At 45.7% G+C, this 105,501-nt stretch overlaps 1 protein-coding gene across 3 annotated transcripts; it reads right to left on the reverse strand.

Annotated features, from left to right (window-relative positions):
• Positions 1 to 338: 338 nt before the first annotated feature.
• On the reverse strand, positions 339 to 90,802 carry LOC146772622 (neuronal acetylcholine receptor subunit alpha-7-like). Of its 3 annotated transcripts, none has more exons than XM_085638814.1 (11): positions 88,766 to 90,802; positions 84,023 to 84,125; positions 74,780 to 74,919; positions 68,284 to 68,328; positions 55,214 to 55,323; positions 47,104 to 47,183; positions 38,315 to 38,482; positions 34,292 to 34,486; positions 32,058 to 32,144; positions 12,130 to 12,239; positions 339 to 7,305 (listed from the first exon to the last, which is right to left on the reverse strand). In XM_085638814.1, exons 2-11 carry the CDS (start codon positions 84,081 to 84,083, stop codon positions 6,763 to 6,765), a joined length of 1,539 nt encoding a protein of 512 aa, XP_085494940.1. In that variant the 5' UTR covers positions 84,084 to 84,125; positions 88,766 to 90,802; the 3' UTR covers positions 339 to 6,762. The 3 variants fall into 3 exon arrangements, with proteins under 3 accessions (XP_085494940.1, XP_085494941.1, XP_085494939.1); XM_085638815.1 differs by having other exon boundaries at positions 88,302 to 90,802; XM_085638813.1 differs by lacking the exon at positions 88,766 to 90,802 and adding an exon at positions 84,802 to 84,926.
• Between the last annotated feature and the right edge of the window lie 14,699 nt (positions 90,803 to 105,501).

A 105,501-nucleotide genomic window follows, 5' to 3' on the forward strand; every position in this document is an offset into this window, starting at 1 on the left:
AAAACCGGCGCATAAAGAGCTGAGAGATCTACTAGCAGAAGCACAACAAATATCTACTGGCTGTGGCAACCATGGAGATTGTTATTGTCCATCACCATCAGCGGATAGTTGCCTTGACGGAAAAGAAATCACAGAGGGAGGAAAGAATCTACAAGCAGAGAATATTACTCATCCACATGGAGATACTGGTAGCCGGATCCTCTTCTGACTGCTGCATTACAGAATGGGTAGTGGGGCAAGGCTCTCTGCCATTTCTTGTGTGGACTTCCACCAAAATACATTGCATCCTTTTGCGGTGTTTCGCGTTTTTTTTTTTTAAGGACGTGCGTGACGCACCTACGTTTTGAGCTGCGACGCGAGACTATTTTTGTGCATGCGCTAGTTCGCGACACCTCGTGTTGTAAATATGACGCAGCGCTATTTACTTTCAGGCACGCAACGCAGCGCTAAGGTTTTCTGGCGCAGCGCAGGAAACAGCCTTTACCACGAAGCATTTTCTACGCGTTACGTTTACAACGGTACACTTACCTCGTAAATGTCTTCACAACGCGTATTGCTTCAACGACCGTCTTTACCACGCAAGCAACGTCATCACGGAACAACGTCTTCCTCATCAGAAAAAAATGTGTCAGTCCTTTTTTAGTGTCGGCGAAGACCTAAGAAAAAGGTAAAAAAAAGAAGAAAGGGGGTTTGGGGGGGTCTCCCCCCCCAAAAAAGAAAAAGCGGGGTAAAGGAAAAATCGAGGTAAAGGCAATGCGTAGAAAAAACATTCCGTTGTAACGCATGCATGGTAAAGGGATGCGTTACAACGGAATGCGTAGTAACGACATATATTCGCGCAGCGCGAATGCTACTCGACCTTTGAAAATCTGCCCCAAAGCCTGTCATTTCGCTCACAATTTCTAAAGCTAGCACTGGGCCTATGAAAAGTGTCTGTACATTTGGTCTAAATTTAAGCTTTCCTATTTCTATTCGTAATAATATTCTTGAAAGCATAAAGTATATTTTACCCTCAGTACAATGCAGTTTTCTCAATCTCTGCATTTATTTTTGAAGCATGCAGGTTATATCCAGATTGAACTAGCAGTCTATATTCTATCCATCACAGGACATATAACTATTTAACTAAATAGAATTGTTTTAGGGCCTCAATTTAATACTACGTTGCCCCCTTGGCCACTGTGTTCAGCTGTGCCCTAATGTGTATTATCTGCTTGAAAAGTGAAAATGAAATATAAAAGTTGCCTGTATGCGCAATGCCCTATGGTGAAACCTTGTGCTCACTTCTACTACACATTTTGAAGTTTTGAGTTTGGACCTAATTGGTCACTGCCATTTAGTCTGTTGCCGTTTACTTTAGCAAATATTGCCACTCATTGTGATGTGAATTATTTTTGTAGTGTGACAGCAGACTTGTGTAGTTATGCCATTTGATTTTGTTAACTAGCTTTTTAATGTAAAATGTAGGGTCAGTGTATGAGCCACTCTTGAATTTGACTTTGAAACTGATTGAACTTTTCCAACAACTGTAGTGTCCGTCTCCATGGGTGATCTTGTGTATGTGGAGTTCGGATGACCACTGCCCTCAGGGTCATTACAGACATTGTTTCCAGCCCTGAACTTTGTGAGCTAGACAAATGCATTCTGGGTATTATAATTTTTTTTTTTACTTCCAGTGCACACATTTGACCGGTAGCTGTCCCCGCTGCAGTAGTAGTGACAATAATACCCCACTATTACAAGGGGAATTAGTCCATTTTATTTTTACAAATGGGTGTAAATATACTCTTGTCATTCTGTGATAATTACCAGGCATGGTGAGGCAGACTGTACCATCTCGGCAGGTGTGGGGGTTCCCTATTTGTGAGGTGAATGGAATTCTCGGAGATGGTATGTTCTGCTGGTCATTGTAACTGTTGGCGGTTGGAAGCTACAGTTAGACACTTCTGAGAAGTGTGACAAGCTGTTTTACAAGGAGCTGTACCACATCACTGCCAATGAATACAAGAATGACCCCTGTTTACACACGATTATTCTTCAAGTGTACCTCCACAGAGGATACTACAAATGTTTTATGTACATATGTATATATACAAAGATAGATTATACACGCATGTCTGTCAACGTGTCAGAAAATGCATGCAAGGTGTGTTTGAGGCAATGTGTGGTTCTACATTAAAACAATAATTCATGAATCATAAAAAATTCTGTCATTTACTGAGTATAAAATAATGGACTAAAATGCACAGTGGCATGCAAAGAAACAAATTAAGGGTACAAAGATGTCATTAAGAAGCAATGCATAGTTAAGGAGTTGTTCGTTATTTCATCTGGATATTAACAAGCTGATAACATTGATTACATCTGAAGTCATAGGATTTTTTTATACATATAAAAGCATGTCATACAGTTCAAAAACTTTAGACTAATATGATTTTATTATAACTCTGAATCAGCCTCCAAAAAATTAAATAAAATCATCATGGCACATAGGAGGAATATATAAAATATTTATTCAACTATTGTAAACCATGCATACCTATTGCACAATGTAGCTCAGTGCTTGAGCCTAGATATGATTATATGAGTGCTAAGTGTGTGTGACGCATTCAAAAAAGTGCTGTTTTGAAGGGAATAAATAAGACGTGCTGGGTGTATGTTTTGAAGGGATAATGGTTTGGTGGTAATGCTCAGAAAACCGTGAGAGCTCCTTGTCACCCCAAACCATATTTGTGTCTCACTTGCAAGCCTTAGCAAAAACAAAGTGCCGCGTTTAGCACCTTTCAGAAGATGTGGCCTAACGGCTAGAGCAGTCGACCTCGAAGTTGGGAAACTGGGTTTGAGTCTCGGCAGAGACGCTCAACATCCTGTGATTCTGGACAAATCACTTAATCGCCCCACGCCCCAAAAAATGAATGTGTCCGTCTGTAACGCAACTGGTGCTCATGTAAAGCGCTCCGATACCTTCGGGTCGAGTTCGCACTCTATAAACCCACCCCCCAAAAAAATAGGTGCCTCTCGATAGTGAATCCAGCAGCTGGCAGTGATGTGGTCCCGTGATGCTTTATAAAGCTGTAGTGTCACGCCACCGTGGCTTACACTAAGGCACTGATTACGAGAATGGTGGGGCGAAATTACAGCATGGAATTCTGCTCTGCCTGATCACGACCGGCCTGGGGTTCTCGCGCCTGGATCTAAATGGGATGAAGAAAGACTAAGATTCCAATCCAGAGGCTAAATTGCACAATATGGAACCAGGAAACCTGGGTTCAAATCCCAGCCTCCCCGTCTGAACCAAACTGTGTAATCTTCCTCAAAATCACTTTACCTCACTGCCTTGCTTTTCTGTTTGTCACTCTTGAGGGTACCTTGAAATAATTCAGTTTAAGATGTGCTCTATGAAAAAAGAACACATATTTATGGTTTTATAGACTGTGCTATTGCTTTACCTATAACACAAATACCGGCTAGTTGCAAGGGGCACATGACAAGTAGCTTGTCTCTTGGGTTTCTCACAGCATCGTCGTGAGGGGTGGGAGGTTCATTATGTTTTTCAAGTTTGCATAAATTAACTTTCACTTAAAAATAATCACTACATGCAGTGATATAATATTAGGTACCACAGTTAAACACTTACAAATGTTAAAGGAACAAAATTTGAATTTGACAGCCTTTATCATAATTTTACATGCCATTTCCTGTGTAATTCACATACCAAATGCTTAGACTGCTTAGCTTGCATTAGGCTCTTGGGGGCAAAGCTGCATCCATTCTTAGCGCTGTAACTAACCGGGGCTAGTGTCACCCACTCATGGTATTCAAATGACTTTCTTATGGGAGGATGGGTGGCTGAATCAACCTTGCTAGGATTCAAACTTGTGACCTGCTGGACACTTCTTAGATCCAGCTGAAGACTCATTAATTCTCCCACCACTCAAAGATAGTCTCCACATGCATATAACCCATGGATCACCCCAGGTGTTTATGGTAGGTTGAAAGACCAAACTGAGCCCATGGTTATCACTGGTAAAGCAGTTGACATTGTGCTGGTGCCAGAGAGTTTGGGGCCACTTCACCCTAGTTATGGCTGTCTTTTGCTACCCAGCCAGATCATGAGGGGCCATTTAACTTGCTCGGATTAGAATCCATACCAATGCTTAATTTGGTGAAGTGGTTGCAGGTCGTGAGCAGAGACACTGATTTTTAAAGACCAGGAGATACTTTTCATCATCAGACTTTGACCCGGAGCAAGTGCAAGGCAAAATGGGAAGAAATATGGAAGGAAGAGAAAGATCGGAAAACAGTGAGAAGGGTGGAAAGAGGGATGCAAAGAAATTTAGAGTGAGAGATAAAGGAACAGGGAGAGTAGGGGGGTGAAGAAAGAGGCATGGGTTGAAATCGAGACTGGGCCCTCCTGAGCGACACTAGTGGCGGGCTCCTAAAAAAAAATCTTTGAAATCTGCACTTGTTCATTTTTATAAATTGATCATTGATGAGGTACTCTTCACACTAGTTACAATTGTTGTTTACTGCCCAACCATGGCATAGGGTCTATATCGGCAGAGTGACAGACAATGAGTGCCCACCGGGAGCACTGATGGGGATGTCACTCATGCAAATTTAGTAAAATCTCACGAGACTGACTCTCTGATAGAACCATCTTCCATGGAAATAAGAATTTTCTCAATTACACTCATCCATGCACCGCAAAAGACCTGGGGGCATATTATCAAAGACGGCGTTAAAATTATCGCTGGTTTAGCGGCAGAAAACTGCCGCTAAAGCGGCGATAATGGGCTTGATAATATGCCCTAGAGAATTCCAATAGAAGCCCATGTTCACACCAGAACATGGACTTCTATTGGAATGCTCAAGGGCATATTATCAAGCCCATTATCGCCGCTTTAACAGCAGTTTTCTGCCGCTAAACCGGTGATAATTTTTAACGCGGTCCTTGATAATGTGCCCCCTAAAGGCTCCAAAAGGCCCTGAAAACGGTTTAAGCTGTGCAATCTAAAAGCAGCTTAGCTTAATAGTTTGCACATACCTAACATTCCAAACAATAGGAAAAAAAAAATCGTAATTGTCCTAATACACAGTCACCACCCATTCCCCAGCACAAAGAAGCCCTGTGCAGGGATAAGACTATTGCTGTGTTGTTTCTGACGCATTAATGACAACGCTGGAACACACCAAGGACAAGATTTACAAACATTTGGCGCAACGCTACGCAGAAAGACAACTCGTTGCATTGAATGGAAAGAGCAAGAAATGCAGCAGATTTTCATAGATACAGTCCATGCCTGCTGTCTCTCTCTGCGCTGGCACACCGAGTTCTGCCTGGCTCCAGTGGAGGTATCCTTGCGTCATGGTGCCAGGGTGCCTGCGTTACAAGCAGGATTGTTTTTGTGCAGGAAGGGACACCTTCCTGCACAAAAACAATCCTCAGAGCCGTTTTCCTCCTTCTATGTATGCTGCAGAAAGCAGCAAATCGAAAGTGGAAATAACTCGATATTTCTCCTCGTTACGCCTCTGTTGGGGTGGCGAAGCACTATGACGCATTCCCCAGTTTATTATTCCTAGTAAATCTGGGAATGCACCAAAATCCATGGACGGATGAGTGGGAATACCCAAATCCCCACCCCCACCATTGAATGCCTTCCCAATGCAGAGTAAAGCAAGGCAGCAACTTGCATTGCCTTGTGTTCCTTTAGATTTACTATGCCACGCAAGTTGGCTCTGCGTGGCTCAGTAAATCTGACTTAAGGGCCGTCGTAAATCTGGGTCCAACTTTTATCAATGTGTGCTGGGATGCTTGTGTGATGCGGACGGTTAAATACCTAAACTTAATTTATAATTCACTGAGAAACAGGCTTGCCTTTCCTAGTGAATCGCCACTGCAAAATAAACACAATACCTGGTCCAGTTAATACTAGTCAAAAGATGAAATATCAGAAAGACTAAATGTGCCGGCAATTACGTCATCAGAAAGTTCCCGCCACATGCTGAGCTCGCCATTCCGCCCGGCAGCTGTGCAGAAATAGTATAAAAGGCAAGAAAAGCAGCATTCGGACGACTGATGGAACAAAAAAATTAATATAATTATTCACAGTCCTGGTCAGCGAAAACCCTGAAGGTGACCTTTCACTTCTGTGATGTCACAGAGGAGCCATGTGGCACTCCACCACATCGGAGCCATACTCTGTGATGTCACAGAGCTGCTATGTGACGTCACTGTACTGGTTTATCATGCCACATAACTGCTGAGAGTCTTAGTACATCCTTAGGTGCATGGAGAGTAAGTCAACTGCTTAGTTAATTCCGGGGAAGGGGAGTTGTTTGGTAGTATCAGCAGCTTCTTCCACTGCACAATATGGTCCATGCTACAAGTGCAAATGGCTGCTTTAACTGGTAGTGCTGGAATCAAGTGAGAATGCCTGGTAGTAAGCAAGCCACCAGTCCTCATAATCAATAGAAGCTTGAAGCAACTGTCTCTGACTGTTGTTGGTCTCCGCAATGGGGCACGAAAGGCCATGTGCAGTGCAGCACTCTGAAATGTCCGCCCGCAACACGGCCCAGCGTTGTGAATGGCACTGCGGACACTGGGCAGCTGTATGATGGAAGTTGTGCAGGCAACGAGGATTCTCTCCTCCCCCTTTGTCCTCACTGGTCCTTGCATTTAGCAACACAAAGACCAGCCACTTGGGCCAGTCTCCTCAGTCCGACTGGCTCTCCTTCCACCCGAGTTAGTGTGGCTCCTCCCTAGATGTAGTCTTTGGATATCGCTTCCACGAAGTTCGGTGCCGACATCAGGATGGAAATGGTGCAGATGATGTTGAAGATAGTAAAAGCCACCAGACACATACGGTCAATGACTGTGGCGGCAAACTTCCACTCGTTGCAGGCCGCCTCGTCGACGTCCTGGCTACGGAAGCGGTCTGCCAGGTACTGCACCTCCTCCAGGATCTTCTCGAGTTGGGGATCGCCGGGTTCGGAACTATGCCCGCTGGGTGGCACCCCGTTGGAGTGCAGGGAAAGAGAAGCAGGGAAGTCAGGTTGCTTGTGCAGAAGGTCTGAGGTCTTGCCGGGGGTGTGGTGCAGATCTTCTAGGCCTCGGAAGCCAATGTATAGTAGGTTTCCATTGGCACTGTTGGGACCACTGCCATGCCGGTCAGGAGTGGTGTGTTCACTGTCAGAGCTGCAACTCAGAAGACTCGGGGTACACTGGGGTCTGGGCTCAACTTCCTCCCCAGGCTTCTTCATCCTCAGGAACCAGGCGCACCATTTCAGAACAAAGATCCGCACCTAGGAAAAGCAAAGACACAGAGGGGCGTAAAGCTGGGGTTTTCATGTGACCCTATTCACCCTGCCACCAAAAGACTGAGCGCAAGGGTTTAAGACTAGCAGGCCCGAGGAGGAGCCACAGGACATGCAGAAATGGGTTTCTTCAATATTAAATTAAAAAGAATTCCTCCCTGCTTCAAAAACTTTGACTTTAGAAGATACGTATATATTTACATTCACTGAAAACACAAAGGTTAAAGTAACGTTAGAGTTAGGTGAATTTGTCAATGACAACATTAACATTTTGAACTAAAAGAAACACAGAAACGTATCAGTTATATTCTGAAGCGCTAACTAGAACTTGTGCCTCCGCTATGGACTGCTTATGATCTTATATATAACATCACTCATGAAATGTTCTATGACATCATTTATGACATCACTGACATCTCAAATGGCATTACTGATGGCATCATCCAAGCTTCATTTTTCTGCAAATTGTTCTTTAAATTACCCTGGCATTAGAAGCCTGGCAGAAAGTACAAAAGAATATCAGGCATCATTAGTTTCATCACAGATAGAACTCCCGTAGGTGTAGAAAGCGTGCATTATGTGCAACATTGACCCTATACCATACAAGGTCACATTAACAATCGACCGAAGACATATGGGAAACCCTCTTTGAGTACTGTGTTCACTCTGTATACAACTGTTCACGGAAAGCCAAAACAGTGAATGCCAGTTCCAAAACAAATGCTCTACTGCGGACAGCTTTTATCTGCTTCAAACCCACCGGCATCAAACCTGCATGAAACCTGCATGAAACCCACCGAACCTACATCAAGAAATGAAGTTGACATCATTACAGAACTGGGTACTGTAAACCGTGTTTACTCTATGGAGAGAGTGTATTTAATACCACATTGTTTGTGGTGTATTTATCATAAGCGTGTCACTGTTTGCAGAGTATTCAAAAGAATCTACTAAGAGCAGTGCACACTCTATGCAACAGTTGTACAAAAAACTATTTGCAAAAAATAACCAAGAGCTGAAGGTGCTAAAGATCTGAATCCCTGCACGTTTTATACAGTAGTGTAAACGTTTACAGATAGCCCAACAAGGTCGCCTGAAAGATTTAGCGCACACAGGCCCTTATCAAGGCGGCCCCCGCGCTGAACACTTGCCACCTTTCCTTTTTGACTTTACAAGAATGCTCACTTATTCCCTGAAGAAGTACAATTTTTGAACGAAACGCATTGGCTGGCAAACTATCTTTGAGAAAAATAAAAAAAAGATTTATTACACATCAGGACTCATTGACTATTTGACCACCACTGTTGTATTTACGAGCTGTGCACCACTCCACCAAATCCCAGTCTTCTATGTTATGTAGACACAATTCTCTCTAATAACTCAAGGCTGCTTGCAAACGTTAGTATCTACATCGTAGAATGTTCCCCCTGTTTTCTGCAGAACCAAAAACCTTGTGTGGAACATAATGAACACAAGTCAACGGTCACCTGCACGCAGAGTTACTCTTGAATATAAAGATTTATAACGTGCTCGATACCTCTACACAGCTATGGCGCATTAGGGGCACATGCGTTTTGTAAACACTTACACCTATAGGCTGGACCATAGCTATACAAAATAACATAGAAAAGTAATATGCTAGTTACCCGCCACCATTTAAACTATAAAACAAACTAACACACTCATTGGATGATGTCATCAGTGATGCCACAGAACATGTCATGAGTGATGTCATATGCGAGCTCATAAGCGGTGCATGGCGGGGGCACAAGTTATAGTTACTGCCGCTAACAACAACTGGTAAATTTCTATGTTTTTTTTTTAGTTCAAATTGTTAATGATGTCATTGACAAATTCACCTAACTATAACGTTATTTTAACCTTTGGTTTTTGCAGTGAATTTCTAAGTTTAAAAAAAAAATGTTTTAAACGAAAACAGATCTTTTTATCACATCTAACCATAACGTTACTTTAACCTTTGGTTTTCTCAGTGAATTACTAGGGTTTTTTAACGTAAAGTAATACTTAATTACCATACGTAAATTCAACAGCTGTGCGCAGCGGTGGGTTGGCTGCAGGGCCAGGCCCTGCAGCCAACCCCCTACCCTCCATACAGCCAACCCCGTGCTGCGCACGGCCTTTGGCCCTGCACAGTGGGGGGTTGGCCATAGGGCCTGGTCATGGAGACCCCATCCCCAGGGCCATTTGTTTTTGCATTAAAGAGGAGAGGGACCGAGACCCCCCCCCCCCCTGGACTTTTGTTAGGCACTGGGTACCCCATGCCGCAGGGCCATTTCTAAACATAAAGGGGAGGGAGACCATGTGCCACCCTCCTCGAGCCTCTTTAAGCTCTAAGGACCCCCTCCCCCATGGATGTGTATTTTTTGGAGGGGAGCCAACCTGACCAGCTGCCTGAGCATTTATCGGCCCCAGTGACTCCAAGCTCCGGGACAACCTATTTAAATAAAAGGGACAGGGCCACATGGCAACCCCCTCCCGAGCCTATTTTGGCCCCAGGAACCCTATCTCCCAGGGCCCAGCGATATTTGTAGGGGGAGCAGCGGCAGTGCCTCCACTAGGGTGCAGGAGCATCGCCCTCCCGGCTGCCAGCACAGCAAACATGAAAAATAAAACTGGAATAAAATGATTTTATTACAGTTTAATTTTTCAGTGCAGTGGGCCAACCCAAGCCAAGTGTTGGGGCGGGGCAGCAGTGGAAGAGAAATGGTGCACACCTAATGTTTAAAGTGCGCATGTCACTTTGGCCAGCCGTCTTGAGACGGCCAGCCTGACATGCGCACTTTGAACCTCTCCACCCGAGCTGTCTTAGACAGCTGGGTGGAGAGCAGGCCTACGTCTTCAGTGCCTGTAGGAGCGCTGAGCCATGCCCACGCCAGCCACTCCTGGCGCTGCTCTCATGCCGATTACCAGCATGAGAGCAGCCCCTGGAGTGGGAGAGGGGAGTTGGTTCAGAGACCCCTTGCTGCAGAGCTTAGACCGGAGAGGGCTGGCGTAGTGGAAAGTATGTGTTTTTTCTTTTAATTTTATATATTGTTAAATTTTGTTTTCACACACTGCCGGGCAGTGTGAGAAACTCGCGCTGCCTTCAGCCTCCACACCAGCGTTCTGAATCATGGCCAGTTATAAACACGGTTTATAACGGACCACATTGAAAGCTTTGGGATTGCGCCTAACGGCAACTTTAAAAGGGGATCAGCCGCTACTGAGGGGGAGGGGACACGCTGCACCACTGTGCGGGCCGATTTCAGCCACGGGGACTCCATACCCTGGGGCCCGACAACATTTTGTAGGGAGGGGGAGGCACGCGCCCCCCCCCCCCCCACCCCCTCCGCCTGTCCAGGGGCCCTAGGGACCTATCCCCCGGAACTTGGTGACATTTTGCAAGGAGAGAAGGGACCCCCTCGGCGAGCCTCTTTAGGCTCTGGGGACCGCATCCTCCCAGGGCCATGTTTGATTTTCTTTTTTAAGGGAAGGGGGACCCCCACGGCCCACCTCCCTGAGCCGTTATGGACCCCAGGGACCCCGTCCTCCGGGGCCACTACTTTGAGTAAAGGGCAGGAGCAGCCCCGTGGCCCTCCTCCCAAGCCTCGTTAGACCCTGGGGACCTCATCCCCCAGTGTCTGGCATAGATTTTAGGGGGGGGCATGTGGCCCCTCTCCCCAGGCCGATTTCGGCCCTGGGGAGCTAATCTCCCAGGGCCCGGTGACATTTTACAGGGGGAGGAGGGCAGCACAGCCCCCCTCCTCGAGCCTTGTTAGGTTATGGCGACCCCTTGCCCCACAGCTATTTCTATTTTTAGGGGGAGGGGGCAGGGTAGGGACAACCTGATCCCCTAGGCCACATGAGGGGGGGGGACTCAGAGGGACACCCCAGCCCCTATTTGGTGGAAAAATACGGGGGGAAAAAACATTCACCAAAAATTGCTACGATCCCACGAGATCGTAAACATTAAAAAAAAAATTACATGGTGCCCTCTGTTTTCATAATCGGGTGGGGGCACGTGGTCCCCCCCCCCTCCTGTCTTTACAGGCCACAAGGAGCCCACCCCAGGGCTGAAATTAATATATAAATATGGGGGGATGCTCAGCACCTCCCCAGAATCATCAGAGGTCCTGAGAAGCCCACCCCCAGGGTTGAAAAAAATGTATATTGGGAAGGGGACACGCAGCCCCCCATCAGAGGCCCTGGGAAAACCCCTCCCAGGGCCAAAAACATTGTATTTGGAGTTTGGCTGCTTAATTCAAATCTCTCCTGGTGAAGGTCCGGGTCAAAATGAGAAGTCACCAAGGTGAATCTAATCCAGATTACACTAATTCCCCATTTCTCTGGAGATTTTCAGGGTTCAATGTGAAATCATTGGAATTCTGTACCCTGTAGTTGACAGAACCCCAGTATCTTAAACTACCCGGTGAGGGATTAGCACCCCCACACCAAGAGCATTCGTAATCCGGATTTAAATCCTTACACTGTTTCTGGGTAGTTAAATAGGATATATTTACCATGTCTCAAGGTGTGCATTAGATGCATACGTCTTTCTGGCAGAAGGTACAGAAATGGCTTATGACCCCTAGGTAAAGGGGTACGGATATGGTAAAAAGACTTTTCACAGAGCATACACACAGGATAAAACAATTTCTCGATTATGACAAGAATCTGACACTTGATTGGCATGCAATATGGTCTGTCAGTAATAAGGCCAAGAATTAGGATATCTCCTTGTGATTGGGGTGCTGTTGATGACGTTTTTCTGCATTGTGCTGCCTTAGTGTCACTTAAGCCTGGTGCAATTACCCATTTTGGCATCTTTCCTCCATCCGCATCATGGTGGTGATATTGGAGGACAAAGACGGTGGCGACCACGGAGCAGCCCACGATGACCATTGTGCTGGCGAAATACTGGCCTGGAATCAGAGAAGTGGTGTGAATTAGCGCCAGGATGAGAGAGGAACCCCAAACCTCCCTTCCGTCTGCATTAACCCATGTTTACTTATTGATATTCTTGACTTAAAAAAAAAATCATTTTATCATATATTTTGAGAAGACCTGTTATTGCAGCTCATATATTTGCACATTTATTTAAATAAAAAATATACACTGAACTGGGACCCCTGCAAGGGTTTTATTTGTTTAGGCAGCTAAAGTCCAACCCATGTTTACTTTTTGATAGTCTTGACTTTTAAAAAAAATAATTTTTATCATATATTTTGAGAAGACCTTTCATTGCAGCTCCTATATTTGCACATTTATTTAAATACAAAATATACACTGAAATGGTATCCCTGTAAAGGTTTTATTTCTTTAGGCAGCGATATAAAGTTGGTTGGTGAGAGGCCGACATCTATTGCTGGTTCTTTGAGATATGAAGCTAGCTGGAAGTGATAATCGGGTGGGCGAATATTATCGTGTGATTTCTGACCTAGTTTTATACTTAAGTGGGATTCACTCAGCTGAAAGCATTAACATTGTAATACACAAACCATTTAAATATGAAATCTTCCCTTTCAATTTTGTATGTTTTTAATTATGAATGCAGTAACATAATTTGTATCATCTGTATTTATGTATAAAAAACCTGTAAAAGTGCTAACTCTGAACCTTAATTAGAGTTTACACAATTAATGCTTCACAGAATACACCCGTCTCTGTGTCATCTACTTTTGCGTACACTCACCCTCCCTGTGCTGCCAATGGCATTCTAGCCATACTCAATGGGAAAAAAAAAAAATTTGAAATATTAAATAACTAACCAATTAGAACAGATCCAAAGGTCAGAACACATCAGAACAATTTCATTTCAGTAATTCGAAAAATAACACCTGGACCTGCATTAATATAGCAATGACCAGCAACAGCATCACGGTAGGAGTAGGGTTGGGTGACTGTTGTATATTTGTGCTTACTTCATTATGGCTACTTGGTGTCAGTAGTCCCTCCTTTGTGTTTCTACCTTCTCAATCTCCCACAGTACCTATGAGTGTTTTAACTGGTATGTGAAAGTTCCAGTCTTGGCAGTTGATGGTCTGGTCAGCTGGCGAGGTGTATTGCTCTGCTGTGCTATCTTAATAAATCTATCTTGTAACCTGAAGACGTGTCCTGCTGCCTACCTAACCTATTTACAACAGTGACAAACACCGCAAGTTCCGCCCACCCCAGCCGAGTCCTCAAATGAGCCACTTACACTTAAAAGGGTGCGGAACCAGAGACTGATACAGTGTTTTTTCTCATTGTAATCTAACCAAAGAGATTAAATTCTAGTCTGTATCATTGTTTTGAGTGCACCATTGTTCAGCATTGTCAGAGGTTTGAGCAAGGCCTGGGGCCAAAACTTAACGCGCGGCCCTCTGGATGCTTCTGTTTTTGAGGCGCTAGAAGCAGCTGTTTTTCAGTATTACAAAATAATGTACTCCGCGGAAAGAGAAAACGTCATCTGTTGCATCTAGTGGTCTAGCCAACTAAGCTGCCTCATTATTATTGATGACAGCGAGTTAGTATCCAAATACAAATCTATAAATAAATGTTGCTGCGGGCCTAGAGCATAACGCCCCCTCTACCAGCCTCCTCCACACAGCCCTGCCATTGTTGAAGGAAAACCTGTATTTGTTCTGCTCTTTAAAGCATGGAAAGTAATTGCACGGTGGTTTTCAAAACATGTAAGTTGGATACCACAGGCCTTTAGTATTTTCAATATCACTTTTTGTACCTTACTTGGTTGGTGAGACGCCGGCGTCTACGGCTGGTCCTTTGAGATATGACTCAAGCTGGAAGTGATAGTCGGGCGGGAGAGTATTACGGTGTGATTTATCGCCTACCTTTATACTTAAGTGGGAGGATGCTTTCTTACCTTCTTTTATATTTAATCTCCCGTGTGTAACATGCCTTCTTTGGATTGTATTTTTTATAATAAAAATTACTAATTCCGAATTTTAATGATAATTAAAAAATGTTATTATCCCTCAGATTGTATTTTATTGATAGCGTTTGTTTTGATGTTTTATGGGCATTTTGTACTCGGTTTTTAATTTTGCACTTAAAATTATTATCTCAAATAAAAGATCATAAGTCATAGATGATGTCTTGTGTTTAGTGGGTAATTTTTGAGAGAAATCAACAATGAAAACTTGAAGTTTAGTCAACAAGAGGCAATCCTGAATGTCCCATTGTGTCATGATATCTGCTTAGATCTGGAAAACTATTGTGACATCATTCACTTGATAGTTCTTTCAACGGTACAATTTAAAATGTCAACAAAAAATATTAAGAGGGCCGCCATTTTGCCCGAGAATCCCTTGACCAATCAATACTGATACAGCGGGATCCTGCATTTACCGGGTGAGGTATTACTGTATCTTTCAGGTTTTGCCTCTCTAATTACGAGTAACTCTGAAATATCGCATGTTTTCCCGTTACAATTTGCACACCAAAAAACACTGAGTCTGCAACTTTTTCCCCACAAAAGGTTTCACAAGTTTTACCTTTCAACATTTAGGCAAATTGTTGCACACCTTAAAATTCGTATTCAGGCACACACTCTCTTTGCACCCAACATCAGGATTCACTTGTCTCTAGAGATGAGGGCTTAAGAAAAGATGAGGTTTCTATCCCAGGGTTTCGGAGTCCACAACTTCCACCTACCTGAGTCTACAAATTCTAATAGATACTCCTACTGTACAAGATTCCTATTTCCTACTTCCAAATACTCCTTATTTTTTATATTGAATACATTTTTCACTATTCCTGGTAGAGAATGGTGCATGAGGACATCCATTTTGGTGCACGGCCAGTGATGGCTGATTTACCAGAAGGGTGGGCCTCCGTCCCGCCTATTCATTACCTGATCGGTGAGCATCGTCCTCCCATCCTATCAATAGGGCTCCCGGTTTTATGGTATTTATTTTTTTGACATTTCCGTCTGTATTTATTCATAATTATTCTTTGTTAATTTTATCTTTATTTATTCATAAAAACGAAACTGAAACTAGTATATTTCCACATTTATTTAACCGATAAATGCACACTCTTACTTGAATGCCTGACAGGTTTCACTAATACGAACATCCTCAGATGATAAACCAATTTACTTATATGACAAATTGCAAATTTTAGTATCACCTAGTACATAGCGACTGCTGGTTAAACCTAATTGCTAAAATCTCCTTTTAACCTCCTTACATGTTAGTCCTCACAGCTACTGGCCTGGCAGTCATTACTGACAGCATTTAGAGTGACTCATTGAACAACCTAATTTCAGTTTTTATCCACATTTAAAAATAAATATAAACGGGAAAATTAATGGTTCTCTGTCTGTATTTATCTGCAAAAATGGTAAAAACTGAATACAGGAGCCTTACTTATCAGTCAAGAAAAAGAAGCAAAGCCTCTCTGCTAGGGGGTAACTTCCCAGAGAATCTGATGGGAATAGCATATTGTTTTTTATCTTTTACTACTGCACTGCACTTGCGTATTATGAGTAATATTTAAACAGGTATGTCAACCCTACTGAGAAATCGGAGACATGCCGATACTGTACCATTAAATGTACAACTATTCTGATGACTGCACGTGTTGCCCATGTAAAAAGAATTGCCAAAACGAGAGGGACCCCACACACCAAGGGGGCAGAGTACCAATAAATAGTAAATTTGACAAAATTTCCCTTTGGATTTATTTTTTTAATTTTTTTATTTTCTTGAGTTTTTTTATACTAACGTTGAGACTCAAAAGATTTCAAATTTGTTCCCCGTTCATCCTACATTCAAAAACCACTTGTTCGCCTTAAAGGGTACCACAAAAGAGAATGAAAAATACATGTGATATTAATAATAGACATATATAAACAATACAAACATACATCTTCTTTTCTGCATATGTTCAGCATTTAAATCACATAAATAAGTTAAAAAACATATATCACACAACAAACAATCATGAAGCAAAACTCAAAACCATCAACATTTTCTCTTCGAAAATGAAATTAAAATTAAGACAATGACACAAGGGAGAACAATTAGGACACTTCAATATGTCTTTTTCATTTCTGCAGGTCTCCTAACAGTATTAACAGGGATCTATAATTCTCTCAATTGCTCATGTACGGTTTCCCAGTGTACAGCAGATCCGGCATGTATATACGTCAAATAAGACAAAAAGGCGATATGGATTTGTATTCTTGATATAGGTATATTATTAAAATTGTGTGTATTTTTTCACTATCTTTTGTGGCACCCGTTTATAGTGAACGAGTGGTTTTTCAATGTAGGATGAATGGGTGACAAGTTTGGAAGTTTTTGAGTCTCGAAGTTAAAGTGTAGATTGATCCTAAGGAGAATTTTGTCAAATGTATGTATAGAAAGAGTGGCAGACCTTATGAGAACTGATGGTGCTGTGCCTTTGAAATTCAGCAGTTCTGCTGATGAGTATGAAGTCCTGCATGCATGTATAGATGTATACGGTATTTCTACAGTGTGAATCTATTCAAAATAAAGCAGAGCCCTGCGCACGGTCCTGGATGAGCATACATTTAATGAGTGATCGGAGTGGAAGCGGGGTTGCGGACAGTTAATGCATTCTGATGTAGCGTTCTTTAAAGAGATGCGCCTTCGACTCGTTCCTAACTCGGGGCAGCGTTGGGCTGGGCCTGATGGATATAGGGATGTTGTTCCGGGAACCTGGGTGCATAGATGGGAAAGCTGCTGCCTTGTTTTTATGTTTTTTATAGGTCTTAAGTCCTCAGTCTGGTGGTGTCCTGGTTAGTGGAATGCCAAGACCCACCAAAGATGGCGAGCTTGTCTCCAAGATAAGCGGGGGTGCTGGTTGTGATTTGTAAATGATGCAGCTGGTTTTGAAGACGGTGCGGGCAGGCAAGGGTAGCCAATGGAGTCCCATCGGGATGGGGTGATTCGATCATAGTGCCACTCTGCTAAAAAGAACGGCAGCTCTGCTGAGAACTGCTGGTACTGGGCCATTGAACGCATCACAGCCTTTCTGGCAAGTGCGGCTATCCTCCCTTTCTAGAAGAATGGTATCCCTGCTGGAAAAATGCTGGCCCTGTGAAACTCAAAGCACAGCAGTTTTAATGAAGAGTAGTAGAGATGCCAATTTAAAAAAAGCATGACAGTTTTGCTGAGATCTGCTGGCACTGTGACATTAAAAGCACTCCAGCCCAGCAGAGAATGATGGTGCCTGGACCCTTAATTTATAGCGTAGAAAAAGAAAAAGGTAATGGGTGGATTCCTCGCTTTAATCACGGCCACTCTGGACCACATTCAAATCCATCAATTTGTGCTCTACACAAGGACAGGGCCAACCCATATATATTAGTTCAATAAGAACTGTCTTGGCTGAACTGCTCAGAGTGCCCCGGCAACAAAAATATAAGGCAGTCGTGCTGAGAAGAGCTGCTGACTACCCAACTACCCGGTACTGTCCATTGCACTTCTGCGGGGGGATTACAGGGGAGTATAGGTACTATGAGTGGTCATTACTTGCATTGTCTGCGGAGGCTGCCAATATGAAAGGTGAATGGAATGTTCAGTTCTTTCTTCTGTTTCTACACCATCTCATTGTGAGCAGGTTTGGAGAATGGTCTTCTATGGAGAAAACTGTTTAGCGCAGGAACGCCCAGTGTGATCAGCTTGAATTCGCCAGGATTAGAACACAAGTGCTCGTCCTATAAACATTCTTTAAAAAGGTATGCTCCTGGCAATGAGTAGACATCTGCTGCTGGCCTCTATGGTTGTAGGCGAGTAAGCTGTGTATGGACTCTTGCAAGACCTTTAAAATCAATAAAAGTTGGTTTAATAAAAAAGGTATGCACTCATTTCCTTCCTCACAAGAGAACCCCTTTTTCTCTAGGTGTCCATTTCCATGTTCGATGGGGTGTCCCACTCCATATACACCACGATCACTATTTGCTTAGACTGGGAAGGAGGCGAGTAATAAATTGAGATGGTGAACTATTTGAAACAAATGTGATACATTTAAGATTAAATGATTTACAGCAATGGAGTCAACTCCATAGCACTCCAATTGGATAACCAAGTTACTTCCTTTAGGCTCTTGGCTCACCAGGAGCAGTGCTTAATTACTGCCAGTGCTGAGCACCAGCACTTAACTTATAAACACTGGCACAAACTTATCTACCACATGGTGGTGCTGTGTGTCTATTTTTTAGCAGATTTCATCAAGAGCGTTTAACGATTTAACATACTTTTACAAACTGATAAAACTAGCACATAAGTACGGCTGTCACTGGTATTTGACGCATTGTCAGTAGCTGTGGGCGGTGGCAGCTGCAGTGGACTCCCAAGACATATTTCGGCCCTGGCACTTAATGTTTTAAACAATGAAGAACTGACCAGGGGTAGCAAAGCCAAACAGTCTGGGCTAACCATATGATGTGGTTAAGGTTGGCATCTCAGATACTCAAACTCAATGTCTTACCAATGCTATATCTTCAAAGAACAGCTTAAGCAGCTAAGGACCATAACCGTAAATGCAAATGTAAATAACTGTTGAGGAACTCCAGAGGGCTTTATCCGAAATGCGCCCGCATAAAGCGACAGGCCCAAACGGCTTCCTATGTGAATTTAAAAAAAATATCAATCCCTCTTGATGGCCCCTTATCTAGAGATACTTAATGCTGCCTTAGACACTGGGAGCCTTCCCAGGGACTGGCGCCATGCCGAAATAGCAGTATTTTTAAAACCAGGATGACCTCCTGAACAGCATGCCTCATATTGCCCAATATCACTCCTTAGTGTGGAAGTCAAACTCCTTGCTAAAGTCCTAGCCAATCGCATTGTATCACATATTACAGATTTAGTCCACCCGGATCAAGCGGGATTCATGCCCGGACGTGCTACGCGACACAACATCCGCCGTGCACACAATGCCATTACGATTGTTGACCGTCTTGGCGAGCCGGCTGCACTCTTACTAGCTGACATTGATAGGCCGTTCAATTCCCTTAGTAGGACATACCTATTTGCACTCCTAAGTCCAAAAAATGTTGGTCCCCGCCTTCTCAAATATATTCAACTCCTATATACAGATATCACAGCCTCTGTCCGCGTCGCAGACTCCACATCCCAAACGTTTCCCATAGGACGGGGCATCCTTCAGGGGTGTCCGCTGTCTCCCTATCTCTTCGCGTTGGCCATGGAGCCTCTCGCGCCGGGTGCGGATAGACGCACAAATCCGTGGTTTTAAAAGGTCCAGAGAAGTTTCTGACCGCATAGCTTTATATACGGACGATGTCCTATTTTTCCTGATGCAACCGGATTGGTCTGGACTCAGACTACTTAGGATCATGCAGATCTTTTGGGAGACATCCAGGCTATATATGAATCCCAGGAAATCATACCTGTGGCCATTGCGAGGTGGGCCACACGTAGGCGAATGGGCAGACGCGGTGACGACGGTGCGAGGCACATTTAAATTCCTTGGGATCTTCTTTTCGTCTTCCCAGCCCGTGTCTTGGGAAAAGAATTTGTCCCCAATGTGGATGCAGATCCAGGAACAGACTCATTTCTGGTCACACCTGCCAGTCTCCCTGTTTGGTAGGTCTGCCATTTTTAAGATGGTCTCTCTGCCCCGTCTATTATATCAGCTTCAAAATCACCCGTACCTGATACCGCCGTCCTGGTTTAGGCAATTGAACTCCACCCTCCGACACTTTCTATGGGATGGTGGTTCAGCCCGGGTGGCATTGAAAACGTGCTTCCAATCTACGTACTGTGGAGGCATAGCTACACCTGACGTTCAGGCATACTATGCGGCCTCTCATATTCTTATCCTCAACGACTGGTAGTATGGGGACAGATGCGATCCCGCAAATGCAGTCAAACGCTTGTTAATTGGGAACATGTCACTCCACACACTCCTTTACGCGGGTCCGATCCTGAAAACGTTGCCTCCAGCAACCGCCACGATATTTAAGATCTGGAGGCGCTCGCTGCAATAAATGGAGTGGTGGGGCAGGCTAACAAAACAAACACCCCTCTGGCATAATGGTCTTCCGCCCCGCCCCCTGCAGGGCTATATGGATTTCCTGGCTGGGAGGCCATAGGAACATCCATGACAGGAAAGGTTTTCCACGATCAGACCCTGAAGTCCTTCCAGGAATTGCAACATTAGTATGCGATGCCTAGATCTCAATTCTATAAATACCTTCAGTTCTGCCATGCCTTTTCCCCTTGTCTTACACGTCAGGGAACTGTGCCTGACTTTAATCCTATTGAAGCCAAAGTATTCATGGGAGAGCTTGGAGAGCATAAAATCGCCACGATATATCGCACACTGGTAACAAATAGCCCCACTACACTTGATAAAACGGGAGGGGCTCGGCAAGAGGATTTGGGCCCCCTAGATGACGAGGACTGGGCTGAGGCGCTAGAGTCACCACGTGACGCTGCTATTGCGGCACAATTACGCTATAAACAATTCAAATACCTCCACAGGATCTACTACACTCGATACAAACTATGGCGGGCTGAATTGATTGAATCTCCGCTCTGCCTTCGCTGCGGATAGTACCCTTATGCACACCGTATGGCAATGTACAACACTCTCTAGATTCTGGTGGGGTGTCATCACGTGCCTGTCGGAGGTCTTCGGTTGGAACATTTCATACTCACCACGTCTGGTCCTACTCCCCATCACCAATGGCATTGGGGTCAACATATATAAGCGTCACCTATTACTTTTGGGCCTCACGTTGGTGAAGCGGGACATTGCGAGGGCATGGAACGATGCTTCTCTGCCATTGGTTGGGGTGTGGAAGAAGGGTCTTGATTTTTGTATGGGGCTAGAAGTGCCAATATTTAAAGCAGAAGGATGCCCCCAAAAGCACCCTAAGATTTGGAATAGGTGGGCAGAGTATCGTGGATTAAACCTAGAACCTATTCCAACTGTCTCCATAGATTAACACTGGATTAGATGGAAATGATGTGTGATGAACATGGTTGTAAAGGCATGGCTGTTAGATCAAGGTGACTATATCATGTATCAGATGCATGACACTACAGTTTTATGTTGAAATATTAAGTTATTTTGTCTTTGTTTTTCAATTGCTTCATTGGCATCAAAATGTCAACATCTTACTTGCTCGTATGTATATTGTATTGCTGGGAAACCTGGCATTGCCAGGCCTGTTGTGGTTTTTTTTTTTTTTTTTTTTTTTTTTTTTTTTTAAACCGTTTATTGCAATCTCAAGAATATACAAGTATGGGCCTACAACCTTCCGGCCGGCCGCTAGAATGACAGGAGCATATGACATACGTTCAAAAACACTTGGCCTTGCAGAGAAGCAGAATCAGGAGGTATCAACGTCGTGGGCCACATCACTCTGACCCCACAATACGGTTTCATTTTATACAAACAACACGAAAAATCACACCCGCAAGGCAACCCGCAATCGAAAGTAACAGCACGTGCTCCCCGAATGGGGGACCCCAGCCATCCACAGGAGTCTAAAGAGGGGAAGGGGAACAGATCGAGGACTGGGGGAACTCTGTGCCCGGGGCTGAGGGAAGGAGTCAACTAAGGGGACGGGGTTGGTGAGGCAGCAGGCAGCAGTGGTGGCACGCAGATACCCCCGCGGTAGGCGTTCCAGGGGCCCCATACTTTCACCCATGCCCCAGGCTTACCCCTCGCCACATACACCACCTTTTCTCGGAACATGCACCAATCCATGTGTTCTTTCCAGGCCGACACCGCCGGGGGCCTCTGGGATCCCCACAGTTGAGCAATGTCACGCTTAGCAATCATATATCCCAGAGTCACCCATCGCGTCTGCGGAACCGAGTAGTCAGTTGGTTCCCACACATTCAGCAGGCATCTCCTCGCTTCAGGCAGCAGCGCGACATGCGTAACCACTCGCAGGACCTCATGCACACCACGCCAGAATCGCTCCACCTTCGGGCATTCCCACAAAATATGCAAAAAAGTAGCCAAAGCACCACACCCACGCTTACACAACCCATCCTCAGCATAGCCCATACGCAGAAGCCTTGGCCCCGTCATGTAAACCCGGTGGAGTATCTTAAGCTGGACGAAGCGGAGGCGAGCCGGTATGGCCACCTCCTTCGGAGAGGCCACCGCGGAAATCCAGTCCTCGTCGTCCAACTCCAGCCCATCGGCAACCCAAGCCTCGCGGAGGCCAGTCAGCAAGCCCGATCGGTCATTAATCAATTTTTTGTAAATAAGGGAGATCGTGCTGTCCGGAACGTGGCCGTCCAGCACCCTATCCTCCAGGGGGGAAGACTCCGGGATGGAGGCGACGTCTGGGAAGACGGAGCCCAGTGCGTGACGGACCTGCAAGTACCGAAAGTATTCACTGCCCTGCAGCTGAAACTCCGTCTGCAGCGTCTCGAATGTTTTAAATCCCCCCCTCGTCCAGAGATCCCCCACTTTACTGATGCCTATCGTGTCCCACCTCTCGAAGCCCTTCGAGGTCCACAGGGAGCCCAATCTCTCAGACGCGTACAACGGTGATGCCCGGGTCAAACGGTCCTTCCACCCCATAGCTGCGTTAGCCGCGTGCCATACTCGCACCATGACATGCGTAGGTCCCGTTAGGCGGGGGCCGGGCGCGCCAGAGTAGAGCGCTCGATTATAGTCGCCACCAGGCAGGAGCATCTTGTCCATTTCAAATGCCGGGTTTAAGGCGGGCCCGTAAAGGCCATGGTTAATTGCAGCTAGCTGGGAGGCCCAGTAATACCGTTTAATATCCGGGAGGGCAATCCCCCCGTCGTACCATGGGAGCGTCAACTTCGCCAGGGCAATACGCGGCCTCCCGTCCCAGAACAGGCGGCGCTGTAGACTCTCCACCTCACGGAAGTAGCGCGCTGGGACTAAATCCATAGTGTTCTGGAGAGCGTACAGGAAGCGTGGCAACGACATCATCTTAAACAATGCCGCCCGGCCGAGCGGCGAAAGCGGCAGGCGCCGCCAACGCGCGACGTCCTCCTTCAAGCGCTGGAGGGGGGGAAGCAAATTCCGCTCGTAGCGGGCCTCCGGGTCCAGAGTAATATAAACACCCAGGTACCGAAACCCCTGAGAGGCAATCTGGATCGGACAGCCCCGCGGGAGGACGGGAGCCTCCCCGGAAAGCACATACACACATGATTTAGCCCAGTTGATGACAAGGCCTGAGTTGCGGCCGAATGAGCGCAAAACATCAACCAGGACAATCAGTGATTTACGCGGGGAGGCTAGGTACAAAAGGATATCGTCAGCGTATAGGGACACGCGGTCCTCATACTCGGGGGTCCAACGGAGACCACGGATGGAAGGGTGCCACCGCAGCCACTCCGCCAGGGGTTCCAAGGCCAGCGCGAACAGGAGCGGCGACAAGGGGCAGCCCTGTCGCGTGCCCCGTCCCAGCTCGAATGGGACCGATACTCTTCCATTCACCACCACCTGCGCCAAAGGGCCCGAATACAACAATTTGACCCAGCTGATGAACCCCGGGCCAAATCCAAACTTCGCCAGCATCGCCCAAATGTATGGCCACTGGAGCGTGTCAAACGCCATGGTGGCGTCTAAGGACGCCAATACGGCCGGCTCCCGCACAAACGGGACACGCGCGAGCACCCCGTGCAAGCGCCGCAGATTGAGGGCCGTGTTGCGATGGGGAATAAAGCCGGACTGGTCTTGGTGGACCAGATCGCCCACCACGCCGACCAGCCGGTTGGCTAGCACCTTGGCGAGGATTTTGGGCTCCGCATTCAAGAGCGAGATGGGCCGATAGGATGTAACCCGGTCCCGGGGTCTCCCTTCCTTGTGGATCACCACGATTGTAGCCAGACGCTGGTCCGGCGGGAGGGAGCCCAGCGAGTGGGCCGCCAGGAACATCGCGCGGAGATGGGGTGCCAGTACATCCGGTCGCAGCTTATACAACTCGATAGGGATGCCGTTCGGGCCCATGGCCTTGCCGGATGCGACCGAGCGTATGGCGAGGGCAATTTCGTCGGAGGTGGGAGCGGCATCTAACGACACCCTGTCCTCCACCGAAAGGGAAGGCAGCGCGATATCCCTAAGCAGGGCATGGGAATCCTCCTCCGAGCAGGGAGAAACCGGGGAATACACATCGCGGAAATAATCCGCGAAACAAGAGACGATGTCCTCTGGCTCGGTGACACGCACACCATCCATCCTCTCAATCAGCGGGACCACACGACTCGCTCTCTCCTTCTTATCCAACCACGCAAGCAGTTTACCAGCCTTATCACCCACATCATACAGTCGCCCCTGTTGCTCTCTACTGAGGCCCCTGGCCGCCTCCGTGACGAGGGCCCTGTAGGCCGCCTGCTTAAGTTGTAGGACATGTAGTGCAGCATCCGTCACCCCACCCTCCAGCTCACCCTCCAATTCAGCAATTTCGGCCTCCACCCGGGTCACCTCCTCCTGCTCGCGCCTCCGGGCATGGGAGATAAAGGAGAGGGCCTCCCCTCTAAGAACTGTCTTGAAGGCTTCCCACAGGGAGATAGCCGAAGGGACGGACCCCACATTCTCATCAAAATACCGCTGCAAGGATTTAATCAAATCAGCGCGAATGGTGGGGTCGCGCAGGTACCAGGCGTTGATTGGAGCTACCCTGCCCTCCCCCCTCGGGAAGACATCAAAGTGCAACAGGAGCGGGGAGTGATCTGAAATACCCCGCGCCAAATGGCGTACCTCTCCTACCCTCCCCACATAGGCCGCAGGGACAAGGACATAATCAAGCCGAGAGAGGCTACCATGGGCACCCGAGTGGAAAGTGTACTGCAGCTGCGTGGGATGTTTTAAGCGCCAGCAGTCCACCAATCCCAGTGTATCTAGAAGACCGGACAGCCACGCCTGCGCCCGGGGGAGGTCCCTAGGGGGGTGGCGATCCACGGTCCCAGAAACCACCGCATTGAAGTCCCCCCCAACCACCAGAAGCCCCCCCGGAAGGTCAAGAAGGAGGCGCCCCAGGTCTGCAAAAGTGGTAGACTGTAACCCCGGTGGGACGTACACTGATACAAAGACAACTACTTTGCCCTCCATTCTCCCCACTAAGACAGTGTAGCGTCCCCTCTCATCATGGCGCACCTCGTCTATTTCCAACGGGAGCGAGTTCTTCACCATGATGCCCACCCCCCGTGAGCCCGACGTGAAGCCCGAGTGGGCCACCAAACGATAGCCACGCCGATTCATGGCACAAAAGGAATTACCGATAAGGTGTGTCTCCTGCAGAAAGACCACATCTGGCGAAGTTCGTTTCAGATACTGCAGGACCACACCTCGCTTGATCCTATCCCCCAGTCCATTAACGTTCCAAGACAATAAAGTCAGGTCCCTACCCCCCATCACGTACAGAAGCCATCATTCGTCCCCCTGAGAGCACCTTAAAAACACCAATACAATAAAGGGTTCGCCTTGCGGTAAAAACAAACAACACCCCCCCCCAACCCACCCATCCCAACAAAACTCCCCCCTCCCTGCACCCCTGCATGAGCCCAGACAGCCCCCCCAAAGTGCAGTGTGCCTGTCGCCCCATAAATGATTAAACTAACTAGTCCCCCAGAGGAGGAGGGAGAGCCCCCAGGAGACCCCGTACTACCTCCACAGGAGGGGAACTTACACGAACAGTCAAAAGTGACGATAATGTTGTCCAGAGCGAGGCCTACTATTAGTCCCTCAGTCTTGATCCGGCAAGCCCTCCCCTCCAACCGCGCCCCCCCCACCCCCCCGGCCCCGATCCCCGGGCAAAGAGTCCAACCAGTCCCCGGCCGCTTCGGGACGATCAAAAAAGTGCGTGCGGCCATCCACCTCCACCCGCAACTTAGCTGGAAAAAGCATCGCATACTTGAGGTTCAGGTCCCGTAGACGACGTTTAACTCCGAGAAAGCTCAGTCGCTGCTTCTGGACCGCTGGGGTGAAATCAGGATAGAAGTTTACGTTCATATTGTCGAGTCTGACCGGTCCTTGTAGCCGAGAAGTCTGCAGGATAGCGTCTCTGTCCCGAAAGTTGAAAATCCGGGCAATGAGAGGCCTCGGAGGGGCTCCGGCCTTAGGTCTTCCTCCGGGAACCCTGTGGGCACGTTCCACCGCAAAGAATTTACTCAGCCCCCGGGGCTGGAGATGGGTGAGAATCAGGTCCTCCACAAACAGGTCCGCCGCCGCCTCCTCACGTCCTTCCGGCACCCCGACAATGCGGACAGTGTTCCTCCGGGCCCGACCCTCGGAATCTTCCAGTCGACGATCCATCAGGGCGCTCGCCTGGCCAAGCCGGCGCACCTCCTTTTGGAGGGCCGCTACGTCCGTTGTGAGGCCCGAGGTGGTGTGGGCCAAAGAATCGACCCGGTCATTGGTCTTGGATAAATCGGCCCTCACCAGGCCAACATCCACGTGGACCGAGTCAATCTTCTGCGCCAGTGTGTCAAAGCGCTGGTCCACCGAGGCCTTCATCTCGGCGATAGCGCCCATGACATCTCGCAGGGTCAGATCCGCGGGCAGAGCAGGAGCATCAGTCGGGCCCTCAGGGGACCTACGCGGCACCTCAGGAGATCCCTTCTGGAGGGTGTAGCGGTCCATGTTGTTGGACTGATGGGCTGCGCCACGGCGGGTCGATTTCACCTTTGCCCGGTCGCCATCTTGCTTTGTGGACATGGTTTCAGTCCCCAAATCGTGCCAATCACCTCGGAAAAGGCCGACAAACCAGTTCACGGGCTCCGGGGGGGGGCAACCACAGGTCCGCAGGACGGATCACAGCCGGCGGGCCGGCAGGGCACCCCAACGAGGCCACACCACCGCACACCGCCCCGCAACCCAACCTCGCCTACGCAGCAAGGAGGGTGCAAAAGCGAAAGTGAAAGTGCGGGGTACGCGAGTCGCCCGGCCCTGCCCGCCGCTGTTGATCACTTTGTCTCCGGATCGCCCCACAACTCCAATCCGGGGGGCCGGCGTGGAGAAGGCCGCAAACCTCACTCGGTGCTCCCGCCGGTGTCCGAGGTCCAATTTGGAAGCGGAAAACGGGTGAGACCTCAGCTCGGGCTCACCAACACAGTCCCCTCATCTAGGACAGGATATTGTCAGGATTTATGTAGGAGGTCACGGAGGTCCTCGGGAGCCTCGCACCTACGCGGCCATCTTGGTTGCGCGCTAGGCTCCTCCCCCCCCTGTTGTGGTTTTTGACAATAAAAACATGTTGTGAAAATTTTTAAAAAAGCAAATGTAAAGTTCTTTAAAGTCCTGACAGCGCGATTAAGAAAACTGCAAATCCATTGCTTACAAAAGAATAGATTCTAAAATCTCAAATGCCGGAATCTCGACCATACATAAAAATCATTCTACAGATTATATTTGAATCCTACACACTTTAGGACTGCGTACATTTAGTTTTCCATCTCCGTCGCGTATTGGGGACAACTGTTCATAGTGAAATAAGATGTAGAGCAAAACTATTTTAGTTATTTTGAAAATATTGAGATTTCGATTTTGAAGTTAGTCTTTAGCGCTTCCTCTGTTTTTCCAATGTCTATTTTCACTTGCAATACGAAATCACCAACAAATTTCTGAATAAGCCTGGAAATTTGAGACTGGGGCAGTTTTCAAAGCGAATCATGGAGGTGTTTTTGAATTCCTTTCGAAATCCTGTACATATGCGAATTCAGAAACTCATGGTTGCAGATTCCCAACTGTTTTCAAGAATCAAGTCCACTGAGGGAGATTTATATTATTCTGTTTTATCTTTTGCCTCATAAATTTAGAAATTAAAATCTATGTCTTTGCTTGAAGATCTTTAGAATTTCTCCACTGAATTTCGGCAACTTTTTCCTTAACAGATGACAAATTTTGTAGAATTTTGGATTAGCTATTATCAATTTCACCCTTTATAAATCCTGTGTTTGATAGGCAAGACATCTATTCTTGTCAGCTGTATTTATTCTGGTAATGATGCCTCCTGGCACCAATGCTATTTGCGCTACAGTTCGCCGAAACACGCAAGGAATATGCCATATCTACAGCCACGATTATATTCTATAATGGAATTTGCACTAGATATTACTTGCTAATTTATTAAATTATCATCTGTTTGTTCTATGATTTACAATTTTGTATTGTGTAATCCAATTGTTAGTTTTTATTGTTTCATTCATTCATTCATTCTTTATTCTTCCTTTCGGTTGGTGTACCCTAAAAGAACATACACAAATGTATACAATCTATACAAAAGAGATAAAAAGGCTAAAAGGTCATGCTAAAAACAAGTTTAGATTAAAAAGACCATTATGGTTAAAACAGTAAAAAAAAAGTCAGTCACTTAGAGGTCAATGTTTCGTCTTTGAGAAATTTCGTCTGTGTCCACCACATAGAGCTTAAAAAACGGGATACAGCATAAATGATTTGTAGTTCGGTGTTATATTTTAGGAGTCTGAATGCTTCTTTGCAGTGGCGTGTTATTGTATATATGGCCTATTTTATTGTATTGCATTTTGTGTGCCCTTTTCCTGTTATGTTTTATCGACTGCACTATATGTTATATGTTTTTTGTCTTTGTATTTTTCTTATATCTTTGAGCACTTTACTTGCATTACTATTTTGATGTTATTCTTTTGTTTTGGAAGGGTTACAGACCCCATTAACTTAACAGGACATTCATGTATAAAATTAAAAAAATATATATATGGAGTCATATTTTCACATGTTCTCCAGGTCCATATCTTTATCAGTTATTTAGTTTCAATTACGGTTGCCAAGAGGTGTTTATTTATATTTGCTGTTCTCGCCCTTGGAACCACCATTTAATTGCAGGGGGTCCCTGTTTTTAGTTACATTGACTCAATGCTATTATTACCGGGTATAATGCATTTCCTGGAAGCAAGAATTGAAACCCCTGAAGACAGGATTTTACTGCTACTTTGTATTTCCTTCTGCAAAAGACAGCATTAGCTCCCTGTGTCATTTACTCATACCTGGCAGCAGAATTCTTACCTCTTCTGTGAAGGGCGCTATTAGCTTTCAGTGGTATTTACTCATTACTGCCTGCAGTATCCCTACCTCTTATGCAGCAAGTTTACCTCTATATCTGCACCAGTTTAAGAGTATAAAACACAACTGTGGCTAAGAAAGTTGCTAAATGTGGTAACATCTATATAGATGCTTTTTTAGGCCGAATTCGGCCCGCCGACAGCGCAGCTGTCTAGTTGCGAACAACTTACTAGGGACATTTTTGATAATTGACCTATAAAGCAACTCCCCCTATTGCTTTCCATTGGCTTTTTGTTTTGGCACCGGCACATAATTCACAGCACCGGGACTAATGACAGTCCACCACATGGTGGCGCTGTCTAATTTTTGAGATGAGCACAACAACATTTTTTCTGAATTCAACATACACTAAAAATTCATGATAAGTGACGCTCACACTATTCTGATAGCTTTGGGGTACCCAGAATAGTTTCAATTTCACACTTGTAGGCGTGCGAGGGTTAGAAATTGTGTTGGTACTGCCATTGTCAGCGCTGGCAGGGCAATGGGTGGTGCAAGCTGCGGTGGCCTCCTGACAAGGGCCCTGGCATGTACTTTTTTTTTTTTTACAAATTAAGCACCGCTTTGTTTCTGTTTGTTCCCTTCCCCGTGCCCTCCATGTTGTTTTCCGCAACCACATGCACCCTCTTTGTTGTTTCCTCCTAACATGCACATCCAAGTTGCTTACGTCCACCCTTGTTATATTACTTCCTCATGCCCTCTTGTTGTTTCCATGCCTTCTGTGATTCTTCACTCTGTGTTGCTTCTCTCAAAATGCGTTCTTTCAACCACCCGCTCGTGTTACTTTTTTCTTTTTGTTTACTGATCCAACTCCGATAAGTAAACAAAAAGAAAAAGAAATGCTTGCATTATTTTGTAGGCACGGTCATGCTTGGGCTAAGCACCTACCAAATGGCCCATAGTCTTTTTTTCCTATGTATTACACATGCTGTGCAGCATGGCTAAACAAGCATTTGCAATGCAACAGGTCTCGCATTTACGTGAGCTCGAGCTATCCGCATTGTAAATTACAATGTCTTTTATTTATATTTTGGTTTTTAAAACAAATAAAAGGCATTGTTATTTGCAATGCTAGTAGCTTAAACTCTCGCAAAGGCGAGACCTATTGCATTGCAAATGCTTGTTGCTCCATAGAGTGTAGACAAAGCCCTTTCCACAGTCCGCTATTGGAGATGTTAATATTATCTGCCTAGAGAGGAAGCTGAAAGCAGGACTTGGGATGGGCAGCTAACTACGTGCAAGTACACACCTGCGCATAACAAAAGGGCCATTAGCATTTCAAGATTCCAGTGCGCCGCCGGAATCTCATGAAGCCAGTTTACGCTGCAGACTGGGGGATGGGCCCTGTAGCAAGGAAAACACCTTTGCGAAACGAGCATCAGGTGCCTCTGATCTGAGACCCTGGCTGCAGCACGGATGGGGTTAAGGCGTCCAAGAAGAGGCACACTGCTCGTAGCCTCCACCTCAGAGCGAGTTTACATTTAAAGCAATAAGACAACATGTGCAATTTGAAATTGTGTATAGCAAATGTAAAGGTATCCGTGTTTTCTAGTTCTAGTTGTAAATTCACAAACAATTCCTTCTATGGTTACAGTTGTTTTGGGCGTTTTTACTCAGTAAAATGGACAAATATTTTTCAGACCCCTTCAAAAGCGAACACATATTTTGTAGCGTTTTCAAAAGATTCTCACATTGACGTTAATTGGAGGTCTGGTATATGGAATATGGGATGAGGTAGAAATGGGGCAATCTAGTGCGATATGGGAGAGAATGGGATGACTTGCACCCCACATTTTTACAGAGAAAAGCATAGTTGAGATTTAAGAGGGTGAAGTGTCTTCTGTCCCCATGGATGCAAGGTCAACAGGTAGTAATAAAAAAAGATCCCTGCACAGCAGACAATATAGAGAACGGCCAAACTTATTCAAATAATTTCGAGCTGGAGCCTTTCAATTTGCAAAGCAGTCTGCAAAAATAACTTTCAGAGTATGCAACATGTGGAATTTATCCAAGCTAATACGAAACGGCCTAGGGCACGGAGAGATGGGGTGAAAGAGAAAGAAAGACCGAGAGAGAGGGAAACAAAGAGAAATAAGCCATAGAGAGATACATACAAAGTCAGAGAAAAAGAGAGGGGATGCTGGGAGAGACAGCAAGTGGCAGAGAGAAAAGTCAGGGGGAGTGAGAGAGACAGAAAAGAATAACAAGCTGTCGCCATTGTGAAACAAGCAGGAAGTGGATTAAGGGAGGGGGTGGCAAATGGTGTGCACTTTCGCGGCCGCTTTGATGTTCGCAGTGGCCGCGCGGCTCACTGAGAACATCAAAGCGGCCGCGAAATGATCAAGCAGGGTGCCAAATGGTGCGTGCGCCCGGCGCACATGCACTGTAGTTGGCGGGCGCACATGCACTTTAGTTGGCGGCCTGAAAGCACTGGTATGCACTTCCAAATCCCCCTTTTACAAAAGCTCTCGCGAGAGCAGCGCTAAAGCGCTGGCTCAGGCGAGACCTAAAAAACCTTTGACAAAGCCAAAAGGTCTCAAAGGAGAGACCTATACACTGTGCCTGTGCTTGTTTATTTTTTGGGTTGTTTGGTTTGTATTTTTACCTACAGCATTGTCGCCCTCTCAGCCATTCCCTGTGCACTGAAATGCAGGATCTGTCGTTTACAGGCTAAGCTGGATAAGAGCGTGCATGCTGTCGCTTACCGATAAGAGGGATTGAGTCAGACGTCGCCGGCATAATCTCAGCCACCAGCAGCATGAAGACAGTGAGCGACAGCAAGACCGTAATACCTGCAACCAAACCAGAGGTGGAATATGATTGGATGCGCTTAGGAAGAGTAGGAGGAGCCATGAAACAATAGGGATACAAAGGGGAGGGTCTGGGATAAAAGGGAGGAGTCAGAGATGCAGATGGAGAAATTTGGGGATATAGGCAAGAGGGTCAGAAGATACAGAGGGAAAAATGGGGACACAGAAGTGAGAAGTGTTGAGAGAGTGGATGAGCTGGGGATACAGAGAGGAGACGACGGGGCTACAAAGCTGAGGAGCTGTGGACAGGGAAAGGAGAATGATGGGTTACGTATAGAGGAGGAGCTAGGAAAATAACCATGGAGGGCGGGAGGGAGAGTCACAGGGTAAGAGTTACAACTAACAGTTCGAGCTAGTGTGGCTGCAAAGAGGAGGAACATTATTTCAAAGGGGATCACCTGGACCAAAGCTGCAAAAAAGAGGATAACAGATGATGCAGAGGAGAAGAGATGAGGATACAGAGGTGCACTGCTTAATTTGTGCCGGTGGTTGCAGGAGGTGGGCAGCAGAACTCATTTTTGGGTACTGGGACTTATTTTTCCATCATCAAACTTTGACCCAGAGCAAGAGTGAGAAAGGTAGAAACAAAGAGGAAGAGAAATGTAGCAAAACATGATAAAGGGATAGACCTGGATGAAAAACAACCCACAAGAGAGATAAACCAAGAGGAATTCTAGGGTAGTGGAAGGATGAGGTGGAATCAAGATTAGGCAGCCTTGGTATTCAGCAACTGTGGTATAAGGCAGCGTTGACAGTGAGCTCCTGAAAATACTTTAGGCCACTGCATTTTTCTAAGCATGCCAGATCTTGAGAGTGTGTGGGCGGGACATAGAAAGGAGAAGGCTGGGGACAGAGAGAGAGGAACAACAGATGACCAATGGTGGAAGATATGGGGGTACCAGGAAGGAAGGAGGAGAAGAGAGAGGAGGACACCCACAGAAGAACTGTTTCCAAAGAAGGTGGGAGCAGGGGTGGTGGGAAGGGATACAAACAGGAGCTGCTTTAAATGCATTGAGGAGGAATTGGAAATGAAGAGGCTGGGGTACAGGAAGGGACCAGCACAAATGATGCAGAGGGGCGATGCTGATGAAACTGAAACTGAGGTAGAGATGGAGGTATTTGGAGCTAGGGATGTGGCCACAGGGAGGTGTCACAGAGAACAGAGAGAAAACGAAGAGGGGATACAGAGTGGAGATAGGAGACCAGAGAAAGAGGGAGTAGGAAATACAGAGTGGAGTAACAGAGGAGAAAGATGGGGTAGAGGATACAAGGGATGAACAGTAGGTACACAGTTAGGGAACAGACAAGCAGGGATGCTGGAGAGGTAGTGCCTTGGCTGCAGAAAGGAGTTTCTAAGAATACTTCGAAGAGGAGTTAGGGATGCTGAGCGGATAATGGAGAGTAAAAAGAGGGGAGTCGGGGAAAGAACATGGAGGGGCAAGGGATACAGAAAGGAGAAGCAAGGAATACAGAGGGAGAAACATTCAAGACACAGGAAGAAGGAGGTAATGCAGAAGGGGTGGTGTAGAGATACACAGGACAGGAATAGAGGATTTTGAGGGAGGAGCTACGGTTACATAGGAGGTGTATTAATAGAGAAGTTAGTAGCTCATGCACACAGAAAAGAGCAGGGGGTATCGGAGGGAAAATTAGAAGTGCTGAGTACAGAGACAGGTAAACATGGAGTAAACCGTTTGGGAACGCAGATGTCAAAGTAAGGAATGTAGCATGTAAAAGAGTCCCACGGAGTATAGGGTGACGGAGGAGAACTTCAAAGTGTGACTAAGGGTCTTATTGAGATCTTGTCGGACAGTGTTACTCCATCACAAATGTGACGGATATCCCGCCCGCTGTATTACAATTCCATTATATCCTACAGAACGTGTAATACGGAAGACGGGATATCCGTCGTGTTTGTGACGGAGTATCCCACCCACCAAGATCGTTGGTGCTTAAAACTTCCAGCAGACATGAATATCCCCATTGATGGCAAGCGGGCCCAGCAGCCAGACTCAGCACCAGGAGTCAGGACCCCTCCATCCGGCAATAGACCTGAGTGCAGTGTGAGCCTCTTATTCACTATCTCATAATACTCCTAGATTTTTGTCAGAGAACAGAGCATCGTTTACCCAGGGAGATCTTCTCTCCGGAGTCTGCGGGGAGCAAGAAGACCAGCACACTCATGGTGGACAGGAGGACACAAGGGATGAGCAGGTTCAGGGCGTAATACAGGGTCCGACGTCGCATGGTGACATAGAAGGTCACGTCAGGGTATGGCTCCTTGCAGCAGTCATAGAAAAGTTCGTGGCGGATGCCCGGGACACCTAGAGTGAAAGAAACCAATAGGAGATCAGCAATCATGTTTTACTGGCCAGTGGAGAACCATCATCTTGCCATCTATCTATTATGTCCTGACTTTGCGGTGCACCAACTATCAGGATGTGACTGAACAGTCCATGAAGAAGCCTTAACACACAATGGCCGGACTCCTCCCAGACCTGTTCTCTGGTTTACAATTTGCCATTGTTAGCTCTTTGAGTAGCTGGGCTGAAGCCAAAACAAAACTCTTAGTGACAGGTGTAAGGATACAGGATAGAACATGCAACATCAGATAGGGAACTCTAATAAGTCCATGGAACTGCGGTAATAAAAGATTTTTTTAAGCCTCCAAGAAGATCAAAATAAACTGGGATTTGTATTTAGATCAGGGGCCACACACACACACTGTATTTCCTTACAAGGTGAGAATCTTTTGTCAGATTTATTAAGATTTGACGCAACACAGAGCAGCCCCAAAAATTGCACTTCTTGGAAGGGAGAGAGCAGAGCAGCACCATAACTACTAAAAGATGGAGCTGTTTCTCATTGCCCCGACACTGGCGCACTTTTGTCTGCCTTTGACCAATACGCACAGCCATGCACCGTAGCGCAAGGGTGTGTACGTGATGTCTAGCAATGTTTCTACTGGAAGGCTATGCTTCCAGTTCAACATTCTTAGCTTAGACATAGTTCAGTACTTTTAAAGATTGAATGTGAACCTTGCACAGCAAATCAGCCATCACTAACCATCAGCCATGCTACGCCACCTACGGTGGGCTAGGATCACCTCTACTCCAACAGAATTATCTATGCTTCGTGTTAACCGAAAAGGACAATGGAGACCCCTCCACTAGTCTTGGTGATGTCAAGTGCATTGGGGTTTCTACAAATGTCAAACAAGCACTGGCAATTCCAATAGGTATTGCCTTCGCTAATGGGCACCACCGTGATGCCATAAGCTTTGCTAATCTTTGTTTGTTTTCCATAGTTGACTGCTGTCCGTGCACATCTGTGGAAAACAAAAAAAACTGGGAAAGCCAGCAAGTTGGCGCACATTAGCAAAGGCAAGAAAGACTATTGGGTTTGTGAATATTTGTTTAATTTACCATTTTAAAATTGCTGTCCGCCATGTTGGAACTGCAGATTAAAAATGGCAAAATGGACACTATGCATCATGATGATATATCCACATACACATTTTCATGCAGCGGCCATCTTGAAATGGTGAAAACATAGTTTTCACCATTCTAAGATGGCCAACACCTGGCGCATGCATGTGCCTATTTGGTGACACGTCAGTGCCAACTTTGGCACTTTTAATTTGTTGCTGTAGAATTTTTAATTTAACTGTGCACACAGGCACTGACATCAAGAAGCATCAACCCAGTAACAATGTGCTGCTGCCGGGCCTCAGAGGTAAAACGAAAAAAGCAAACAATCAAATAAATGCAGAATTTCAAAGAAGGGTTGGAGCCACAGATGTAGAAGCGCAGCCTGGAAGCAGTATGCAGCTACTAGTAGCCTTTGAAGAAAAAAAGAATGATGCAGGAAAGAGCTGGGAGCAATGGACAGAAAGTGTGTGGTTTGGCAGCAGTATACAGCGGCCAGGCCCTTGCACATGCAATTCTGGCAAAAATAACAATGAAGAAGACAGTATGGAGGGGTCAGGGAGCAATGCATCAGTGGAGGGTGGTAGTATGTTTTTTGGGAGAGCCATAGGGAGGTAAAAGGACAGATGGATGAAAGCGATTCACTCACAAAGAGAGTGAAAACAGAAATAAAAAATTATCACATTAGAAGGAGATGGGTACAATCCAGCCAATCAAAATGATGATATAGAAACTAAGGGGCATATCAACAAGGGCTTTATCTCTGCTTTTTTGGCTTTTAACGCCAAAAAAGCAGAGATAAAACTAGCGCCCTATCAACAACAGGGTGCTAACATGCAAATTCGCATGTTAGCACCCTTTTACTCTACGCTTCCCCTTGCATCTCTAATGAGATGCAAAGGGGGCGTTCCAGACTAAAATAATAGGAGAAATGTCGCTAAGCGACATTTCTCCTATTATCAAGAATATCACTAACCCTGTTGGAGACAAAAAAAGCAGCGCTAACTGCGGTTAACGCTGCTTTTTTACGTCTGGTATTTTTCTGACTTAGCCATGATATCCTATGGCTAAGTTTGTCTGTCCCTATCAACAAGCTAACGTGAGATTATCGTTGGGTTTCCAGCGATAATCTCACGTTAGCCACTTAGCGTGAGGATTTTTATCGCTATTGAGATAAGCGTTGCTAATAGCACGCTATCTCAGCGATAAAAATCAACGCTAGCCGGCGATAATTATCCTAGCGCTAAGTGCGCTTAGCGATAATTATCACCGGTTGTTGTTAACCCCTTCAGCGCTGCGCGGATTCCCCCGCGGTGCTGAAGGGTTCGAGCGCGGGCGGGGCCATGACGGAACGGTTCCGTCATGAGCACAGCTCAACCGATGCTTATGACGGAACCGTTCCGTCATGAGCATGGAAGGGGTTAATATGCCCCTAAGCTCCTATTATGGGACAAAAACAAGAATACGGTGGAAAGCCAGTGAATGAGGAGTAGAGAACTGACAGACAAGAAAAATATCCACTGATGAAGAAATGACTGACTCAAAGCCTACTCTGCATATTGTGTACTGTAGACTTGTACACAAAAGGCTTTTAGCTGCAGGCGGGGCACAAAAACTGCCCACATTAAGTGGACATTTTCATTCAAACTCGTGTACATATGCAAAAGTGTGTATTTACTGTGAAAAAGCACTTCACACATATACAGTTATTTGTGAATGTGCCTACAATGTAATTGCATGTAACAAGTAGAGCATGTGCAAAGTGTGAAACTTTTTACCAGTATGCACAAATAGTTATATGTGCATAGTAATAAGGATGTATGGGTACGTTTTTCCAAGTATGTATAAGTGCTATGTAACTATTTTGAGAGTTTGTCAAAGTACTTTTCATGTGTGTACAAATACTGAGCGAGTATGTGCAGGTATGTGCAAGTAATATTAGCATGTGTACGCTTTGACTGACTATGAGCAAGGTCAGGGTAAATATGTACATGATCCAATATGTGCACGTTTACTGTACTACTAGGAACTTACCTAGACTGCTCACAATATGCGTAGCTTTTAATGACTCATTGGACCCGACTACAAGCCCAGTGGAAGGTGCCCCGGGTAGGACACTGCTCTGCCTGATCGCGACTGGCCTGATGTTCCTACTTTCAAATTTACCAGGTGTGGAATCCTGTACCTTATTCTATCACCTGGAACGTCCAACTTGTTAAACTGCTTAAGGATAGGGCAGGACCTGTAGGTGCAAGCGCAGCCAGCACCTAACCGACCGCCTTCTACTGCCCAAAGTAACACGGATCGTTCACCCCTGTCAACCCACAGCCAGAACTGCTCCTGGACGCCTTCCTGACTGCGCTTCTCTTCCCCCCCCCCCCCCCCCCCCAGGTGCAAAGTAGGTGGCAAATGAGAACATTGACAACACAAGACGGGGAAATCGAAGTAGATTTCCTACCAGTAAAACTGGATCCACACTGTTATTACCCATTCTGTGGGGTAACTCAGAATTGCTTGGTTGTGGGGTTGTGTTACCTCACAGTACCTGTAACTACAGGTGTGGCACCGTGCCAGTGCTGTTGTAAAAAATAATCAGGGCACCAGTAGAATATTTAAGGGCACAACGAATACAAAAATAAAGATTGGAAACCATGAACTCTTTGGAAGAGATGCTCTTCTGGGACCAGTGCACAGTGAGGTGTAGATGGTGTGGCATAGACTCACCCACAAGATCCCACTCGCCATTGGCCATGTACCCCGAGACGTCCGCATCGAGCATCTGGAGATCGAGCAGCCAACCATCATAGCTCCAAGACCCAAACTTCAGCTCACACTTCTGGATGTCGAAAGGGAACCAGCGCACATCAATGTTACAAGAGCTCTTGAAGATACCTGTGAAGGAGTGGGAAGAGAGGGAGGGTGTTAGCAAGCATAAGAAGTCAGTAAAAGAGTGTGCATCAGCCAACATCAGTGTTACAAGAGCTCTTGGAGATACCTCTAGAGGAGTGGGAAGAGAGGAAGGGTGTTAGCAAGCGTGTGCTACTTTAAAAGAGTGTGTAACCAGTGTACATCAACGTTACAAGAGCTCTTGGAGATACCTGCAGAGGAGTGGGGAAGAGAGGATAGGTGTTAGCAAGCATGAGAAGTTAGCAAAAGAGTGTGTATCAGCAAACATCAGTGTTACAAGAGCTCTTGAAGATACCTGTGGAGGAGTGGGGAAGAGAGGACGGGTGTTAGCGAGTGTGCAAGTCTGTAAAAGAAGTGTGTAACCAGCACACATCAATGTTACAAGAGTTCTGGGAGATACCTGTGGAGGAATGGGAAGAGAGGAAGGGTGTTAGGGAGCGAGCGAATCTGTAAAGGAGTGTGCAACCAGCAACCATCAGTGTTGCAAGAGCTCCTGAAGATACCTGCAGAAAAGCAGGTAAGAGAGGAAGAGTGTTAGCAAGTGTGTGAAGTCAATAAAAGAGTGTGTATCAGCAAACATCAGTGTTACAAGAGCTCTTGAAGATACCTGTGGAGGATTGGTGAAGAGAGGAAGGGTATTAGCAAGTGTGTGAATTCAATAAAAGAGTGTGTAGCCAGCAAACATCAGTGTTACACGAGCTCTTGAAGATACCTGTGGAGGAGTGGGAAGAGAGGAAGGGTATTAGCAAGTGTGTGAAGTCAGTAAAAGAGTGTGTATCAGTACACATCAGTGTTACAAGAGCTCTTGAAGAATCCTGCAGAGAAATGTGGAAGAGTGTAAGGGTGTTGGGCATGTGTGTATAGTCAGTTAAACAGTGTCGTATGAGCCAACGTCAATCTTACAGGAGCTCTTGAAGATAGGGTGTTTGAAGGTATGTGTGTTGGGAAAAGAGTGTGGTACCAGCATAAGTCAATGTTGCTAAAAGTCTTCAAGCTACCTGTGGAGTAGTAGGGGAGAGAAGAGTGTTATCAACTGAGTGACGTCAGTAAAAAGAGTGTGTAACCAGCATTTGACAATGTTACATGAAGTCTTGAAGATACCTTTGAAGCGGTGGCAGGAAGAGAGGGTAGCTGTGGGGGAATTCTTTTCTGCCCTTGTCAGGAGTAAATCTCTGAACATTCCTAGGTTGAGTCTGAGAGGAGTTTGTGAATACAAATGTTCTACTTTATAGACGTGAACAACCTCTTAGGGCTGTGGAGCACCCACTCCCTGCCCTTTTGAGTAGTTTTACTCATACAAAAATCTTTGGGTGAATAAATCCTTTTATCAGTGCAAATCCAACATTTTTGAGAATTACAAAATTGATTTTGCACTCGTGAAAAATGTTACTTGTGTGTTTATGCCAAACTTACAACCCCAAATATTGTTGTGAATATTTGTAACTATATGAGCAGTAACTTGTTAAATGTAAACATTCCCAATATGTATTACAACAAAGTGCCTTATATTAATTACCCTTGTGTTATAAATGTGGTTTCATACATGTTAAGTCTGGGCTGCTCCATATGAGTAGTTCGCTCTATTTTAAAAGTTTAAGGGTAATCAAGCGTGCAGTTTGTTTGGGTATATGAAGGAATCCTGGATCCATATTAAAGTCACAGTATCTGGTGATGCTCCATATTTATAAAGCTGGGTGTCACCCCTTGCTGTCAAGCAAAGGGGTTATTTTTTTTAAAGGAGACGTCCCATGGTTGCTTGTCAGACTCATGACATTTTTTAATTCAATTCGATAAACTTTATTCGGGTACAGATATCCATAAATGAAATTTTTTAAACAAGCAGAAACAAACTCTGCTGTCAGCATGCTGAAGGGAGTAGATATGTGCCCATTGTATGAACCACCACTACATTAAATTGGCCTCTGCTCTGCTAATATATTTGACAGTTTTGAATGAACCAATTTTAAATACATTTATGCAAAAAGCATACAAATTGAGGCTTTTATTTTTCATCGACCTTACAATTAAATCTGTAGTAAACGCCCACACCGCGAATAACTATGTTTTACATGTATTTTATTGACCTGTATAACATAAGGCATTTTTACGTGCTTTTTGATTTTATCCTTTTTGTTTGATTTTGTATTGTAATAGTTTTGACTAACTGATCATAAGCAAATACAGAAAAATCCACAATGGAAGCTTTGTGAATCAGTCCCTGGGTGTAACGTAAACTAGAAGACACAATCATGGGTCTGTTGGTTCTATGCATTCAGTAATATCTTCCAGCTCAAAGTTGAAGCATTTTGAGAGAATATTTCAGCTCCCGTTCACAAATAGTCGTCTTTATGAATATGAGATATAACCTCACACTGATGCCGATACCAGAGGTAGAATGCTCGCCAATCACGCTAACGGGATCCGAGCCCCAAGGTCCACCCATTCTGGAAAGAACGGCCGAACAAATGTCTATAGTAACAGAACCAAATATTTCCTTACAGCAATCGCTTTACTGTGCTCAGCTTTGATTACACTATCGATTGGGAAGAACAGCCATTACTTTTTATTGCTGTCAGTGTAGGACAACTTTTATTAACCTGGATTTTGCTGCATGTACAATTTCCACAATAAAGTTTATAGCCTTTAAAATGCTTAGCTAGGTATAATTCCAAAAAAGTAAATATTGAGTATAAATAAATGTAATATATTGATATCTATAAGGGAAAGACATTCACATGTTTCCTGCTGAATCTGGGTCATAGGAACCAGCGGTATTAGACTTTTCCATTTAAATCTACTTAACTCCAATTATAAGCACTCATGATTTTGTTTTGTACACTAATGAGCAATACAAAGTATTTTAGAAAACAAAGTAAATCCAAGAAAAGCTTTGCCACTGGATGAATTGAACTGGGTGAGGAACTAACCCAAGACGCGCTTCTGTGGAAGAATAAACTGAGGTTGCAATTTTCTGGGCAATGCCATAGAAACAATTTGAAACCGGGACATGATATTCTTATAACAGGTTACCTTGGATGGTGAGAGACTGTATTTTTGTTTAAAATTTACTTTTGGGATCGACCCATGCATAAAAGAATTGCAGAATTAGTAAGATATTGTGGAGTGTGCATCCAGGCAAAAGGATCCACCGAAAATGCCAGTCGGCAAAGCCCAGAGAACCATGGTCCTGGAAATCTTTGGATGACATCGGTGATCCATCATTATCCTAACAAAGATTGCGATATTGGGGGCTGTTTCACTGTCTTGGGTGCAGATCTGTCTGCCGAAACATTTTCTTAACTATTTCTAAAGGATATGAATTAGCTGCATGGTTTGCTGTCTCTAGTGGTGAGTGACCGCTACACACTGACGCCCTTATTTCAAGTTTGGCAAAGGGGATACTCAGTCACCAACAAGGTGGAAATCTGGTCTATTGAATTACAAGTGCATGATTGCCTACGGCACTTGTATATGGTGAATGGGGTAAGAGTCACATTTTGAGAAAGAGCCCACCACACCAAACTCTAAATAAGGCCCAGACTTTGCCCACAATTTGGAGTGAGCCGAGTGTTTTATTGGAGATGGCACGATACCTTTCTTTGGTAAAATCCACAGTCGGCTGGAACTTTTTTGAGAAGCAATAGACTTACCAACAACAAAAGTCTTGTTATTACCCATCAAGCTAACCTGAATACGATGTAGCTGATGGCGGTCTCATCAAAATGTCCACATTCTTTTGTTTGTGGGGGCTTTTCTTCCCTGCTACAGCCAAAGTGTGTTTTTCTCTTCTCCCTGTCTCTGTGTAACAAAGTTAAACCTAGTTTGCATGTTTGTGTATGTCTCGCCAATGTTAGTGCTTTAGTGTGCATGTCTCTTCTTTGTTAGAGCCCACAAGTATTTCTTTCACTACTCCTATTTACCATATTAATGTGTATTCATCGTCCTTGGCTGTAACCATGGGCCTACTTCTTTTCATTGTAAGTATTTGTATTACTATATAGACCTTCCATGTTTATGCCTCTGTTTGTAAGTATAAACTTGTAGAGCGCACAAATGCCTAGGCGTCTAGGCACTGTATATACCAGGGGAGCAGGTATTGGACTGGTAAAAGCGGCTTCATTTCCTGGCAGGGAAAAGCCAGGTCTTTAGCATTTTCCTGAACCTTGGCCTGGAGTTCTGGAACCGTATGTGTGATGGTAGCTCATTCCAGAGCTTCGATGCTCGGTATGATAGGCTTCTCCCGCCCCATCTGGCCTTACGGATCCTGGGGATCTGAATTCGTCCTTTATTGGCTGATCTAAGCTGCCTTTTAGGTGAGTACCACTGGAATAGTTTCTGTAGGTCTCCTGCGCCTCCGCCATACAGTGCTTTGTGCACCAGGCACAGAGCCTTAAACTCAATGCACTTCTAGACCGGTAGCCAGTGCAGCTCTCTTATACTATTTGAGGTGTGTTGATATTTAGGGATATTAAGCAACACTTGGGCTGCTGTGTTTTGCAGTGATTCAAGTTTTAACAGTTAGTGCTTGTCAACTCCCAGGAAAAGTGCATTGCAGTAATCGAAACGGGAGAGGACTATGGCGACTATGACCACTTCCCTGAGGTCTAAAGGGATGAACGGTAGGATTATACGCAAGACTTTCAACAGGAAGAAGCAAGATGATGTCATCTGGTTAATCTGACCAGAATGGTCAAGTTGGACATCAAACAAAAATCCTAGATTCCTAACCTTTGCTGAGGGGACTAGACAGACACCTGCCTCTGCCAGCTACCAGGATTGGTCCCAAAGTAGAGGCCCTATCCCAAACTCCATGACCTCAGTTTTAGTTGTATTCAGTTTGAGATAGCTCTGGTGCATCCGCCCCATGATTTGCTTCAAACAGTTATGGAATGTTCTAGCTTTCCGTGTCGGCATTTAAAAAGATGGAGATGACAATCTGCGTGTCATCGACGTAGGTTCCCAACGAGAGCCCGTGAGCCCTTGTTAACTTGGCCAACAACGTAACATAAATGATAAATAGGGTTGGTGACAAGGCAGAGCCCTACGGAACTCCACAGGGAAGGGAAAACCTCTTGGATGTAAAGTTGTCGCAACAGGCCCTCTGTTCGCTTGAGGTTAGCAACGAGATGAGTTTGTGTGTGTATTTCCCTTAACATTTGCAGATAAGATCACACCAGGAAAATATTCCTGAGGTTGACCCTGGCCCCCTAAACAGGATACTAAATCTAGTGAACAAAAATGCATTTTAGTGCAATCATTTTATAATCAAGGAAGAACATAAAAACACCCACTGAAAAACAATTGCATACACATAGACACATCCGATAGTGATGCACAAATATATGTCACAGTACAGGCACAATTGCTGCCCCCCAGCAGAAACAAACAGTTGCAAAACAATGTACCATCCACGGTGGAACCCATCCAAGCGCAGAACCAAAGCATTTAATGAGAATAAAACAGCAAACGTTTGCGCGTTGCAGGGTAAGAACCACAAGGTATCAACAATGAGCACCTGCAACATGCCATCAGGGCAGTCACCGATGAGGACACTCATAGCTGCAACAACAATGAAAAGCAATATGTCCAAACCAAAGCACAGGGATGAAGTTGTTCTAAGTGGACAATAACAAAGTACTAAACCTGCAGGAAGAGATGGACCCCCTGCAGACTCAGCAACACCCTGTGGATGGTCATGCAGAACATACAGAGAGAGTCCAGAAGAGAAGATTCCAGCAGAGGAGAACTTTCCACAACTTCCTCAATAGGAATGCCTTCCAAGAGACAGACTAAATAAAGATATTACTAAGCACCAACTATTACCACATCAGGCCCCAGAGAAATGCCTCACGTCATGTCAGCTGAAAGAAATCTGCTACACGTACTATGCCACACTGTTCCACCAGGAAGTAAAAGGACACGTAGATGTGTTAAGACACTCTCACTCCAGAGAGTAAAGAGACAGACAGATTCTCTGCCACACACTTCCACCATAGAGTAAATGGACACAGACATATGCTAATACACTGTCACTCCAGATAGTAAAGAAACAGACAGATTCTCTGCCACACACTTCCACCATGGAGGAAATGGACACAAACATATGCTAACACACTCTCACTCCAGAGAGTAAAGAAACAGACAGATTCTCTGCCACACACTTGTAATGGAGAGTAAAGGGACACATTGCTCATTCCAGAGAATACAGAGACTGACCGATACTATGCCACACTGTTCCATCAAAGAGTAAAGGGACATGTAGATATGCTAATACACTCTCACTCAGGAGAGTAAAGAGACAGACAGATTCTCTGCCACACACTTCCGAGAGTAAAGGGACACATAAATATATGCTAGCACACGCTCACTCCAGGGAGTAAAGAGAAAGACAGCTACTCTGCCACACTCTTCCTCCAGAGAGTAGAGGGGCACATTGGTACTCTGCCACATACTTCCGCCAGAGAGAACAAGCATTTGCAATGCAATAGGTCTCTCATTACTGAAAGTTTGAGCTATTGGTGTTGCTAAAATAATGCAACAGCAATAGCTCAAACTTTCAGTAATGCGAAAGCTATTGTATTGCAAAGCAATCGTGGCACCCGTGCTTTAGCTTAAGATGTTTAAAGCTAAAGCGCGGGTGTCACGATTGTAACAAAAGTAAACAAATAGAAAAAAATGGCGGCTGCACCCTTTTTCTATTTTTTTACTTTGGTTACAATGACGGCACCTGTGCTTTAGCTTCAAACATCTTAAGCTAAAGCGCGGCCGGTGTGATTGTTTCAAAAGTAAAGAAATAGAAAATAAAAACATTTCTTCTTTCTATGTGTGCTGCAAAATTAAGATATTTCTCCTCGTTACGCCTGGATCAGGGAGGTGCAGCATTTTGGCAAACTCACAGGTTTACTGAACTTAGTAAATCTAGGATTGCATCAAAATAAATGGGTGGATACAAGGGAACGCCCATGCTCCACCCATGGAATACCTACCCAAGGAAATATAATGTGGCGGAGGCCAATGTGTTGCGTGACATTTCATTACAAAGTCATGCATGGCCACGCAAATCGGACTTGCGTGGCTTTGTAAATACCATATAAGGATTTGCATTGCCTTTCGATCACTTATGTCATGCCAGCGCAACGCATACCCTTAGTAATCTGAGTCTTGGTCCTCATGCTTTGAGCGTTTCCGTCAAAGTCTCAACACAAGATGTTGCCAGCAGGAAGGGGCGGGGCAACTAGTGATCACTTGTCATGTGAAGCCAGATTGTTACGTAGCTGGTTACAGTCGGTATAAATCGTCTAAAAATGCGCTCACTGTTGAAATAGTAAAGTTTAAAAATTATTCCCAGGGTATTATATATAAATGAATAAAACAGGGAACACTACTATCTTCTTTAAACGTGTATATCACCTACTTCTTGGCTGGTGCCCCACATCTCCCTGCTGTGGCCCAGAAGGGCTTCTTGCTGCTAAATTAAACATCAAATGAGTTTTCAGAGGAGAAGAAACCTCCTTTCTTCAAAGACTTTAGAAATGCCTTTAGGTTAAAGCACAGCTCATGGGCTTGCTTGATTGACAGCTCCCAGTTAATCTGCTGTCATAATTAAGTGGGAAATGAAGTTCAAGGCATCTTGAAATAAATGCAGGTAATCTCTTGAGGATTAATGATTGATTGACGCATTAAATAATTCGCTGAGCCAAGCAAGTAACTGCAAAGGTATTTTTTTTTAGGTAGAGCCCCGCAGAGGATTGTGGACCCTACAGCAGCGGTTCGAACCCTGGGACCCCTATCTTAGCTATTTCTATGATATGAGCCTTAAAACACTACGCAAACAAGTGTACATTTAACAGATACATCAATTATGAAATATTCAGAGCCTGATTCACAAAGGGCTTCCACATTCGTGGCGGATGTCCCGCAGTCGTGGGGAAGTCTTTACACTCGGGGCGGAATCTCCGCAATGAGACTCGTGGCGGAGGCTCCGAAGTCATGGGGGAGTCTCAGCATTAGGGGCAGAATCTTCGCAATGAGAGTTCTCATTGCAAAGATTCCGCCCTGAGGGTGAGGCCTCCCCCACGAGTGCGGCGACTCCGCCACGAGTGCGGCGACTCCGCCACGAGTGCGGAGGACCTTTGCGAATCAGGTCCTCAGTTTAGTTCCCGAAAAAAGATGCACAATAATAGACCTTTTTTCTTAATTTTGGAATATTGGAGTGTTCCAAAATGAGTTTCATTTCCTAAAAACAAAGCAATATACTAGACTCCTGCATATCTGTGATATCCAAAAACGAGTGCCTGTGTTCACCACCTGCAGCCACTTACCCAGTTAAGCACACTCTCCACTAATCCTCTTCCCACCTCTGAGCTGTCCATCAAGGTCCTAAATAAACAGCTCATTGGATGAATGCGTAACCAATCAGGATTGAACAATCATACCTGTGTGCCAAGGGCTGGTAATGCTTTACTTTGTGCCATGCAATGGTGTTGCATCAAGGGGTAGAGATGTGACACGAGTCGTGGACTGTAGTTGCAAGAGTGTGTCTCATACAGCAGTGCTATAAAACTCACAAACAAATAAATAAATACATCTGGCCTGGCGGTCCTTACCTGGGGGCAGCCACTGGCAGTACCCACTGGAGTTCACCAGGATGTTGGTGTGGAACGTTGAATCAAAGTCTTCGTTGGCACTAAAACAACAATAAAGATGCCGTCAAGAATTTTTTTTGTCAACAATGAGCCTTGTGTTGTATATGACATTGCCTCCACCCATCCTCAATGACCTATCATACACAACATTGTGTACCATGTGCATCCAGCCACAGTGGTGATTCCTGTGGCTGCGTGTCTGCAAGTTGGAATATGCACAACAAATGTTCCAGCATTAATGAAACATCTGGGAGCTCTTCGACTAGGTGGCATGGACGTCAACTGATGATGGGGTCCAGATTTACTCACTTTACGCGCAACATAACACAGTGACCAAATTTAGTGTGCCACATTGTGAAAGGGAAAAACGCAGCACACAGCCACATCTACTAATATTGGCCTACTGAAGGTGTTGTCATCTGCCACGCTGATGCACAAAATGGCGGCTTTCCATGGCACGCAGCCTTGCACCTTGTTGCAGGGTGAGTTTGCTTTGTGTAGCATAAGATTTATAATGGAACCATACCCTTCCAGTGCCAGTTTCTCTGCTGGGACAACCTCAGAATGATCGCATGCATGCAATGTGTGCTGTGCAGTGCAGCACATTTGCAATGCCTTGGTTGATATAAAGACATTTCCCCTTGTGAATAAAGACCTGCTTCAAGGAGTCGTTAGTTTTCCATCCAAAGCCCACTCTGGCTATCTTCGTAGACTGGGCTTGTGTCAAAATGGCTGATCTGCCCCAGTAATGCCCAAGTAATGCTCACTTGCCTAAAGTGACACAATGAAGCAAAAAGACTTTTTTTGCAATGAAAAAGGCGCACCTTTCCCTCACAAAAACCATTTGCGCTAGACAGTAATCCATGAGAGGCTCAACATCACTTTGTGTCAATTGTGCTGTAAAAGTCTTTAGAAAACCTGGGCCTGGATGCTTGTGTGCATCTTATGTGCTGGTTCCTCAGTTGCCGGGGTCACAAATACCACTTTTGACATGCATGCCTGCATTCACATGTAGGTGTATAGGTATGTGCCCATGCCCATAGGTGCAAATATGCCCATCCTTCAGGCATAGGGCTCCTCGCCTGTATACATTGATCACATTGTACAGAGAAACACCAGAAATAATTGTGACCATTGCTCAAGTCTAAGTGTGTGAGTGATCAGACCATGGCCACCTTACTGCTACCGCGTGAAATATCCATCGCATCACCAGGCACATACAGTAGCATCTGGAACATCAGGATTCAATCACATTTAGGTAGTAGAGTTGCCAAATTGCTGTACATTTGTAGGAAAAAGTCTACATGTGTCAGCTTTCACTTCCAAATTATTGCCATCAGATGTATTAGCCTATTGGTTCAACTGAAGGAAATGAACACTGTCAGAGAATATGCTGATTTGCTACATCAAATTCCAGGACTGGGACCATGGTGCACCATAACTGGGAGGCAGGGGGGACAGTTACACAATGAAATGTGCTGTATACATTGCCTCTAAGCTCTGATCTTAACTCAATGGCTTGACATTGTAGAAAGTGGATCCATTATCAGGAAAAAAGATGGACTTTTACCTAAAACCATAAGTTTGACAGGACAATGGAAATTGTGCAATTGTGCATCCATAGTTACTTCTAAACTAATAATGCATTAAAAAAAATATTTAACACATATTTAATCATCTTTAGCAGAATTCAATATAGTCAATGTGTTTCTTGCTGAAATGGGCCAAGAGTTCCAAAATGTCTACATTTGTATAATAATAAGGTTTCTTACACAATGCACCCTTTGCCTGTTTCGTTGATGAATGGGTGCATTCTAGAGATGTCAATATCTCGCGTGTTGCTAATTTCCTCAGTGTATTAAACTCCGGGTTATTTTTAGGAAATACTTTAGTCTTTTCTTGTCAACAAGCAGCAGAAAGCATTTGCAAAGCCAGTGTGTCTGGTGTTGACTGGCTGCCTTTTGCCTTTGTCAATTATTGCTTTGTTTTTTGCCATCATTTTTGTAAAACATTATTTTTGAGGAGCTGCTTAGAATTCGTGCCAATATATATAATAAACACCTGCCGAACACAAAATATTTTATCTGGCCTCACAAAGTAAACTTTGCCATAGTAAACCCTGGCAGTGAAGGGAACTACTTTGTGTGGATGTGTGTTTTGTGAAAGAGAAGATGCCATCACTCACAGTGAATTTACCCAATGGCTGAAGTGGGTGGACCCAATGTGTCACACAACACTGACCAATGGATGAAGTGGGCTGGTTGAAAGCTACTGTAAGTATATTGCATCTATAAATCTGGTAAAACCAAAAGGTATTATTATTATTATTATTGCATTCTTGTATAGCGTGTGGCTACCCAGAAGGGTTTCCCAGCGCTTCGGTGGCAAGCTAGACAGCGTAAGGAGTGGTACTAAAATAACCAGGTTTTCGGTTCCTTCAGCATAAAGAGTAGATTACAATAACCATGTTTCCAGCTCCCTGAGGAAGGTGAGTAGGGAGGTGCAGCATCGCAGAGACTCTGGAAGGCCATTCCATAACCTGGGGCCAAGTGAAGAAAAAGAGCGACCACCCATTCGGGCGCGTCTAACTCTGGGAACTATAAAAAGGGGTTGATTACCTGAACGCAGAGTGCGGGAGGGGTGGTAATGTATGGCAAGGTCCTGTGCTCGAGTGGATTTTATACATATAGCACAATGCTTTAAAATTGAAGGTCCTGAAGAAGGCCAGACACAGGAGAATATTTTGGGAACCGGAGCAGGAGCCTGACGGTAGAGTTCCGAGCCACCTGAAGGCGTCTGATCACGGTCTTATCTGCTCCCAGCTATATGTTGTTACCGTAATCTAGCCCATACAAAATCATGGCCTGGATGACGGTTCTCTGGGCAGGGAAGGGAAGCATGCATATGATCTTTTTAAGCTACTTAGTAATGGCAAAGCATAAAGAGGCCTCCTTGGCTGCTTGGGGCTTCATGGATAGAGTGGAGTCTAACCAAAAGCTGGGGTTCTTCACCTTTTAGTGGGTACAGAGAGAGTCCCAGGAGAGGAAGGCCAGTGTTGGGGCCCCCAGAGTTGGGGATTCCTACCCAATACCATAACCTCGGTCTTGTCACCGTTCAACTTTAGAGAGTTAGAATGCATCCAAGTGGAGACAAGGCCGAGGCAGGAGTTGAGGTCTTCGGAGGAGGCATCCTGCTTGGAGAACAAAGAGAAGATAATCTGGGTGATCTCCGTGTATGAAAAGAGGGTGAGGCCACAGCTTTCCACTAGGTCCACAAGAGGTCAGACGTAAATTTTGAAAAGCATGGGGCCGAGGGCAGACCCTTGCAGGACTCCGGAAGAGAGCAGGTGTGTGCTAGACTTAACGTTTGTTGAGAAATCCTGAAAGGTGCGACCCATCAGGAAGAAGGATAACCAGGTCAGCACAATGCCCTGGAGACCCAGATGTGTCAATCTTTAGACAAGAATGCTGTGAGAAATGGCATAAAAAGCCACGCTGAGGTCTAGGTAAGGTAAGTGTGACTGTACCGCCTATGTCCAGGAGCCGTCTGAGATGCTCTGTAACTCCTAGTACAGCAGATTCAGTGCCTTACTCAGCTCTTCATCCAGAATGGGGAGGGTGAAGGGCATTTTGGGCTTCCACAAATAAGCTGAACTGGGTGTTTACATGCTTCTCCAGTATTTTGGAGCAAATGGGCAGCAAATAAAGGGACCTGTAATTGAACCAGATGGATGGGTCCAAATATATATGTATTTTTTTTTTAACAGGGGGCACCATGGCATGCTTCCAGGCTTTGGGAAGAAGCCCCTAAGCACGGAAGAGTTCAGCAGTTCAACCAGGGGAGACATGAGGTGAGGACTTAAAATGCTCAATTTGGCAGGGGGAAGAGGATCGAGCGGGGAACCTGATTTAATGGACTGCAGTAGGTCCATATATAGCAATAAATCTCAGTGGGAAGAGAGTGTAATTGAGCCGGCGCTGGCTTATGGCCGGTGAATGTTTTCTTTAAAGCAAGACGAGGTGAGAATAGGAGATGAGCTAATGCTCTTGGCCTGGGGCTAGACAGTGCTTGCTGAGGCCAGAGTGAGTTGAATATTTGTGACTTTCTCGACTAAATAGGCTGCCAACTCTCCACATCGGGCTTGAGACAGTGGGGGGAGGACACCGTGTTACTGGGGTCGGGCAGGTCTTGAACCACTTTGAAAAGGGTTTTTGGGCAGTTTTTGGCTTTTGAAATTATTACAGAGAAGAAGGAGGCACGAGCATTTCTACAGTTCCTATGGTAATGGATCACGGCTATTTTATATTTTAATTTATAATTGTGATCATACTGTTTCCACCACTCCCTTGCAAAGATTTTTTTCTTCTAGCAGAGATAAATTAAACCAAGGGGCAGGGGGTGATGCCTGGATACAGATTTTAATTTGGCTGGTAAAATTGTGTCAAGGGAGTTTCTAAGCCAGTTATCGACCGTGGGCTGTTGACGGACAACCTGGCGAGCCAGTTGGGGAAAAGTGCTAGATAAATGGGTATTGAAGGCAGGAATGTCCAGTTTAACCCAATTTCTGACCATCACTTTAGGACCTGTAGCGACAGGGCAGAAGGAAGTGTAGTGGGGAAGGAAAAAAGGAACTGCACAATGGACTGTCCACCAAATGGCATAGGGAAGCCGGTGGTGAGACCAGAAACATTTGAAAAAATGGGGTCATTGTGTAGCCCTACTTGCGTGTAGGGGTAGAGTTAATTAAATTGAGTTTTATAATGCCCAGATCTTCTCTAAAAATTTGACTTAGTTTGCAGGTGGCATCTCCGTGATGCAAATTTAGGCCTTCTAAAAGTGTAAAGGCAGTGCTTTTTAATATGTATGGAGAGATTAAGTCAGGATCAGTAGAGCACCATTTTCCGGCACAGCCGGGAGTGACAATAGATTAAGGCACTGGACACCGTAAGTTTAGGCTTAAGGTGAAGTGAGGAGAAGAGGGCTTCGCAAGCTGGGGAGGGAAGTTCCCTATTTTACACTGGAAGACATCACTGTAGATAATGGCAATGCCGCCTCCTAACTTGTCTTTGCGGTCCCTTCTAGTAATGCAATAGTTATGTGGCAATGCGGTGATGACTTTTGGAAGGGATGCCTTGTGTAGCCAGGTTTCCTGGGCAAGGAGCCTGTGCAAGGAGTGGCAGTTTAAACTGAAAAAATAGAAGCCGCTCTTGGTCGAGCAGCCTCCATCCAAGGCGCTCTTCTCTCCACAGCTTGAGTATTGATGCTAGGCGCATCGCCTAAGATTGCGGGGGGATCCTTAGGGTTGCAAGTGAAATGGCAATGTTTGCAGTGGTTGCCATAAACTGAAGGATCAATCGAGGATTGACATGCCTCCGTACAGGTTGGGCGGAGTGCTTTTAGCTGGTCAGGCAAAAAGACTTTCCTGAGAACCTTGCAAGGGGCAGGGGTCCTGGCCCTGGTCGAACGCTAATGGGCTTGCCTTTGGCACGCCTGCTGCGCGCATCTGCTGCACACATCAGTGCTAGGCTGCCGTTTAATAGTGCAGACCAAGCATTGAATTTACGGACAGTTCCGCTGCAAGCCGTCCAAGATGGCAGCCGTTAGGGCGCAGCTGAAATGAAAAGCAGGACGCATCCAGGCTCCCTTTGCACAATCGGGAAACCCGCGGCAGACTGAGTAGTTGGGTGACCAAGCAAAGTAAAAGCAGGTCATTTCAATCATAAAATGCGGCAAGTAAATTATTTTTTAAGCGTTCCCCAGTATTTCAAATAGGCGCAAAGGAAAGTGCAAACATAAAATGGGCAAATTAATTCCTTTTTCAAAGTTCCCCAGCACTCCCTAGTATCTCATTTCGGTGCAAATCGCAATAAAACAACAGTTAGCCCTCAGTATGGTGTAGTAAAAAAGGCAAAATAATACTGCCAAAGCATGCGGCAGCAGTGCCCAGAGTGATGCGCCTAAGGGCTGTCTGTCCGCTGCGTGTCTGCAACAGGCTGCTGCTTAACAGTGCAGACGAGCGGCGAAATGCCGGTTAGCTGAGCTGCAAGCCATCCAAGATGGTTGCCATCAGGGCACAGCTGAAATGTACAGTAGGTAATTGTAATCATAAAAAGGTCTTACCTAATGCCAGACCTAAAAACTGTACATATTTAAGCCATGTTGAAAGACTGAATCAAGTATTGTAAATGGTTTTGATTAAAATTTTTAGCATAGTTTCCATTTTAAGATTGAACAAATACCAAATTAGAAGATAGCTATTTCTGACACATAGGAACAATCCTGCTAAGAGAAATACTTAAAAGTCTGGTCCAGTTTCGTTACAGTTTCTTTAAGTTGTATTTAGGAAGAGCCCTAAACATTTTGCTTCTCCTTTAACATCTATTGTTTTTAACCTCAAAGGACCCTCCAGTGAGCCCCTTCCACAGTACCATGCAATGCAGGTCTTGAGATAGCTCCTTGTTCACTGGACTAATCCTGCAGGCCTGGAAGACTTGAGAACCATATGGGTGGAAGTGTCAGGGATATTTATCAACACGTTTCCTTCTCTCTCACTCCTTCCATACGTGGTTCCGAAGCATCGGCAAATGCATAAGCAAAGTGTTTAACAATTCAGTATAATATTAAAAAATAATAGGACCAGGGTGCTCTGGCCATTCTTACAGCTTTAAGTAACCTAGCATGGTCCAAATTGTCACATTTGTAGGACTGTTGTAGTAAATGGGTTGTTGTTGTTGTTACTGGTATTTGGCAGCGCTGGCAGGGACCAATGGTGGTTCACCCTGCAGTGGTCTCCTGGAATATATCCTGGGCCTTGGTGCTGATTATTTGACACATTAAGCACTGAGCCTGCAACCCACCAGTCAGCTTTACTACTGGCAGGTTGGCAATAGGTCAATCACATAAGAGAGATTTGATTCTTAAAGGGTGGTGGGGCTAGTTCAGATTCAGTCACATGCCACTGAGAGATTTGTAGTGCTGGGCACAGTCATGTCGCGATCACCACTGAGTGAACTTGGGCAGTCTTGCGTCTCAAAGAGTCCTAGAGTTGGGGATGGCCAGTCATTCACGCCTCAAGCACCCTCATAAACCTTACTCTTTCTGGCCCATGGCCACATGATGGAATCTTTGGCCTCAATTAGCCGTTCGACATCCCAATGTCAATAAAGTCAGAACCATTGGGTTGGATAGCAATATCTGTGAATCATGTCAAAAGAATGCACTTTGCATAAACCTCTTAGAATTTCAGTGTTTATTTAAATCGTTAGTTTGTGATGAAGTTGTGCTGGGATTATACACAGATCCTGCAGTAGCAGCATTAATGCACTTAGACCCCACATGACTTGCTGCAATCATTATGACAATTTTTAAAACTTGGTCGCTAAAATATATATTTGACTCCTACTTTAAGAAAACAACGTGGAGTGGAGACATGCTGGGCGCAGTGCCTTTACTACGTTACTCGCCCGCTGGGTCTATCAGTTCAGCAATTTGCTGATTCACAAGCCATATAATATAGTATAATATATTATCCATTGGGCTCTTTCTTGTTGAAATGTGGTACTTCTACAAGCCCTTCAGTGGGAACCTGACTGAGCTTTTGGACGTTTTTACAAACAGCTGGCAGGTGCAGAATAAAGAAGTGCACCCTTTAATACAATAAGTTCTGTAGGTTTCTGGTTTGCTTAGTGCAATATTGTATAAGTTGTTAATAACAAATTGTGTCTGGGACGTAGCCGGAACATCATTAATAACATTGTGTTCCTGTGATTCCATTGAAGACAAACTCACTGTATGTTTTATTTTGAAAGTTGCTTGCTCAATATGTATCGAATTATTGTCTTTACAAACTTCTTTTGCTGTCTTTTCTCAAGCATAAGAGTTGTTTTTTTATTTATATTTGAGTGTGTTAAAATGTATCACACCGAGATAGTAGTTTAGCATCATAGCCTACATATTTTTCATTTTAGACCTCTATATTTGCTGCATAATCTCAGATAAATACTGAAGGTGACAGCCAACTCTGCCATATATTTTGGACCTGGAATCTCCCTGTATATAACCTTTAGCGTACCTGTTGTAGAGCAGAATATCTGGTTTCCAGAGCTGGTCCGAGGAGAATCGCAAGTTTTTCACACCAGGATAGTCCGACTGGTTCCATCGAAGGTAAACATCATACCAATACTGTTGGAAACAAGATATAGGATCAATATTGGTGTCGGGAACTGCTGAAAATATAATAAGGCTGATACATATGGGACCAATACTGATGGGATTAAGAGAACACTGATGCTCTTGGAGAGTTAAATGAACAAGGGGAATATAACTTGGGTTTCCAATTGGAGGGCAGTAGTCTCTGCTACAGAAGCTCGGCAGCGGCTCTTCCAAACCAGTCGACAGATGTGGCAGACGGTAGCTAATGACTGTTCTCACAACTCTCTAAATAAAAGCCTTTATGGACAAATTTTGGGCAATCCTTTAACACATAACTACTGTATTCAATAAATTCCTTATTGAGAAATGTCTCAAGCTTCTCTGAAGCAGTCAAAACACAGTAACATGGCACCGTACAAAAATATAATTGAACTAATATATAACAGCAATTTGAGGAGCATTGTGGAGCTGAGATGGCTGTGGCAATGTGGCGGGAAATAGAAGATAAACATTGTAGCAATAAAGTGAGGACCAACAGAACACCCCATAAACAGTGCACCAATGGAGCGAGAAATAAAAGAAAGACTTTAACCATTGTACCAATAGCGAAGAGTTTGAGTTGTGAGCTAGATGTGACTGCACCTCAGGAAGAGGGTACTGTCTTCATGGAAGCGGTACTAATATTGTTGGAAATAGAAATTGATGACAAACGAACGGCTGCTCAAACGTTACATCTAACAGGCGCTGCCCAGTAACATCACACGAGACAAGGTGCATGTTATTTGTTTTATGTCTACTTGTTTAGTTTTGTGATTATATATTTTTTTTTTGCTTGTTGTATGTGGTAAAAATAAAACTCAATAAAATCTTACTGAAATTTAAAAAAAAAAAAGAAATTGATGACAAACTATACCAAATGCTTCTTACGGCCTACAGAGTAAATAGAAGACTTACAATAAACATCTTATCAAAACTATGGCAAAAGAAGAAAGACAATGAACATAAGCTAAACACTGATCGAAGAAAGAAGAGAGTTATCTCATTACAGGGACAAATTAAAATGTGAAGGCAAACATCATATCTCTACTGAATAAATCAAAGAATGGTGATAATGAACTTTATTTACAAAGTTAAGGAAATAAAATAACAAGAATAACTTAATTTTTTTCAGTGCAGGTTTTGGTTCTGTACTATTATAAAGAGTGTATGTTACATTGCACTGCTATTTATGAGAAACAGCCAAATAAAACAAACACTCTACTAAAATTTGTGAAGCTACAAAAGTGTTACTAATTATTGTACCAAAGCTGGGGGCGTTAAAGTGGTCACACTACGAATCCTTCAAAACTTACAGATATTGTAGAGTGACAGCACTGGTAGAGGTAGACGACTGTCAATTACCACCATAGCAATATTCAAGGAAAGAGATGAATGACAAAACGTCTTATCAACCCACACGAAGATAGAAGAATGAGAATATAGTAGAAGAGTTGATAACCTTTATCCAATACACTAGGAATTGGAACAGTAACAATAAAATATTACTCTCATGAAATGCTGTGAGAAATAAAGAAATGTAGATAAACATTTGACCGATCTGGCTAAAAAGAGAAAATATAATACACAAATACCTGCTAGATATAGGAGATTAACAACAAATACCAATACTGGGGAGATGGCGAAATGACAGGAAATAAAATAAAACGATTAGGGAGAATCCCTGAATAATAATATTCAATGTAGCAATACATGGAGGAAAGAAGAACCCACAACAATCACTATAAAAATACTGGAGGAAAATTAGAGAATGACAACAAATATTGTAGCGATACAGTGGGCATGGAAGAATTACAATATTTATTGTATAAATACAGGGGGGAAATGAAGGACAATAATCGTCATACTAATACTGGTGGAAATAGGGGAATTTCAACAAACATATCAATACTGTTGGAAATAAATGAATGCCAATAAATCCCAATATTGGAGGGAACACAGGAATGGTGAAATAGGTTTTACACATTTTGAGACTATCGTAATAATGATAATAATAATCATTGGACCAATCTGGGAGGAAACAGAAGACTGAGGATATCTTACACAGACTGGTTAAGAAAGGGTGCTGGTGATAAATATTAGATAATTATTGTTCGACCTGGCCCTTTTTGCAGGGTTAGCCCTAAACATTTTGCTTTCTTCCTCCTATTTTTGTCTGACCTGGTTTTGCTGGGCACTTTACCACTGCTGACCAGTGCTAAAGTGCAAGTGCTCCCTGTGGAAAAAGTATTGGTGAAGTTTGTTTGTAAATTGTGTGTTTGAAAATGTCACATTTAGAAATTGGGCATTTTCTCTTGCGTAACCATTCTGTGTCCCTGCCTGTCTGTAAATTACATGTCTGGGTTGGCTGACAGTTGGGCTCTTGTGCATTCACTCTAGATAGTCACCCAAAGACAGCTGAAGTGTGCCTTGCATATCCTGATGGACCAGCACCAGGCTGATCGGCGTCACTGACACCTGAATAGGGCTGTGCCTGTCCTCGCACACAGCTGTCGCAACCCCTCTGCAGTGTGTGTGGAGCTAGGTCAGGGAAAGGCAGGGTCTTGTGCACTACAATGACTTTCATTTGAAGTTTGCCTACTTTAAAGGCAGAAAGGGCTATAAGTATTGGACCCCTGATACCCCAAAATCAGAACACTTCTGGACTGAGGACATTCTGCACAGGGAGAAGAGCTGGATGTTGTAGGCGGGACTGCCACTCTGCCTGTAGCTTTGTTGTGCTGGGCTGCTGCTTGCTGCTTCTGTCCTGGAAGTGAAAGGACTAGACTTTGCTTTCTACCTCCTGCTTCCAAGGTTCTTCAAGGACTTGTGTGTGCTTGCCTACTGTTAAGAAGTATCAGGGCCACCAAAGACAACCTATCAGCGCCTGGGCTCTTCTTCTGAGAGCCCTGACTTGCTGAGTGGTACTAAATCCAGTTCCTTGGCCCTTGGAAGTGTAATTTGGTGATTTTAAGGAGAAAATCCACGCATCGACTCCCAGCGTCTGTCTTCTCAGTGCATCGATGTCAAAAACCATTACATCACCGCTGTCTGCACCGAAGCATGGTTCCCGCTTGAAGCATCGACCACGGCTTTCACCACAGGGCCCAACTCCTTGTTGCAGCACGTGAGAAGAATAGCCGTAGCGTGAGCCCCAAGCACCGTGACACCGACATCCGTGGCACCCGCTCTGACTCAGACGCAGCACCTGCGCGCGGCTGAAGAATCGACGCAGCGCCTGCCTCGCGTTCTGTGAAATCAACACAGCACCTGTATCGCTGCTGTCACAATAATGCAGCACGTCTGGATTTTTTAAGCATCGCCCCTCAACTCCGACTCTTAGTCAACACTGCACTGCAGTAACAAATCGAGGCCGCGTGTCTGGAGACTGATGTATCACCTCCCCTGCCAGTAAGAAACCAACGCATCACTTCCCCTGCCCAGCTGTAAGAAACTGACACATCACCTCCCCTGACAGTAAGGAACAGATGCGTCACCTCCCCTGTGTAGTAAGGAACCGACACTTCGCTAAGCATTTCCGGAACCTCACTTCCCCTGCGCCTTGCACCATCTTTGATTTTTGACACTTCTAAGGTACTTTGTGCTTAAACGAACGCATCCATTGATTTCTATGGACTAAACTTGCTTAATCTTTTAAAAGTGATATTTTGAATTGTGAGATTGGATTTTTGTTATTGGTCTCATTGTCTTTAGATTCATATTGGTTATGTTTCTAAACTGGTGTGTATTCCTTTTGTAGTGTTTTCACTGTGTTACTGTGTGTGTGGGTACAAATGCTTTATACATTGCCTCTGAGATAAGCCTGACTGCTAGTGCCAAGCTATCAAGGGGGTGAGCAAGGGTTGTGTCACTCCATTACCCGGACTAGAGTGAAGGTCCATACTTGGACAGGGTGCTAACTACTGCCAACTACAGACCCACTTTCTAACAAATAGCAAAGGGAAAAGAGTGAAAAATCAACATTCTTCCAATACAGTGAAAACAGAAGAGAGAAGACAAATATCATACAACTAAAGATGGACGTTGAAACAAAATGTGGGAACTTTTGAGTTAATATTGAGATGAAAGAAGAATTGAAGTATCACTATAGCATGAGATAAAAGTATGATAATAAACATAGTTCCAATAATAGGGAGATAAAAAATGTCAATCAGTTCTGGAGAAATGCAAGACTTCAAGAGCATTATCATACCAATACTGGAGGAATCGAAGAATCATGACAAGTATTAAACCAATAATTGGGCAATTAGAAAAATTAAGATGATTATTGCTCATATGCAGGATAAAATCAAAGAATGATGTCATGCGTTGTGACTAGGCCTGGGCGGAGTTAGGGTAACTGGGAAGTGACCAAAAAACTCTGCCTCGCTAAGCAGAGTTCTGCAAGCGGCGGAGTGCGTTAAATCGTGCCATTCGTGCTGATTTTTAGCGCCGGGTGTTTGTCCCATGCTGGAAAATCAGCACTAACGGCACCATGCGCAGAGCAAGAGGGCAATGCTTCCTTCTGTTGCTCAAGTAGATGTTGTACTCAAGCGGCAACTTCCTCAACGCAAATGGATGGTTTCTCAACACAAACGGTCGTGGCCATTTCGGAGCGCCCGCATTGAGACATCTTGCTGGGAGGTGGTCTAGTGCTGGATCTTCCTCGCTCGCCAACTTAACATTGGAGAGCGCAGAAAAAACTCTGTGCTCCGCGGAGCGCTCAAAACTCCGCGAACAGAGCGCAGTTCACCACCTAGGCCGAGTTGTGACAATGTTAGGATAAATAGGTAAGTGAGACAAACATCATGTCAATACTGGAGAAAGTAAGGGTAATGAATATTGCACTCATTCTAGTCCTATTAGAAGAATGGGTGTCATCGCTGTGGCCATACTACAGAAAATAGAACGATAATTATAGCTGTATTAGTACTGAGATGTGGAAGAGGTGTGGCGCAGCGGCCAGGGTGCCTGAATCCGGACCATGGGGTTCATGGTTCAATCCCCGGTGCCAGGTTAGCCCAGCACCATGTGACTCTGGGCAATAGCTCGCTTAATCTTCCCGACGGCCCCCAGTGCCGGGACATCTCTCTGGAGGTATCTGTGTGCTTTACAAATGCTGGTATTTCATATTTCATGATTAGAAGAATGGTGATAATCATTGTACCAATACTTAAGAAAATAGCAGAATCGCGATACGAATTGTACCAATTCGTTAAGAGGAATGGTGTTAATCGTTGCACCAAGTTTGGAGAAAATAGAAATAATGAAAATAAAATCCTAATATTGGTGAAGAGAGAAGCTGATGATAAGTATTGTATCAGTATTGCTGCGAGAGGAAAGTGGTAAACATCGTTTCAATATTGTCGTAGTTGAAGAGTTACGACAAACATCATACAAACACTAGTGGAAATAGAGCTATGATGACAATTATCGACTTAGCTGTGAAGCAAGCAGAGAATTGAGAACAAACATTGTAACAATACTGCTGGAGATCGAAGAATGATAATAGACTACCACCACTGGGCGAAGATGAAACATAACAAAAAAGAACATCTAAATTATTGTTAATGTTAATGTTAATGAAATATATAGAGCGCAACAAATACCCGGAGGTGTCCTGGCGCTTACTGATTCCAAAACTGATGCAGGCCAGAAGTGGAGGGACGCCTAATCCTTAGAAAAGAGCCAGGTTTTTAATTCTTTGCGAAAAGGTAAGAGCTCTGTGATAGTTCTCAGATGGCGCGGCAATTCGTTCCAAGCCATTGCTGTGCCGTGAACAAAGCTTTTGCCCCCCCAACGGGCTTTCTTTATACGTGGCACCTTGGCCAAGAAGGCTTCTTTAGACCGCAGTAATCTGCCTGGGACATACCAACACAGCCTCTGCTGTAAAAACTCTGGACCCATGCCGTGTAAGGCATTAAAAGCCAAGCATAGTACCTTGAACTGTATTCGGCTCTTGACTGGGAGCCAGTGTAGGGCTTTCCTTTCCTTAGAAAGAGAGGAACGACTTGACTGGCCCATAAGTAGTCTAACAGCCGTATTCTGAAGTATCTGCAGTTTTTTTAATCCTCTTTGTTGTTTATTGAGGTAGAGTCCATTACAGTAGTCCAGTCTGGCCATCACCAGCACACCAACTACCGTTTGTCTACTTTCCCTGGGCAGCGAGGGCAGAACTTTCCTCAGCACTTTAATAATATAGCTGGTTTTAGAAGCTACCACATTTACTTGAGGACCTAAGGTCAGTTTATCATCAAGTAATATTCCCAGGTTTTTAACTTTTGTAGTAGGCAGGGGGGAATTCCCCATTGAATCCGGCCACCAGGAGGGAGTCCAGAAACTAGTGCAATTCCCAAACAATATCACCTCAGTTTTCTCGGAGTTCAATTTGAGGCAATTGTTGGCCATCCAATTGTCAACTGCTAGCATGCATTCGTGGAAGCGTCCTTCCGTATCCGCCTCTCCCTCCGGTGTCAAAGATACCACAATCTGAGTATCGTCGGCATATGATGTAAGGCCAAAACCAAAAGCATCTATAATTGGGGCCAATGCACTAACATAAATATTAAAAAGAGTCGGACTAAGTGATGATCCTTGCGGGACCCCACAAGGCAGGGAGAAGGGAATGGACTGAAAGTGCCCAAGGGCAACGGTCTGTTTCCTGTCTGCAAGGAAGGATCTTAAAAGATCCCAGGCCTTCCCTTGAATTCCACAGGTATTTAAACAGCTCAGCAATATAGCGTGGTGAACCGTATCGAATGCTGCGGACAGGTCTAACAGTATCAAAGCCACTCTCCCTCCCTGATCCACCGCAACCCTGATCTCTTCTGTGGCTTTTAGAAGGGCCGATTCCGTACTATGACCTGGCCTAAAGCCATACTGGGTCGGGTCAAGTACTTGAGTCTCATCCAAGAACTGGCTAAGTTGCATATTCATAGTTTTCTCCACCAGTTTAGCCGGTAAGGGAAGTCTGGAGATCGGACGAAAACTACTAGGATCATTAACCGGGAGATTTGATTTTTTTAGGAGGGGCAAGACCGAGGCCAATTTCCACTGACTGGGAAAAAGCTCCTTTTCAAACATAAGGTTAAAAATTGTTGTAAGCGATTCCGCAATAGGACCCAATGCCAATTTCATTACCTTTACAGGGCAAGGATCAAAAGGGGATCCCGACTTGGCTTCCAATAAAAGTTTTTGAATCTCTCTGGGAACTACTGGCCGGAAGTTCTCAAACACCGGGCTGAGCGCCCCTTTTGGGGTGGTGGTCTCTATATAACCGTTTATATTCCCAGCACTAAGAGTGCTAAAGGCCGTGTAAATGGATTCTACCTTAGCCAAAAAGAATTTATCCAAATCCTCACAAAGTCCTTGGCTAGACTGAACTAGCACCGGCTTTGGCAAGGCCAACGAGGCCACCGTCTTAAACAGTTCTTTACTAGAATTTTTGGATATCCTGATCTGAGCGGCAAAATAAGTCTGTTTGGCTGCCACTATTGCCTGTTTATAGGACTGCAAGTGGGCTTTATACATTTTTTTTCTCCATATCGTTATAATTGCTTCTCAAGCTTCTTTCAAACTGCTTACACTTGAGCTTTTGACTCCTAAGTTCTTCAGAGTACCAGGGGGCCGAGGGATGTAATCTCATGGGCCGAAGTACTTTAATTGGAGCTACACTGTCACAGGCCTGCTCTAGCCATCTTGTATAGCTTTGACAGGCCTCGTTCACTTCGGAGGACAGTTGTGTTTTGGAAGAGACTAGCAATTCGTTAAAAGTGGTTCCCTCCACCTTATTCCATGCTCTTCTTCTGATACACTTCTTAGGGCCAGTGTTTTTCTTAGGAGCCCCTGGCAGCAGAATCTCAAATTGAACCGCCGAGTGGTCTTTCCATACCAGAGGGAGAGTGCCCCTAAAATATAAGTTCTGATGATTAGAAAAAATCCCATCCAGGGCATGCCCTCCCCTGTGCGTGGTCCCCGCTACCTGTTGTCTCAGGTCAGCGGTCATCATCAAGTCATTCAGCGCCATTGTGTCCGTTTCTTCTGTAAGCTCCAAGTGAAAATTGAAATCTCCCACGATGGAAAAGTTCTCTGCGAGCATCCCTTCTTCTAGAAGGGTACCCAGGGAGGCTAAGAAAGCATTCCTCGATCCTGGTGGCCTATATAGAAGACACCCCTTAAAGAAGTGGTGATGAGTAAGGGAGAGGTTAAATAATAATGCCTCACAGGTATCCATAGGGATTGGCTGAAAGGCAGCCTTAATTGAAGAATGATAAATCACTGCCAAACCTCCGCCCTTCCCTATTGGTCTATCCAGTATCTGGCATACAAAATCTGGGGGAGTGGCCTTCACAATGTCAGGCCCGGATACTGCATCTGTCCAGGTCTCTGTGATGAATGCCACTTTGACCCCCAGGTCCTCCATGAGTCTAGCACAATGCTGTGCTTGACTAGGGACCTCACATTAACTAGAATACATGTTATTGCTTGGATTTCCTTACTACTTGCCCCTCTCGACCTCTCCTTTTCACTGAAAATTGGTAAGTTTAGGATCCTTGGTTGATCGGATCCACAACTAACACAGATCTCAGGAATCTCTAACGATGGTGTGTTAGGGAATATGCAAGGACAGTTTTTAGTAGATGAGGCCCCTCTAAGCTTAACCAGCCTTATGCTGTCATACCTGCGAGCAGGCCGAGATTGTGGAAATAAAAGAATGAAGTTCTAGGTCGTACCAAAGCTGTGGAAGTTTAAGGTTCATGGTAAGCACTGTACAATAATAGGGAAAGAAACAGAGTGAAGATGGTAATCTTTAAAATTCTGGAGGGAATGAAAGAATGATGAGAAACATTGTGTCAATATTGGTGAAATAGAAGAAAAAGATAAACATTGCACAAATACTGGAGAAAACCGAGGAATTGTAATAGATAATCTGCCAGTTCTAAGAGTATCAGAACTGTGGTGATGATCATTGAAACAATACAGGAGTAAATAGTGGAATGAAGCCAACATCCTATGAAAACTGGTGAGTACAAGGCTAATGGAAGAACAAGAGTGATGCAAAACATGCTTTGAGCATTGTGGAAATAGGAAAGAGAAGAGAAACAACTTACAAATCATTATTGAAACAGAGAAATGATGATGAACTTGAAATTACAGTGACGATAAAGTAGTAACAGCAAGCAATGTGCCCATACTGCGGGAGACAGACGAAACATAACATTGCCCCAATATGGGAGATCAAAAAAAAAAAAAAAAATGTATCCTCATCATAAAATCTTTATTCGATATGTAAAAACAACCATAAAAGAACAGGATAACACAGCAAGTACTATAGTGCAAATATAAAACTTGTATTTGATATAAATAGATAAAATTAATTGCCAGACATCGATAAAACAAAGCTAAAAACCTCCTATTAGCAGCAACACAGTCAATTGGGCCCAGAAAGCCTAGAAATCAGTGCGGCTCGTATAAAACCAGTAACAGCATATAAAACACGGTCATTTGGAAGCAACCCCAAGTACACGAGGGCCGGGCATACTTGGATAAAGTTCAAGGTCTTCAGCAGGGGAACAATAAACTGCTTTCTTGGCACACTAACATTTTTGCAGAACATCAAAAAATGTAGAATGTCCTCCGGAGACCTGTTGCCGCAGCCACAAGGTAACATGGAGCATGGGTGAGCCCACCCATGCGGTGATGCCAGGAGATGGTGTAGCAAATTAAATATGAACCTAGCCATGGCAAATCTGTCCCTTATGTTATGTACCTGAACAAGGTAGGGCTCAAGGCCCTGTACTGTTTTTAGAAGCATAGACACAGCTATATGCAAATCAGTCTTGAACCTGTGCCTCATGGGAACAGTTCAGTGGCAAAGTGAGCAAGGGACCCACGTCTGGGCATACCCTGCCAACTTAGGACAAACAAAGCAAACACAGTTCGGGCTGGACTGTTCCCATGAGGCACAGGGTCAAGACTGATTTGGATATAGCTGGGTCTGACTGAGGTGAGCTAAAGAATGATGATGGATTCAACCCAGATCTGTGACTGGGGGTGAGTGTCTGAAAAGTTTCAGCGCTCCGTTGATCATCGCCTTGTGTTTGCTTTGTTTGCCCTAAGTTGGCAGGGTATGCCCAGGCATGGTTCCCTTGCTCCCTTTGCCACTTGATTCAAGCTAGCCTGGCTGATGAGGAGTATTACCCCGAAACGGGTCCCAGGATGCTTGTTTCCGGTTAAGGGAAGATCTGTATTGGCAGTTCAGGCTGAACTGTTCCCATGAGGCACAGGGTCAAGACTGATTTACATAGAGCTGGGTCTGAACTGAGATGGCGAGGTGAGCTAAAGAATGATGATGGATTCAACCCAGATCTGTGACTGGGGGTGAGAGTCTGAAAGTTTCAGTGCTCCGTCCATCATCTCCTTGGGTTTGCTTTGTGTGCCCTAAATTGGCAGGGTATGGCCAGACGTGGGTCCCTTGCTCACTTTGCCACTGGATTCAAGCTAGCCTGGCTGATAAAGGGTGTTACCCAAAAACCGGTCCCAGGATGCTTGTTTCTGGTTCAGGGAAGACCTGGCTTGGCAGTTCGGGCTGGACTGTTCCCACGAGGCACAGGGTCAAGACTGATTTGCATATAACTGGGTCTGAAGTGAGGTGGAAAAGTGAGCTAAAGAACGATGATGGATTCAACCCAAATCTGTGACTGGGGGTGAGTGTCTGAAAAGTTTCAGTGCTCCATCCATCATCTCCTTGTGTTTGCCCTCTCATGGGCGGAAGCCTGACACTTTGTGCAGCACCACCACATCTATAGCCTGTGTCCAAGGAGCATGGCCATAGGTCACACTAGAGGACACCCTCTGGGTCCAAGTCCTCAGGTTCACCAGTGCATGCAGTCTGTCAGCCAAGTCTTCGGGTGACACTAGTGCACGTGTACACAAACTATCTGCTTTCAAGTCCTTAGGTCAAACTAAACCATACAACCTGTTGGTGCCTTGGCCCTCATATCACACCACAGCACACAGCTGAGCATGCACCAAAGTGCTCAGATTCAACTAGTGCACAGAACCCGTAAGTGTCTTAGTCCTCGGGTCAGGCTAGCCCACAATCTCTCTGCTCCCATGTCCTCAGGTTACACTAGTGCGTCCAACCTGTCGGAGCCAAAGTACTTATATCACACTACAGCACACATCTGAGCATGCACCAAAGTGCTCAGATCTCACTAGTGCACAGAACCCGTAAGTGTCTTAGTTATCGTGTCAAGCTAGCCCACAACCTCTCTGCTCCCATGTCCTCAGGTTACACTAGTGCGTACAACCTGTCGGAGCCAAAGTCCTTATATCACACTACAGCACACTGCTGAGCATGCACCCAGGTCCGCTGGTCTCACTAGTGAACAGAACCCGTAAGCACCCAAGTCCTCAGGTCACACTAGGCCACAATCTCTTTGCTCCCAAGTCCTCAGGTTACACCACTACGCACAATCTATTTGCGCTAAAGTCATTGGCTAATACTAGGGCACAAAACCTGCCTATCCTTAAGTCTTCAGGTCACAGTAGAGCACACAACGTGTAACACCCAAGGGCTGAGGTGCCATTGGTTTACAAACCAAGCATAAGCACAAGGCCTCAGATAAGAACGAGGCGCGACCACAGCATGTGCTTAAAGCCTCAGATCACACATGACCACCGTGTCCAGGTTCAGGGCCTCAAACGGCAGTAGGGCACCACCCCTACCAGTGCCAGAGGCCTATATTCTCAGATCACACCACAGGACATACCTGCCTGTGCATTTACTTTTATCCTCCTATCTCCAGTGAGTGCCCAGTCGCGCCTGTATACTCTGCCTCAGTCATCCCTCAAGAGAGCACACCCCGATACGTGGGCCATATTTACAGAGTTCAAGTAACGCAGAACAGCAAGTAAAGTTGCTGCACTGCGTTGCGTTAGCGGGAGAGAGAACCACCACTCCATGTCTACTTAGAAGTGGCACGGTTCTGCCCTCACTCTGCACTGGCGCACTTGTGGCTGCCATGAGCCAACGCAGGCACCCATGCGTCATAGTGTAAGGGTGTCTGTGTTTTACTCCGCACAGGAGGTCCTTTACTTCACAAAAACTATGCTTTAAGGCATTTTCCTCTTTGTATGTGGCTGCAGAATGCAGCATACATGAAAGGAGTGAGAAATTGAGGGGAAATGAAAACATTTCTGCTCGAAACTTATGCCTCAGCAAGACATAGGTTTTTGGTGAAAATTCATGTCTACAATTCTTGGTAGAAAGGGATTTGCGCAAAACCCATGGGTGGTTGCATGGGATGGGCATGTGTCACCTATGGAACGCCTCTTGAAGCAAAGTAACGCAAGTCAGTGCTTTGCAGTGAGTTACGTTACTTCGGGTTACAAAGCAACAAAAACCGTGATTTGCGCTGGTTTGTAAATCCCAGCAGAAGACTTTGCCTCAGATTACGTTAAAAAAGTAATGCAAACCCAACGCAAACTCTTTGTAAATCTGGCCTCCATATCTGCTGGCCCAAAGGCTGCATCTTCTGACCACATACGACCCACAGCCTGCATCCAAATCCTTCAGTCACACTAAAGAAATGAAGATTGCTTGCATGCACAGATGTGCATCCATATACGGTTTGCATGTACATCATCCACAGGTGATGGGCTAGGGAGCAGTCGTCATGCAGTTACTGCACATAACAGCATCAACTTAGGAGCAGGCTGAGCGAGGGGGTGGGATGAGAAGCCTGGAACAGCAGGGGCAGAAGGAGGGAGCCCTGGAGCTCAGTGGGATCCGATAAGGCCCTGTGGTGGGGCATGCATTAACCATGAGGCACCAGCAGCAAGCCACAAACGCGCTCATTGCTTCAGATGACAGCCGCGCAGAAAAAACACAAGCCGGGAGACCGGCTCATCTGAACACAGCAGCTGTTGCAGTGACACACACTCACTTACCATTTGCAACCAGATGTTTGTTGTCAAAACCTGGTTCTTTTCATCCTGTGGGAAAAAGAGCATAAAGGATGGTTATCACATATATAATGCTTAACAATGGCATTCAACCTCTTTCTAAACGCTACCAATTTAACAGATAAGGAACTGAGGTACACGGAAATAAAATGGTTGAATGGTTAACCCAGGGCCACACAGCATAGCCAAGAGTGAAACAAAGCATCAAAGCTCTGGTTCCACATTTGAAAGCCGAGCCACTAGACATCTCTTCAACTAGACTGTATCGCCTACTCGAGCTCAGGTCTTCTCTTGTAGACCACATGCCTTCCACTAGACTATATCACCTCCTCCAGACCAGGCCTCTTGCACTAGACGGCACCTCCTGCACTAGCTCCCATCTCCACTAGACCGCATCTCCACTAGACCGCATCTCCACTAGACCGCATCTCCACTAGACCGCATCTCCACCAGACCGCATCTCCACCAGACCGCATCTCCACCAGACCGCATCTCCACCAGACCGCATCTCCACCAGACCGCATCTCCACCAGACCGCATCTCCACTAGACCACATCTCCACTAGACCGCATCTCCACTAGACCGCATCTCCACTAGACCGCATCTCCACTAGACCGCATCTCCACTAGACCGCATCTCCACTAGACCGCATCTCCACTAGACCGCATCTCCACTAGACCGCATCTCCACTAGACTGCATCTCCTCCACTAGATCACAACTGCTCAAGATCGCGTCTCTTTCACTAGATCGCATTTCAGATCACATCTCCTCCACTAGATGACATCTCTACATACTGCATCTCTTTCACTAGATCACACCTCCAATAGATCGCATCTCCTCCACTAGATCACATCTCTTCAAGACTACATCTCTTTCACTAGATCACAATTTCAATAGATCGCATCTCCACTAGACCGCATCTCCATTAGACAGCATCTCATCCACTAGATGACATCTCCACTAGACCGCATCTCCTCCACTAGATCACATCTCCTCCACTAGATCACATCTCCTCCACTAGATCACATCTCTCATGAATTATATCACATCTCCACCACTACAGCACATCTCCTCCACCAGACAAAATATCATCAATTAAACACATCTTTTCCCTTAGATTTCCTTAGTTCGTGCTTGCTGATAAGCGGCCAGGTCTCCCCTGGCGCAAAGGATTGAAGTGCTCTAACGTGGAGATGAACAATCTAACCTGGGACTGCAGCACCCTGCCTGCGGCAGGAACGCTTTCTAACCCCTAAGTCCTGTTTACCCTTGTAACTAGCTTACCTTCTTTCTTTATTTATTGTTTAAAATAAAGTAAGGAATGAAAACAGGAGTAATGTTGCAAAGCCTCAAAACACTTCATGATAAGTGCTCGTATGCCACAAGTGGATAAAGATTATAAAAGTTGAAATGGAAAAGATTAAATCAAGAAAATATAAAGACCTTTAGGAATGATTTAGATTAAAATATGTTTTTAATAAACTGCTTAACCAAGGGAAGGTCTTCAAGCTAACCAAAAATTTAAAGTTGACGTGGAGTTCACCAAGGAGTCTTAGCAGCTGGAATAATTATTGGCATAAAGAAGCATACATTTTGAAAGAGTTCTAGATCTTTAGAGGCTTATTTAAGGACTGAAGATAAAGATGCTTTGGCAAAAAATTGACAGATTCCTCGTCTGCCAGCCTCCCGGATCCACTGCCTCATTTAGAGGTAGGAGAATCACCGTGTTTTTAACAGCGGAGGTTCAGCCGGTTCAACTGCACTGAGGGGCCGGCTGACATAGTGTCATAAGGCCCGCCCTTAGTAGGGCGAGGTTCCAAACTCCATATTAGCCATATTGCTTCTTCTCAGAGAATGTTGGACCCAAAAAGGACAAAAACTATCAGTGTCAACCATAGTATGGGAGCAAAACCAAAGGGGATGATGGACGGAGTGTTGAACATTGCAAGCACTCACCCCCAGTCAACTGATCTGGGTTTAATCCATCATCCTTCTTTAGCTCACGCCACCACCCCAGTTCAGACATGGCCATATGCAAATCAGTCTGACCCTGTGCCTCATGGGAAACCATAGTATGGGAGAACACTCCTACCGCTTTGGGGGTTTGTTGTTAGAAAACATTTTTTTTTTTATTATAGGTCTTCCACACATAGCCATCCAGACATCATTGATTATTTTCACTGAAAAAAAGTGCTTCAATCCTGGTGACGGGAATACTTTCAGTGATAAAAGGCTTCCAATCTGGAGACCTGTCAGCAGGCTGTCAATCTGGAGACCTGGTTGCGGATGAACTGGCTGAGGTAGTACCTCAGCGCAGGATAATCCTCAGAAGTAAATCCGTTTAACCCTTACAGGAATCCTTTTGTTAATTCCTGACGGGCATAAATGGAATAGGTTGTGAACGCTTTCATTCGAAATGTGCATTAATAGAGTGCACAGCAAGTAAACTACACTTGAATTCACATGTGCATACTGGCATGGAACTACTGCAGTTTAAACAAATTTGCTACAATCTGTGTTAAAGTGTGTTGTTATGGCTTTTGCTAATGAGTTGGGCCTCGTCGTCATCTTGTCCAAAATGGATGATACATCCCATTTATTCTCACAGTATTAGAAGTTTGCCATGACACTTTCTTATGGAGAAAATGGCTCGATAGACCCTTGGATTTGGGGTGAGACAGATCTTTTTGGTTTCAACTAGTGATGATGCCCGAATTCTTACTGATTTTGCTGCACATTTGAGACGATATTGATTTTGCCCATTTTTTTTGCATGGTTTATCTTACTGGCAGCCTTCATGGCAATGGTTTATGAATTAAATGAGAATTGCTACATCTGCACTTTACCATTTCTGTATGGTACCTTTTGAATTTTGTAATAAACCTTCAGGTTTTCCCAAATTCTGCTATAGAACTCACTTTTTGAGTTAGCCCTTTCTTTATTTGACTGTAGTTTGAAATGCTGTTCTGTACCTTGTCTCTGGGACACATTGCCTCTTGATTCGAGGTTGACACGGTCTCCAATCCACCCAACTCCTAGGAGCACCGCTGAGCTGTAACCATTTTAAAGGTACAGCACGTCCACAATTTTAATCCATAAAAATGTGTTTACAGATGAAAATGCCTCTGTGAGTAGACCCCCTTAATGTTCTGTGTGGGATTTTATTGAACATATGCGTACTTATTTTCTTGTTCTCTGAAAACTTGTATAATAAGATATTACCACGAGTTCATTCACAGAAGCAGATAACTTGGCATTATACAATATTTACTTCTGTGAGTAAATCTGAAAATGTGGGAACAAAACCGTGATATGGGCACATTAGATGAGGATAGCCCGAAATAATAAAACAAAACTGAAGTCAGCTCACAAAATATTCACATTATTAAACGTTATATAGAAGATATAAATTCAGCTCAGATTTATTTGTAGTAAGCTATCTTGTGATAACAGACTATTTTCCCTCAATAAAAATAACCACTAATAATACAATTATTCCTATTTTTGCGTTTTATCCCCAATATCCTATTCTTTTCTACTTCTGCTAATTGGAGCTTTTAAGTAACCCTGGGCGTAGTTCGCGAAGTAGCACTTCGCGAAGCTACGCAAAGTGCAGTTCGCACTACGCGAGCTACGCGTAGCACTTCGCGAACTGCGTAGTACCTTGTTCGCACTGTGCCAGATGTCGTGTTCAATGATTGCACAGTGCGGACAAGCAACCGGCACTGTGCAATCATTGAAAATGGCATCTTGCACAGTGCGAGCTGTAGTTTTCTGCTGCTCGAGTAGATTTTTACTCGAGCGGCAGCTTTCTCAACGCGAACTGGTAGTTTCTCATCGCGAGCGGTCGCGAGCATATGCGACCACTCACAATGAGAAACCTGACTTCCTCGCGTTGGGAATCTCGCCGGGAGGTTTATTTTCCATGCTCGCGATCGCCAACTTGATGTTGCTAATCGCGAACAAGGAAAAAGTCTCGCCGGAATGTCATTTTGCTTGTTCGCGGTCGCCAACTTGACGTTGAGGACCGCGAGCAAGCAAACAATGACCGCAGCACCATACGTAACACTACGCTACGCGTGTTCGCACTGTGCTACGTGCAGTTCGTGTAGTGCGAAGTAGCGCGAACTTCGCAAACTACGCGAGCGTAGCGTAGTGCTTTGCCCAGGCTTACTTTTAAGTTTGAAACAAATTTTATAAAGTGATGAAACCATTCTCCCCAACTGTAAGCGTTTGTACCAAGGTTCCCAAACTCCAAGTCACGCGTCTGTTTCAAGACAAGAAGCAAGGCGGTTCATAAAACCCCCTCTGCTTCCTTCTTGCACTAGAACTATCAAAATTCAGAAATAAAGCAAAAATCTAAGTTATATGCATAGTCAACAAAAATATACAAATTATTAGTCCACTCTATTCTTCTATATGTATGGGGCTGCAATGTCTACAGGCCCAAATCTTAGTTATACCTTAGAATTCGATAAATGGGCCTCTCTATTTTTTTTTCAGATGGACATTCAATGCATCATTCCATTAAAGCGCCCAAAATATTTCTTCTCCAAAATTATGAGAATCCTTAACTACCATCCCTGTTAAACAAAACCCCCAGAATTGGAGAAGCAGGTCTTACAACTAGAGAATTATAGAGCGGGCTAGACATGCTGAATTTCAAACTCTATCTTAGACGGGGAACATTCCCGTATTAAAGGATAGAACTTAGTGAACCTATCATATCTGATACAGAGATTTGTTGGCCACTTCTGCTTGACGAGAAGAAAATCTGAAAATAAATCTAGCAAGATCAATTCTAGCGGTAACAAGCCAAGCATTACCCAAGTTGGGAAAATAACGGGCAACACTTTATCACTATGGCACAATGCTGAGACGAGAACGGCAATAGACAAAGATCATACAGACTTATTGGCCCATAGAAGAATAATTGTAATCTCGGCTCTAATATTTAAAGCCAATGTGGGCTGTTTACTGAACTACAAGACAAATTTGCCATTGCGGGCAGCGAACATACAACATATGGTACACCAAGATATTATGGTCTACACGGCCAACATGGCTTTACGCTTCTAATCGGTACAAAATTAAAAAACACATTAAAAAAATAAGAGTTTAGTTTCAAAAACATTTATCCTTCTTCGATAATGAACAAGAGGCCTTGTCACTGTGAAACTGGCTATGCGATGCCTACTGACACAAATGTACTGAAAAACGCAACCTTAAAAAACATGGATTTACACAATAAGTTCTACTCCTGCCACCCCTACAAGACAAACTAATTATAACATAGTGCATAGATCCCTATTGATGCCAAAGACCTCACAATTGATTGGCAGTCACACTGTCGACAAGACAGGAGCGCACTATCTCATGTCAAGGCGCATTGATTTTTCTTGAAAATTCATCCATTAATGTCACAATTTCAAAATGAACTATTTGTACAACATAACTCATCCTCACAGTCAAATATGGCTGTACCTCTAGGTAGAAAAGACAGGAATTGTGCAACATGGTATTAGCTCTCATATATTTCCTGTACACAATCTATGAAATTAATGGTATATAATGTATGCTTTTTTACTGTAAAATAATCTAGTATTTCAGGTTGAGATCCGAATTATGTTTTGTCGTTCCGTAATAAGACATTTAAATTTATCAAATGTGTGCACTATAATCCAAGCTCTCCACTGGTCTTCATAGCAACAGACTCTACCTAGCAACAGACTGAAAACTTTGTGAAAGAAACCAAGACTTAAAGAATGGACAAAATTAATAACATGTATAGTAACAAGAAACAGGTGCAATCATTGAATAATACATAAAAATACATGTATTTGCACAGAAAGTGCTTCAACGCCTCACCAGGGATGGTAAGCTCTCTATGAATGCAGTTACAATACAATGCGGGTTTTACTGGACTGGGGGGTGATGAATGCTTGCAGCTGCTCGCTTTCTATTCCTCGACCACCTCATGAGGAGAGTCTTGAAAAATACTAAACAACCCATCAATCAGCACTTGTAAAGCGTGAGACTGTCGCCCCTAGGGGTATCTGGGCGCTGTGTCTCCATCGAAGAGCCAGGTCTTGAGTTTCTTTCTGAAGTCTGCCAGCGAGGGGGCCATAGGGAGCTGGAGGGGGAGGTTGCTCTGTAATTTTGAGTGGCTGCCAGTAGCTAATTTGATTGGTCCTAACAGAAGGACCAACCACAAACTTTACAAACTTCAGCTCACACATTGGGAAGTCGCCTATCAGGTGTCTGTATACTGCTACAGAAACACAGTCTGCAGTTTTTAAAGTCCATTGTAGGCCGAAGCTAATCCGTCAAAATGGGCAGATACGCAACGGGATTCTCTTCCACCCACCACTTTCCGCACTACAACAACTACTGCTTTCTGCGCTTCAAACAATGGCGCCCAGACCCATCCCTGAACAGGGACTGCTCCCCGCCCCGCGCCCTTGTAAATCCTCAACGTACCACATCCATGATCTGCATCAGGCTGAGGGTGAAGTGCACGGCGAGCGGTTGGGTGTCGTTGCCCACCGGTCTCTCCAGGGGGGTGTAGTCTTTCATGAGCTCCTTCAGCAGGGTCCTCTGGTACACACCCTGGTGGGACTCTGGTGAAGCGGGAGAGAGAAAAGAGAGGCAGGAATGAGAACTAGGCATTGGAGACTTCTTGAGAGGACTATAAAAAAAGCACCAGCACCTTCAACACAAACGGAAATCACTGCAACGCCCTCAGTAAACAACAAGCATAACACGCACGGCATATAGGAATGTTAGTGCAACACCATCCGCATAAAGGCAGAATTGCACAAGGCTCTCAGCACACATGAAGAATATTGCAATATGCTAAGTTTACCCTACGTCAAGGCCACCCAGATACTACTGGTGTCCACGCACACGGGTCTGATCTCTACACAGCCTCCACGAACAGCAAGAAAGAGCACAACTCCTTCTGAGAGGGCAGTGAACGATCACAGGTGGGGAAGTCTGCAAGGAGTTACCAAAAGGGTAAGTATATACCTCCCTCAAGAGTAGACAGACCAGGGATCCTGCCTTGCACCTCCTCTTCCATCCACCATCAGGATGCTCTACAGCCTGGGAACAGGGCGGTCATCTCCCTCCATTAAGGGCGAGTGCACAGTTTGGGTGTACCACGGGGCCCCCGAGCAAAACAGTACACTGGGCCCTGCCTACCTAACCACTCACAGGAATAAAAATACTAATGATCGATAAAATAAACATATATTTATTGGTACCTCCGACAAAATCAGTGTTTTGACATTTTAAAAAACATGCTGTACAGCAAAGATTAATCTATACAAACAATTCTGGTCTGTGCATAGATTAGCATTGGGCCCCTATGCTCATTGGGCCCCCGGACAACTACCCAGCATGCGCATGTGTTAAGACAGCACTGGAGCACCCTACTCCTGCTAATTATAGAAGTGCTTAGAGAGAAGCAAACATGTATGTTTGGCAGCTACAACATGTGAGCCCACAAGAAAGCATACACAACAGACTTTCATCAGAGCAATTCTCTCCACGAGATGACTTGTCATGTGATTGGTTGAATTTCTTTAATGCCCAGACAACTGCAACTTGTTCTGTTTTGAAGGCTGTCCTCCGGTTTCGAGATTATGGCAGCAATCCTTTGCTAATCAAAGCCGAATGTGCTACCCAATTTGCGAAAAATTCAATTCAGTGCCTCAACTACCATAAGCCCTGATGTGGGGTCCGTGCTCACTGTGCCACTGAAACCAAGCTCCACACGACTGAAGAGCCCTAACGAGGGCGAAACTGGCTATGGTTGCTTGTGTTCCAGTTCAGCAAGGACCTGACTTGGCAGTTCTGGCTGGACTGTTCCCATTGGAGCAGGGTCAAGACTGATTTGCATATGGTTGGATCTAATCTGAAGTTGTACAGTGGGCAAAAAAACGATGGCCTGGAATTCAACCTAAATATTAAGTGGTTGATTTTAATTCAAGCATTCCACGCATCCCTTTTGGTTAACTACAATTTCCATAAGGGAAGTCAGGCTTCTCGGGGGCTCAGCACTAAATTACAGGGGGCTTGGCTTACACAAGTCGGCATACTTAGTAACCAGGGATCCACCAGGGGTTCTACAGAGATCAAACGGCTCAGCCTGTGTTGACTTCTAACTTCTTAAATTGATCTTCCAAATCTGGAAATGGTCCCAGTGGTCTTTGTTTGTTCTCTAGATTTCGCACACATCTGAAAAGGTTAGGCACGACCAATAGGATTGCTTACTCTCTTTCTATACTGGGCCAAAACAAATAGGCAGTGTTGGACTGGCCTATACAGAAATCAGGCAGTGCCCAATAGGCTTGTCTGGCAGATAAATGTGTGGGATAGTTTTTGTTAGCAGTTTGACAGTTTTTACTGTTTATTTCCCATATATTACCCCCAACCATATGCTTTGTTAATGTGGGCCACTTTTATTGTGGTGCCTGGCCTATTTTTTGTCCCCGTCTGACCCTGAAAATAGGGGTACACCTAACATCAGTCTTCTTGATACGGAGGTGCGCTACTAAAGGTAACTTTCTCGGCTGCTGGAAGACTGCTAGTCTCCTGCTGGCCCTAAAGTCATGGGCTGAGGCAAACTATAGAGGACTATCCTTTGGGTCCACAAGACCTCTTAATGTATTCTGGATGCCACCAATTTGGGATGAAAGAGACCTAGTTTAAGGAGCAATTAATATGATTTTAACTTTCTAAAATATTAACTCTTCTAAGACTAGTTATCCTCGGTCTCCCACAGCCTGTGCATCTATGAAGCAAATTGATCACTCCTCGATAAAATATCCTGAGAAAGGCTCAGTCACCAATAACTGGATGAGGCCGAAACAATCGTGCTATCATTCAAACCTCCCTTGGGTGTAATTGCTTGGATGGTGAAATGAAAATTTCATGATCAACTTCAAAACAGAAGAGAGAAAATGACTCCTGCTGCAGGCAGTTTTTTGGGAGGACAGAGGAGCAAACCCTGTAGAAGTGAGGAAGATCACTTTCTTGGGGCACTCACTGGAGGAACAGCAGCAACTAAGGGGCAACACAAGGGCACATACACAAACGCCCTACTAACAAATATCAGGAATGTATGAAACTATATTCATCACACTCAAAATACCTCCCCCCCCCCACCACACACACAATTTTAAGTTGTGAAAATAACAATAAAAAGCATTGGCATAGTCACTAGGTCTCGACTTTGGGACCTCATAAGTGTTTAGCCAGAGCTATTGGCTTTGACAATGTTTTTAAGATATGGTGTAGAGCAGTGTGTCTGCTGTGCAGCATGTTGTAAAGTTATAATAAAAAAGCGTTGTATTTTTTTAAATTTTACAGAAAACCAAGAAGATATTATGTAGAAGTGAACGACCCTATTAAAAAAAGAATTAACAGAACAAATGTCTTCTCGTTTTTTTGTTCTTGTAATGCTGTAAAATTATTCCTGTGAGTTCTAATGTTTGTTTGCTATAGCTTTTGTTTTGTTAAGCGGGGACGACCACAGCGTTGATGGATACAATAATATATAACAGTTGGGTGTTGGCGTTAGCATTACGTTATTATAATAAACATTTGTTAAATAAATATCACTGAATGCCCTGTTTAGGTTTATTGTTATAACAAGGTAACGTATTATTTTAAATCATTGTTACCCTGTAATTAAATTGAATTTAGGTTAGGGTAGGAGATGATGTTTAGTAACATTAGTGCATTGATTTGGAGACGGTGTGAAGGTAGCAACGTTTATGGCAAGGGGACAAGGTGAAGGGAGGAAATGTGAATTCACTGTGAGGGTTGAAGCAAAGTCAGTAGTTGAAAGTACAGAGTAGTAGTAGAAAATGCAAACGACATTAGCTTTATGGTGCACATGGCAATTTGCAACAAATTGGAATCCGCACCATTGTGAAAGACAGCATGTGGCAGAGTATAGAAGCACAGTGATTTGGCGATGGAGGTAAAATGTTTATTCTTGGCTCCCAGAAGACGACCAAGAGGCGCTTCATCCTCAGGGCTGGCATGCGGGAGGTGTGACCAGTGCAGCCACACCGGATGTTGAGTTCTGGAGGAGGGGGCGGTGGCGCTGTGTTTAGAAATAACTTATGGGTTTACAAGCACCTGCTGCTGAGTTCTTTCTATGCACCTGCTGCTGAGTTCTTTCTATGTACCTGCTGCTGAGTTCCTTCTATGCACCTGCTGCTGAGTTCCTTCTATGCACCTGCTGATGAGTTCTTTCTGTGCCAGCAGTTTTCAGGAAACAATAAAATTGTCGAGAAACTCTGGTGATTAACTTTCTTCCTGGAGAGAGATGGAGTTTTGTCTAGTGGCAGTCTGACATCATAAAGTAGCGCAGACGGTTGATATACCTGCTGCAAAGAACGTGTAACATGCAGATCACACAGCTGTATTTTCTGTGGATAGCTCAGTGGGCTACTGCTTTTGTCACAGAGATCTTTTGGTTACTTTTAGTTTAGAAAGTACAAACCTAGTATAGCACAGTGACCTATGAACTGTCTTAAAAGAGCTGCATTCAAACTGCCCATTATAGGTTAGAAGGTTATACATTGTTTTATGTAACATTTCCCACAGACTGATTTAGACATGTATGATTCATTGTCTCTATATAATGTGTGTGATTTAATGTGCTCTGACACCCAATACTGTTATGAGTAGTGCTAAAAAACATACATGAATGTGAGAGAGGGGCTAGGAAGAGATGAGGGGCACTGTTGGAGGGTGGTAGTGAGGGAATCAGTTGAGAAGGAGGTCATGGGGGGTGGATGGGGCAGCAAAAAGATTGTAACTCCGGGCGCCACCAGCAACAAAGATGGGCCTCCTGGTGCACAGCACTTTGCAAACACAACTTCGGTCAGGATCGTGCCCATTTTCACGATAACCACCGATTATAGAAGCGGGCATCATGTAAGTTCTGGATCAAGGTCGAACACAATTTCCTTTATTTATTGAATGTAGCCCTAGCCGCTGATGAACCATGCGTGTTAAATAGAGAATTTCAATTATATAGAATATTTAACGTTAACTTTCCAAACTGTATATCTGTGCCACTTGCATAATTAGTACCTGGTTCCTCCTGGTAGGGAAACAACTGTAGAAACAGAAAAATCCTGAAAAGTTGTGCTTCTAGATTTTTTCAGTGTGCCAGAAAGAGATGGGCTGGTTCTTATGCATTCGGTGCTCTTGTTGAGTAGTCTGGTGACTAAGCAAGAGAAGGCCTGTTGTGTCATCTTGTTATGGACATTTATTTAATAAAGGCATATTTAAATGGTTAAGTGAGTAAACAGGGTCCCAGATGCATACTTCACGTGCACATGCATGTGCTAAAAGAGTTTAAAAATAGAGGAGTAAGAAGTGAGTGACTTCAGCCCTAATTTTAGCCGCATAATGAGGCTGCTCGACTGACAAGAGAGAAAGGCCCAGGACATTTTACCACCAAACTGCTCTTCATGTTTTTACAAAAAGAAAATGCCGCATGTTCTAGTAATACAACGGCTTGCAGGCCCCAGATAAGTCCAAGCAGTGTGTACCTCGTGCGAGCTTGTGTTTTACACCCCGCAAGACACTTGCACATGAAAAAATAAACCCACTGCTATGCTGAGGCATATCCTTACACCAGGACTGAGGAACAATGCCACCACGGCCGGCTGCAACGTAAACTTCAACCTTGTGTGGATGCGTCAATGTTATAAGCAACTTTGGGAAGGTGACTGGGAGAACCGCTCTCCAGAGGCCACCACGAGACCCTGAAGACCGACAACCATTCAAACGACGTCGGTTAGTGAGAACGAACAGTGGCAAGAAGCGTTCTAAAATGTTTTCCAGCACGCACGATGGTATTCTTGATTCTAGAGATTTAAGTCTGGAAAGAATGGAAAGGTCGCGTGTTTCTACCCTCCTACACACGTCTGTTCTCTCCGTCTTGCATTGATAATGACGATGTGTGTATTTTGTGTGTTCCTGTGCCCAGAGGGCTCTAACAAAGGCCGCCTCAGGCTTGAGCGACGCAGCTTGTTGCTGTCAAGAGACTGATAAGCTGCAATAAAGGTGCACTCAGTCACAATTCCTCGGCAGTAAAAGAGCAGATTGCAAGCGCAAGATAAAGCACGCTTGTGTAAAGACTGCGAGAAAGACAAGACTGCGAGAAAGACAAGACCGCGAGTGGTGCGCGCGCACACTGCAGGGAATGTAAGGAATGCTGCTGGCACCCTAAAGCGCCGCTGCTCGCTCTCGAGACTCAAAGGCTGTGGGAGTGAACATTTACAGAAAAGGTTGAACATGCACCCGCCTTTAGCCAATTACATGCTTTCATTTTTTAAAGCCACACGCAAAGGCCAATAGAATGTGTGGAACTTAAAAAACCACACGGACGAGTTTGGAGAAAGTCTGGAGTGATTCCAAGAGGACTCCCCATAGTGCAACGCATGCGCGCTGCGCTAGGCTCAACCTAAAACGTTGGGAGAGAGGGAATGCGAAAAGTTATTTTTGAAATGAACAAACTTTAGCTCCTTCAAGATCACATCTGTATATTACTTCGAAATTGGTTAAATCAGGTCACTTTTAAACTCCAGGAAAGATCTTTGGCAGTCTGCCAAAAAACAATCTGGGGGGGGGGGGGTGGATCTCTCACCCTTTAAGTGACTAGAGATAGAAAACAATAAACTTTTTTTTAAACATAACTGATTCTTCTTTAACAGTAATATTCTCTGCTTACTTTCATAAACTAGACTCACTTCTTAAGAAAAAGTCTAATTACCCAACTTAATGGCACGTTTTTTACGATGACCTTTGAATGATGAAGTGCTGAGCTTTCCCTGTTGTGATTCAACCCTCTGAACTGCAAGTTCATTTCACAGCAAGCACACAACCCACTGAACTATCTTGACTCTGTATTCCTTTTAAAATTTAGGAGCATTTGTAAGATGTAATATTACATTTTGACTATTGCCTACATTTTTGACAAATATTTGACATTTTAACATATATATTATTATATTACTTTCGACCTCAGCTGGACAATGCCGGTATTTAGCATTTTCAGTACTGCCTGTGAAAGTGGCTAGCTGTAGGAATGGTCAGTGTTGATAGAGAAAGGTCAGAGTTCACATTCATCTTCTAGGACAGGATTAAGAGACAGTCGGGTGCAGTTGCCTAAATGTATGGCCTGGAAGACAGAACATCCAGCTACCACCTCATTAGTGGCAGAGTGAAGCACGTTTGTTTTCCCAGTCTGTGCGTGTTTCCACAGAAGGATCAGTGCATGGAAGCACGGACACAAGGGCCCACATAGCCACGGCAAATATTGTTCGGACAGAATTAATTGCCTGCTGAGGAATGTAAAGTCAGATGCGCTGCCCTCACTCAAATTTTAAAGTTATTAGTAATTTATTCATGCACACTTCATTAAAACCATTAAATGTAGATTAAAAAACACATTAAAATGTTAACATGACAATACAATATAACCATTAAATTGTAAAGTTGTGCCTTTGTTCAACATGCGGGATGCCGAAAAAAGACAGAATTCTAGGCCTGGGCGGAGTTTGTGGAGTCGCAAAACTCCATGAAGTGACCAAAAACCTGTGCCACACTACGTGGAGTTCCGCAAGCGGTGGAGTGTGTTGCGTCACCCCATTCGTGCTGAATTTTAGCAACGAGTGTTTGTCCCGCGCAGTGCTTTAAATGGGCCGGTACTCACCGGTACTGAGTACCGGCACTTCTTAGTTTTATCTCTCTGAGTACCGGCACTTCTCTACTGCCGAGGAGAGTACCGGTACTCCTGAAACCCTGGTGCTGGCGGTCTGTCTCTGACAGCCCAGGCACTTCTGTAGACCTGAGACGAGCCCCCTCTGAACTGTTCAGCTTGGGCTCATTTGCATATCGTCGGGGTGTTCACCATCACGCTGTGTTGCAAACACAGACATCGAGGCAGCCGGCGACAGCGCTATTAAGAAAGCCGTGGGAGGTAACCAGGTTCGAATAGCTTTAATCCCACCGGATTCTTTTGTCAAGTGTCTGCTTATGCCTGTCTGCTTGACTGCGATTGTTTTTGTGTGAGAGAAATACGAGAGTAAGGGGGGGAGAATTGAGACACTCATGGAAGGTATATCAGAGGAAATGTGTGGAATGCTTGTGTGTGCGCGTCTGCTTGTTTCTTTCTGTGTCGCTGGAGAATATATAGTATTGTGCCAAGCAACGGCAATTAACAGTATTGATGTTGCACATATTAAAAACATGGAAATATCTCCGCCTTTGGCTTTCTTTGTGTAATGAGTAAACAAACCTTCTTTGTTTATTGAAAGACATTTCTCATGTGTTTTGGTATGTGCTGCAAGTAGTATAGAAGTCAAGAAGTATCGGCATGACTTCTAAGCCCTGCCCCCAAGCTCCGCCCACTTGCCACATTTAAATGAGTGCCTGCACTATTTTTCCCCCATTTAAAGAACTGGTCCCGCGCTGTAAAATCAGTGCGAACAGCACCATGCGCAGCGCAAGAGGGCGCTGCTTCTTTCTGCCGCTCGAGTAGAAGTTCTACTCGAGTGGCAGCTTCCTCAACGCGAACGGATAGTTTCTCAATGCGAGCAGTAATCGCCGACCACCCGGGTTGAGAAATTTCGCTGGGAGGTGGTCTGGAGTAAGATTTTCCTTACTCGCGCTCGGCATGTTTAACGTTGGTGAGCCCGAGCAAGGAAAAAACGCCGCTCCGCAGAGCAATTTTTTTCGGAACTCAGCACGCTCCGCGGAGTGGGGAAAACTCTGCAAGCTCCGCGAACGGAGCCAAGTTCACCACCCAGACCTACGAGACTCTTATTTCATAATTATTTTTTTTTAAACATAGGACACAGAGAAACTTAGGAACTTTCTCTGGGGGCATACAGACTCAACTCCTGCCAGCTTCTCTAATTACCCACTGGAGCCAATTTCCCACACTGCCTACCGGTGCCAGCAGTGTCCACCAGTGCAGGCTTCAAGTTCCAGTCCCTCACACTCACCACTTGTGCCATCCATGGGCTCTGCCAACCTCTGCCAGACCCTCGAAGTGCCCAACAGCATCATAGGTTTGCAGTGGGCACCAGTGCCCCCTTCACACTACTCACCAGTAAAAGACCCACACGCGTGCCCAGTGCCAGCCGTTAGTGCCCACCAGTGACAATCAAAGCTGCCCAGGTTGTTATGGTGACAAGTCTCGGTAAATAACAAAAACTGGGGTAGCTGTCAATCACCTGCCCTGCCCGCTGCCAGGGATGGCAATCAAACCACCCAAAATGAACAGGTGCGTCTGACCCCGGGGTGACGCGGCAGGCAGTTCCAGGGGCACCCCTCTATGCCAGACTGGACGGGGGGGGGCATGCACCCCGCTGCCCCCCTAACTCGGCCCTTCTCTGTACAGATTAAGAGCAGAGTGCGGAGCGGGAGATTTTACAATGACTGAGGGTTTTCTGTCCGGGGGTCCGTCTGTCCTGGAGGGGGCAAGTTGTTTTGGGTTGGGGGGCTGCAATCTTCAGAGTAGGCAGATGTCCCTGAAGGTGAGAGCGGTCTTCAAGAGGTGGAGGGGGGAGGTGAGGGGGGGGGCTGAAGGACCACTGTGCTCCAGTCCCTCAAGACAGACATAACCCACAGAAAATATCCCTCAATGACCGACATAACCCACAGAAAATACAGCGTGTTTCTTACCTCGCGGCATCAGCAGCAGGACGAGGCCGAGGGACAGCCGCAGGCACCCGGGCACCTCCATCACCGGCTGCGGGGAAGGCGGGGGCGGTGGGGCCGCAGGAGGCTGTGGGGAGCAGAGACACGGTCACCGAGGGGTGGGGGGGGGGGGGGGGCGCTGCTGTCACTGTGCGCTGTCAGCGAGGGGAGGGGCGCTGCTGCCCCTGCCAGGACACGCACAGGTCTGTGTGTGGCTGTCTGTGTGTCTGCCTGAATGTGTGCGCGCAGGGAGTATTTGTGTGTCCTCTGGTGTGTGCCTGGATGCATACATGTTCATGGCTTGTGTACAGCTGTCCATGAGTCTGCATGTGCTTGTATGTGTGTGCGCCGTGTATGTTTGTGTTCCTGTGTGTGTGTGTGTGTGTGTGTGTGTGTGTGGATGTATACATGTTCGTGGTTTGTGTGTGGCAACCTGTGTCTCTGCGTTTTGGCGCGAATGTGTGCGCGCTGTGCATGCCTGCGTCTGTACCGTCATGTGCGCCCAGACATGTATATATGTCTGGAGTTTGTGTGTGTGGCTGTCTGTGTGCCTGCGTATTGGTTTGTATGTGTGAGTGTGAGACTGTATGCCTCTGTGTGTGTGTGTGCCTGCACGTATATCTGTATGCCTGTGGGTGAATATGTGCACGGGTAGTGTGCGTTGTCTAGTGTTTGTGTAACTCTGCTTGTTTCTTTCTGTCCATTTGTGTCTTTCTCTCTCTGCGTGCCTCGGTTTATCATGGTGTGCCGCGGTCTCTTTTTACCTGTGCCTCGCAGTGTCTTGGTGTCAGTCTATCTCTTCGGTATGGAACGCTGTGTCTGACAGTTTAGTGCTGTGCAGCAGGCACGTCGTATCTGTAACCCAGGGTATCCCCCACTGGGTGCTGCTGTCTCTTCCCGCCACCCCGCGCCTGTCTCTTAAACGCCTTCCTCTCTGCAGCGCCCTCTCTCAGAATCTGCATCTGCCCCTCTCTCTCTCTCTCTCTCTCTCTCTATAGCCGTTACACTAACTGCCGAGCACCGTCACTCTCTCCTTACCTCGGTCACTACCCCAGCCTCCACCAGCACTCTCTTCTAATGTACGGCGCTCTCTACCCATCAGTCTCTGGCAAGATTTTACAATCCCGGGGTTGAGTCCCATTCTTTGACCCATACCCCCCCCCCCCACTCTATTTCAATCTCCAGCACCCCACACCCCATGGGATTCTCCCCCAAGATCTGGCACTCTGTCCCAAACACTGACACTCTCGCCTCTCTCGCACTTTGAATCCGTCGCTGGCAATATCTTCTCATCCCTAAAATAAGATCCGAGTCATCTCCGGCGCTCTCTCGCCCTATTTCTGCCTCTCTCGCCCTATCTCGCCCTATCTCTGTCTCTCTCTCTCTCGCTCTCGCTCTCCCCCAATCCATGCCTCTCTCTCTCCCAATCTCTGTCTCTCTCCCAATCTCTGCTTCTCTCTCTTCCAATCTCTGTCCCCCACTCCCTCTCCAAATCTCGGTCTCTCTCTTTCTCCCTCCCAATCTCTGCTCTCGCTCTGACCCTAACCTCTTCCCCACTCACTCTCTCCCAATCTCTGTCTCTCTTTCTCTCTCTCTGGCACTCAATAACTTTCTCTCCTAATCTCTGGTACTCTCTTTCTCTTAGTCTCTAGGACCCTCTCTCTCTCCCACTCTTTAGCACTCTATCCCTCTCTCTCCAAATCTCTGAGCCACACACTGTCTCTCTCTCTCTCTCCCAAACTCTGGCTCACTCTCTCAGTCTCTAGCGCTCTCTCTCTCCTAATCTCCGGCACACACACTCTCTCTCTCTCTCTCTCTCTCTCTCTCTCAATCTCTGTCTCTCTCCCGATCCTCGCCTCCAAAAGAACCTGTCACCCTCTCCCAGTGTATGGAACTTGTTTCCAATCTCTGGCACTCTCCCAATCTCTGGCACTCTCTCTCCTAATCTCTACACTCTCTCTCCCAATCTCTGGCACTTTCTCTCTCTCTCCGCCTCCATAAAAACCTGTCACTCTCTCCAAATCTCTGGCACTGTTACCAGTTTATGGAATTAGTTTCCAATCTTTGGCACCGTCTCGCCCAATCTCTGGCATTCGCACTCGCTCTCTCTCGCCCAATCTCTGGCACTCTTCCAATCACCACCTCAATAAGAAACTGGCTGTCGCTCTCTCCCAATCTCAGCCTCCATAGGAACCTTTCGCTCTCTCCCAATCTCTGGCACTCTCTTCCAATCTCAGCCTCCATAAGAACCTGTCACTCTCGCCCAGTTTATGGAACTTGTTTTCAATCTCTGTCTCTCTCTCTCTCTCCCAATCTCTGGCACTCTCTCCCAGTTTATGGAACCTGTTTCCAATCTCTGGCACTCTCTCTCCCAATCTCTGGCACTCTCCCCCAGTTTATGGAATTTGTTTCCAATCTCTGGAACTCTCTCCCAGTTTATGGAACTCGTTTCTAATCTCTGACTCCCTCTCTCTCCCAATCTCTGGCACTCTCCCTCAGTTTATGGAACTGGTTTCCAATCTCTGACTCCCTCTCTCTCCCAATCTCTGGCACTCTCCCCCAGTTTATGGAATTGGTTTCCAATCTCTGGCACTCTCCCCCAGTTTATGGAACTTGTTTCCAATCTCTGGCACTCTCAACCAGTTTATGGAACTGGTTTCCAATCTCTGGAACTCTCCCCCAGTTTATGGAATTTGTTTCCAATCTCCGACTCCCTCTCTCTCCCAATCTCTGCACTCTCCCCCAGTTTATGGAATTTTTTTCCAATCTCTGGAACTCTCTCCCAGTTTATGGAATTTGTTTCCAATCTCTGGAACTCTCTCCCAGTTTATGGAACTTGTTTCCAATCTCTGACTCCCTCTCTCTCCCAATCTCTGGGACTCTCCCCCAGTTTATGGAATTTGTTTCCAATCTCTGGCACTCTCCCCCAGTTTATGGAACTGGTTTCCAATCTCTGGCACTCTCCCCCAGTTTATGGAACTTGTTTCCAATCTCTGACTTCCTCTCTCTCCCAATCTCTGGCACTCTCCCCCAGTTTATGGAATTTGTTTCCAATCTCTGGAACTCTCTCCCAGTTTATGGAATTTGTTTCCAATCTCTGACTCCCTCTCTCTCCCAATCTCTGGGACTCTCCCCCAGTTTATGGAACTGGTTTCCAATCTCTGGCACTCTCCCCCAGTTTATGGAACTTGTTTCCAATCTCTGACTTCCTCTCTCTCCCAATCTCTGGCACTCTACCCCAGTTTATGGAATTTGTTTCCAATCTCTGGCACTCTCTCCCAGTTTATGGAGCTTGTTTCCCATCGCTGACTCCCTCTCTCTCCCAATCTCTGGCACTCTCCCCCAGTTTATGGAATTTGTTTCCCATCTCTGGCACTCTCCCCCAGTTTATGGAACTGGTTTCCAATATCTGACTCCCTCTCTCTCCCAATCTCTGGCACTCTCCCCCAGTTTATGGAATTTGTTTCCCATCTCTGGCACTCTCCCCCAGTTTATGGAACTGGTTTCCAATATCTGACTCCCTCTCTCTCCCAATCTCTGGCACTCTCCCCCAGTTTATGGAATTTGTTTCCCATCTCTGGCACTCTCCCCCAGTTTATGGAACTGGTTTCCAATATCTGACTCCCTCTCTCTCCCAATCTCTGGCACTCTCCCCCAGTTTATGGAATTTGTTTCCCATCTCTGGCACTCTCTCTCCCAATCTCTGGCACTCTCCCCCAGTTTATGGAATTTGTTTCCCATCTCTGGCACTCTCCCCCAGTTTATGGAATTTGTTTCCAATCTCTGGCACTCTCTCTCCCAATCTCTGGCACTCTCCCCCAGTTTATGGAATTTGTTTCCCATCTCTGGCACTCTCCCCCAGTTTATGGAACTGGTTTCCAATCTCTGGCACTCTCCCCCAGTTTATGGAACTTGTTTCCAATCTCTGACTCCCTCTCTCTCCCAATCTCTGGCACTCTCCTCCAGTTTATGGAACTTGTTTCCAGTCACTGGCATGGCCCCGCTTCTTAACAGTAGCAACACAAAAAGATGATGGACGGAATACTGAATACTGTCAAACATCCACCCCTGCTCTATTCTCTCTCTTTATCTTATGTAATCAGTTTCATGCGCTGTTTTCTCTCTCGTGTACTTTGCTCCAGGTTTACGCTCTCTTCTCTTGTCCGACCTCGTAACTAACCTCTCTCTTTCATGCCCTCGAAGTGTCACTCTCCGTCCCCTCTCACACACCTCCCCACATCCCTCCAGTTTACCTGTGACTCACCTCTGCCCTCTCCGGAGCCCGATCCTTCCCCAGCAGGGGTGGGGAGATGTGCTGCTAGGGGAGTGATGGAGTGAGGTGTTCCATCCGGCGAGGTCCCGCCCCAGGTAGCAAAGAATGAGCGCGCTGCTACCCGCAGGTGGGGGCAAGGGGGTGAGATGCTCCTATATACAACAGCACAGGAGGTGAGATATTCCTGTAGACAGCAGGGGGTGGAAGTGATTCTGCCGTGTGGAGAGAGTGGATGTGGGTGCGGCGCTTCTCTGTGCAGCAGGTGGGTGAGATGCTTCCCAACACAGCAGCAGGGGTGAGATGTTTCCCAGGAAGCAGGCGATGGGGAGAGAATGTTCTTTAGTTTGTATGAGATGGCGCGAGATGCTGTTTGAACAGCTGCAGATGGGTGAAATGTTAGCAGTGGAGCAGGAGAGATATTCCCCGAACGGCAGGAGATGGGATGAGATACTCACCTGGGGCAGGAGATGTGTGGGGTGAGACGCTCACCGGCCTGCAGCAGATGGGGGTAGCTGGAAACGGGGCGAGATGCTACCTTCAGCAAAAGGAATGAGATGCTGCTGTAGGTGGTTGGGTGAGATGCTCATTCCTATAGCAGATGTGGTGAGATACCCTTCCTGGCAGCAGATGTGGCGAGACACCCTTCCTGGCAGCAGATGTGGTGAGACACCCTTCCTGGCAGCAGATGTGGCGAGACACCCTTCCTGGCAGCAGATGTGGTGAGATACCCTTCCTGGCAGCAGATGTGGTGAGATACCCTTCCTGGCAGCAGATGTGGCGAGACACCCTTCCTGGCAGCAGATGTGGTGAGATACCCTTCCTGGCAGCAGATGTGGTGAGATACCCTTCTAGAAGCAGATGTGATTAAATCTTCCTAGCAGCAGATGTGGTTAGATATCCTTCCTGGGAGATGTGGTGAGATACCCTTCTAGCAGCAGATGTGGAGATACCCTTCTAGCAGCAGATGTGGTGGCATACCCTTCTAGCAGCAGATGTGGTTAGATACCCTTCTAGCACCAAATGTGATGAAATATTCCTAGCAGCAGATGTGGTGAGATACCCTTCTAGCAGCAGGTGTGGTGAGATACCCTTCTAGCAGCAAGTGTGATGAAATATTCCTAGCAGCAGATGTGGTGAGATACCCTTCCTGGGAGATGTGGTGAGATACCCTTCTAGGAGCAGATGTGGTGAGATACCCTTCTAGCAGCAGATGTGGTGAGATACCCTTCTAGCAGCAGATGTGGTGAGATGCCCTTATATCAGCAGATGTGGTGAGATGCCCTTCTAGCAAGAGATGTGAGGAAATCTTCCTAGCAGTAGATTTGGTGAGATACCCTTCTAGGAGCAGATGTGGCGAGATACCCTTCTAACAGCAGGTGTGGTGAGATACCCTTCTAGCAGCAGATGTTATGAAATCTTCCTAGCAGCAGATGTGGAGAGATACCCTTCCCGGGAGATGTGGTGAGATACCCTTGTAGGAGCAGATGTGGAGATACCCTTCCTGTCAGCAGGTGTGGTGAGATACCCTTCCCTTCCTGTCAGCAGGTGTGGTGAGATACCCTTCCCGTCAGCAGGTGTGGTGAGATACCCTTCCCTTCCTGTCAGCAGGTGTGGTGAGATACCCTTCCTGTCAGCAGGTGTGGTGAGATACCCTTCCCTTCCTGTCAGCAGGTGTGGTGAGATACCCTTCACTTCCTGTCAGCAGGTTTGGTGAGATACCCTTCCTGTCAGCAGGTGTGGTGAGATACCCTTCCCTTCCTGTCAGCAGGTGTGGTGAGATACCCTTCCTGTCAGCAGGTGTGGTGAGATACCCTTCCTGTCAGCAGATGTGGTGAGATGCCCCTCAAGACCGCGGGAAACAGTGATGTCCACTGCCTTGGAGACCAAGAGTTGGGAACGGGGTGGCCGGAGATGGGGTGACATAACCCACAAGGCAGGGACCACGGTGAGATGTTCCCTCGGGCAGCAGTGAATGGTGAAATGTGCTGCTCCAGGTACCCAATGATGAGGAGAGATGTCCCTTTATGAGACAGCTGTCTGAGATGCTCCTTCAGACAGCTGTGGCTGGGGAGTGAGATGCGACTTCCGCCTGCAGGAGGAGGGGAGAAATCGTACAACAGGCAGCAAGGCGTGAGATAAGATGTGGAGTGAAATGCTCCTGTTGGTAGCAGAGGGGGCGACGAACCCCTCCAGGCAGCAGGAGATGGGTGGATTACAGATGGGGTGAGATGTCCCTCCGGGCTGCAGAATGCCGGATGAAATGCCAACCTCAAGCAGCAGGAGACGGAAAGATTGCTTCTCCGAGCAGGACGGGGTGCTTGAAATGCGCCTCTAGGTAGCACGAGACTGGGTGAGATGTGCTGCTGCGGCCGGCAGGCACCGCGCTCCCCGCCCGGCAAGTTGTGAGCAGTGAAGGGGAGTGAGAAAACCCGTCCTCAGCCCAGCCCCGCACCCCTGATGTACTGCGACTCCGGGAGCGGGAGGGGGGCGACAGGGAGGGAGAGACCGTCTCTGGGAGCAGGCTGGAGGGATATGGGATGGGGGCGATGGGGGGGGGGGGGGGGGGGGAGGAGGGAGGGAGATACTGTCCCTAGGAGCAGGCTGGAGGGATGGATGGGGAGGGGATGTCTTCTGCTCTACGGGGTGAATAATTAACTGCAGCTCTATCCCTCTGAAGAGCAGGGTCGTTTTATTTCACTTTTCTATTAAATTAGGGCGCTGCGGCGTCGCTTCCCCCAGCAGGCCTGTCACAGGGCTCAGCAGCCCACCCACCCTCTGCTGGGACCAACAGCTCGGCAGACGGCTGGCAGCGTGCTGCTACGACCATCTCCACGCACGGCAACCGCCCAGATCAGTGCCTTACAATGTATTCGACCGGTATCCCACCCTCCACGGAGCAGCATCCCACCTGCTGGGACCAGGATCTCACCCACCTGCTGGGAGCAGCATGCCTCACCCACCTGCTGGGCCAGGATCTCGCCCTCCTGCTGGGACCAGCATATCTCACCCTCCTGCTGGGATCAGGATCTCGCCCTCCTGTTGGGACCAGCATATCTCCCCCTCCTGCTGGGACCAGCATATCTCCCCCTCCTGCTGGGACCAGCATATCTCCCCCTCCTGCTGGGACCAGCAGATCTCACCCTCCTGCTGGGACCAGCAGATCTCACCCTCCTGCTGGGACCAGCAGATCTCACCCTCCTGCTGGGACCAGGATCTCACCCTCCTGCTGGGACCAGCATACCTCACCCACCTGCTGGGCCAGGATCTCGCCCTCCTGCTGGGACCAGCATATCTCACCCTCCTGCTGGGATCAGGATCTCGCCCTCCTGCTGGGACCAGCATATCTCCCCCTCCTGCTGGGATCAGGATCTCGCCCTCCTGCTGGGACCAGCATATCTCACCCTCCTGCTGGGACCAGCATATCTCACCCTCCTGCTGGGACCAGGATCTCGCCCTCCAGGGACCAATATATCACTCGCTTACTGAGACCAGCATATCATACACTCCTGCAAGGAGCAATATCTCGCCCTCCTACTGGAAACAGTATCCCACCCTCCTGCAGAAACCAGTACATCTCACCCTCCTGCTGGGACCAGGATCTCACCCTCCTGCTGGGACCAGCATATCTCACCCTCCTGCTGGGATCAGGATCTCGCCCTCCTGTTGGGACCAGCATATCTCCCCCTCCTGCTGGGACCAGCATATCTCCCCCTCCTGCTGGGACCAGCATATCTCCCCCTCCTGCTGGGACCAGCATATCTCACCCCCCTGCTGGGACCAGCAGATCTCACCCTCCTGCTGGGACCAGCAGATCTCACCCTCCTGCTGGGACCAGCAGATCTCACCCTCCTGCTGGGACCAGCAGATCTCACCCTCCTGCTGGGACCAGCAGATCTCACCCTCCTGCTGGGACCAGCATACCTCACCCACCTGCTGGGCCAGGATCTCGCCCTCCTGCTGGGACCAGCATATCTCACCCTCCTGCTGGGATCAGGATCTCGCCCTCCTGCTGGGACCAGCATATCTCACCCTCCTGCTGGGACCAGAATCTCGCCCTCCAGGGACCAATATATCACTCGCTTACTGAGACCAGCATATCATACACTCCTGCAAGGAGCAATATCTCGCCCTCCTACTGGAAACCGTATCCCACCCTCCTGCAGAAACCAGTACATCTCACCCTCCTGCTGGGACCAGGATCTCACCCTCCAGGGACCAATATCTCACTCTTGCTGAGAACAGCATATCATGCCCTCCTCCAGGGACTAATATCCCACCCTCCTGCTGGGACCAGCATATCAGACCCACCTGCAGGGACCAATATCTCACCCTCCAAGGACCAACATCTCACCCTCCAGGGACCAACATCTCACCCTCCAGGGACCAATATCTCACCCTCCTGCTGAGACTAGCATATCATACCCTCCTGCTGTAACCAGTATCTCACCCTCTTGCTGACGCCAGTATCTCCCCCTCCTGCAGAGAGCAGCATGCCAGTCTCTTACTGTGGACAGCAGCTCATCCTCCTTTTAAAATCTGTACCCCAGCCTCTTCCTGGGATCCTTGTCTCCGCCCCCACACACACGACCCCGGGCAGTATCTCATTCCCCCCCCTGTCTGGGAGTAGTATCTCACCTTGCTTCCAAGACCATCCAGTCATCCTCCAGCTGGCGACAGCAGCTCAACCTTGGTTCTGGGACTAGGATCTCACCCTCCTGCTGTATCCAGCAACCCTCTCACTGCTGCTGGAACCAGAATCCCACCCTCTTGCGGACACAAGTATATCCCCCCCGCCCCCCGAGAAACTAGCATCTTCCCCTCATGAAACCAGTATCTCTCCCTACCGCTCGAACTAGAATCTCACGCCTCTTAGAACCGGTATGTCACCCTCCTGGAACCAGCTTCCTCCTGCTGGGATCTGTCCTGCTATGACCATAACATCTTAGCAGCGGCTGAGATCCCCTTCATGCAGGGACTGGTATGTCAGCCTTCCGTGTCCAACATGGCACCCTGCTGATGGGCCCTATTTTCACCCTCTTACTAGGACCACCCGAGTCCGACCAGCATCTCTTGTACCAAGATGGCTGCCAAGACTTCCTGGTTGACGTGTTGGCAGCCAATCAGATTTCAGCATTGGGGACAGTCGGATCCTACCAGGATCTGTTCCCTATATATACATAATTTTTTTTAAATTACATAGAGGGGGAGAGAGCAAGAAAATATGTAGTCACATTGAGTGCTCAAAGAAAAATTGTTCCCTAATATGACTTGTGGAAGGGTTCAAGTCACAAGGATGGTAAAAAGCTATGCTCCAGGGAAGTGACAAGCAAAAGACAATGAAGGAAAGCCGCCAAATTAGAAGGAAAGTCGCCAAACAAGGAGGAAAGCCGCCAAACAAGGAGGAAAGCCGCCAAATAAGAAGGAAAGCCGCCAAATTAGAAGAAAGCCGCCAAATTAGAAGGAAAGCCACCAAATAGAAGGACAGCCGCCAAATAAGAAGGACAGCTGCCAATTAAGGAAGCAAATACGACTGAAAGGGCAACTAACCAACGTAAACAAGGGTCTTCACAAACCCCACTCTAAGCATTAGTATTGTACACAATAGCTATTCGAGAATAGACAACTAAAAATTGCCTCTATCAAGACCTAAAATGACTGCTTGAGAATGTGCTTTCGCATTCTTGGGAATTTGTGAGGGGCTATTTTACATCCGAAATCAGTCGGCAAGTAGCATAGTAGAAGAGGGAAGGGAGCTTAAAAAAATGAATGCTACGGAACAAGGGGTCACTTTATTTTAGGTTGCAGTTATTATTCAGATGCTAAAGTCGGCAGTCTGAATGAAGGACACAGTTTAATAGACATAAGCGTAACCAAAGTAATATATTAAACAAGCACTGGCAAAGTCAATAGGTCTGTCTGAGACCATTGGCTTTGCCATTGCTTTTTCTTCATGCTGTGCAAAATCAGATGATTTGTAACCATGCTATACAGCAGCGTGGATGCTTTGAAGTGTGGCTAAAATTAATTAAAAAAAGCGCTTTGACACATTCAGGGGTAACGTGCTATTTTTTATTTAAAAGTGCATTAGCACTGGATGCATCATAGTCTTTTTTTTGTCGTGCTGCTATACAACATGGCTACAAATCATTCTGATTCTGTACAGCATGAACAAAAAACAATTGCTGAGCCAACAGTCTCATACAGACCTACTGGGTTTGCCAATGCTGGTTAGATCTCGGCACAAAACCCCTGTGATTCTAAGCAAATAAGTTAATCTCCCCATGCGTGAAAAAGCAAAAACATATGATGTTTGGCAAAAAAATCCTATCACATAAAGAACACACTTGCGTCCATGTCTTAGTGAAAATACATTTGGAAGTAGATAGCATCTGTTGTCACAGTAAACATCCATTTGAAAAGAGAAAAGGGCTTCTTTGAAGTGAGTGTGGCACAGAAAAATATAGCTACAAATGGCAAGAGATTCAACAAGAACGACAGGTAAGAAGAAAAAAATTAAAAGTAGTACCTCAATCACAGCGCGATCAGCAGAAGGACAGTAATCAAGATGAAGCAATCAGTACTTGGTGCATGCTCCAGCCAAAAGGAGAGAAAGTGAAGCCAGCAAGTGTGGGCCAATTAGAGGGCAACAAATAAGAGTGACAATGGGGTTGCTCTTGTCCTGACCTACGGTGCGCTACTACTTCTGTTGCTGGCCTTACCTGGTGCACCCTGTGCCCTGTGCGCTTCGCCCTGCTGATCTCTCCGTCCTCCGCCGCCGCCTTTAACAACAGCGGCCGCTGCGCTGAGCGGGGACGATACTACCTTAACTACAACTCCCAGCAGCCCGAGAGGGGGAGAGTCCTGCCGTCAGCGTTTCCCGCGCCAGGAGGTGCTTAAAGACCCGGCACTTCCTCGACAGAGCGGGTTGCTCTTGTCCTGACCTACGGTGCGCTACTACTTCTGTTCCTGGCCTTACCTGGTGCACCCTGTGCCCTGTGCGCTTCGCCCTGCTGATCTCTCCGTCCTCCGCCGCCGCCTTTAACAACAGCGGCCGCTGCGCTGAGCGGGGATGATACTACCTTAACTACAACTCCCAGCAGCCCGAGAGGGGGAGAGTCCTGCCGTCAGCGTTTCCCGCGCCAGGAGGCGCTTAAAGACCCGGCACTTCCTCCGCGTCGCGGGACGCGCGCGGGCGGCGCCGGGCTAAGCCCGGGCAAAGGGCGGGCCGTCTGTGGCCGTCCGGGGCTGGACAGGGCTGGGCTGGGCCACCCCCTTAACCAGCTTCCACTGCATTCGGGGACTATCTGTTGCTGTCGCTGTATAAAGCCTGTTGCACGGTTTGGTTAACAATTGTTTGATATGTCGTGTTAACTGTGGTCATAACTGCCCCAAGAGACTTGGCTTAGTACTAGCTATGGCAAAAAACCACAGTAAGTGCTCAACTGTGGCGGGATCAGGGACTTTAGATGCCTTCTTAAAAAAAGCTGAACATGCTGTCTCTAAAGAAATTGAGATCGTTGAGAAAAGGTTGTCTTTAGAGCCCCTTACCCAGCTTTTGATATCTGCGCCCTCCCAGGCACCTCATTCTATTTCTGCTGGGACTGTTTTAGAGTTTGGTCATTCTAGCGATCAACTTTTGTTGAATGTATCTAGTCCTTCATTGTCCCCCCCCCCGCCTTACGTTCTAGGCAATCAAAGCCCCCCTCTGTTGTCCCTGTTAAAATACCCAAGGGCAAGAGAAAAGCTACTCGTGCCCCTACTGGAAACTGCCAAAACGCTAAGCAACCCAGAAATAAAGATCCTGGTGAGGGGCTGATTCATCCGATAGGTAGTTTGACGGTTGAGGCTACCACTCATTTAGGAAACGGGTTAATTGAGTCCATTGCTCAAGGGAGCACTGCCACCATGAAAGACATGTCAGCTGACTTGATTAAACGATTGGAGGAGAGTTTGAGTAAGCTTATTTTGCCAGTCTTGGATAGACTTAGCGAGATTGACAATAGACTCACTCTTATCGAACGCCACATCGCTGGTCAACGCGTTCAGGTGTCAAGGCCCACTCCTTCTGATTTATCTCCCTTGGGTGAAGTCACCTCTAGAGTGTCGGACATGGTCAATTGTATGGCAAGTTCTGTGGCAGGCCCTACAATCCCCTCACCACCTGTACGGAGCATTAGCGGTGTTAGACCAGGACTGAGGGACACTACCGATAGTCGACCAGCACAGGGACAGTCGACACACAAGGAACGTCCATTAAACTTGCCACCAGAGGCATGTCCATATACGATCATCTTGGCTAATGTCCCGAAGACTTGTGACGGCAAGGAAGAGCACTGGTCTTCCCTGAAAAATAAAACTCTTCACTTTTTGACGGGGAAGACAGTGCTGGGGAGTCATCTCTTTAATAGCTTTAAAATGGTGAGAAGGGTTCCGTGGGTGGGGAAAACCAACAAGACTTTGAGGGGCGATTGCGTTGTGAATTTTAGTTCCCCTGACATAGTAGATCACATTCTAAGACAAGCAGGGTCTTTGAGAATTCAACAGAACCACATCAACGTTCTTCCATTGGGCTTTTTTTACCCTCCACCTTTTCTAGGTCAGGTTATACAGAGAGAGCGCCCTTTTCTGCAAGTTCCTGGAAGTAACCCACTGGATTTAAAAAACAGATTTGAAGCCCTTAGTACCTTAGACACAAACGATTGACTTAGGGTTAATGGAGTCTACTCACATAATGAGATTTTTAGTACACTTCCCTCTAACCCTTTTGGGCTTTTACCTGTTAGGTCATCTGCTGTGGATTACAACGTTATTTTCACCGCCCCGACAGTTATTAACTCATCTTCACAGACAGAGGTTGCCATTGGTATTACACAGAGATGTTCCAAGGTAGTCTCCGCAGTAAAGAGAGGCACAACTCCCACTCTTAACTCTGAAAATTTGGGTGTCGTATTGCCTTCTTATGGAGTAGAGGTTGAGCCATTACCCCCTTCATGTGAATTGGCCAATTGTTTAGTTAGCGAACAAGCGGGTGTAACGGAATTTCCAGCAATCGATTCAATTTCTGCTTTATCATGGAATATTGCTGGTCTCCGCTCTAAACGTGGTGATCAAAACTGGAGGGCTTTCCTCTCTACTCATCATATAATCGCTTTACAAGAAACATGGGAGGCCACTGATCCTTATTACCTGGATGGGTACCAATCTTTCATCAAATACGCCATGCCCTCTGTTATGGGGAGACCACGAGGGGGTCTTTTGTTATTATTTAGTTTAAAGTTATTATATAGCACTGAGCTGATAGTAACCAATTCTCCTCATATTTTAGCGGTGAAAATGGAATGTGTTAACTTACCATCATTTTTGGTGGTTAACTTTTATAACTCATTTACAAGGTCGAACGAGTTAGAGCATCTCAAAGCACTGTTCAGCTTTCTGGATGAGTATGATGCAATTAATGTTAAACCTTATCTTCTTTTACTTTTTGGCGATTTTAACATTCATGTATGTAATCTTAACTGTTTTGTAAATAATTATCATGACTCATGCTTACAAGAGGCTATCCATTTTGAACACTCTAAGGGTGGGAATTTCTTAGAGAATATGGTATCGTCCTTTCACCTTCATATGCCTGTTCAAGATTTGTTGGTCCCGGTTCACACGTTTTCAGGTCAAGGCCATTGTAGCACAATTGACTATATTTTTGTACCACGCATAATGGTGAACCTATTGGGTACTTTTCGAGTCACGCATAATGTTCTAAGTGATCACAACCCACTCACGCTGGAAATTAAAGTCAAGGCACTGAGGAAAGAAATTCTCCTGCCTTTGATTTCTAACACAAATCTTGAGTCTACCAGTCAGGGAAGACGACTGAGATGGGAAGTTATTAACCCGGCCGACTTCCTTGTTAAGTTATATGAACGTAAAAAAGAGGACTTTAGCTTGTGTTTTTCGCCATTGGCTCAACCGTTGGTTATTCTGGGCGCTTTTGACAGAATTACTAAACATGTTACGGGGAACCTCACCACTCATGGGAAACCTAAGCCCAAGAAATTTAAAAACTGGTTTGACCAGGCCTGTGTTAGTGCTCACTCTGCCCTTTTATCGGCTCTTAAAGAACCTGGCAATAACCCAAGTTAGTTAACTGAGGCTAGAAGAAACTATAAAAAAGCGATTAAGGCCAGGAAAAGTGAGCTAAAAAACAAGGCTTGGGACGAGTTATCAGATGCAAGCACTCAGAAAAACAGCAGCCAGTTTTGGAAGGTGATAAATAGCCCCCTTTTTAATGAGCAGGAGAACACTATTAAAGAATGTTTTATCCCGCCTGATAAATGGGTGGCCCATTTTAGTGGCCTATACTCGGAGATACAGGATGTTAACCCAGTAAATTACGCAGACCACACATTAGCCTCAAGAATCCTTTTTAAGGAGGAGGAAGTCCTAGAGGCCATTGAGGCAATGGCATTAGGCAAAGCCCCAGGACCGGACGGAGTGCCTGTGGACCTTTATAAGGCTGACCCAGGGTTTTGGGCGAAAGTTTTAACTCGCGTTTTTAACGCTGCCTCTGAGGCCGGAGCTCCAAGATCATGGGGCAAAGCTGTTATTGTCCCTCTTTTTAAAAAGGGTTCAAGAGAAGACCCGGCTTGCTACCGGCCCATTTCTCTCCTGGACTCCGCCGTGAAAGTTATGGGTAAAGTTGTCCTTGCCCGTTTAACATTGTGGTTGGAGGAGCAATCTATAATTTCTGACCTACAATATGGGTTCAGACAAGGAAGGGGAACTGTTGGCCAATGCCTTAACTTGCATCTGATCATAGGAAAGTACACGGTCGCTAAGCAGGGGGAGCTCCATCTAGCCTTTATGGATTTGTCCACCGCTTTCGACCTTGTTAATCGACAAAAACTATGGGCCTTACTAGCCACTCTGGGGCTTGACTCAGTTCTGATTTCTTTCCTGGCTGTTATCCACGAGGACACCACTGCAGTTGTTAGTTACAGTGAAGACGGAAGTCAGACTGATGCCTGGCAGGTAAAGCGTGGTGTAAGGCAGGGGTGTATTCTTGCACCCCTACTTTTCTCGCTTTACATCAATAACTTGGGTCCGGTTTTAATTGCAACTAGTAAAGACATTCCGAAAGCCGGCTCCAAAATGATCCCCGCATTGCTATACGCGGATGACACAGTTTTATTGGCCAGAACTGCGAGAGGATTACAAGCTCTTTTAAATGGTTTTTATGATTTGATGGTCTCTTTAGACTTATTAATTAATTTTAAAAAATCCCACTCTATGTCAATTGGCTCGGGGAGAGCAAAAAGGGTGAAATTCTTCTGTAATGGGCAGGAATTAACCAAAGTTCAGTCCTTCCCTTATTTGGGGATTGCATTTGACGACAGATCATCTTGGGTTATACAACGCGCTCAGAAAAAGAACAATTTAGCCAGAGCTACTGGCGCATTGCTGGCCTTTGCAAAACGCATAGGGTGCAAACCACTTCCTGCTCTATTAAAAATTTACAGCGCAAAGTGTTTGCCCATGGCACTTTATGGAAGCGAGGTCTGGGGTTACAAGGCTGATCCTAGTATTCAAGTAGTCGAAAACAACTTCTTTCGGAAATTGTTGTCTCTCCCTCCCTCTGCTCCTATTTTTAACATTCATGAGGACTTGGGGATGGGATATGTTGCTGATCAAATAGCTGTCGCACCGCTATTAGGTTGGTTGAGGGTTTGGGCACAACAGCCACCAAACCTAAACCAACAAATTATCGAAGATTGCCTGTCCTTGGAAAAAGCCCTGTCTATTCCGTGGTTACGTTACATTAAAAACAATTTGAAATCACTTGGCTGTCTGGAATTGTTCACCAGCCCTTGTGTACTAAGTAAAGAACAAATTAAGGCCATTAAGCATCAGTTTTTGTCCAGAGCAATGTTGTCAAGGGAAGGTGAGGAACTGGGGAAACCGTCAGTTAGGAGGTTTGTTATGTTAAGTTCAGGGAGCGAGATTCAGCCCTATTTAACCTTCATTAACAAACCTTTCCACATGTTTTTGCTAATAAGGTTTAAGCATGGTTTGCTCCCTTGGCTCTTGGCATACCCAAAAGGATTTTTTAAAGAGGGAACTTTGGGGCCCTGTCCTTGTGACAACATTTCTGAACAAAATTTGTTGCATATGTTATTTTTCTGTAAATTGTACTCTTCTCAGCGTAAAAAATATATTCTGCTGATCTTGAAGAATTGTCAATTTAAGCAAGCAAGGCCTGCACTGACCTATTTACAAATGGTGGACTCTCCTTTGACTTGTTTCGGGGTTGCTTGTTTTATTGTGGGTGCTTTAAGAGCTAGAAACAGGGCCCAGCTTATATAGTTATCCACTAATGAGCACTGCTCTTAATATGTTGTTGTGGACAGAGCCTTTTTAGAAGACATGATTTTTTTAGAATGTTTTATTATTGAATGAATGAATTAATTGAAAAACATACTTTTATTGTATATTGCGCCAAACAGTATTGTATTTAATTTGTGTTAATTATTTTCTGTAATTGCATTTGCCTGTATCATGAATTTCTGTCCTGTGCTTTGATGGTTTTAATATTTTAACCGAATAAAGCAAATTTTGACTGACTGACTGACTGTGACAATGAAGCCAACCAATGCTAAGCAATGAGTGGGCTGCAAACCCCTTGTTGTATACAATATCTCGTGAGCTAGAGCGCATGCTGTATCGCAGGCGAGACCTAAAAAGGGGGCCTATTCAGAGTTTGTTGGAGGGAGTGCTCTCTCAAAACATGGCGGATGTCAATCCACCACATTAAGTTACCATTGTTTATCATGCACTTGTAATATAGTAGTTGGGATATACAACAGGTTTCTGATGAGCTATATCCTGTTCACCAAACTCTAAAGACCTAAACTCTTCTAAGTAGCACGATTTTACCTGATCAGTGTCAAAAGACAGAGTCTAACACCTCATACTAATGTGCTTGATGCCTTCTTGTGAGATTGCTACAACACTTGTTTAAATGGAGTACACGTCCGTGCAACATTCATCATTCCAACCACTGCTAGGCACTATTGGTTGCTGTAGTCTGCTGGTTACAGATTATTCAAAATGAGTCTTCAAATCAGTGTTTCCTTAGTGCTGATGGTTGCCAGAGAGCATCATGGGCAATTTTTTCAGGAAACTGGGACTCTTTGATACCTCCTGGTCCTTGCAGAGTGCCAGGGAGAGCAATGGGCACAGAAACAGATGGGGCACTAATGAAGAAACTCTTCACTATTTCAGTGTATTGGCAGCCCTTGTTCCATTTCAGCCACCACCAATGGAGATATTAATAGGAATGTTGTCCTTTCTCCCTACCAGTGTCGCAAGTTTCTCACCAACCTGGGCGACTATACAGTCAACGAGTAGGCAGCGATGGTTGGAGGCTTTTGACGTTTGTGGTCATGCAAGTAAGGCCACCTTCTCAGCAGACACAAACCGCCTTCTCAGCAAAATGTTGTGGTCCAGCACCTATTTATTTTTAAACAATTAAGAACACTACTACAAAGGGTGAACAAAGTCTGTGTCCTTCCACAACCCTGGTGGTATTTGCAGATACTTTCAATTCCCACTGTGTATATCCTGTAGACATACGTATAAATATTACTAATGACCTAATATTGGACTCCTAAATTGCTACAACGAACAGACTAAGTGGTGAATGTGCAGCCTCTCTTACTCAGTTAACTGATTTTCTAAGACTGGGACCCATCACACCAATTCATAGGAGTAACCTAGTTATTCTCAATCGTGTCTTGCCACCATTTTGCAGGCTGATGCTTTCCTATGGCAGATGCAGCCATCTGACCACATACATAGTATTTAAATCTCCATTATCCTATTACAAGGAGTCAACATGTGAAACTCAATATGTACACCACTCCACTACTCAGGCTAGTGTAGATTACATTTTACAAGCCCAGAACACTACAGGACAGAACACTTTCCTTTAACCCAGTCATTCACATTCATAATAAATTAACCCCATATTGTTCTTAAATCACATTTATGTCTAATATGCCCCATATTTTATGCAACACCAGATAAGATAGCTTTGCAATTAACAAGTCACTGACTTGTGCAAAACAACCTGCATCTTTTATTAAAGGGTAAATTGTACTCCATTTCTTATCTGGAGATTTTGATAATTTTCTATTTATACTACTGAATTATGATTTATTTTTTGAATATTCTTGTAAACAATATATTTAATTTGAAAATAAATATATATTGCAAGCCTTTATTAACATCTTTAGGTTCCCCAAAACAAAAGTTTCCAGGTCCTTCCCTTAAACTTTTGGAGGAAAGATGAACTTTATGAAGTTGGATGAATAATATTAAATTTAAGTCAAAAAATGGGCAAACACGCAGGTGTGTGTGTGTGTGTGTGTTTACACACACTATTAACAAAGAATTATCAGAGATTATTTAATATCGCAAACTCTAGCCCGAGTGCCATGGACCGTGGTAATTGAACAATGATAGGGTTAATTTCCCATACCACTCCCCTACATCATTAGAAAACAGCTAAGTGGGAATGGGCGGGGATCAATGCTGGGCACATGGACATGTGACCCCTGACTGCTGAAAGGAGCCATCTCACTTCATTTAAACATCCCAGAACTGCTGACTCAGGCCCTGAGAAGAATACAGACAATTAACCCGAGCAGTTCAAGTGAAATGCTGATTAATCACTTTATAAATAAATTCACTTATCCCTGGTACTAATGTATGCGGCCTAAGCCCATACTCTGCTGTGTTATCCACTTCCTCGCCGTCCTCTCCTTTCACTTCCTTTCCTTGTATCCTCTCACTCGCCTCTTTCTTCATCCCACCCCTTTCTGCTTCCTCTCTCCTCCCAAGTCCCACCATTCTCTCTAAATGTCCTCCTCTTACCATTTCCTGTCTTAATCCATCTTTCATTCCCCATCCCTCCCTCCCATTATCTTTCTTTCCTCCCCTACACCTGCTCTTCCAAGCTATAGAGCTTTTTACCTTCCCTTGTTGGGTGTGAATTAGAGTGTGAGAAAGTGTGCGAGTGCATGTGGGCTCAAGAGTGTGCTTACGACAGCGTGTGTGACCGTAAACTTCAAATCAACTTAAATTTTACACTCGCTTAACCTTAAAGATGGCGTCTATTTTCTTACTATTATAAAGGTGAAGACGCGCCCTAGCAGTCCTTAGTAAACGTGGGCCTCAATGTGGGTGATGAGTGAGTACATGATGGTGTATGAGTGTAAATATGGAGGGGGTTGCTTTTCTTCTTAAACCCATATTATGAGGTCCAGACCACTCCTCACAATGTAGGGAAAACCTTTTTTTTTGGTTTATTTTCGTCAGGATCTGCGGATCCCGCAATATATTTTTTTAAACGAAGCGCGGACTCCCGCACCTCATTAATTATCAGCCCTGGGTGGTCCAGGTCTCAGCGGCATTTCAATAAAGGAAGGGAGGTGCACGCCCCCCTGGGCTTATTGATGCCCCAGGGACCACCACATCCACAGGGCTTGTTAAAATAAAAATAAAAAATGTGGGGGAGTCCCATACGGCCTCTCCCACCTCCCGGAGCTAACTTATTTAGAATATGGGGCCTCTTGGACTCTCTGCGAGGGGGGCGGGGCTCACGGAACCCCTCTCAGCCCTGTAAACCGCCACCTCTCCAGGGTTTTGTAAAATGGAATGCGGAGGGGGCTGTGTCCCCCCCGCAGCTTCAGGGACGACCACCACCACTACCTCCTTGTGGCAACATTGAGGAAAGAAGAGGGGCCGTGCGTCCTCTCTCCTGGAGCTATAGATGGCCCTAGAGACTGACAGCCCCCAGGGCCAGCTCCTGCTATGTCCCGGGGTGCCCACCCCGGAGACATAGCTGTTTGCTATGGCTTGGCCAGAGCTTTGCAGCTCTCGACCAGCCATAGCAAACCATGCTCTGCTTCTAGCAAGCAAGAGCATAAAAATGCTCTCGCTTGATAGAAGCTGAGCACAATCGCTTTTACACAGAGGGGAGCTGCATGTTTAGCAGCTCCCTATATGTAAAAGCAATGCCGGCTCCCCCAGGAGGATGGGAGCCAGCAGGGACCACAAGAGCCTTAAGGCTCCCCCTGCGTTCCCCATTAGTGGCGAGTGGGTGCCCTGGGTGGGAACATGGCATCCACTATAGTGGCCGGGCCCCAGGGAATGGGGTCTCCGGGGCCAAAATAGGACTAGAGATCCCTTATGAAATAACATTTCACCTCAAGCCCCCTTTTACCACCATTCTGCAAATGCGCCTTCTGGCGCACTGCTGCTTGGGGGATGAAGTCCCCTTGCCTCCAGAGTGTCCTTGGGGGCCAACAAACCCTCCTGTCGATTCCAGTAAGTCTCACACAGTAGAATTGCTGAGAGATCTTCGGAGGCCACCCCTCCTTTCTCCATCGCTCTGCAAACGCACCTCCTGGTGCACTGCTGGTTGGGGACTCAGCCCTCTTGGATGCTCAGGGCTCTTGGAGGCCCAGAAGCCCTCCTGTTACCTCCAGTAAGTCAGACAGCAGGATTCCTGAAAGCTGGTCGCAGGCCCCACCCCCTTCCTCCACCACTCTGCAAAACCAACTACAAATTAAATACTATAGAAATTCACTGAAAAACAAAGTTACCAGGTCGCTATAGTTAGTAAATAGAATTAGAAAAACCTTAGAAATTCACTGAAAAAAAGAAAAGGTTACAGGTACGTTATAGATAGGCTCAGATTTCACTCTTACAAAATAAGTGAAATTCACTATAGTTATACCTGAGCTAACTATAACTTACACCCCAGCAATGCACTGCTTATGACCTCACATATTACATCACTCATGACCTGGTCAGTGGCATCACTGAAATCATCTCAAATGACATCACTGATGACATCATCCACAGAACCACTCACACCCCCACACAACCTCTTGTATGCCCACTCACACACCCATTCACAGACCCATACCAGGACGCTCACACCCACTCACTCCTCCATAGAGCCACTCACACACCCACTTGCACAACCATTCACTCACCTATACAGCTACTCATACAACCAGTCACTCACCCACACAGCTGCTCACATAGCCACACACTCAGCCAACACAGCTACTCACACACCCACATTTTCACCTAGTCACTCACACATCCACTCACCCACACAGCC

This window comes from Triturus cristatus, chromosome 12, assembly GCF_964204655.1.
Source record: "Triturus cristatus chromosome 12, aTriCri1.1, whole genome shotgun sequence".
Lineage (NCBI taxonomy): Eukaryota > Metazoa > Chordata > Amphibia > Caudata > Salamandridae > Triturus > Triturus cristatus.

Bases quoted from the DNA above. Each gene is read 5' to 3' on its own strand.
- LOC146772622 (XM_085638814.1), bottom strand. From the start codon at position 84,083: ATGGAGGTGCCCGGGTGCCTGCGGCTGTCCCTCGGCCTCGTCCTGCTG. The intron at 47,184-55,213 runs GTACGCTAAAGG...TTGTTGTTTTAG, and splicing joins GATATTCTGCTCTACAACAG to TGCCAACGAAGACTTTGATT. The intron at 7,306-12,129 runs GTAATTGCACCA...TGCTTTTCCTAG, and splicing joins GAGGAAAGATGCCAAAATGG to GTGCGGATCTTTGTTCTGAA.